Source organism: Anopheles coluzzii, chromosome 3 (assembly GCF_943734685.1).
Source record: "Anopheles coluzzii chromosome 3, AcolN3, whole genome shotgun sequence".
In the NCBI taxonomy this organism is placed as follows: domain Eukaryota; kingdom Metazoa; phylum Arthropoda; class Insecta; order Diptera; family Culicidae; genus Anopheles; species Anopheles coluzzii.
In genome coordinates this window covers 45893583-46007651 of record NC_064671.1, presented here as the reverse complement: position 1 = coordinate 46007651, position 114069 = coordinate 45893583, and the positions used below count along the sequence as shown (strand labels likewise).

Genomic DNA, 114069 nt, shown 5'->3' with positions numbered 1-114069 from the left:
TTCGCCAAAGCTTATGCCTCGTATGATGTCCGTATCAGAACTAAACAATTTTGATTTTTCTGCACGAACGCCGCAGGAGCGATTACCGCTACCTTACCGTCTGCTACTCGTAGTCATTTTAGATTGCTTTGCAAAAAAATGTAATAAAGCTGGTGGCGCCATCTGTTGGTGGGATAGCCATACAGTGGAGCTTTCTTCGCTTCGAGAGCTTTCTCCCTCCCTCTGTACTGCAGTATGGTTTTGCATTGAAGTTATGCATTGCTAGAACTTGAACAGGCACACGATTCATTAAAAACTGAAGAAATTGAGATTTCAGCAATGGTCAATGGTATTCCCAAGCGCCATAGATTAAGTTTAAACGACTGGAAAATCAAATATTCATAGAAAAAACGAATGCTCCATAGCTTCACTGGTTTGCTCGATAGATGACGCTTGATAATTATTATTATAATACAGTTCTTTTCCTGCAATATGTTTCGACAAGCTGCATCTAATCATGACCTATATAGCCTTCTAACTTTCCGAGCAAAAATCAATGAAATTGGTCGTGTGGTCAGATACATGGTTATCAACACCATCGATCATTATTCAAATCCCACTTGCTTCTGTACAAATGGTTCACATTGGGGTTTATTATTTAAACAATCGTATCGTCGTTCAAGTTCTAGCGATGCATAACTTCAATGCGGAACCATAAAACAGTACAGTAGGAAGGAGAAAGCTCTCAAAGCGAGGAAAGCGCTCCACTGGTTGAGTATCTCCCAACAGATGGCGCCACTAGCTTTTTTTAATACTATTTTTAGAATGCATGAGTCGTTCACCGTCTGCTAAACGAAGTCTATATTCCGTTTAGGTAGAAAGCTTGAGTCGTTTTAAAATCCGTTTAGTGGTCGTTTAGAGGCAATTTGTGGTAATTGGGATATATCGGAGAACACCTGTAATTTTTCAACATTAATTTTATTTTGTTTATAAAGTTATTTCGCTGTTCAGTTACGCGCAAAACTGCGCCTCCAACAATTTAACGATCAAAATATCAATATTCTCCTGGTATTAAATCAGTTTGACAGACGCAGATAGATTTTGTTTTCAATTTTGACGCTGCGTCGTGCGGTGTTAACGCATGCGATTGTCAAATCCCATACATTTTGGTAAAATCGCAACGCAGTGCGGCGGAACAAGTACCACTGTCGTACCAAAATCCTGTGAAAGGGCCAATCAATCAATCAACATTGACAATCAATGTGAAAGGGTCTTAAGATTGTCATCCAAGCGATCCTTCCTGACATGTAGGTTTAATCGGTAAAAGTATGGACATGAATTGTTATTTGGGAATTCTTCATGCTTGCTGTCATTCGCCCGGCATCGTTTTTAGTCAAATAATAACAACAAAACGTGGTCATCTCGAGCCGCGCTGTACGGATTCTCTGTGGATGCTTTCTTGCCTGATCTGAAAAAAAACGCCGAAAAATGTCTAGCAGCGATAGTGATAGTGAATTTCAGGAGGAACCTAAACCATCCACGTCGAAGGCGAAAGGGAAGAAAAAAGATGACGGAAAACCGAAGCGTAAACGACTGCAGGACTATTTGGATGAGAAGGCAGCCCGCGAGGTAGCCGAGCGGGCGGAAGAGTTACTGCGGAAACGGCGTCGCCGTGGTCTGGCGGACGATGAAGAAGATCCAGAGGAGACAACGTTCCCGGTGATCAACCCGATGAATTTTGTCAAGAACAAGGAGATCCGCCACAAGCAGTTCAAACGTATGCAGGGGGCCAAGAGGAAGGAAGAAAAGGAGGCCAAAAAGACGCGCAAGCTAGAGGGCATACCATCCGCTCCGAACCATACGATCGAAAGTCTGCGCGAGAAGGATGATACGACGGTGGTTAATATGGAAGGGGAGGATCAGGCGGAAGTCATGAACGATCTGGCAAACGACGAGTTTTGCGAGTATTATCAGAAGAGCTACGAACCGAGGGTGATGATAACGTTTAACGCGACACCGCACATGGTAACGCGCAAGTTTGCATCCCTGCTGCGACGAATGATTCCAAATGCAAAAACCTTCCGGCGTAATAAGACGCAACTGAAGCGGGTGTGCAAGAGCGCTATACGCGAGAACTATACCGACATCCTGGTGGTGAACGAAAACAGGAAGAAACCGGAAGGCTTGCTGCTTATTCACCTGCCCGACGGACCGACGGCACACTTCAAAGTAAGCAACTTTAAAGACTTGAAGGATTTGAAGCGCAACGAGAGGGACATTACGACACATCGACCGGAGGTGATTTTGAACAACTTTACCACTCGCCTGGGATTGACTATTGGTCGCATGTTGGGCGCACTGTTTCACTACGAACCAGAATTTCGCGGGCGTCGTGCTGTAACGTTCCACAATCAGCGTGATTACATCTTCTTTCGGCATCATCTGTACGAATTCGACAAGAACGGAAAGCGTGTGAAACTGCGCGAACTGGGGCCACGATTTACGCTCAAGTTGCGTTCTCTGCAGGTGGGACTGTTTGATGGCAAGTGTGGAGATTACGAATGGATGATTACCAACAAGCGCCACCAGATGGAAAGCCGACGTAGATTCTTCCTGTAAAATAAAGTATCTCACGGATGTGGGTTTCAGTACAATAAGTTATATTTTCGTTCTGCCAGTGTTTGTTGAACATTTAGCGGGAAGTCACACCTCTTTAGGCATGATTTGCATCTTTTTTCCAAATCAAACATTTGTTGTTTGCAGGTAGTTCAATCATCTCTTGCAGCGTAATACCTTTCGATGCGGCCAACGTGCTCAGCTCTTTCGTGTCGCGTATACCCCACTCGGGGTTACGATGCTGCAATGATTCATTGAAACGTACGTTACTCTCCGGAGTGAGAGTGCCGTCCACGGCGTACGGTCCGTATGTGATCAGCAGTCCTCCGCGTTTCAACAACTGAGCTGCATTGTCAAACAATCCGTGGGCACAGGCGATCGGTGAAATGTGCAGCATGTTTATATTGAGCATATAATCGAACCGGTTGGCACCGGAAGTATGGTTGATGTTCGCCTCATTCTGCCAATCCGTGCACGGTTTGGAAATGTCGATGAAGATGGGAGGTTCAACGTTCTTTACATCTTGCCGGTAGGCATCAATGCTGCCGAACAGAGTGGTATCGTATTCCGATGGTTGAAATGTTATGTTGGGAAATTCCTTGGCAAAGTAAGCTGCGTGCAGCCCAACTCCGGAAGAAATTTCCAACAGGCGAAGGTTTGGCTCCGTTTTCGACAATACTCGCCTCAAAACATCCAGAATGGGATCCTTGTTCCTTTCGCCGGCCGGATTTGTTATTCTTCTCATGATGCTGGAATGTAGGAGAAATATTACAAGCGATAGAATTACTTCGTTTAGCAGTGGTCCAGACAATGTATGAACTTATGAGCAGAATATTAACTTCATAAACCTGTTGGCCAGTGTGGAATATACAATTGTACGCCGAAACGCTCTGATACGATTTTGTAAACAATGTGAAAGCTACACTGTAAATTATGAATGCACTTTTAAAAAGGCCCAAGTGTCCAAAATTGAATAGCGTGAAATCCCAGAGGACAAATTGCGTACAATCTGTATGCAAGTTGTGTTGGGTCTTGTTAGCAAAGAGCCAGCAAATTCCTGCAGTTTCTGTAAAAAAAATCATACTTGGTGTCTCATCATGTTTCGACCAGGCTAGCTGTATGCCGTTTGAAATGTTGATAAAAATCCATAAATTGGTACAAATCAGTCCGTTGAGTGTTGTTGGACAAATCATCATTCATAGAAAGCGCTGGGCAACATTTCTCCCCATCTTCCAATCTCTATCCAACATTGCGTAAAATTATAGCCATCAAGGAGGCTTTTCCAGAAATCATAGCCAAAACATTTTTTGACTGATAAATTATACCAGTCTGTAGCTTTCACCCATCACCGGTAGATAGCGTATGCTTTAACAAAAATTACACTAGCGAGTAAGGACAATGTCCCCCGGGCTTAAAAATAGCAACAGGCTGGTGGCACCATCTGTTGATGGATAGCCAGACAGTGGACGCAAGTCTTAAAATTTTATACAAAATGACTTAAAATCTCACCCGGATTGGGAAATCGAGCTCGATGAAATGAAATTCCCAAGTGCCACAAATCCACTAAACGACCACTAAACGGGTTCTAAACGACCCAAGCTCTCTACCTAAACGGAATATAGAAAGACTTGGGATATCCAACCAGTGGAGTGCTTTCCTCGCTTTGAGAGCTTTCTCCTTCCCTCTATACTATTATATGGTTTCGCATTTCAGTTATGTATCGCTAGAACTAGAACGGCGATACGATTGTTTATATACTAAACTCCAATGAACACCATCAGCACTAAAGCATGTGAGATTTGAATACCCAAGTGCCACAAATCCACTTAACGACCACTAAACGGCTTCTAAACGACTCAAGTTCTCTACCTAAACGGAATATAGAAAGACTTCGTTTAGCAGACGGCAAACGACTCATGCATTCTAAAAATAGCAAAAAAGCTGGTGGCGCTATCTGTTGGTGGGATACCCCAACCAGCTGAGCTTCATCGCTTGGAGGAGAGCTTTCTCATTTCCTCTGTACTGTTGTATAGTTTCGCATTGAAGTTATGCATCGCTAGAACTAGAACGGCGATGCGATTGTTTAAATACTAAACTCCAATGGAGACCACCAGCACTGAAGCAAGTGAGATTTGAATAATGGTCGTTGGTGTTGATATCCACGTATCTGACCACACGACCAATTTCATTGATTTTTGCTCAGAAAGTTAGAAGGCTATATAGGTCATGATAAGATGCAGCTTGTCGAAACATATTGCAAGAAAAGGATAGCAATATAATGATGAGTTATAATACGCCATCTATTGATCAAACCAATGAAGCTGTGGAGCTTTCTTTTTTTCTATGGATATTCAATTTTCCAGTCGTTTAAGCTTAATCTGTGGCGCTTGGGTAATGATCGATGGTATTGATACCCCTAGCAGCAAATTTCCGTTAAATGCTAAATAAAGTTTGAAGGTTATATAGGTTAGACGACGCGATTAGACGACATGATTAGATGACGCGTATCGAAATAAATTGCAGGAAAAGGACAGCAATATAATAATGAGTTATAAAGCACCATCTATTGAGCTTAACCAGTGAAGTTATCGAGCTTTCATTTTTTTCTATGGATATTTGATTTTCCAGTCGTTTAAGCTTAATCTGTGGCGCTTGGGTTGGTTTTAAATTTTAATCATTTAACATAATTTACGTTTAACGTGATCCGAGGTCCAATCCTGACGATATTTTCAGTCGTTTTGCATGCAATTTTAAGACTTGCGTTCACGTTCTCTCCATATTGTTGAATGCTTTATAATTTAAGTTGTGTATCACTAGAACTAGATTTTGCTAGGCACTAGGCATGCGATTTTGCCGCGATTTTTTTTATTTTTTATGATTTACGATTTTATGATTTTTTTAAAAATCATATCAAATAATGATTATCTATCAAATAATGAAAGAAACAACAATATCTCATAAGAATACCTTAAAAAACCTAGAAAATTGAGAAAACGCATTTCTTGCTGCATGCAGCAAAATCGCATGTGGCGATTCTCTGACCGTTCCCTTGCAGGGTTTTGCGATATAACTCAAGACAGCGGGATACTATGATAAATCGTCATGAGTCAATCGCAAGACTGTGGAACGATACGTGATACGTGAAACAATACGGACATACCCTACTCGAAAATTTCCGTTAAATGCATTCTAATCGCCTTTTTTGGGCCGGTCTGGTGGTACAGTCGTCAACTCGTGCGACGTAAGAACATGCCCGTCATGGGTTCAAGTCCCGAATAGACCGTGCCCCCATACGTAGGATTGGCTATCCTGCTATGGTAACAATAAGTCACTGAAAGCCACGCTCACTTCACTAATGGGTACAGGCAGGCCTTGACCGACAGCGGTTGTTGTGCCAAAGAAGAAGAAAAAGAATCGCCTTTTAATCACGAATTGAAGGTGATTAGCAGTCCATTTAGCAGTAATTAAATGCGTTTGAAAAAATTCCATGAAAAATTTCGTTTTGAATTTGAAATTTGAATTTGCAACTGTCAAAAGAAAACTATACAAGCGTCTTCAACACTGCACTGTTGTAGTGATTCCCATAGATGAGTGTGAGATTCGATAGCACGATTTACGTGATATGTTCTCTTGCGTTAAGCTCTGACCTACTTCACTTTATTAAAGATGATCTGCATTATTTAGTTCTCAAATACAAATCCGATAAAAGGTGTTAATATCACCGACAAACCGACGTGAAACTGGCGTTACAAAAATGTCCCACACGAAAGTACTGTCATTTACCAGTGAGGCGATCACTTCTGTCAAAGTAAGCTCTGTTCACTGCTGCTTCGATGTAAACAACTTTTCTAAATACAAATTGCGAAGGAAGTGTGAGGCAAGATTTTGTGAGAATTCTTGGACAAAACACCCAGGAAAATCATTTTATAAGTTTCCAAATCAATGCAAAAGATGTGAGAAGTACATAAAACAATACGCATTGGAATTTGCGAAGAAAAACAAAAAGGGGGTTTAGCAGTTTCTTCTCTGTGTCAGTGTAGTAAGCGAATCATTATAGAGATGGCGCTAGTGTTTAACGTATTTTCATTTGAAATAAGGAGACAACTTTTGAAGCTCATTTTGTTCGAAGTGTCACGTCGGTTTGTCGGTGTTAATATATCAAACTCATTGCGGTAGCTCTAATAAAAGGTGCAATGAAGATTAAACATATGTTGTTGTTGTTTGAACTGTTTATAGAGACTATGGCTCCAACGGAGTTCTTTCGGCTCTTTAATCTTTTTGGAAATGAAAGCTGAACAAAGTTAAATTATTATGTTTTTTAAAAAAGGTATTATTTTAGATTTACTTCACAATAATTTTTGTTTGTACTAATTATAGCAAGCTACTATTTAAATAAATAGAAATAAACACAAAAAAAACGATCATAAAAAAAATCAGGATTTGTACACACGCTTGTGTAGGGATTATAAGGTATGGGAGGAAGAGAGAGAGAGAGAGAGAGAGAGAGAGAGAGAGAGAGACAGAGATAAATGGATAGTTGTATCAACAGCGAGAGAAGGACACGGAATAGAAGTGAAGAAAAATAAATCGTCAGTTGAGTTAGAACTGTCAGCTGGAACACATATACTGTGAGTGCGTGGCGTATTAATGAGATCCGAAAAGTGTATTTCCTCCTCCGGTCACTACAGCTTGCTCGTTTCGGAACCAAAAGCGTTGTCACTGCTCTATTAGGCAGTTACATCAGTGAGGGTGCAAAACCGGTTTATAAACGAGTTAAGATGGTGGCAAGCTCGCTGTTCTCGTTGAATCAATCAAGTTGAAAGATTTCGAAGAGAATCCGTTACAGCCGACCATTGATGTACCTTTTTTACATCGGTATTTTTCTGAAAATTACCCAATTTATGACTTTCTGCGCTGTATCTTCCTATGGTTCTAGAAGTTACGCGACGGAGTGAGGTACAAGACAATACGCGTAACTCTCTTTTTGAAATCCTCATTACTATTGTACCATACATTAGACCCAATGGAGTACATGAGTACCAATGGACACCAAACTACCCAGAGTGACCCCAGAGTGACGTCATTGATGAATATCGAGAACAACAAAGGCTCCAAATTGCTGTTCTGAGGAACGCCAGACGTAATCTCGAATATACAGGAAGAAACATAATCGATTTGCACGTGGTAGCTGCGTTCAGTGATGTAGGACCTGATTCAATCTACCAGAGGAGCAGAAAGATCAATACGAGTAAACTTAACCAACAGCAAGCGATGGTTCACACTAGTGATGGGTAAAGTTGGCAAAAATCTGGAGTCGACTCCAATCCGACTCCGTTATTTTCAGAACCGACTCCAGTAGGAAGGTCCGCCCTGCATTATCCGGAGTCGTTCGGAATCGTCTGGAGCTGTCCAAAATCGTCCGGAGTGGCCTTTGAAACAAATTCCTATTTACGAAATGCACGCGCAAAGGGAAAAAAACACAACGAAATGAAATGCCACATAACACGCACAATGCACCAAATGGCTCCAGTTGACTCCAACCGACTCCGATTATTATTATCCGACGACTGTGAACGATGTGAATGACTCCATCTCCAGTCGACTCCGGCTCACTTTGGAAGACTCCGACTCTGGGCGACTCCGGACACCTCCGGACGACTCCTGCCGACTCCAGACGACTCCGACTACGGACGAAACTAGTTGTTCCCATTTTGTCGGTGTCGGAATCGGACAAACAATAGTTGGAGACAGATCGGAGTCGTGTGCTCGCTTCTGAAAGCTCATCATAAGTTTATTCGATCAAACGATAAGCTCCAGAAATAAACGTTGTGTGGTAGTGAAAGACGAATTCCACCAGGTTTTTAGTAACACTGCGTCGAGGAAAGAAACCACGCTGGCGCGTAAAAATAAATGAACATAAATGAGATAAAAGTAATAATGAGTATTCAACTTAAATTTTGTTGATGCCGGGAAGGGGTGGGGGGGTGGGGAGGGGGTACTCAGAGTTCGTCTAGCACGGGACCCTCCTTGCTAATACAGTGCCATATTCTAACAACTTTTATAGATGCTGGACTAAAGATACACGGGGCCACTCATCGACGGGGCCCCTCATCGACTGCCGCAATACAGAAACTCTTTTATGTACCTGTTTGCAGTATGATGCTCAGATCCACGGATTGCATGGATCGTGGATTATTTTATGATCATTTTGCAAAAGATTTTAAATGGTAATGAATAATAAAATGATCAAATAAGACTCAAAATGTGAAATTTTCAAACCTCTTTGTTGTTTGTGGGAAATATTTTCACAATTTCACTCTATATATTTACTGATGTATACTCTCATAACGAGTTTAATCCATTCCAGCGACTTACTGGTTATGCAAAAAACTCGTTATGAGGGAGGCTCTTTTTCTTATAATTTGTATGAAAAGTGAAATAATTGGTTACAGGTAAAAACATGCATGTATATGAGGTTTTAATGCATCACAACCATACGAAACACCTCCAAGTGGCAACAGTAATCCATTGATCAATTCTTAGTATCGCAATGCTCGCCTTCAAGAGCAAGTAGATCAAGAATTCATGCAAGAACACACTCATCACTACACCTCACACTTGTGAAACACACGCTTCTTAGGGAGGTACATTAAACACTAAAATCCACGTCCTGCCCACTTCCACGGCCGAAGCCGAAGAGAGCCTCCGATATTGTCAAATAAGAAGGAAAGAAATGGAGCAATTAAACTGAAGACACTACCTCACTTACTCCATTTGTCAATAAGGGCAGCAAAACTCTCAGCTCCGCTATCTGAGCTGATGATCTAGTCTGACCTCCGCTATCTGATCCCACCCCGGCGTGTTTCGATTTTTTATGACTTTGTGAGTTTTGGACAGTGGGTGTTAATGTGTTAATTGCCCCTTTTGGAAATAACTTGATATTTAACGATTCTTAGTATTGAAACTCTCGAAATGATCACAATTTCTTATCGGGAACAAAAATGGAATTGCTCGTTATGCGAGATTTTACTCGTTAAGAGGGGTATTTGTAGAGCATTTGAGTTTCGTCATAAGGTGTTGCGCAGCGACTACATCGAATGTGGATGTTTAAATTTAAAGTTTTAATAATTTTTAGTTTGTTCTTAGGAGGTTAAGATAGTTTGTAACTTAGAGTATAAAAGGAGGAAATTATTATAATAAATCAGTCTTACACCAGCATTTGATGAGTGAGTTTCTTTGTTTGGTGCTAAGATTTTCCCGAGTGAAGGTTTGGGCGCATACGATTGCCTTCTCAACAACACTTTACGAAATCAGTAGCGGTGCTACCACGGAATAGACCCCCCAATTGACGCTCCCGAACCCCTTTGCCCGAGACGTTCTGTTCCGTGGTAGCAGACGGTTTACCAAGCGCTCCAAAATGACAGAAACCTTGGTCGGCTTCGGGCCGTCGGGCACGGAACATAAGGGGTACTCAACAACAGTTGTCGGTCAAGACCTGCCTGTACCACTTGTGGAGTTGGCTTTCAGTGACTAATTGAATCCCCCCCCCCCCCCCCCATAGTAGGATAGTCAGTCCTACGTATGGCGGCACGGTCTATTTGGGGCTTGAACCCATGACGGGTATGTTGTAAAGTCGTACGAGTTGACGACTGTATCACAAGACCGGCTGCACTACATACTTTAATACTATTCAATGTAAAAGCCTGTGTTGGCCAGCATGTCCGCGTAGGTCGCTACGCCAAAAAGAAGGAAACTATTCGAAATTCATTTTAATTTATACCTACCCATCGACTGCGATAGACGGAAAGCTTCGTAATATTAAGCATGTTTTGCTGATAGCAATGAAAAGCGAACGGAACCGCAGTTAGTCCCTGAATCAGATGGATACGGTTGCCCGGGATGTATGTTATATGTATCATTTAATACATTCTTTATTAATCATATACCAAAACCATAGCACCAACTTACAGATATTTATTTTTATTTAGTCGTTTGTAGCGTAATAGCGATTGTTTCAAAGACCTTGGTTCAATCGAGTCGGAGATTGGATTTGCCCAACCAGCTGCAATGGAGTTTGTTTGCATGGCTTCCCAGTCCCAGGTTATGCACACACTGGAAAGGTGCCATCTGTCCGTCATGAGCGTCATCTATTAGAATGCAAATTTCATCCCATCGGTGTGGTGTTATTCCATCCCACTTTCCTCCCGGCAAATAGTGTTAGTGTGTGTGTGTATGTGGGTGTTTCGGAAGATTGTTCCTTGGCTTCCGCTTAGCCGCAAATGCCGGAGAAACGATGTTTGCGTATCAATCTCCTACCCGTATAGGGCCACCGGGTTTTCGACCGTTTCCTGGAATGGGGCTACGAGTCGATACTCTACTAGTCAGTTGCTGTACCCGGGAGTGTAGCTCAAATACCGAAAAAGGAACCCGGTTGAGGATGGCCTGCAAGGAGAAACAAAGTACAGGTCAGCCAGATCTCAAGGTGAGCTCGTTTGAAGTAAAGTGTAGCCTTACGGGTCTAAGTTTTGGATGGTGTTGGTGGTGTGTTGAGTGTTGAGGTTAGCCATTGTTGATCTTGGCGGGTGTGATGGGACACAACACAAGGGGTAGGCGTAGGATGGAACAACATCGTATCATAAACTGGCGCTCATGCTAAGGGTGGCGCTGTATAGACACGGTAGAAAATGACGCCTACATAGTCGAATTCAGGCATCAACAGCGAGAGCGTGCTGAAATACTAGAACACTGCAAACAAGCAACCCTGGCTCCGCATTATCCTACTTCAACATCATCGTTGATAACGAAGCGCCATAACGAAGACAAGTGGACATGGTTCGATTCGTTCGATATGGAGCGCTTCGAGAAGCCGTGACTAATAACTTCTAGCTGCTGAGACGGCGTTTGCTCTGCGATACTAAAACGAATGTGAAAGTGATGGAAGAGCATGCGGCTGTATGTGCATGCATAATATGCTATTTCTTATTAAACAACAACACATGCATGGGGATATTAATTTAAAACATGGCATTCAATATCAGTAACATGTGCAAGTGTGGCATGTGCTATGGAAGATATCAGCTGGGAATCAGTGGGAACAATTGCGAATGCCGCTAGAACACGGATTATAGCTTGTATCTCCAAAGGTGAACGGCTAAGTCTAAAACAGAGAGAAAGTTATCCTTGGAAAACATATTCTGAAGGATGTCGAGACACAATTTAAAGTGAATAACCTAGAGCAAATATTGGATTAAAAATGTAGTGAATTTAGTACGATATGTCAATAACTTTGTTAGTCGTTCGTATTACAGTGACCAGCATGAAAAAATGCCTGCTGCTTACAATTTTACATTTATTTAATTTTTTCGTAACAAAAGTAGTTATCGTATTGTATTATTTTTGGATTTAAATATTTGAAAAATATTTTTCTAAATGATTGAAATGGTCATATTATTTTGTCACAGATATTTAGTTCAATTTTGGGTAGTTAATTTTTCTCAAAGCATACTATTAATTTCGGTCACAGTTTCGTACTGCACATTAATGAGCATATAACGAATTATGTTAAAAAAATAGTGCGATAACTTCTTATTTCATGAAAAAAGGAGTAAATGTAAAGTTGTAAGAGGTGGACACTTTATTATGCCGATCACTGTAAATGAGGAAAATAGGTTTTTTTGTTTGGCTTTCCGTTGGTGTATAGCAGACGATGGTATCTACGGAAATAGAAAAAAGTTTTAACAGCAGTAGGCGTGAAAACCCCAAAAGCGCTTGTCACTAGCGATCTTCAGGCTATACTTTTTTCTTGTAAATACCCAGCCACTAGTGCTTATTGTTGACAATCACTTTGTTCTGGATGTGTGTGTGTGAAAACAATACGAAAAATTGGCACAGTTTCGACTATTTACTCAGCCACATTTGGTCATAAACTTACAATGATTTCCGGCAAGAAAATGAAACCATCAAAATTATGTCGTCGTACATATTTTTTACGAACCGGTACAGCTCCTACGGTTTCCGAGATGGCCAGAGAGCTAGGCCCGGAGTTAGCAAACATTGTAATTGATACTTTGGAGCCGAGTCAACGGTCAGCGGTGCAACCGGATCGACTCGAGTTGTCGGACGAACATAGCACCCAGTCACGACACGACACCGAAGCAGTTCGTGGACAGATACACAAACACATTCTTCAGATCGGTGGAAATGTTTCGCACCGAGTGGATGGGTACTGGAGAAAACGGTTGAAACAAACGGCTGCAGCTGGCATCAGTTCGGACGAGGTGGATTTTATAAAATTTGATTGTCGCCAGAAAATTGGCATCGCAAGGGACGAGGAACGTAAGCGCTATGATGCATTGCTGGAAGAGATGGAAGCAAGGCTGGAAAAACGGTTCTGGGAAGAGAAGGGTAATCTTCATCGTTCATATGCAGAAGCAAGGCAGCTATGGGGAAAGTTTGTGTGCCAGAAGGTACGGAAACAAGCGAAGGACATGTTGTGCAAGATCGCCAGCTACTATCGGGCAAAGTTGGAGCGCGAAGTATCCGGCCGGATGAAGCAGGAGAAGGATCGTATCATAAAGGAGATGGAACAAATTGTTAAAACTGCAGTAGAGTAAGTGTGGTGCTACCATTGTGCAAACAAAGCCTACTTTTTTATCGTTTCCAAAACGGTCATTTCAGTCAGCAAAAACGAATGGACGAGCGGGCAATCCAGTGGTTGGTGAATCAGTATGAAGAGCTTTTAAAATTTATAAGCGAATATAACGAGTGTTTGGATACGGTTGAGATGACGCGAGAAATTTGCAGATTGCATTTCGGTCGCCATGAATGTCACTCTACCCAGGTGTCAAAGCATTCTTTAGTAGATGGCAATCAGCTAGAGCCGGAAGGTTCCGTACCAAACTGTTCTCCAGCGGATGAGCTGGAAGGCGGTGTGCACATAGCTTTGGCCAGTTTGTCAAAGTGTAATGTGTTTGTGGTGAATCAGTGTTTACCAGAACCTGTGCCAGAGCCAGCGATTTGCGATGAAGACGCATCGACTACAACTCGGGAAGAACTATTCGGGTCAGAAGATTACAAAAGCACTAACGATGATGAGAGTATTGTTTCGTCGATTGAAAAAATAACGATTGGAGGTTTGACGTATGCTCAACCTAAGGTATGTTAGTTGCATTTGAATTTAAAATCCCCTTTGAAGTTGGTATTAAAATATGTTTCCTTTTTATTGCAGTATTATAAGAAAATTTATAATGAAATATTTCCGGAGTTTGCTATAAGCTGGGAAAAAATGAGCACTTCAGGAACGGGCAATGAGTTGGATAACGTCGATTGTAGTATTCAGGAGCAATGTTCAAGCATTAGTAGCGATACTACAAGGGTCATCCACTCAGAGACCATTCAGAGTGAGCCAAGCTATCGTGAAAGCTACGATCCAATCGCTGAGATTCATGATATTTTGGGATCGATCGATCAATTTCCTCCCAGTGAAATATTGCCTGCAGAGGAACAGTTTGGTGAGTTGTTTGATCTTACTAAGTCTGATGAAGAGATATCGCTGACCGCTGAAAGCTTTGCCGCACGTTACATTCGGGCTACCAGCGATGATTTTGATACAATATTCCCCAAGAATGGTGATAAGGAGTCGTAAATTTTATCTGGATTATTCGAAACGTATAACAAATACAAATCTCAACTGAGAAGATGAAGAATTAGTCGTAAAATTTTTGAAGAAAAAATATGAAAGATAAAATTCAGTTTTGTGTATAAGTCAAATAGCATAATTTTCTTTCAAAACAAAATTAATCCTTTATACGTTTTGTTTCTTTTTCATACAACTTGTGAGTATATTACATAATTTTATTCGATTAAGCATATCACAAGCTACACATATTCAACAAACAGTGGAATTAAGCGAAAGGATAGAAGAGCTTGATATTCGCAGCAGTCGCCCTGTCTATATGCGACACCATTACATTCCGGTCATAATTCGTTCAGCTCGGTGAAAGATAATCCATAATACCGGACATGTGTAACTTTTTGCTCGCGGTAAATCCGGGATTAAAATGATTCGACATTAAAAGGCTTCCACATTTGGGCGCTCGGTAGATGCCAGCGCGGTGTGAACTGTTTGTTCAATCCAGTCGTACGCTGTCGAAACCTTTGCGTAAACTCCCGGATATCCCGGCTCGGCACATCCCTTGCCCCATGAAACTACACCAGTCAATTGACCATCACACACGAGCGGGCCACCAGAATCGCCCTGGCAGGAATCTTTGCCACCCTCGTCATACCCGGCACATATCATGCTTTCGGTAACGCTTCCAATACCTTCGTACACCTCACTGCACCGTTGATGGTTGGTAAGGGGAACGGTGGCAGCCCGCAAGACGAGTGCGGACTCGTCCGGATTGTGAGTGTTTCCCCAGCCGGACACTTTGCACAGTGTTCCGTCCGATAGTTCACCGGTTGGTTCGCTTGCCGATGGTTTACGTAACGGAATCGGTTGAACCGACTCACTAAGGTTAAGTGGTTGGTCAAGGTGAAGTAGTGAGAAATCGTAATCACTCCAAGAATTTTGCTTAGGATGGTGCAATATTCGTCGTACTCTAACCGATTCGCCTCCATCATTCACATGAGACGATCCGACGTGAATCCAAAGGTTACGAGCATTGATGGTTCTATGGATTAGTTTGATGGATGAAATTAAACTGTGCTATGATGGTTTGTTTTTTGGTTATGCGGCAAGTTTCTTACCTAGTACAATGGGCTGCAGTTAGTATCCATTGGCTGTCTATAATAGATCCACCACAAAAGTGTCTTCCACGACGCAAAGACACTTGATACGGATAGTCCCGAATATCAACTGGAACACCTCCAACGATTCGTTCCCCGTTTGTATGATCGTAATTTTCTGCCGATCGACTGCAACCCACGACAGAAACGATTGTGAAGCTCACAAGAACGGTTACCGAAGAAAGTGTTGTAAAACAGAGGTTCATTTTGATTGCTGCGACTAGCTGCTGCAATTGTGTTTTATATACCGTGTGGTGTGTTCAAAAACTGTCGTTGCCTCAGGGGGTCATTTTAACCCGTTACCCCGATAAAATAATTGGGACACATTTTGAGGTCAAGTTAACGTGTGATACCTGTTTAAAGTGTACTTTTGTATCACTTGTTTCATTTGCGTGTGATTCAGTGATAATTTTGTTTTTCAGCAAAATGAAATGAATTGCAGTTTGTTTTATTGTAAAACAAGAGGAACAATATGAACATAATATTAGTTTCGGTGTGAAACCACACTATCCAATTATTCAAAGATAAACAACGAGGGGCCAACAAGGACAGTTTATATTAAAATCTTTTTATATCGTCGTATACTTTTTGCAACTGATGTGAGCTTAAGTGAGAAATTTAAATTCGTTTCTGCTTTTATTTTTATTATTTTAGAATTGTCCTTTTTTAAGTTTCCTTGTTTCTTAGCAGAATATTCAGCTACAACCCCAGATTCTTTGTTTGATTTGAATTTAGGATTTACTCAACGGTTTCTAAATGTCTATTAAAATCGTATAATATACATAAACTATGATTTCAACGGTTTTACTTTTTGTAGATAAGAGGCAGAGAGAAAAATGATTAAAATACTACACAATATGCATGTTAAGCATATTAACTTACAAGATATTTTAAAAAAATGCTTCATACTCATATGCAGAGTATCCAGAGTAAGTACAGTGGAGCGCCATTTATCTGGGTACCTTTTATCCGGTTATCCGTTTTTCCGTGCTGTTGAGAAATGACAGTTCAATACAAAGGTGACATTGCGTTTGAGGAGGATATTTAAAAAAAAGGTTATCAGAGCACATTGTCATAACAAAAAAACACTATAATTCATGGCAAATCTCAAATATTCTCATTGGAAAAACATAAAGTTTATAAACAATTGCTAATTTGTATCAAAACATAAGATAAATTTCAAACAAAAATCAAAAATTTGTGCTTAAATATATTATTTGACTCACAGACCCCCGCAATGCCATTTGGAACACTGAACTGGAATAGACAACCTCGAAACCCGAATGATGTAGACCCCCCTTCGCCACGCTTATAGGACCGCAAAATCATGGACTGGATTGATTAAAACCAAACCGTCCGAGTACACCCGGGATAAGGTGCCCTTCCATGGCTCAGAGAAGGAAATGTCTCCCTGCCAATATGGATTGTAGCGCCATGAATTACATTTGTATTTTCTACTCTTAAGCAATACGGCCTTTTTGGACCGTTACTCCTGAATAAAAAAAAAAAAAAAATATATATATATATATATATATATATATATATATATATATATATATATATATATATATATTATTTGACTCATTATTCGTGTTATTCGCATATCCGGGCGAGGTCAAGTCCCGATGAGCCTGGATAAACGGCGCTCCACTGTACTAGAAACATAAAGTGCTCAAAAGTTATTTAAAATCAAAGTTATCTTAAGAAAACTGAACTAAAGGTATGTTTAAATGTGTTGCCTAAACATAAGCAATTTCCCTGAATATACAGTCAGTCCAAAAAGTAATATTTTGCAGAAAAAGGCGAATTATGGCCGCAATAGGCATGGGGTGGTAAAAATAATTATGGGGTTTGATAAAGGGACCATCAATACACACGTTTTGCTAAAAAAATAGCATTTAAATAGTGCAATATTAACCAAAATACATAAAAAAAAACAAAAACAAAGTCGTTTGATGGGCGCGCAAAAAGTATTCGTCTATCAGACTTTTGGCGTTATATGCGTATGAAAACAAAGGTTATGGAATCAAAAAATGTCCTGATCTTGTTTCTTATTGCATTTATGACTATTGGTACATTATAAGTAAAATTTCTCAGAACTGGGACTCAAAGTACTTAAAAACTGCATGAATATGTTTCCCTATCTCGTCTCCTATCAATTTGAATCATTTTTCTAGCTCACCTTTCCTCAATGAGCCCTGGTATAATGACATCATGGTGCTACCGTTACACGAAATTTTGCAGCTGCATCTTAGTAGACTGGTTTCGCTATGGTAAACGTCGGCCGTATGACCTTGGCGATTTAAACATGTTTTAATCAGCCATACCGGCGAACTCGTTCGTTCCTGGGAACGTTCGCCGCGACGCTCATTTTCACTCATTTCATAGCCCTCTAGATCAAAAATTAGAAAACCGTATAGATTTTGTACTGACCAACCTAGCGGTACAACCCTGTCCATTCATGAGCGACGAATGTTTCTCGTCGAACGAGTTCGCCGATACGGCTGAATATGTTAGTAGGGTAAATTGTGGTGCAGGTTAGTGCAGCAGTTTCACAAAAACTGCTCGTACACTTACAATTTTTATTACTTTTCATGAAAGTGACGTTATTTTGAACGATAAACTATCGTATTATGTTGTGCTATTTTTTATTTGCCGACTTAAATGTATTTTTTAGAGATATTCGTGAAAATGCAACCACTGTTTTTGTTCCTATTTTCGGCAGTTTGGTCCTATTTTCGGCAGGCTGTGCTTCTATTTTCGGCAACGCGAATACGGGTCGGAAAAATGTTTTAATCAATGCCAATAGATAGACAAAAATGTTTAAAACAGTTTTACAATCTTACTTTCCTAAGATTGGTGTTGAAAAGTACTTAAATTATTAATTTTATGTTGCCCATTTTGGGAATTTTGCTGGCAATTTTTATAGTCATTTTGATTTGAGTTACAAACAAAGTAGGCATTGAAGAAAAGAGACAGTCTGACGACTATAGAGTACTGGCTCACAAATTATTATTTTTCTCCCAAGTTATTGGATTATTTATATTGAAATTTGTGAAATTTGATTCAAAAAATGTGGTTTTATGTGTCGACATGCGCATTGAAGTGTTTTGATCAAGTTATAAATGAATATTCAGCCAAATCAAAAGTGTGTTATTCAGCCATACCGGTGAACTCGTTCGACCAGAAACATTCGTCGCTCATGAGTGGACAGGGTTGTACCACTAGGTTGACCAGTACAAAATCTATACGTTTTTCTAATTTTTGATCTAGAGGGCTATGAAATGAGTGAAAATGAGCGTCGCGGCGAACGTTCCCAGGAACGAACGAGTTCGCCGGTACGGCTGATTGTTTCAAGTTTCGGCAGTAGCCCAAAGCATTGATTTTTCAAAAATCAACATTTACCGTGTACCTTTTTTCGGCAGCATTTAAAGAGAAAAATAACTTGTTTTTCGTGATTTTAAAATTCCAAGCGGGCTAGAATAACTGTTGCAGGCACAGAATCTTTCATAAAAACCACGCTTTAATTGTGTTAGTGCTCTGGTTCTCTTAATAATGAAACCTGCCGAACTATTGGCTGTCAGCAAATCTGCCGAAAAATTGTGAACTCCGCACATTTTGTTTGATATTTTGAAAAACATGCAAGTAAATGATGTGATACTACGTATATGAAGAACAAATGAGTATATCTCTATTTAAAAAATATGTGTGAAGACTATTTTCAACGCGTTTTTTCGTAATTACACGTTTTTAGTTACCCTGCCGAAAACAGGTACACTGCCGAATACTGGTACAGTTACCCTAGTTGAATTTGAAATAAATTCCTGGATTATTTGATGCACCTCAACAGATTGGACCACTTTCTGTGTATCGTATTATTCAAACAAAACATGATTTAACAACTCACCCATTCAAGGCATAACATGACCAGCTACAATGAAATGCAGCATGACCCATCAACCAAATATGACCCATCTCTTTGCTGATCTTATTGGCCGTCACAAAATGCACTGATTCCTTGGTAAAATTTGGTTTTTTGGACATAAAACCGCTTTTTTCGTTAGATTAACCGTCAAGAATGGCTGTTTGTTACACAATTAGTGTCAGAAAAGTGGCTAAACTCTGATCAAATGAAGGAAAGAGGCCTCCCACACATTTTGTAACCTTCAAAAATGGATAGGATACGTTAAGCATAGGATTAAGATACGATTTTCGCCATCATGCTCAATTCATTTAACTCCGCCTTTAGTGACTCTCTGACCGCTTGAAGTACAATTGAAACAACATAAATGCATTAGTTTAGATAGAAGTAACTAGCTGATTGATAATAATAAATTCAGTCACGTCTAACGTAGTGCTTGGCCAGCGTAAATGAATAAAAAGCTAGATGGACGAATACTTTTTGCGCGTCCATCAAACGACTTTTTTTTTGTTTTTTTATGTATTTTGGTTGCTATTGCACTATTTAAATGCTTATTTTTTTTAGCAAAACGTGTGTATTGATGGTCCCTTTATCAAACCTCATCATTGCTTTTATCGCCCCATACGTATTGCGGCCATAATTCGCCTTTTTCTGTAAAATATTCAGCTTCAGCTTCATTCTTTGAATCAGTAGGAACGGTCCAAAAAGCCATATTATCCTGAATATACTTAAAATCAGTATAAATTGATACTTTACGACCACGATGGTCATCATATCAACCTAACAATTGATACACATGCCGGACATAATTTATCGTTAGCAATATCGTTACCCACTACCTCAAACAATCGTCGCCGTTCATTGCTCTCTAGCATTTACTATTGTTTGTAGCTGCAGCTTCACTAAATTGCATTCGATTACGATATCTGTTCGATGCGCTCAATGGATGTGTGTGTGCGTGTGTTCATACTTGCAACTTTGAACATCCCGTGGGAGAACGATAATTATGGGTGTCAAAATTTCCTTCTACTCTGCGCTCAAAGCCGCGTGCCGCAGAATACGATACCATTTTTGTGTTGTCACCATCACATTCTGCTGCTTCTGCTTCTTCTGCCGGCCGTTTTGGATTGTTACCATTGTTTTCACTCTCCCTTTCGCGCTCTCTCCCGCGTTGCCACCGACAGGCAGGCATAGTTGCGGCATGAATTTCCTTTTGATGGTGCTGACAAACCTTTTCCCAACGCACACATACACACTCTCTCTCTCGTCCAGCAGTAATAGGTGTTCGGAACGGTTGCTGCCATGGAATGAAACATCGCCGACAGCGACAAATGCAATTATGCTGCCCTTGTTTTACTTGCATCGTTCGAATCGGGCGAGCGCGCTTCCGTGTGTGGTTGGATCGTGTACTGAAAACGGGACGCACCGGCACTGTTCATGCCTGCGACTGTTCGAGCTTCATCCAATTATTTGCTCATTTGCAGATCTTCCATAAATGCATTCGTTCGTCGGAGGCAGTTTTCCGTTACCCATCTGTCCCTGAACCCGGCCCGGCGGGTTTGCCCTCTGCTGGTCTGTTGTGCAATTGCGGTTGCGGACCCAGTGATGCAATGTGTTCGATGATCCACTTGCACATTGTCGCTGTTGTCGGTTTTGCTCCATGCAATGTGATGATGTCTCGTGTATAGCCATCCATGGTCAAACAATTTTCACGGTCAGCCGTTATCGTTTAGTCGTTGAATCGCCGAATGCGTGTTGGTAAAGAATGGGATGTCATTTTTCTTCACACAATGCGTTGAACAGGGAATTTATTCATTAGATAAATCTTCATTCCTGTTATGGGTAAACATAGATTGTTCTAACGTAGATAGGGGGTCGCATTGCAAATGATGATGAAAAAGTTAAATCACCGCTAGTAAAACAAGGAGCACTTTTTTGGTATTTTTGATACATTTCGATACTCCGCTGAGAAGGATTATCTTCTCTTGCCGAGTGAAACATTAGTAAAACGGAACGTTTGATTGCATTGCCAACAATTTGCCAACAATGATTCAATAATATATTGCGAATGATGAGAGAGAATAAATCTGATGATGAGCTTATGAAATCGAAACCGGTAAAAAATATGATTGTAGTGATGCAGTGGTTATCCCGGCCGTTTGACTCGAACGAATTTCGAACAATATACCCAATGCTGGGTTTGACGCTATCGTAAATTATAATTTTCTATACGAATGCATTTGATTACTGGCGATAATAATTGCACTTTTCCAGCCCAAACAACCTGCAGAGGGTAAGGCAATTATAGTAAGGTTTCGTGGAGCTCAATGTGGACAATTACAATAAAATGCAAAAAAATAATTTTTGATGCAATTTTGATTCTTTGTTTTTGGTGAAATAATTACGCATATAATTTAATTATGTTTTTAAAATTGCGTTTTAGTTTACTCAACATCGTTTTAGTCTTAATCGTATTTAATTGAATATACTTGCCCATGTTGTGAAAAATACTAGTATTACTGTGCAAGTAGATATAGAGACAATTTCACGCCGCGAAGAGTGAAAAATAGCCAAAATCAACATGGCTGAAACATTTCACATCTTAGTGTATGTATCCAGCTGTCATCACATTCGATGCAATGCCAAATTTTTTACGCGCCCGCACATGGCGTGGAAATATTCGCCGTGAAACAGATTGATTTTATATAGACCTGTTATCGAATATCATAGAATGCCATTGACTTTGGCTTTACGCTTTTCGGCGCGATGCCATTTGGTGAGATGTCTGGGTGCACGGTTAGGCGTTTTGACTCTAATAACAATACTACTTTCGACAAATAATTGATTCTTATGGGGTTTTCCAGGGGCGATCATATTTTTGGGACACTTCCTTGACACTTTCTTACGGGAAGTGAACTTTATGTGGCGGAGTTTTAACTTTACGGCACCATTTTCTTCAAGTTCTTAGGAAACTCCTATTAGATTCCATATTACCATGTTCAAAAAGGGTGCCTTCTAGTCCACTTTTGAATGAAGATGTTTAAGGTTTATTACAATGAGAAAATGAAGGAAAAACGATCGACAAAAAAATGATCATATGTGCATGATTATTAAAGGCACGTAAGCTAATCAGATTCAAAAATTTAACGACGGACCTCCAACGTTTCAAGATTCTCTTAGATTACAATTTTATTACTTTATGATGTTTCGTACTTTTTATACAAATGTTTTGATTTTATAACGTGAATTTATCATACATCTGTCAATTTACATGTCAAACCAGTACAATTTATTCAGGCAGCTGTCGAATTAAGAAATCCGCGTATCATCGAATCCGCATATAAGAGGTACCGCGTATCTCGGGGAGCTCATGTAAGAGTATTATTATGAAATTAATGCATTCTTGACAATTGTTTTAATTAAAATACAAGAAATTATTGTTACTTTTTTACCCCGGTTATAAACGATGTAGGATTCCACTTACGACTTTTTAGACTTACATCTAGCTTCGGAACTTTTTTCGGTCTTAAATACGGTCGAATCTCGGGAGTCTCCTGTACAGGTATAAAATGCAAGTAGAATAAGGCATTTTTGATAAGTTTTTTGAAATGCCGAGGGGTTTACTTCATGAACCACGGTTATGATATTATTTTATTAAAGAAAAACTGACGATTTATTTATTTATTTATTTATTTATTTATTTATTTATTTATTTATTTATTTATACTTTTCTTGTCCGCAAATGAAGACTCCACAAGATATCGTACACTTTTGTATATTAATGTAACGCAGTGGAAATCAACTCCTGCATATGATAAATTAAAACTGCGTGCCATTGCTGATATCGACTCATTGGCCGCATAATTCGTGTTATGCCTATCTATACTCAAAAGGGACAATGGACGAGGGCATAAGATGCTTGACCTAAGTGATATGTCGGGGAATTGTTAAGGTTATTTACAGTACAAAAGCTATGAAAAACCTTAAATCGGTCCAATAAAATCATGAATTTCAGGAGGTTCACAATCTTCGTTCATTGTCACTTTTAGTTTTTCCTGTCGGTCTAAACTAACCCTAAAATAGAATACATTACTTGCATTATTATGCAAGAATAATATCGTTTTTATTTCGCATGCATGGCTTACCTTACGGGCGGAAAACGATCTTCATCATACGGCTAGCAAGATCTGATGATGGCTCGTTGATGTTGGTACCATGCCGTTCTTTCGACTGCTTACATGAGGCTTGTTTTAAAAGGCACATGATAGTGCTGTTTTGTTTTGAATGGGTTTGATAAAGAATGGTCAGGTAGAGAAAGCATTGTGCATGGTTTGCGCCTTACTGCAGACTAGCTTCAGGTTTTGTTTTATGTTAATGTTATAGAATAACTTATTGCGTGTGCTATAAGTTGTTTTTTAATAAGTTATTTTTTAACCGTTTTAATATTTGTCAGAACTGCCCAACTGCAAAGAATGTGAACAAATATGTTCAATTAAATCAAAATATTTTATTATTGAGTGATATTGATGATTTTTTGTTAAATAAATCTTTGTGTGTCGGCTCGCACAAACTTTTCTGTTATTCCTACTTTTCTACAATTTTCGCTAACCTACTTGTACCGCCACATTGTCCCAATGCTGATTTGATTCAGCACGCCAGAGGCGGTACCTTAATTTCCCTTACCTTATTTATTATTCATGCAAACTTTCGCCTCTCCTGGCATACAATCACTGACTGGTTCGCTTACTGACTGGTAACATGCTGACACTTACGCTGTACCGTTTCGGTTCGGGCCATCCTTTTGTTCTGAGGCGAATAAGCTCGGGTCAGCAGTGGAAGTGGATGGACAAAAATTGGCGTGTAAAAAAACAGGGTAAGAGTGGCGGATGAAAAGCAACCGTCCACGGTGACACTGTTTTATTTATTCAGCGCAAATTTTATTACTCCTGCCAGGACAGGACTTGACTGTGCCGAAGTGCCGAAGTGCGAGGATCACTTCGGTTGATTTCATAATGATAATGACCGTCCGTAAAAGTATTTCATGGATCCTTCAAATTAAAAGCATATTATTTTAACACGATTTATACCGTCATGGAACATTCAGCGAGGTGGAAAGGTTATTGTAGCTTCGCAACCATTTTGCCACAGCTAATGGTGGTAGTAATGCGTGAGGGTTTGTTGCAACCTTCCGACTCGGTAGAAGAGAGTCTGCGTTCATTCGCACGTGGTGCTCATTATTCTGACCAGAGCGAGGGATCAAGTGAAGTGTGCGTTTTAATGGATACCAATATGTAACACACGCATCGTCTGTAACTCACTAGTTATAAATGATTTGATATATTTTTAAGTAAAACAAAAACAAACTAAATTAAAATATTTTAAATGAAATGTAGCATAATATTATTTTTATTGAGTACTACAAGTAAATGCAAGTTTTAATACCCTCCGCGGATGTTTTATTTTTTTAAATATGAAAATGAAAGAATTTGTTATTCTATTAGTTTGCAATATTATTTTTTTGTAGAAAGCTTTATATATATATATTAATTTTTGTTCAGCATATTTATTATTTTCAATAGCGTACTTCAAAATGAAATAATTCATAGAATTTATTTTTAAATACAAGCCAAGTTCGTATTTCTACCTTAAGCACACTGTATTGTTTTGCAAATGCCTGAAATGATGCCGTGAAATCCAACGCATTGCCAACGTTTGAACTGGTTAAGCACTGGTAATTTTTCCATGCTGCTGACTTTGGTGGCAATTAAAATTTATTTTCCATTTTCATACCTGCTGATCTACCTTTTTCGTGGTGATTCAAACGTTGGGCAGGTAGATGATTTTTTATTAAACTTGTTAGTGCATATGTGCCGTATGTATGTTTTTGTGTTTGATGCAAGGTTTTCTTCTGTGTCCTCTATTTTCAAAAATGTCACAAAAGCGAAAATCGTTAGTAAATTTGTTTCGAATTCGGTGCATTCGATCACACATGCGAAACAAGGTTTAAAGTGATATGAACAATCGATATTATACATTTTCATTTAGCTTAGATCAAATTGTTACTGATTTATAAACATATTTCCAGCCCATTTTATTATCAATGTCATGTGTATTTGTAGTCAGTAATCGTCATTTCTTAACGTAATGCTTTCTAAACATTTAATAGAAAACTGATGATAAAGCACGAGCTCGGATGCGTTTAAATGCAACCCAAACGGAAGTGAAAGAGGCTTCAATGGGGTGGCTTTGCCAAAACCAACAACACTAATGTTGCCACCGGTTGGGTTGACTAGCACTCACCAGCAGCGTTTGCCGATGAAAAGGACAGCATCCGAGGTGAACCGAATTGGTAGCGAACGACCATGGTACGAACGGTGGCAGTGGCAGGTGTGAGTGGTAAATAGTTTTGAGGTTTTGAAATTAAACCAAAATAACGCTGGTTTGCATAGTGTGTTTTGCTAGGCCGCCCGCCATTGGTGTGAGAGTTTGTCTGTGGTTGGACAGACAAAGAGGTGGAAGTGATGGTAACCGACTAAAGGGACTAGGGGAGAGGGGTGTGAGCAAATAGGCGTCACTTTATGTAGAGGGATGGAATTTGTTTCTACACACACAAAAAAATGCGTAAGTGTGTGTGCGTAATGGAATGTATATGTGTAGGTGTGTGTGCTCTATGGTTTACACATAAAAACACACCAAGGGCTGGGCGCCTCCATTTGGCAATGAAGGGTTTCAAACCATTAGGATGTCAGTTTGATTTTCTGTTATTTCTTTTCACCGTGCCATTCTCGATTACTTCCTTCTTGCAATGTGTTTGTCGTATAAGCTTTTTCATGAATCAAACAGAAATAACTCCTAGGTTTCTCCGATTTTCCGTTCAATTTGATGCCAAGTACTGCAACACCTTGCGGCTTTTTCAATATTTTGAGGAAATGGTCCATTAGGCAAAGTCAAGTTGAATTGTTATTGAAGGGGAAACATGAAATTGCGTAAATTACTCTCTGAAGCTCAAAATCACTTCACGCGATATATAATCAAAATATGCCATTGGGTGCACTTTTATGGCACAATCAGAGACGAAATTTCATTTTTCTCCTGAACGTTACATGCATATGTTTTATGAATCTTATACCAATATTTTTATTTTAAATATTATAATAAATTAGTTAAACATTTAGATAGAAGTACGAATACTTTTATTCCTTCTTTAATGTATGACGTAATAAGTATGGTTGGGCCTCAATTTCATTTCCAGATACCAAGAGTGCTAATCCATGTTATGCTTACAATCATTGATGTATTGGTGGCAGTTTGGACAGATTACATGTATTGTAAAATATCTTGCCAACGAGATCTATACACCTTGATCTGCCTAAAAACTTAAATGTATAATACCCTAAACAATCTCGATGTACCATGAGCCATCTAAGCGCTTGGCTATCAGTAACTTGGTTAGTTTACCCATAACAAGATAGTCAGTCCAGCGAATAGAAGACTCGGTGCACTCAAGATTTGAATCCATTACACGATATTGTTAAACTAATGAAGTAGTATAAATGTATTATTACATATTTGATTAACTAAACATAAATAACCAGTTGACCTGTGTAGATGCTATATCACAAGAGGAGAGAAACAACCTAAACAGCTGGTACGCTAGATAGAAGCTCTGTTCAAGATTTCCAGGAAAAGGATTATGCCATTTTATGGCAGAAATCCGTTATGTGTAACTTTTCTGTATGAGGCAGAAACCATATGTGAGATGTGTGTTAGTAGGATTTATATCATCATTATGGCATAGGTGTCGGCTTACCGTTGAGTTGCTTAGGCTTAATGCATCAATAAAGTAATGCTAAAATTGTGAACCTTCCACTATGGTTCGTTTATAGAATAATAGAATTCGTTTGTTTATAGAACTTAAACTAAATACAATTGTTTTAACATTGACATAGTTATAAGACGAGCCATAGTGGAATAATATCCTCTTCAATTGTGATAATTGTAGAAAAGGATGTTACAGCATGGATATCCATAGTGAAAGAAATAAGAAGCGTATAAGAAGAACATGTTTAAAACAACTAAAAATAAAAGTCTAGAAAAATAAAATAAAGAAAAATAAAAAAAAATAAAAAGAGAAACAGAATAAGATTGAATAACATAAAGCGGGAACATAGTTTAAAAATTAAAATCACGATAATGTTCATTGAATTGACGCAATCAAATTAGTCACGAGTTGTTAGAGTCAACATATGTATTACGGAAAGGTATTGCAAAAGCAGTCCGATTTCTTGAACACCTGCATGGAACATATCAACTAAGTTGCGAAAGCAAGTATGGAGCCTCTACATTCCCTCGTAACAAATTGTTAATAAATTACACATGCTTTAGTTCGTCTAGATTCGAGGGTGTCAAGATTGCATAATATGCAACGATCTTTGTATGACAGTAATCTGGTGGTGGAATTTCCATAGAGGCGACGATATAAGCACCTAGTGAAGCGCTTTTGCACACCTTTGAGTTTATTATTCCAACCTGCCCTGTTAGTACAGAAGACAACAGAAACGTACTCAATAACAGGGCGCACTAGGGAACAATACAATGCCTTAAGGCACCTCAAATCTTTAAGGCCCGAAGTCATGCGAAAAATAAGGCCAAGGTATGAGAAAGCTTTTCCGATGACCAATTCAAAATGACTATCGAATGATTCCCTTTCGTCTAACATAACACCTAAATCCACGAACACATGACATCCCGTTGATAACAGAGTTATTAAGAACTTAATTGTGAATAAGAATGGAATGACGACGACAGAAAGAGATGACACTATATTTACTAGGACAGAGATCTAAGAAGTTTGACGCAAACCAGGAAGAGAATTAAGAAAAGTTTGGAGTGTCGTGCAATCATCCTCTTGCATCACTGGAACAAATACTTTAATGTCGTCTGCATATAGAAGGTGGTTAGGAGATGGAAGAATAAAACTAATGTCATTTATGAATAATATAAACAACAGGGGACTTAGTACACTTCCTTGGACACCAGGGGAGTTGAAAAACAGTATAAAGAAAATATTGTAAACCAAAACTCCAAACCTGATCATACATACATATTTCTACCATTTCATGTATGATTTTAGATTTAATATCACCATGGGTTTGCATTTTAGCATTTTTTGCTATGTTCATACAATATGGCCTAGTAAGCCTTTTTGTACTGTTACATACAAGTTTTGACATGACTTGTATACTACAAAGCAAAATGTTACTTGTCAAAACATAGCTACAATTGATTATATATATTCACAATTGATTATGCATATAATTGAAATATATATATATATATATATATATATATATATATATATATATATATATATATATATATATATATATATATATATATATATATATATATATATTAACAATTGAAGGGATTTTGGGAGCATTTAGGAAATATTAATCGAATTACGATTCAACATTGAATCATCACCGTCAAACAAATTAGAACAATCACTTGTAGAAATCCATCCTCAATTCGTTATAAACGGACAGGAATTAAATGGAGTTGTTTTGATATTTATTAATTTATGTTATTGCTTTAATTATTAATAGTGTTCATTCTTTCATACATACACGTACCATGATTATGAAAGGCCATACAAATGTCCTAATAGGCCATACATATCAAACAGCAAAGAAAGCTCTTTTGGATGGGCCTGTCTACGTTTATTAATTAATTTCAACTCATGATGGACATGTTGTAAAGTTGTACACAGGACCAGTATACTACTTAACACATCGATAACTCTAGTAAGAAACTGAAATAAGTAACAGAAAAGCATTATCATTAGAAAATAAACAGACCAAGATAAAGGACACCGCCAAAAGAAAAAGAACAAGAACCTGAAATAAAAGTGGAACTTTCTTTAAATACTATTGATGAACGCATTTCCTTTTAGACTTAATGTGATGATTTTATGTTAATTTTTAATTAAAATTCACTTATTTTAACCTTTTTTTTAATTTGTTGTCAAATTAAGGTTATTTTAAAATATGACTGTATAATGAAGTCAAGTATTACAATGTAATAAATTACCAGTGTGCCTTGGACAATGAATATTAGTCTTACCTTTGTATTCTTTAAAACATATTTAAACAAGTAACAGTCATGTAAACTAGTTCGGATGTAAAAGATTTGAAAGCAATGCCGGTAATCAAAAGCAAAACTCGAAATTCTAGATAACCTTTTTTTTACTCAAAGCTTTTATTACTGGTTGTGTACCCTAATTGTTCAGAATGTTTGATAGCAACGCTCCGTTGTTACAGTTGTTTTGGCGAAGGAAGCTTTCTTTCCCGAACGTGTACTACGTGTTCTAGTACAGATGATGATTTTCTTTACATGGTTTTGCATATTATATCTTAATTCTCATAGTGGAACATTTAGCCGTTTAATTTGATTGCACATCGATTCCTGGCGTGATACTGTACAAACAATAGATGTGTATTTCGGTGTTCACAAACAACAGAAACAAATGCCCGATAAATAGCTACTATGGTCCTATCGCCCTTTACTTACAGTTTTCTTAGATACACATTTAAGTTAAATTCATGTTGTACGTATATCTCGTTGTTGGACTAATTTTTCGCATTCCTTGCGGCAACATCGTCGTCACTAAAATGTCTTTTTACTCATATTAACATACGCCGATAATGTATTATAATGTTCTATTTTCGAACAACTATTCGACTGCCATTAGCGATTATTTATCCATCCCTCTTATATTCCAATCCGCTATAATTAATATCACTTACAACCTAACAACATAACAATAAACACAGAAGCATTGATAAGAGTACCAATGCATTTGTAAACGGATGCATGAGCTTAAGGATCGCAATTTTTGGCACATCATTTGTCTTGAAGGGTATGTTTGCCATTTCACAAAATAAACAAATACGGCGAGCTTTGCTTTAGTGTAATTTTCGAATGAAATGGTACGTCTGTGCTGTGATTAAACTGAGGTGCATCTTTATTTCCGATAAAAAATGTATCCATGCATCTTGAAGAATGCGCGTTTTTGCATTTTTTTTTGGATTAAAATCTACTCTGAAAAATTTCGTGATAAAAATGGATTATTGACGCAAAAACTCATGGGACGTTTCTGCCGATTCATATTTGCAGAAATCTTTGCGAACTGAATGAAAGAAAGAACAAAAAAACATTGAATTCAAGGAACTTCCCACTGAACTGAACATGACGGGTTTGAACATCTCGTACCATGTCGTGCAAAAGTTTTTCGTTTCCCAAAGTTGGGCCCACGAATGGGCAAATGGTTGGATGATTTAGTGGTGCTAGAAGTTTTGTCCTTTTTTCCTGCCTGCTTCCGTTGAAATGGTGGCCAAATTGTGGTCTACAATTGTGTGTGGATGGAGGGAGGGGGTTGTTTGAGGGGCAGTTGCAAAAGAAATCCAATTATCGTCCAAAGAGTAATTTCGAATGCATCGTTTGAGCCGTTGCGAATAGAAAAAAAAAAAGATTCGAAAATCGCATTCAATTTGTTTCACAAGTGCATTTAAGATGGGAGCAAATTTTGGTTCCCTAGCATTGCCTCATTGCTTATTATCTGTGACTAGCTCATGCCGCGAGTGGAGCAGTTTTAGGTAATAATAAAAACTTATAAATTCCTACGTAAGCTTCTTAAACTCGCACAAAATCACAATCGAAATAGTAGCAAGTCCACTATTATACTGTATTATTCGTTTTAAATATTGGTACAACTGGAATGCGCGCAGTATACAAAACAAACGTTAGTCATAAATGTTACAAGACCTTACAAATCTTTCTAACAATGCTTGTGTTCTATTAAAAACTATCCTTCAAATCGCCATTTCTGATATGTGGTCATAAATGTGCCTTTTCAATGTTTGTTTTTACTTGTTAAAGATAACCTTTTCAGTCGAATAATACAAGCTTCCGTACTAATATACAGGCTTTGGAATTTCACCCTCTTCTGGAAGTGAATTCTTTAGTTAGTGTTCTTCAGTTCTAGCAAAAGAATTTGTTCTTGTGTTGATATACCCTGATGTAAATGTTCGATTGTTTTTTTTTACCGAATGGTTGCGTTTACTACACTCAAACACGATACTTGGTTTGTTTTTGAGAACGTAGTATCGTGTTCAAACATTTCGTGGCATGTTTTTTGGACACATAGATATTCTTTGTAGGAATGTTTTTGCTGCATCTGCTTCTTATGTTTCTTATAAAGCTGTGTTATTTCATCAGAAATACCTTCAGGGTGAGAAATAAACGAAAACACAAAAAACATAAGCTCAACTGTTTGTTTCTTAGTTGTGTGTTGTCTCTCCTTATCTTTGCGCGATGCAAATCGACGAAGGTAATGGAGTGCTTATTCCCGTAGCTGATAAATTTAATTACGAACACTTCCCGCTCTTCCCCGGATGGCTAAATGTGGTGCTACTTTACTAAGCTTTCTTACTTCTCGGTATACTCGTTATTTTGGTACAATGTGGTTTTCGTACACCTTAAGCCAACCCTTGGGAATCTATATAGGGGCTCGTGACACAAGTAAATGCTACTGATGGTGTGCAGTTTGAGATGATTGAGATATGCTGAAATTTATCAGAAGAAGTTTGGTAACCTGTCGTACATTTCACACTTTGCTGATGGTATGTTTTGTTGTGCTTTTTTTTCTCTCATTTTGGCTACAAGTTGAGTGTATATGACGTCAGTGACTTTTGCTCATTTTAATATATTTGTATAATTGGTATATGTCTGTGTATATGTATATATATATATATTTGTCATTTAGTATATATGTTTATAAACCCTGCATTCAGTTATATGTGTTGAAATAGTTGATCTTTGTTGTGTTAGCTGCGAATGCAGTAGCATAGTTTTGCCACCCTTGTTGTTACGATTTGCTTGTCCTGTTTGGTTGCCAATTAGAACATCAAGATGTTAAGCTGTTTTGCTAGCGAAACATTTTCTATCACTTTGCTGTGCTAGAGGATTCAAATGAGACAGAGAGAAGAAGTGTGAGAGAGAAAGAGAAATAGAGCGGAAGAAACAACGTATGAAAACCATATCATTTGTTTTGCGTTCAGCTTCCGGTGTATGAATAAACGTACCGCAGACAGTTGCCCTTAGTTTACAGAATATATTTTGATTTCTAGTTACTGTAAGCTAAACCTTGCCAAAAGTAGCATACTTGTGTTTAAAATAATGGACAGAGTACTGCGGGTTGTAGTAGTAGTGGCACCTAAAGCGTGGGGGAAAGGAAAAATATTAATACCTTCTGCCATGATTAACAAAAATCTACAAATATCTCTATGAAAATCATATTATCACTTCAATTCAATTCCCACATAACTCATGCTTACATCAGCGGCGTGGCTTGGCGGTTGAATGTTTACTTTGAAGCGAATACAGATGAATGCTATTGCCAAACATATAACATTAAAAATATTAAACAATCGTTACTACATACCTTGATTGTTCCGATTAGTGTCTGGTGGCCAATAGATGATATTGGTATCGAACGATTTTTGCTCGGATCGATCAATTTCATTTAGATTGGATGAGTATTTCGAGTCTGTGCCGAATATAATGTCGAGAGAGAAAGAGAGAGAGAGAGAGAGAGAGAGAGAGAGAGAGAGAGAAAGAGAGAGAGAGGGAGAAGAAAAAATAAGCAAAATAATAGCAAAAAGCTAAAATACGTTTGGCAAATACTTATTCACAAGAGCTTGTGGAATTTCTCTTGGGGGTGCCGCACACATGAAAACTCCCGTCACAAATTAGAGTGAGATTTAATTCAATTACTTGCTCATCTCGGAGCGCAAAAGGAAGACTTACGTTAGCGCAAACGGCAAAGTTCGAGTGCTCCCAAGTCCCAAAGCTGACCCTCTAATGATGCTTCACTTTGCACATACTTACTTTTATCAACCACGTGCCCAGAATAGGAATTCGAGTGCTGTCCACCGTGGTGATGGGGCAGACCACCGGCAGAATCATTGAGGTTCCGGTTGGACCAAAGGTCGGAGTAGGATTCAGTTGTTGGTGGCCCGGGAGATGTCGTCGGTGGTGTGGACGCTGCAAGACGATAGAACGCATACGAAGGTTTTACGAAACGCGTACGAATCCGTGAGCGTGAGGTTAGCATTGTTCAGTAAACATAGTAGGAGTCTAAAAATATGGCCAAGAGGGACAGACTTTCTTTCTTTCTGCTGTGGTAAACACCCCTGTTAGAGTAATATGGTCGATATTGCCAGAAACGAGGCCCACTTGTAAGATCACTGAGCACTGAGGATATAAGTTGAAATTTCTAAAGGGTCAAATGTTTTTGTTTGAAGTGTCCATGGTTTGGATGAGAGTTATTTGTTTGGGAGGTTCGAAATGTTTTATCTACTTCGTGTTTAACAGAGATGGAATATTTATTAGAATGTCCCGTATTTTTATGTTTGATATATCGAACAGCTAATGCTGTTTTGGACAATCCAACAACTTAAGTCACAATGATGCCTTTTTCTATCGAGTTTTACTTATTTGTTAAACCAACTTCCTTAAAACAATCAAAATATAAACACACGCATCTGCTTAGCATTAGGACAAATAGATACAGCAGCAATGTATTATTCCGAATACCCCACAAACCCCGTAAGTGCATTACGGCGGCATTAGTGATGGGTCATTTCCCCCCATTTTGAGGTTATGCTGTCTCAGTGCCGGATTAGGCAGCATTACGATGTTTCAGTTTCTCTTACCTGCTACCTTCGAATGAATCAAACAAAGAAAATTCAAGAATTGCAAAGGAAAGGAAATAGAGACGTCTTAAAATCGTTCAAGACGACAGAAATGACACACACACACACACACACACACACACACACACAATCGCACCCAAAAAGGCCTTTTCTTAGAAAACACGGGACAAAGTTCAACGGAAATACAAATGATCCATCCATCCATCCTAAATGTTTTGTGCGGTTTTCGGTGGGCGAGTTTGTCTGGCAGGACGGGCCTGGCAGGAAGTGACTGGAAGCATCGTTTGAATTTCCGCTTACGACGAATATCCCAGGTCCGGAGATTTGTTACGGCTCACCGGTATGATATCTTATTTTATTTATGATTGGTTTTTGTCGGCCAGTGACGCTGCCATCGCAATGGTATTCAGAAGCTTGTTGTTTCCTCTCCCAATCTGCTCTGCTCTCTCCCCCTCATCGTGAGTGATAAGTTTGGCTCGGAGTTTAAACTTACTTCAAGTTATTACGCCCAAGAATGGTACTCATTGCTTGGTGATGCTTCTTGATATGGTATGGTAGTCAACTTCTTACGGGAAGAAAATTGTCATCACTCACCAATAACACATAAGCCGGCGAATGGTTCAATTATTTTGCCATTTTCGCTAATAAATCAGCCACCGGTGACTGGCTTTTTTTGTTGTTCTTGTTGTGCGGCGCTATTTGACACTGTCTCAAACGCCGGCTCCAGCAGCTGTCGCAATAGGACGGTGATGATGGCGATGACGCGGCTGATAACAATTCCATCACTTGGAAGGAGCTGTCTGCAAGCGTCCCCCTTTACCCAGCTTCACACCTTAACTTCAGTTCGTGCAGAATTCAAATTGTGTTTTCGTCCATCGTCCCTTTTTAATGCCGGTGAAGAAGATTCGCTTCCGAACGTGCCAACATTCTGGTTCGTTTATTTCTTTTAGTTCGCGTTTGGATCATCCTTCGCCCACGTTGCTGGTGGGATGAAAGATGAAAAATCCACCGTTCCGGGGGTAAAGTCTCGCCAAAAAAACCTGACCGGAACCGAGTCCACCCGGGTTCTCCTTTGCTGTGCCGCCGACAGCAAGCCCCCAATCTGCTCATTGATCTTGCAATGGTGAAGGTTTCTTTTTCATTTGTGAGGGTGAATGGATCTTTTTAGGTATTCGTTTCAAAATTACCTGCGTGTGCAGTAAACGAAGCTGGAGGTGGCTGCATGTTGTTCCTCTCCCTTTTTGAGAATAGTGCTCTTTACCCACGACGTTCAACATTATCCATCGTCACCATTCGGGTGTAGATGTACGGTGGAATATTTATAAGCTAACCGTAACCCAGGGCTTGGAGAAAGCGAAAGACGAAAAAGAAAAGCATGCTCCCCGGTACAAGCCACGCCTGACGGTGGGAGGCTGCGTCCGGAATATAAATCAACTCCCCATCAAGATGTGTGACGATGGTTGTTGGTGTTTTTTTCCTGACTACCAGTTCTGAAGGTGTATGTTCTGGAACGTCGGGGTGGAATGATATTTTTTGCACGTTAGTGTAGCACTTCAACTAATCGCTTCACCGCGCCGTGGTTCGTTTGATTGGTCGCCTTGTGAGGTTTGACGTGCCATTTAATGTGGGTTGTCAACCTTAACCGTTGCAAAGGTGTAACATTATGCAAGGTATTGTGCGTAGCTGATTCATTGTGTTGAATTGTTGTTATGCGTTGTTTGTATAAATGGAACTTTTGTTTTGTCTATGACATATTTGTTGTACCATATTTATTTAGTTTTTTTTTCTTGTAAGCGTAATTGTTGTGTAAATTAGCTTGAATAATATTTCCTGATTTACTCACACGGTCTTGCATGTAAAAAGCTGATTTTTTTTGCGTTCGCATTACCGTGTCAGTTTCCTTTCTATAACTCTTTTGGAATTAATTTTATTTTCTAACATCTAACAAATTTCGATAAAACTAAAAAAAATAGTGGAATAATAATTGCGTATGCCGATGTGAAAATAGTAATATAAAGTAATATAACCAGTATATTGCAGTAAGAAGAAATTTCCTTATTTATTCGTATAGGAAACATATATCAAAATACTGATACATATATCAAATATATGAAACAGGTAAAAAATAACGTGGTTAAAAAACCATAAAATATCCAATATGTTCAAGCTCTTTTTTCAAAATACGTTAAGAATTCATTTGGTAACAAAGTGTTCTAGAGTGTTCGAAAAATAACTTTATATAAAAATAAAATGTTCCAAATTGATATTCTTTTGGTATATGTTTGCATGTAGAAGAAGCTTAATCAAATCCTTCACTATACCAAATAGAGAAACTCATTGAGAGAATCCGAGATTCATGAAAGATGACTAAAGAACCTTTGCTATAATAGTAAAATCCGCAGCAATCAACGTCAAAAGGACGTCGTGGAGTGCGTTTCAACCCCAGAAAGGCAGACAACTGCCGAAATGGCGGGGGTTTGCCTTTGAAATTATCGACGGTTTGACGCAGGCGAATACAGAAAAACGTACGGATCGCCAGTGACAGCTTGCTGGTTGGAGGAAACTGAAATTATCCTTTCGTTTTGTATTGTTGTACGAAAGGAGTAGTGAATGGGATGGGACTTTCTTCTACTGTTGTGCCTGTGTTTAGCATTTTTTTTCCTTTCGTCATCTTGCCAGTGAAGGGTGAAGAGCAATTTGAATAAGAAAGAAAAATTGCACCCCTTTCGAGCATCTGTGCCGAACGACTTTTGACCGTAGCTCGAATTACAGTAGGGTTTGTAGGTCGAGGGTAGCGCGGAAAGACATGCCAAGTACTCTCCCATTTTCTTAGTCGTTGTTTGGCAAAAACTTTCAGTTGATGTTTGGTGCTTGAGGCGATGGAAGTATCAAAATTTGCTCGATTCTCCCAAGAAAATATGGCACGGGTGTCGAGTAGTACCGCAAGTGCTGGTTATTAGATACTTGAACAATGGAAATCACGAACTTGAGCTTAAAAAATATACACAGTAACATTGTTTAGATGTAAGGTTGAGAGGACGATGTATATTCGCTTATGAAATTTGACATTATATCGTATTCATAAATCATAACAAAAGTCATTTAGCTCGATTTGTAAAACTTGTACAGTAGTGTTAAACTAAGTCATCTGTCATAGCTTCATATCGTACTAGGTTATTAAACATGCGCAAGTTTTAAAGGTCATGTACTCTGAGATCGCATGATAATATCTTAGGCAAGCCGTATGTTTCTGGAAACAGTGGGTGAGATAAGAGATTTGACAAAGCGAAATAATGTTGGTTATTTATGTACTGTAAAAGTCTTCACTAAGTATGTCGTAAGAGCGATACAGCGTTTAGCTTAGCTTAAAAAGAAAGCTTTATAAGTTTAAGTTTTCCGTTTTTATTTCGTGTTTGTAAAGTAACGCTTTTATATAAAGAAACATATAGGAGCATGAATATGCTCTTTGTGTGAAGAAGGTGCATCATTGCCTTTTAGCTTTACTGTTTGATGGCAAATATCATTAGGATACTACGTAGTGCAAAGGTTTAAAAAAAACCGTTTATTGGAATACAGGATTGTGCATTTTAATACGGCTCTCGAAGAACTTAGACAATTGACTGCAAGGCACAAATATGGCATGTATTATTGACATATTTCAGTAGTAGACATATACGTTTTGACGTTTGACGTTTAACGAAAAAATCGCATTCGCATATCGCTCAGTATCTTTTCTTGAAAATCGCGCTGTTTATCTCACTATTTTTCGGTTTCTGTATAATCACAGTATTTTAGAACACCGTTCGTATATCGTGCAATAGTGCGTTTATCTCTGTGACCCAAAAACTCGCGCATATTTCGCATTTCGGATCGCGTCTGAGTTCACGCGTCCTGACCGCCATCGCTCTTGTTGCTGCAACGACAACCTGCACCGTTTCCCGTAGAATGGCCCGTATTTGCAACGCCTGCACTATGGAAATTGCGGAGGCATCTATCAGCTGCTGCCTGTGCGACTCTCCATTTCATCAGCGCTGCACTTCGGTTCCCGCTGATCTGTTCCTGCGCATTTCGGAATATAAACAATTTCACTGGTGCTGTATTGGCTGCAACAACGTCTTCAAGAATCCGCGCACCAAGTTCGTAAAAGACGCAGCCATGCAATCTGGGTTCCAGGCGGCAATAACGACAGTAGCCGAAAGCATCAAGACCGTTATGGAGCCATTGACTAACGAAATTAAAACTGGGTTTGCACGGATGAGCCAACTTGACCTAAAAACTCCACGTAGCAGTCACCCTCCCGCAAAAATTCGTCGCATAAATCCATCCAAACGTTTGTTTTCCGATGTCATTAAGGACAATCACGCATTGTTTACATTCGGTGCTACGAGCAATCAAAGAAATAGCCAAAACAACAATACGAAGCGAATTGACGATGTTCAACGCAAAACTCATGCACCACCTGTGATAACTGGCACAAAAAAGGATATAGCAGCTTTTCCTATCAAAATAGTTCCCGCTCATTCCGCGGTGCAAAAATGCGCGTTGTATATTTCCCGGCTCTCTCCCGATACAACCAGTGACCAAATTGTACAAATGGTCAAACAAGCTTTATCCATTGACGATGCTACAGCATACTGTCTTATTCGCCAGGGTACAAATACGGCTACACTCTCATTCCTGTCGTTTAAAGTGTTAGTGCCTTTATCACTACGTGACAAGGCTCTTTCCCCTGACACCTGGCCTCTTGGCCTATCAGTACGTGAATTCATTGACTACCGAACTCAACAGCCGAGTGCAAATTTTCGTATACAACCGCCAATGGGTCTCTCCACCCCTACAACTTTGCCTACGGTGCTAAATATTCGGTCACCGCCACTACTGGATCACACAATTTTATCGGCACACACTCCACGCACATCACCAACACCGCAGACCCACTAATATTCACCGGTATTCAGTCCACGCACATCGCGCACACTTACAATCACACAAATCATCCTGACACGTCTCAAGAAACGAAGAACACCGGCGCTGAAACAACATTAGTAAATAATAATTGCACTTACCAGACGATTGTTTTTCCTACAACAAACAATATTTTTTCTACTGAGGCAGTGCTTGACGAAAGGCGCACGCAACTTAATGATCGTGAAACCAAAACAAACCATCGCCAAAGAACGGACACTACACTCACACAATCGCACGGCTATCATGTCAATTCTACAGGGGTCGCCTGCCGTAATAATACTGACGAATTATTGTTGCTGTACCAAAACGTTAGAGGATTGAAATCTAAATGCAATCAAGTATTTGACTATGTTTCTACAACCCACTATGACGTTATTATCCTGACTGAAACATGGTTGGATTCAACGATTGATTCCTCGGAATTGTTCCCGGATAATTATACAGTGTATAGAACAGACCGCAGCAGCAAAAATAGTAAAAAATCAATCGGTGGCGGGGTTCTCATTGCCGTTGCTTCACACCTACGTACAGTATCGGACAGAAAGATAGGGCATTGGGTTTTTAACGCACCGTGCACCCGTTGGGCCAAGTTTATGTGTGGTTTGTATGTGTTTGTGTTTGTGTGTGTGTGTATGTGTGTGTATGTGTGTGTGTATGTGTGTGTGCATGTGTGTGTGTGTGTGTGGATGTATGTTTGAATGTGTATTGATGTGTGTGTTTGTTTCACAAGTAGGTCGTTTCGGATAGATTTGTAAGTAGCTTTTTTGTGTTTTGGGTTAGGTTTTTGGTGTGATAAGCAGGACCACCGCCCTCGCGATCAGTGTGTTTTCGATATATTAACAATGTTACGGTCTTCTTTCGCCGTGGTCTTCTGAGGACGACCGGTTGACTTGCGCGTTTCGGTTGTCCAAGCGCGTTTCAGTTGTCTAAGCACGTTTCGGTTGTCCGAAGCGCGTTTGCCACAAAAGTGCGCGATCGTTCCATTACGAACTCGATCCTTTTGCGCTTAATGCCAGCAGCAGCCATTCGCTTTTACATATGGCGCTGATAATCGGTACAACGTTTACCTCGACCCATTGTTACTAACATTGCTTGCTTGGACCGTCAAGAACGCGCTGGTTAAAAACTTGGACACGGCTGATCCCGTGCTCTGCCTGCGTTCTACTTCTATACGCGATGAATAACATCGTTGTCGAGGAGCGAAAACATCGCATGGATAAAAACTATCAACGAGTACGCGAGTAAGCGTCTTCCCTTCAAAATCGAGAACAGAATACTGCCGCGCTCATGAAACAAAACGCCCATTGAAAAGAACAACTACGCGCCAGCTCAATGCACGCACAAAGTTTACCATTCGCACACAACGTGCAACGCAGAGATGCACGAAGGCCTTTCAATGGCGTGCACTGGAGAAACACCTGTGAGAGAATGCCGAGTTCATTGCTATTGTGCGTGTGTCCATTTCGCACCGGTGTCGCATTCACATTCATGAAACAGCACACCTGCGTTTTCGTCCGAGGAACAAGGGCTGCTGTCGATGCAAACTTTAGTTTTTATCCAAGTGTAAACGCACAATGTTTCACATGATAACACACATAATAAGAATAATTTCAACGCAATATGACATCATGGCAAGCTATGTTTTTCAGACACAAACCCGCGCACTTGCAAATACACATTAAAAAGCACACTCACTTTCTACTACTACTACACACACACACACACACACAAACACACACACACACACACACACACACACACAAACACACACACACACACACACACACTCACACACATACACACACACACATACACACATACACACACACAAACACGAGTAACGTGGCAAAACAAGTGCACGGTGCATTGAAAAAAAAGGGTCCTATCTTAATGTCCGATACTGTACAATACTTTGTCCTACACAGGATACCGTTGAGCAACTCTGGGTAAGAGTTTATGGTAATAAACGTACTTTTATCACGGGTGTAGTGTACATTCCTCCAGATTTAGTAAACAACACTACTACCATGCAAACTATCTGCTCCACCATAGATAATATTGCTTGTGCAACCACCGATACGTTTCTCCTATTCGGGGACTTTAACTTCCCCAATCTTTCCTGGAACACCGATGATTCTAACGTTCCGGCACTGCGAATCAACTATGAGAATTCATGAATTACGGACAACTGCCGCTCTTTGCTTGACTGCATCTATAGTAATGGGCTTTCTCAGATCAACTTTATACCTAATGCATCGAATAACATTTTCGATCTCATAATTGTCTCTGACGAGATCCTACATTATTGTGCCCCACCGGTGGTGTCACCTTTCCCTATGGTTGCCGTTGATGTTCATCATCCTCCTGTTGAACTACACTTAACTGGTGCTGGCAATACAGCTCGTTCCTGGCGTTCTACCTCACCAAACCGTGAATCCGGCACACGTAACTACAGGCGAACTAACTTTATCCGTCTAGCGGAACTGCTTCAATCTACTGACTGGTCTTTCCTGGAAGGTAATCCGGATGTTAACTCAGCATTGGAACTATTTAACACAACACTACTGGCGCTTATATCTGATTGCTGTCCTCTAATGCCACCGCGTCGCAGTCCACCATGGTCTGATGCACGTTTACGCCGTCTAAAGCAAAACAAAGCGTCATGCTTTCGCTTTTACAGTACAAATGGTACACAACACTCCAAATTAAGGTTCATTGCTGCCCATAATGTATATAGAAGCTATAACAGACAACTTCATACTCGTTATCTCATTCGAGTGAAATTCTCGCTCATCAGACACCCAACACCATTCTGGAGGTATGTTGAATCAAAACGGTAACAGCTCGCTCCCCGATGTTCTCACATATAACAACGTCTCCACAAGCAGTAAGGAAGGCATGTGCAACTTATTTGCTGATCGTTTCAAGGACTGCTTTACTACGGATGATGCAAGCTTATCATTAGAAGCAGCTTTAAATAATGTGCCCCGTGATGTTGTTGACATTGATGTACGCGATATTATTATCTCGGTAGATACTGTACTACGTGCTCTGCAGCAGGTCAAAACCTCATACAACCCTGGACCCGATGGTATTCCTACGGCAATCCTTGCCAAATGCCGCGAATTTTTAGCAGAGCCTCTGTCTCAAATATACCAACTCTCTTTTGCACAAAGTACTGTACCCACGGCCTGGAAATCCTCTGTGATGTTTCCGGTGTACAAAAAAGGAGATAAAAACTCTGCTGAGAACTACCGCGGTATAACCACCTTGCCTTCTTGTGCCAAGGTGTTTGAGATCGTCATACAAAACTCGCTAATGTATCACTGTCGTTCTTATATTTCTACACGCCAGCATGGTTTCTTTCCTCGACGCAGTGTTACCACAAACCTGGTGGAATTCGTCTCCAACTGCCACGCAGCCTTTACTTCCGGAGCTCAGATGGATGCAGTATACACTGATCTTAAGGCTGCGTTTGATCGTGTGAACCATCGCTTGCTGTTGGCTAAGCTCGCCCGGATCGGTCTCTCTACTCCGCTGGTGAATTGGTTCAGGTCCTATATCTCTGAACGTAGCTACTACGTACAAATCGATGGTGTCTCCTCTAAGGTTTTCGAGAGTTCATCTGGCGTCCCTCAGGGCAGCAACTTGGGACCACTGCTGTTCTCGCTTTTTATTAACGACGTCACACTGGCCATTACGGAAGCAGATTGTCTGCTTTATGCGGATGATGTTAGGCTGTTTCGCATCGTACGGAACACTTCCGACTCTCTTTCTCTGCAAAGATCGATTGATGTTTTCTCTGACTGGTGTATCAATAACGACCTGCTAATTTCTGTTGATAAGTGTACGTCAATGTCTTTCTTTAGAATAGCTAGTCCGATAAGGTATATCTATAGCATATCAGGGACACAACTACCGCGGTGCAATACGGTCAGGGATTTAGGAGTCACCCTGGATCGCAAACTAGATTTCCGACAACATTACTGTGATATTTTAGACAAAGCTAACAAAATGCTAGGATTTATTCGTCGACATTCAAGAGAACTTAATGACCCACACTGCCTGTTAACTCTGTATAAGTCCTATGTTCGTTCCATCCTCGAGTTTAGTTCTACAGTTTGGTGTCCGTTCTCTAGTGTTTGGTCCAATAGAATAGAAGCTGTCCAAAAGAGAGTTACTCGTATTGTCCTACACTTCACTCCGTGGCGTAATGTAACCCCTCGTCCATCGTATCATACTCGTTGTTTGTTGTTTGGTCTGGACACACTTGCTAGGAGACGTGATAATGCCCAATGTACGTTTTTGTCCAAACTTATTGTCGGTGAGATAGATTCGCCAGAACTACTGGCTAGAGTCAACATAAATGTCCCTCCTAGAGTGTTCCGTAACTACACACTAATAAGAACTGACCTTACAAGACGTGCATACAGCGAGAACGACCCAATGACTGCGATGGCCCGTAAATTTAATCAGCGTTACATTTTATTTGACTGGCACCTACCTACTAGATTCTGTTGATCCGTTTTGTCATTGTACACTGCGTTAGTTATTTAAGTTTTAGTTTTAATTCAGTGATAAGGCCGCTTGTTTGGCCAATCACTTAATACAATAAACAATAACAATAACAATAACAATTATATATTACAGTAAGGTTCGTGAGCCGCATACGACTCTTTGCTGTCTAGATGGCAGCTTTTTGCCATTCTTATATTTCATAGAACTTTCAATAATGTTAACTGTTAAACTGATTTATTTGGCTCTTCACGTAGAGCTCTGCGAACATGTTCGCAGAACTTTGCTCTTTTGGTAGGAAAGTTTGTCGATCCGTAGTTTTATTTTAACAAAATATTCTAAGTGACGGTTCAATGATGTTGAAATTTACTGATTAGAAAGGCAGCACTATCCCTAGTGTAGCTGACACCCTGGGGAGCTCAGGACCGGACAGTTGCCAGTTTTATCGATATTCATGGATAAATATACGAGAAATGTTAATTTCATTTACATAATTTAATATTCGCTGGATATTGATAATTTAGTTGATTTACTTTTTAACATTTTTTGTTACAATTTTTTTTAAATGAATTCCAAAAATATCACTAGACACTAGATAAATGCACAACAAACAAAAATCAACTCGACAATCGCAGCAAATGCTCGCCACGATTGAACAGCTGTCAAATTCATCCTCACGTTTAAGCCGCTCGTTATTTAATCCGCTCCTGCATAATCGACGCTCTGTTGTATAGCCCAAAATATTTGTTTTCGCACAACGGGAAACAAAGCATTTTTGTTTTACGTAATAAGTGTATATGTACACGCATCTTAAAAAATCTTTAAATTTAGCCTTTAGTAACCGTTAGCATATAATAACATAGTTGACTGATGTACAGTAAGTTAGTTTTTCGCCTTAACTAAGAATAATGATTGTCCTTAAGATAATGAGTGACTGCAAACCGACCTGTGACACAAAACACATCACGCTGGCGTAGGTATTAAGAGCATGTTTATGATCTTTGGTATAAGGCTAGGTACTAATAATCATATTACGTGGAACGTGTACGAAAGCGCTGTAAATAACCCAGAAGCACTACTGCTTTATGCTTCCACTGAAGTACCAAAGTCAGTCACTACACGGTACGGTAGTATATTAAGTTGCACGTATGTTGGATTATGTACGGAGTAAAAATGTAATAAGCTCAATTAAACGGCAACAAACCATGGCAGAGCTAAAATGCCACCAAATTTCACATAAAACTGTGTGTAACATTAAGTTTCCGTGAATCTGTGTCGCAGAATACCTACTTCAAGATTGAGGTTTCTACAAGATTATCCGTGATGCTTTGGGCGTTGGCAGGTTGATAGTAAATTCGGTACGGTTGCGTGTGTGTGTGCTTTTGTAATGTTTGGAAATTATGATGATTATGGAATCATACAATTATTAGTTAAACAGTTATAAGTAAAATAATAGTTTCGAAATAAGATAATAATAATAATGAATTAAAAAAGTTAAAGTTCTTCATGTGCATCCATGGGAAAGTTAAAATTATGCTCAACACAATGATAATTGAAGTAAATTTTCAAGCTTTTTTTCCTCCCCAACTACCCTCAATTAATGACTTTTCATATTTGACGACTAAATAACAATATGTTCATTAACATTCAGTTCCGTACCCGTGAGCAACAAAAAGGCACACAAAAATCAGCAAAAAAAAAGAAGAATGACGCCAGTGAAAAAAAGCCGGATTGCGGAAGCATCCTTTGTCAATTCAATAGAGCGAGTTCCATCGGGTCGAGTAAGTCAAGAGTGATAAATCATAAATAAGAGAGAGACTCTCCAGGCGAATTATGCTAACAAGAAAATACGGAAAAAAAATCAGAAAAAGAAGCAAGCACTGTTAAAAGGTAGGGGACATGGGCTATCAGTATAGCGGCAGCAAGTATAAATTTCCAGTGGGATGCAGGACACCATCAAGGGATGGACGAAAGGTGAGTTCGTTGATTATGGTTCATAATGATGCAAAATAAGGTGTTCATTCGACCATCATCTTCATAGGCGGTCGGTCATTGGAAGCGATGAGCAGAGCGAGAAAAAAAATCGATGGGAAAAGTATATTTTACTTACTTCTTTCGTCGTTTTAAATGAGGTAAAAAAGGTTATAGCGAAAAGTGAATGAATATTTAAAAAAAGGATAGAGTTTTCGTCAGTATGTTTCTAGAATGTTTAGAAATTCATAGAGGTTTTAAAAAAGATTCAAATCTTAAATTATATTTGTCATTCTCAAAAACTTACTCGAGAAGTTTTAAATAACGCAAAAGGGTAGAAATGAGCACACGTGAAGCTAAAAATTATGTGAACTGTCACGTTCGCGAGACAATTGGTATTATGCTATCAATATGCCAATGGTATTCGAACAAAGCGTCGATGATGGCTCGGATAGTAGAATGGTGGAAGGTTTATGCATAAAACGTTTGAGCAATTTTTCTTAAAACCCGACTCGGCCACCACGATTTCTGGTGAACGTGAAATGTGTGTCTCCTGCTCGCTGCTCGTTTATTCATGCTTTTTCTGGGTGGCAAGCAAGCAAGAGTAGATTGCGATTCCGTCACAGATTGCAGGCTGGCAGCCCAAGGAATGAAACGGTGCACCACACCGGAAGCCTGGGTAATGCGCTGGAAAAACATATTTTTATTGAAGCAAACAATGTACCGTACAATGGTTGAATGAAATATGATTATTAAGAGTAATAATGGAGCACCCAGACGACCAAGATGACGACTACTACCACGATATCGCTGCACGACGATGATGACGATGATGATGATGGTGATTTTGAGTGTAGCTTGCCAGGGCTAGGTGCGGCGGTGGGAAATGGATGGTCGCGCAAAAATAACTAAAGCACGCTTCGTTTGAATTTCGCTCGAAAGGAGCAACGTGGCAGCGCGCGGTGCGAGGTGTGTATTTTGGAAGGCGCCCATAGATTTTCTCCTTCACGTTTCGAGCCAAGCAAATCGACGATAAAAAGGCCATCGGATGACATTCACTTGGCAGGGGTTGTGCAGGTTTCTGCGGTTTGCCAGTGCCGAAGGCATTGTTGAGGTTTCACAAACAATGACTTTCGGTGGCTAACTGCCACTACCTCGCGGTGGCTAAACTTCGCAAAATTGTTGTTTTTTTTTTTCGTTGCTGCTGTTGTAGTTAGAAGGACGTTTTTGTATGCTCCCTGCGCAAGGTAACTTGACGCTTTGTTTGGTCGAAGGGGTGGGGGAAATTGTTTAGCGGCAGTTTTAAATTATGTCGCCATAATTAATTGATGCTGTCCGAAATAGATTCGATCGAATGAGGGTCCACCTAGGTGGGATGGTGTGTTGGATGGGAGTTAAATCATTTATGACTTTCTTTTGTTAGCTGACGTTGTATGTCCCGAAGCCAAGCAGGCAATCATTTGTTAATTATGTCTGTTTTCCAGCGATGCCGATTTTTGCAGTAGCATTATAGAAGTTGCATTATACGAACAATTAAATAAACATGAATTTAATGACAAATAACATGAGGCAATTTTGGGAACACTAAACATAACTTGAAAAGTGGTAATTGTAAAGTGTTCATTTCAAAACATTTTATTAGAAAAACAATCAAATTGTGACAGTTAATTATGATACAGATTATACTTCTTTGCTAAAATCATTTAAATAGTTAAAGTAGAAGTTGTAAAAGTAGATCAAATTGCATTGTCAAATGTTCATTGTTATAATTATATGCATACTTGTTTTATAGGCATGGGTTTTTAAGTAAGAGAAAAGGAATTTGTTTAAATTTAACTTCTTCTTCTTCTTTGGCTCAACAACCGATGTCGGTCAAGGCCTGCCTCTACCCACTTGTGGGCTTGGCTTTCAGTGACTAATTGATTCCCCCCATAGCAGGATAGTCAGTCCTACGTATGGCGGCGCGGTCTATTTGGGGATTGAACCCATGACGGGCATTTTGTTAAATCGTACGAGTTGACGACTGTACTACGAAACCGGCTAACCGGCGGTTTAAATTTAACAGTTTTTTTTATTTATCTGGAATTTGCGTAATACCATGTAGATTATTGGTGAATATTATTTTTTACGCTTGTTCAATGCGTCCTTAGAACATTGAACAAAAACACGTAAACAAAAAATCATATCAATGAAATTATCAATCTGATACGCATTTTTTATAATAAAATACACAACAATTCATGTTGGTATAAGTTTATAGATTTGTTACAGTACAAATTTGTTTTTCCCCTAATGTATTCGGTAAAACTAATTCTTATGCAAACATCGGTGAAACACAAACACGCGCTGTTCGTTTCTTGTTCAGCTCATCTCCTAACGGCCGGTGTCAAGTGCAATTTGTTTTGTTTTCACATTCGGTTGCACTCAAAGGCAAGCTGCCACATCTCAAACACACCTTCTAAAGCATTTCAACAACACGTCCTTAACGGAACAGCTTAAGAGAAACAAGCTGGTATGAAGTCATTTGGCATAATCTTTGATATGAACAGGATAGCTTCCCTCAAGCAGACCACCTGGTGGTGCAAATCATGCTCTCGAGTGCTGGTTTCGGCATATTTGGTCATAAATAATGATGTGCCGCTCTCACTCTTCCGAACTGCATATTTCCTCCGCACACTGATTTAACTTGTGCAGAACCACATCCATACATGCACGCAGGCACACATACACGAATTTCCACGCACATGTGTCGGTAAACGAGCAGTGAAGCTTCCTTTTGTGTTTTTGTGTTGAATAAATAATTATGCCAGCTCTAGGAGCGTACAACCATTTGCACAGAAACTGGCTTAGTTTGATTGTTCTTTGTTTTGTAGAATCAGAATGAGAGGGGTCATGGATGGAGCACGTGCTAGGAAAGATAATCTAGAAGTTGCCTCCAGAACGAGCATACCTTTGGTGTTGACGCATTCGGTGCTTCTGGCAACTGACTCTTGCAACGAGCAAGTTCCTATCGTACAACACTGAGGTAAGGAGACCATTGTGCCGTTAAGATGCATTTAAAAGAATGATTTCAAAGTCATCCCACAAGACCATTTTCAAGCGAAAGGATAATTTTTCACTGCAAGCCTTGTGTTGGAACTGTTCTGCATCTGCAAGCAGCCATCGAATGCGTCCCAATGTTGCTTGGGCCGCAAAAGCGATGGGAAAACTTAATGAAAACAATCTCCGATAATGCTTTGCTAGGCTAGAAGGTAGACGAACCGTTTTACATTAAGTTTCACTTCTAACCGGGCAACCCCAATGCTAGGTGTTCATGCATCGGGTGTTGGGGGAGAAGCTCCGAGGGGAAGCTAGGAAGGAATGCATTGCATAAAACATAATAGCTTCAATTATTGTGCGCTCAATGACAGGTGCTAGGTGCGGCTGCCTCTCGCTGGCATGAAGCAAGTTTTAATTTATGATTTAATAAGTGTAATTAAAACTGTCAGCCAATAAACGGAGCTGTGATTTATGGCGGAGCTCTGGCAACATGCAACAATGCGATCGTAACTTATTAGGACGAGTGAGGTAGTTGCATTGTACTAGCCGCCCGCTATGGCGTTTTGGCAAACCTGCTGGTGCTTCAACATCAAGGAAAGCAAAATTGTGTGCTATGAGAACTATGAGAGCTTTGGTTATGATTTTTGGGGGTTTGACAAATACCAGCGAAAACGTGTCAAAGGCGCGTTTACGAGTGAGCGCACGTGTACGGATTGCGAATAACTGCTTAAGATGTTTCGTGAAGCGTTGTACTTACTGTAAAGTCTAATTGTTCCATCTGTTTCTCCGCGGGGATTCTTAGCGACACACTTGTACGTTCCATAGTCCGTCTGCTGAATGTTGTAAATGTGCAAACGCATGTGCGTTTTGTAGATTGGCATTCCTACATTGGACTCGGTTCTGGGGGGGTTGGTTTTGTTTTCAGAGAAGTTGGATTGTGCAGGAGAAACGTTAACAATAAACAATAGCTTTTGAGCAAGTACAGCGGATTAAAAAGCAAGATGATCGTTACTTACCTGTACTTCTTGGAGTCATGAATCATGTGACCGTCCTCTCGCGTCCAGTAGTTCAACGATGTCGGATGCGCCTCGGTGAAACATTCCAATGTCACGTTGAAGTACAGCGGAACACCTACCAGCTGATGCGGTATCCACAGCATCGGTGGAACTGAATGAGGAGAGAAAACGGAGACAGGTGTAAAAAATGTACAATAGGAAACGAGACGAACAGGGAGTGTTGAGACAATTTATGAACCACCGTTGCTGATCGTTGGCGGAAGGAAATGTTTGTTAGCTGGTTTATCTAGAAGTTAGGCCACTGATTTGTTGGTAGTGTAATTTATTTTACCAACCAGTGGTTGTGGAGCATATCAACGAGCTTGTCTAGTTTTGCAAAGAAAAAAAAAAACTGCTCACGTTCAACAAATACATCAAGCGAAGTGGAAACATAACTGATGTTGTTGTTCATATTTCAGAGTCTTCAAAAATGTCATTCATCCTTGTCGTGAGAGCGAAGTGGTTGAAGATAGCGATGGTTATAGCACCAAACCAAACCAAACCTGAGAAAATTTTCCTGAGGAAATAAGAAATGGACAAATTGGAAGCACACATTTGTGAAAATTTGTAATACGTCGTGTAAGAAACTGTCTCCATTTGTGGTGTCCTGTATGAACAAGGCTTTTGATTCGCAAAGCAATATGATGCTTTATGATTATAATTATGACTATTTTTTTATTATTGGTTGACGGATTGATTAAATCCCTATCGACAGAGGAATATTCAACATTTAACAATTTTCAGTTTTATAGTTTTTAGTTTTTCACATTTTTGCACACCTACACACTCAAAAAGACGCTATGTTTAGGTCAGGGGTGATATCAAAAACTCTAAACCGTTATTTCATAACCATTCATAATGTAGAAAATCATGACCATAGGCCAAAGTTCTTGGATAATCCTTCTTAGATCTACGAACTCTTAAAGATTATTATTTATTTAATATTAAGAGGGCTGTATTATATAGGGGTTTCGATCAATGTAAGCAACAATTCTCCCATCGACAGGTTTTTAAACTTGATTTAATCCTTTGCACCAATTACTTATAGACAGTACTGCTAAAATCTCTCTTATGCAGAATTTATAATATTTATTTATTTTGATTAGATTGATAAAACATTTTTATCAGCACACGTAACCTTTTCCAATTTAATCAATGAGTAGCCAATCTCTGCTCAAATTAATACTAAGTTCCACACACTGAAATTCAATGCAATACAGTGGATATATTGAAATAAGCATTGAATATGCTTGTTAATACCGAACAAGCCAATTAATTCAGTAAATAAAACTCAACTTCCTGTCATGCGGACGGTCATGATAATGGAGCATAATAAAGCGTAATGATTGATTAATTATGTTTTCCGATTCACTCCTCCCAGCCCTATCCAAATAGCAAGTCAAATGTGTCAATTAGTAATCGAAGCTTCAATCAAAATGGTTAACTTCCGGTTCGTGCTCAGCCGGTTTAAAGTTGGTTCCATATGGTAGCTTCGGGCAGACTTCACCGGGACAATTTAAATGATCCGAACAGAATCCGTCCGCTCTTTTGAACTTGTACGATTGTAGCCTGACATGGCAAGGTCGAGCGTGATTATCCGGGTGAGTTTGATACCGTTAATCATATGGGGATGTGTAGAGTGGTTCTTGAAACGAAGTATGTACTACCTTCTATGGTTACAGTTATTACAAAAGCTAGGGCTGGTGATTTTACATTTCATTTGCTGAAGCTACACCATAGTAATAATACATTTATTCAACGTAAAATAAGACAGTGAGCAGAAATTTGCAAGCTTCTTTCCACTTTTTAACACGTATCCCTAAGGCCTTTCTCGTAGCGAGTACCATGGTTGATGGTTCAGTTCGGCAGAATACCAGGGGGACCATGCTTCGGTAGTGGGATGAATGAATTTTTAATGCCATCCACGTATTTTATTACTTCCGAGGGTGGCAGACCGGCCCCGCTGGTGGATCAGGGGCGATGTAAAAATGAACGAAAAACGAAAAAACCCAACTCTGTAGCCATGTTTTTGCTCCTCATTCGCTTAGGATTGCTGGGAGGTATTTGGAGGTGTGGTGGTGGCATCGGGTAGAAAGGATATGATCATGTGTAAAAACAACGAAAGACACGGCACCAAGAGACGCAGACGGTAGTATATAGTAAAAAAAATGTCCAAAAATGGGTTAAAAAACTGGTTAAAGCATTCAGTCGTTTTTATTTGCAGTCAACGATGCAGCCTTTTTCGTTTATCCTTATCATTTTTCCATTGGATTAACACTTGTACATTGTCACCTTCAGGCACATTTGTAGGTGCTGTGATACAGATGTCCCCAGGTGGTACTAGTGGTGGTGATAATGCATAAATTTGCATTTTGGTATGAACTCTATGTTGTTTGTTTGAGAAATTTTCATGAGGTGCGGAATCTTTATTTGATTTTCAGATAAATGTTTGCTGCTAATTTAGTTATTGAAAAAAGGGCAATAGATATACAGAACTAAACAGATGAAACTGTGCAATGAATTGATCCATTTGGTGAACTGAAATCTGTTCGTTTGTTTTTACGACCATGTTTTCCGATTTGTCTATCCATTTGAAACATGCTGTCTAGTACCAGCCGCGTGGCCATCTATTTGTAGCAAAAAATCCTTTGAATGCTCACCGTTCAAAAACGATTCTGACACGAAACACGTCACTAAATGGGTGGCAAATGCAAGCAAACGGTTCAGAAACGATTCAACCTGGACCGATATTTGTCTTTCCCAATGGACAAAAGGGACAAAAGGGGATTGTACAGAGGGCGTAAATGGAAATTGAATTTAAATAAATCCACCTAACTTGTACAGTAACGGACATTAAGATAGGACCCTTTTTTTTCAATGCACCGTGCACTTGTTTTGCCACGTTACTCGTGTTTGTGTGTGTGTATGTGTGTATTTGTGTGTGTATGTGTGTGTGTGAGTGTGTGTGTGTGTGTGTGTTTGTGTGTGTGTGTGTGTGTTTGTGTGTGTGTGTGTGTAGTAGTAGTAGTAGAAAGTGAGTGTGCTTTTTAATGTGTATTTGCAAGTGCGCGGGTTTGTGTCTGAAAAACATAGCTTGCCATGATGTCATATTGCGTTGAAATTATTCTTATTATGTGTGTTATCATGTGAAACATTGTGCGTTTACACTTGGATAAAAACTAAAGTTTGCATCGACAGCAGCCCTTGTTCCTCGGACGAAAACGCAGGTGTGCTGTTTCATGAATGTGAATGCGACACCGGTGCGAAATGGACACACGCACAATAGCAATGAACTCGGCATTCTCTCACAGGTGTTTCTCCAGTGCACGCCATTGAAAGGCCTTCGTGCATCTCTGCGTTGCACGTTGTGTGCGAATGGTAAACTTTGTGCGTGCATTGAGCTGGCGCGTAGTTGTTCTTTTCAATGGGCGTTTTGTTTCATGAGCGCGGCAGTATTCTGTTCTCGATTTTGAAGGGAAGACGCTTACTCGCGTACTCGTTGATAGTTTTTATCCATGCGATGTTTTCGCTGCTCGACAACGATGTAATTCATCGCGTATAGAAGTAGAACGCAGGCAGAGCACGGGATCAGCCGTGTCCAAGTTTTTAACCAGCGCGTTCTTGACGGTCCAAGCAAGCAATGTTAGTAACAATGGGTCGAGGTAAACGTTGTACCGATTATCAGCGCCATATGTAAAAGCGAATGGCTGCTGCTGGCATTAAGCGCAAAAGGATCGAGTTCGTAATGGAACGATCGCGCACTTTTGTGGCAAACGCGCTTCGGACAACCGAAACGTGCTTAGACAACTGAAACGCGCTTGGACAACCGAAACGCGCAAGTCAACCGGACGTCCTCAGAAGACCACGGCGAAAGAAGACCGTAACATTGTTAATATATCGAAAACACACTGATCGCGAGGGCGGTGGTCCTGCTTATCACACCAAAAACCTAACCCAAAACACAAAAAAGCTACTTACAAATCTATCCGAAACGACCTACTTGTGAAACAAACACACACATCAATACACATTCAAACATACATCCACACACACACACACACATGCACACACACATACACACACACACATACACACACACATACACACACATACACACACACACAAACACAAACACATACAAACCACACATAAACTTGGCCCAACGGGTGCACGGTGCGTTAAAAACCCAATGCCCTATCTTTCTGTCCGATACTGTACCCGTCTGCAACGAGTAAGGATGCTGGTACGAATCCTATTCGGAATCTGCAATGTCCCAATGCAGTGTTGAGAGACTGACTCTCAACGTTAGGCGTGTGGTAAAAGGTCAGGTATCGAGGGACTAGACACTAAAGCTGTGGCTATTCTGGTGTGCGGTAGACCTGACGCAAAGTGAAAGGTTAAATCTGGTGTTGAGTGGCTTTAGGTGGGTGAGTTGATACGGTTGAATTGATTGGAATGTTAATAGCAATTCATACCAAGTGTACATTGATTCTACAGTCGATTCACTGATTCTTTATGGTAGAGCGATGCTAAAAATAAACTGTATTTTTTTTATTCACGTTGTTTTCTACACTTTTGTAAGAAAGCATATTTGATTTTTTCTGCACATCTAAATTAAAAAGCTAACAAGTAAAACATCAGCAGTGATAGAAATATGTAATGTGATAATAATAGAGGAGACGGCAGTTACTTTCTTCCAAACTTTGCAAAGTTATTTCGTAATAAATTGCACTTTCTTATGCTCTAAAACTAGAGCATGAGGATTTTTCATGATTTTTAATGTTTAGATGATTTTTATTATTGTCGTGATTAAATTGCAGACACGAGTTTTTAATATGGGGCTTGATTAGATTATTATAATTCATCAATTATTATAAGTGTAGTTCTTCGTTTTGTTACAAAAGTAAATTCCGAAAACTTATTAGTTAGCATTAGCTTTTCCAAATTCTAAGTAACTTAATAACTAAATAACTTGCTCGACTTATTTGTGGCTAGTTTGACGTGTATTGTCATTAAAAGTAAAGTATTGGATAGGATAGTATTGGCATAAATTTACCCGATGACTTGTGAAATCCCATTAAAAAAATTCTGTTACTGAAATATATTAGTTGGAGTCGCCTTTATACATCAAACTGAACTAATATTCACTTGAAACTTAATCTTAAAATAGTCCCATAATTAACAAATAAAATTGATTATAGTCGCCATTATAGTGGATAGACAGAAATGGTCAACGTTGGGCTATTCAAGTCACAAAACGTAATTTTCTATTAATTCACGGCAGGAGCATGTCAAAATGATGACGCGTTGGCCAACGCGAGCCAACTTCCAAAGCAAAACACACACCCACACACACACACACACACACACACACACACACACGAATGGGCACCCTGGTGGAGTCGATATATACAGGCAAGTTGCGTGGTATGGTTTGTTGTAGGAAAGAGAGTACAGAGTAAGTTTAAAGGATAAAGCTTAAACCTGCCACCGGAACGTAACACGAACGTAGCACGAACACGGTGGGAGGCTATTTTTCGCTAAAACCTCTCGAAAGATAGATGGATGGCTAGATTCGGAAACAGGTGCATGGAATGGCAACCCACCATCAGGTTGACTCCTTCACACCCTTAAAGCATCACCTCCCGAATACGATTGCAGCGTGACTGTGACGCTGGTTGAACGAAAGCGCTCACCAACCGACACATTTCAATGAGGAATGCGACCACAGAACGTACGTACGCTATCGTTCGTATCGTTGTGCCACGAGATCCACGTTCAAATGGATACCCAGACCAACCAGCCATCACTAGGAAGGCATGTGAGGGTCGCGTTTTAAACCATCTCCTATCAGCGGGATGGGAGGGTAGATGGAAGGCGGAGGCCGTTGAGTGCTTTAATGGCTTGTTGGCTTAAGGCTTGTTGAGAATTTTGGCAATGTTCTGAGGATAAATCAAGCTTCTTCGTTCGTCAGGCTGATGAGCGCGGTACATGGCATAGATGGTGAGATGCACCGTATTGCTTGATGCAAAATACGGGAAGTAATCGATGGATTTTTCATTTTGTTTTTCGCTTACGCGCAAATAATCCCCGAGCGAGGCACGATATTCAAATTAGGATTTGTGTTCTTACTGTAGCAGAACCGCGTCTATTGTTTATTTGTTTTGAAGTATTAGAAGTTCTTTTGTTGTGAGAGCAAGAAAACATTAAAATAATTTTAGCATGTAAGAATGACGTTTGAATTGTATAACTTTGTCAATTGCGATGAGTATTAGCACAGAGCACACATTCAACAAGCAAAGGATGAGAGATACATCAAAAGAAACAAGAAATATTATTGCACATTTGTCCCGTGATGAACATTTACAGTGCCATTACAACAAACTAGGAGCAAAACAGTGTAAACGAAATTTAAAGTAAAGCGTTGAACAAAATTCCAAACAGTTTTTTTGCCACACAGAATTTATGCTAAAGATCGTGCAATGTCTTATCCCGTTTGCCCTTTCTATTTTTTTTGGTTACTGGATGGTGTTAAAAAAAACTTCTCACTGGTTGTTTGGCTGTGGATATCCAAAACTTCAAAAATCAACGGTTTTCTTTAGATCTGCTAGCGAAGGGAAGCATGTTCATAAATATTTTATTGCTTTCTCTTCCCTCCTCGTCCGAGGTGGGGAACGTTTGGAAATTGCTGAATCTTTTCATTTCGTTCATTCTCGCTGGATGCTGGATGGATGTCGACACTGTCCAACAACCACAGCTTGAGCAAATAGGATTCCTTCAAAAGTTGTTGCGTTTTTTTTTGTTGTTGCCGTCCTTCCCTGCAGCGCAAAAACTTTATCCTCTCCAGAATCACGCAGCAAAGACGACGGTCGGTTTTCTCTTTTGATGGGAATTCAATTTGTTGGGCGTGATGATGGTTGTGTAAGAGTATGTTCTAAGGCATCCACTCTGCTAGAGGACAGTCTTGCGGAGACTATCGGACCAAATGTATGATACTGGGAAAAATCTCGCAAGAAGAAAAAGATGTTGAGAAAGCGTGTGTTACGAACCCCCCCGGGGGTCATCAAATCAGTAGAAAACGGAACCACTCGATGTTTCGAGCTGAACCTTCGTTATCTTCAAGCAGTGTAGAGCCTGCTTCTGTTCAAGCCGTTTACGAGCGAGGAAATGCTTTAAGTGGCCACATCATCAACACTTTACGGTTCAGCGGTTGTATGCACTCGAGAATCGTTCCCCTCGAGCCCCTGTTGGATTTGCGGTTTTGTGGCGTGGTAGTAAAATGGACGCCTTTATGGCATTATTAAATCGATGACGATTTGATTTTCATGCGACACTTATAGCCTATGTCGGATTGTCTCTTAATTGTGCAAATGTCTGAATCGTTGAGCTAAAGAGAGTGTATTGAAGATGTTTTGATGAGTGGAATGCAGATTATTTTAAATTCAAATCTCTGCACTGAAAACATGAAAAACAGATATAGAAAAATGTGTTTTTTTTAACTAGGTTAACGCTATTATTCCATTTAGCGCAGTTTATTCCATGAGTAGAAAGGGCAAAGGGCAATGGCTAATGCTGGCAACAATTATGCACACAAAATAAGTGGAAAATGGATGCCCCGAAGCGTCGGAAAGCAGCTCGTCCATTCGCTAAGAAATGATCAAAACGTAAGGACTCCAGTGTGTTGCTGTGCTGAATGAACGTTATAAAGAAGCAAAAAAAAAAAAGAAAAGAACAAGCTAAACGTAACATAAAATAGCTCTTTCGTCGAAACAACGCAAATGAGCCGCGGGAAGACATCCGAACTGCACCCGGAAGGTATAAGCGTGATTTTCCGCGATCTCGTCTGTTTGGAAACTTAATTTCATTTTTGCCACGGATGCCTTCCGGAAATGGGAAACTTTTAGAATAATTGGAGTTTTATGCTGAGTGCCACTTATTTCATTTAGCATTGTTTTAAGGAATAATCGACACGATTTCTTGTTGCTCATGCTCCTGTACAGTTGCTCCCGGTTGGATATTTCTGTGTTGCGAGACACGAAATTGCAATGGTATAATGGTTTCAATAGGTTATGGAATTTAAAACATATTCAGCAGGATGAATAATTGAAATTGCTCAACCTGAGAAAAGGACAACTAAATGGAATGAACATAAAATGTCTTTTTGCCACAGCTTGTCTATATGGCAATATTTTTTGCTTCAAAAGTTCTTATTTAATATCATAAAGTTATACTTTAATATCATACGTATTTAAAATATTAAAGAAATATGTGACATTTTCATCATAGTGTATGACTTAACTAGATAAAAGGGGTTGGAACCCCCTGAATTTCATATTTTCACTCACTTACTACTCATTATGGACACTTTCTTGACTCTTTCCTAAGGACGAGAACTTTATGTGATGGAAGTTGATCTTTATAACATCTTTTTGGACAGACGAAAAGGGTGCCTTAGAGTCCAATTTCCATCATATACAGTTCGCTTCCCGATAAATTGTAATTTTCCTAAACATTTAAAGTTTTTTAATGTATTTATTTATTCGATAATAGCATATTTCAAATTTACTTTTAGGAGTTTTTGACTAGGTTAGTTGGCAAATTGATGACAAAAAATCCCACAGCCTAGCAACATAGTTTTTAAAAGGTTCATATATCTCTTCTACTTGGCCCTGTTCGGTGTTGTAAAGTGCATTCGTTAAAAAAGAAAAATTAAAAGTACCATACTTGTATACCCAACGTAGGCACTCCCTTTTTAAATATCTTAGAAGTAATACATTCTAGAAGCAGTAAACAAAACATTATACGTAATCCTCAGTACTGGCTAATTTTGACTCCACAACAACTTAAACAAATTGTAAACAAACGGTCATTTATTGTAAATATTTTTTAGTGGCTTTGATTAAGTGATTTAAGTTAACATTACCTTCTGATACCTCTGCGGAGGGTTTGAAGGTATGCTATATGTTCGTTTATTTGTATGGATAAAACTATCAAATACAGCTTTCAAAGCACAATCCACCTGATACTAGTAATTAAAAGAGCGTAAACCAGTTGCTATAAAGTCAATTAAGTTTGAAGCACGCTTTGAAACGTCTTGGTACAAACTCATGCTGATTCAACGATGTGAAAGAACTGTATTTGTGAAAAAGAGCTTTGGCTGCAGTAAACACACTAGCGACCTTTTTATTATATACCGGTAACATAACGAATGTTTTCCATTCGTCCAAAAAGGTGCAGAGCATTAAGGAAAGTAATCACCAAAACGCTGTTTGAATACATCAGACTGAATGTCATTAGGCGTAGGAGAGTACGAATAGTTCAGTCATTAAAGCAATTTCAGTGATGATAGATGTTAAGTAAATGTGGACAATGTTTTTGTAATGTATTTAGAGTATATTGATGGCATGATCTCATGTAAGAGTACGTTCCTTGTGCAGGTTTTCTTCAACAAACAAATCAAAACATTTCTTATTAAATCTAATATCAAACCAAGAATTCGTAAGATTTCGAATCTTAAAGACTTTCGAAGTCTCTATCACACCATCAGGACACACGAATGTAGGGTGCAGTGGTTCGTATTAAATACAAGATTAAAGAATTCTCAACACTCGCCGGCAACACCGACATAGCCGGAAGTGAAGATTAAAGGGAAAAACTCGTGCAACCACAAAATATGAGGCGATATGAGGTGCACACACACACACACAAACACACATACACTTTTGTAGTAAACTTTTCTGCCCCTGGTAGCAGATGGTCCGTGCGACCTTCTTCCTTGGGTCGAACAATCAGCCTGAGGAAAGGCTAGCGATGAAGGTTCGGATTTGTTTCATCGGTAGCACACAGCAATCTTTCAGTAGCGAAAGCACCGTGGCTCGATTGAAAAGATGAATCAGAAAGTGTGTGCAAAAACTTTACATCTAAATGCTAATATTTCCGGTGTGTCACATCGGTGTTTCGTTCACGCTTCTGTCGACCGATCGGTCCGATGTGGTTGGAAACTCAGCACAGAGTGCAAGACACTGACACCATGCTGTCAACAGTCGCGCTACCAAGACACCGCATCTCATACCTGCTCGCCTCGGCAGTGGAGGTGGAAAGTAGAAAGAAAAAATTCTTAATTTATATTCAATCATATTCCCATGGTGCGTTCCCGTACCGAACGGTCGTGGCACGGCATGTTGTCCCGGAAGTGGAAAGTAACTTTTAGGGAAGAAATCCCAATCCCAGCGACGGTACCCGGCGAGAAGCATTCACACTCCCACTGGAAGCTGATTTTCGATGCTCCTTGCTGTATAATTTGCTTTTAATAAAATTGTTAACAAACATGGATCGGGCTTGGCCCGATGATGAAACTGGCAACCGTCCTTGTGTGCCACGATGGTTACAGTAACTGCGGGACGGGATGGTGTGAATGTGTTTAGCTTTCTCTCACTTTTCCACCGGAAGAAACGCAGGAAGGAAGGAAGGAAAACATAAACCACTCCTGGGCACCACTTTGTCCCTTTGGAAGGACATTCGCTCCTTTAAATCGTATCCCATTGGTGCTGGGAAATGGGTCGTATTCAAATTTGCACACTTGTCTTGCGGGTGAATTGGTGGAGCCTTCGGGGTGTGTTTTGTCGGTACGTTTGCTCAACAGTTGGTCGGATCGGATGGAGCGGGGATCGTTTTGTTCGAGTGTTATAACTGTTTGCCAGGTCATGGCTTATGCAATCGGGTGTCGAGTGCTATCGAACAATTTCCCTCTTCTGTCCCCCTGGGGGGAGGTTTGTTTGATTGCACACAGTGTTTGTGGCGTTTGCTCACACTTGTTGCTCGCTGGGTGTTGTTTACTCTCGGGTTTCCATGATGTGTGTATGTTTGTAGCACATATTGTGACTGTGGAAAAGAATGTGATCGGTTCTGCCAAACGGTAGAGTATTTATTGAGAGCTTATGGTGTTGGTTTGTTTGGTTGATTTTGTATGCTCCTACGTCGCCGGAACAATAATCGTTTGTTTAAAAAACGAATGTTCTGCAAATTGGTTGCGAAATGCACCATATTATTGAATGCATCTTGCTGTACTAATAGAAAACAATGTATTGGAAGTTTTTATTTGTAAAATGGAACGAGTCAATGAAGTTACGTATTCGAGTTAAATGTTTTGAGTACACTAATTATTCGTTTCAGTCGGAATGGTATTGAATAAACTCAATTACATGTGCCGGTCATGTGGTACAGTCGTCAACTCGAACGACTTAACAACATGCCCGTCATGGGTTCAAGCCCCAAATTAACCGTGCCGCCATACTATCCTGCTATGGGGTGAATCAATAAGTCACTAAAAGCCAACCCCACAAGTGGTACAGGCAGGCCTTGACCGACAACGGTTGTTGAGTCAAAAGAAGGAGAAGAATGACATGTAAATGTTGATAGAAAATTCAATTGAAACAGCTTTAAAGCAACTTCAACGTATAATAAAAATAAAATTAAAATGGTCAACAAATGGCTCGTTTTTATAAATTTAAATTCATTATTTATGGCAAAGACATTCAAGAAATGCATAAAAACATAACTAAAAACAGAAATATTACGGAAAAGTTCCAAATTCCACGTGTTTCAATTTCTGATCAACCATTTAAGACTGTTGATTGTTTTAATGCCTGTGTGAGTCAAACTATAAACTCGACGAAGCCATCCAAAAGCATTGTAAAGATGCCAAAAAAGACCGAACAAGTAAAAATGTATTCACACTATTTCGAACGGCAACAAATGTAAGGTGCTCTTTCTAATAATTCAAACCTTCTCCACCTTGCTTCAAGGAAGCTCCATTTATCATTTCTCTTTATCGTTAACGCGTTGTGGGCTGTCACTTTCGATTGGTTTCATTTATGGATATCAGTTTTTTAGCACTGCGGAAGCGAAAGCCAAAATGCACGCAACAAAATCGTACAGCACACAAACAAATGATTTTTATCGTTGGTCCATAAAACTGTTTGACAAAAATCCACTTTCAAGCCACAGTAATCTTCCCTGTATCTTCTCAATCCGACCACTACGACACCGATTTTCTTGTCATAACCAAAAGCCACAAGGCATGAGGTTACGTTTCTCTACTCATCGTCTCACACTCCCTTCAGCACGCTATGTTTGTGTGTGCAAAAAACGAACGAGGAAAAAAATACACCACGACACAACTACCGGAACCTCAAACCATTGGAACGTCCAAAGCCGACATAAAAACCGTCAACCAAAGTGGCAAAATCATGGTTATTGCACTGCCGCTGCTGACGCTTCCAGCTCCCTGGCAAGGAGGAGCAGAAGTTTTTTTTGCCTTTTGGCAACACTTTCCCTCCGAGCGCTTCATGGTATTGGGGGAACAGGAATAGGGAAAGCATAAGAAATAGCCTTGAGTGTTGAGAAGCTGCAAAGGGATGGTGGCATATTCTTACGGATTTCTTTGCCACTAGTGCGTTGGGTCTAGCGCGCTGAGTAGCGTCGTGCTGTCGGCATGTTGAAGCTAATCCAGATGTATAGGAACGAGAGCATGTTGTGTCGAGTAGTTGTATTAAGAGCATCGGAACAGCGCCGGTCGCACCCCAAAGGAAGGTTAGCAGCAGAACCACATCTGTCCGTAAGCCGTAACACCCGACATCCTTTGGCTTCTACAACAACTTCTACAGACTGTGTTTTTAAGTACATAAAATGTCATAATATATTTGCACTTTGGGTTTTGGAGATTTCTCGGTCGTGGCAGATTTCTCAGGCCAGACACAGTCGGCAGTGGATAACGATCAGGGCGACTTTACTTTTGGTGGTGGTAATATATGTGTGTGTGTGTGTGTGTGTGTCAGTATGTTTGGATGTGATTGTAAACATAAACACACTTCCGCTTTCGCTTACCGGCGAAGCCTTTTCACTTGACAGACAGGCTGTCGAGCAGACAGGCTTGGCAGACAGACTGAACGGGAGAGGTTGATGGCAACTTCCTTAGCTTACCACCCCTTGCCACCCGTAAGCGTTGATAGGAAGTGGATATGCTGAATGAAGTTATGACGGGTTGGGACAAATATGAGTCAATTTTCGGTCTTAGCTTAGAGTAGAACCACTTCAAGGCTAGGGCAAGATGTGAGCTGTGCGTGAAGAGTACTTGAAATATTGTTTCGGGATTAGGACAAAGTTTTGAATAATTGCTCCAACACTTCGGCACGCTTGCGAGCCGTGATTAATCTGTTGAATGTATGAGAATTAGCTTACGACCGCTGGGAGAGATATCTGCATAATGGGAATCTAATTTATGTACCTCGTGGGTTTTACAAATACGCTATCGAGAGGCTTTTGAGGTTTTGCATTTTAGCAGTTTTTTTTCGTTGTTTTTGTTTTATGTACTGATAAAAAACTTAATTTTGAATTGCTAATAATAAAAAAGCAAGAAAAATTAGATTAAGTTTCTAAGACGTTTTAAATGTTTTAACCTTTCAATTTTAAGTATGTATCATGTAGTTTATGATGTAAACTGTATTAAGTCATATCTTTTCAGAAGAATCGCGCGACGATGGAGTTTATTATCCATTTTTCTTCCTTCATTCATTATTTTCTTCAGATGTTCGCTGCTAACGCTAACTAGGAATGTAATTAAGGGTACAGTTTGATTGGATTTGATTGCAGGAACGCTTTCTTCGGTGATAATGAGCGTCTTTCTCGGGTTGATAAGGCTGACTAGCCCAATGCCGGGTGTGTCGAGAATCTTCTAATTAAATCAACTCCATCGCCATCCGTGCAGCCCTGGGAAGGTGAATATTATTTACGTTAGCGTTCACACTCGCCGCGGGAATACAGGACCACGTACCATCATCATCATCATTCCTCCAATCGAGGTACTAAGCACGAAACTCATAGTGAAAGCTACGCACGTACCATTTCGTAGTTCGGTGGAAGCAAAAAAAAGTTTGCACACCGGGAATATTTGCCCTTGCCAAAGGCTTAAGTTTATGTTCGGCGGTATAGCGTGGGATGGAATTGTTGTACAAGATGGAGTTTAGCCTGCCACAAGAAAAACTCGTTTTTGGCTAAAATACCGACTGAGGCAAACTATAGTATTTTCATCTGTGTGGCACTTTGTACATGGAAAATAGTATTAAAAAAAACAAACTTTTCTGTTCCAACACTTTGCGGGATGCTGAACATTATCAAACATTTTTCCCTTGTGGATGTTCGCTGTTTCCCTTGTCATCCCCCGCCGTATGATAGGAAACTACTGTAATTCGTTGCAGATTTCTACAATCACACCATTTGTGCACATCAAAACTCCCATGGGGTTGAATTGTCTGACTTTTTGTTTTTTGCCCATGTCTGGTGGTGGTACAAATCGAGGCCACTTTCCTACTGCTTTCTACTGGGCTACCATCCAGCGCCAGTGTTGTCTACACACAGTGTTGATTTTATGACTAGCATTAAAATTATTATGCGATTCATTTTACGATTATGTCTACATCGTGCAAACATTTTCGTGGTCGGATTTTGGTGCCTTCCCTCAAAACGAGGATAATGATGAGGGATGAAGGCGTGCAGCTAACAAATTTTACATTTGTTTTTGGTCAAACCATTCTTCCCTCGCTCCCATCGGTCCTCATTGTACCACTCAAACAATCCAAACCGCGTAGATGTTGCGAGTGGTCGGAATGGCCCCGGCGATGGGTTCCACCGGCTTGTTGAAAGTTGTTTTCCCTTCCACCACCGGAAGCTACTACCACGATTTTGACTCTTCTAGCTGGTGCGTTGTTCCAACACAGGAGTGTAGAACCAAGGAAGGAAGGGATTTTTCCAACACACCCTTCCCCCATAGCAGCATGGCATGTGGGTAGGGGACAACAGACAACAGCGGTGGAGGCAATCCTCTCGGGGAGGGGGCCAAACGGGCCAAAGAGCCAAATGGAACAAATTATTGTAACGGCCATTATGTAAATTGGGGCTTAGACAGTTCGCGCTTACGACTTTGTCTGCCACTCTTTTGGACCTGGCACACTTTAGCGACCGTGTTTCATTGGTTTGTGATGGGGTGATGGCTGTTTTCGCGCTAGAACTTTGCCTTTGCAAGCTGCTCAGCCAGTTGTTGCTGCTGGTTCGGTAAAGAAGGTAATTAGTTAAGCCGATTGCAAGATAGCGCAGTCATTTGGCGGTTGGTAGAATATCTGCACAACAGTTAATGGATGGTGCTTAGGAGTGGTATTGTTTTTTTCCCGAAGCTCAACGTGCCAATAAGCGCGAGGTGTCGTACTACACACTACCAGAAAGGGGATGTTTTGAGCGACATTAATCTTTGGTATCATTTTTTCTGTAAAAATCAAACAATGTAACAGAAGCTATTCATTGCAGATCCTTTTATTCTTGATATATTCACAGTAAGGATGATCTTTGAAGGAAATCTTGGCATAATGAATGAAGCTAAATGAATTTTCTTGTTTTTTGCGTTTTATTAAGGGATTAGGATAGCTTTTTCTTCTTTTATTTGGCGTAATGTCCTACGCATTCCTTGCTAGAGGGGGACGGTCCTTATGAGGCTTGAACCCATGACGGGCATGTTATTGAGTCGTTCGAGTTGACGACTGTACCACGGGACCCCCCGTTAGGTTAGCATTAGTACCATAATTGTAACATGGTCAATGCAGCTATGATACCTTTTTAGCTTCTTCCCGCAATTAAAAAACAATTCAATTATAGTAATTTCTTCACAATATCTATTATTGAAGATCGATACATCATTTAACAATTATGAATAAACATTGTAAGCAGCTTGCATTGCAATATTTCATAGAATGTGGATTCAAAATTTATTTGCTAAGATATCTTAAGATATCTTGCATAATTTTAATGTTATTAAATGTATTCTAATTATAGTTGAAACAAGTCTTTGTGTCATAAATGTTGTGGCTTATCAACCTAACCCCTTTACTCAATAACGGCACATGTATCATTACCAACCAAGACGAGCTTCGTCGAACAAAGATGAATCGATTGACGACGTTTGAAGTGCCATTTAATGGATAGCATCAAAGCAACACTGACCATGATGGTGGTCAGCTGCTTAGATGGGTTCGCTTGCCTAATCTTGCCATATTTGTACAAGCGTACTTCAGCAGCATCATAAGCAGGCCGGTTCGATCCTCGACCTTTCTCCGGGACGAAACCCCAGTTTCTTCCAGCGGCTTGGGTTAGTTTGGGTCATCTGAAGCCGGCTGGCCAGGCGGTCAGTAAATGATGATTGTCTTCATTAGCAATAATCGTTATCCCACCGGTAGGGAGGATATGCTGCATCATCAATTACGTTGCCGGAGGATGTCGATAGAGCAGTGGTCTGCAGGTAAGAGAAAGCAGACTAGTGCTTGGGAAATAACCTTTTCCCTAGCCGACTTCTCTGACAACCACCTCGTGTGAGAATCAATGTCCATACGTGCCACAAACCAACCGAGACATCGCAGGGGTAATTTTCGACACCATTTAACAGGTTGACTACACGATCAATGCCGGTCAACCTTTAACCATTGGACGCCGTTAGCCAACGTGTGCAATCACTATATCGGAAACATTTTAATGGATAGGGTGAACGGAAAAAAATCAATCCGTTACCCACATCGCAATGGATAAGGCGAACGGAAGAAAACTGGCAATTTATTTGATTGCAACCGGGTTTCGCCCACTGCTGTAGTCTTATTCGTGGTGGCATACCGGTGCGCCTTTCCGTGTTGCCTCTTCAGTCCTACCGATTGAGCTTGGGCTCAATCAAATGTTGCCTTAAATTGTGTAATTTAGATTATTAAGCCACTGATGTTCCCAACCAGATAACAATCCCGCTCCTCTAGCGTATTCGCACGCTGAAGAACCGGAAAAGTCTATTGGCAAAATTTGCTCCCTTGCTTGCACCGTCGTTCACGGTTTGTTATGCCATTTTCCGGCACAAATTCGTTTGGGGATAACCTGCTGGAGCACCAAAGCTTATCCGCCTACCTACATATATACATGCCTCACGTACACCTCATCGGAAGTGTCGTACTGAAATCAGGCAGGTCAAAGAAAGGCAGGACGAACGCTCCATGCGTTACAGCTCAGACAGACCCGTTCATTGTCAGTTCCTCCAGCAACATAGAAAGAAACGTGGCAAGAAGACAACAGAGGTTTCCTCTTCGTTTGGTCCCCTTTGTATCCATCCCCATGGCCTGAGGTTGAAGGAAAGTGTGAGGCTACGCCGCACTACGGTGCAGTTGATTTTACCTCAAATATTTATTTTTATTATTTCGTTCACACCTTCCCAATCATCCGCTCAACCGTGAATCGGACCGGAGACTTTCCGAAAAAGTGGGAATGTTCCTTTGGCCGTTAGGTTGCGGGTTGGTTGGGGATTATGGTGGCATTATTGAGTATCTTTCTTGCTGCTAACGCGAACAGAAAACGACTACCATCGAGAGTTCCACCTGCTTCGCAGCAAAAGGCCCCCGGGGGTGTAGAAAATTCGGCTCCGTAGCAATCCGCACCAACTTAACGGTTGATCCTTTTCACAGAGATACTTATGCCCCGGGTGTGTTGAAGTGTTGAAGATTTTCGTAATACATCGATAGGGGAATGCGGAATGATGCGTTGCGTTCGACAGATCAATGAAGGGGGCGTTGTTCTCCCTTTGCTAGAGCTCAGCACATGTAGAGATAGCTGTTGTTGTAAGGATGCTTTCGCTTGTACATTCCAGCGTGTGCTAAGGAAGCAGAAGAAAAAAAGGAGGAAAAAAAGAGCCCCGGAAGGGAAATCCCGGAACACGATCAGTCTTCAATGCTACAGACAGTGTAGCTTTAATTTTTTATCCAATCATCATGTAACATTGTCCTGTTTCCGGTTTCCACACGATGGAGTGTGTACTGGCAGTTCCGTTCTTTGGCAGCAGTTCCGCAATCCGCCCAAGAATGCCGTCAATGAATATCGACAGTTTCCCTTTGCAAGAAAGATATCGTAACTCAGCGACTCAGTGATGTTAAATTCACTCTGCACCACCCTCGGAATGTAGGTTTCTTCGCATTAAACCATTTCCCACGCGTGGTGTCTTTATGGTCTGGGAGATGTTCATGGTCGTCGTCGCTTCAGGCGCCTCTTGGTCGTGATCGATACGTTCAAATGTAAAATTGGATGGTAGTCGATGTCTCAAAAAATCGAAGCCAACACTATCGCGAGCAGACTCACAACGTCCGTGGGAATGATTCCCATTTTTCTTCGATTTTCGCTCAAAAGATTTAAATTTTCCTTTCGACATTATTCCCCTTTTTTAACATTTTCATTCCATTACCAGACGAGGCAGTATAGAAGATTTGCAAAAAAAGAAAAGAAGACGGTCGGATATTTGGCTTAGCAATGTGAGCACGAGAGACATTTAAAGTGAAAGTGGTGACTTTAATGCTGGAACGTTTTCATGCACCGCTGGAGATGCTTTTTACGTACTACCATTTACCGTATGTCGTCTTTCTTAACAGTGCGTGACAGAGTTACGGGCGAAGGATATGTTATCTTTAATCACATGTAGTTTGATTGATTAAATCCATTGATTGGATGCAGTACAGCTTCAGATGGGCTCGAAAACGATAACAAAGGCGAAGCAATGTGTGAAGAAAAGCATGATGGGATAATATTGCTCATACGTCAAAGTATCGATGAAATGTATGTCACATATTGTTCATTTTGTTGAATTTAAAGCATGTTTAAATTTTGTAGCACAAAATTATTTTTGTTCTAAAAGCAACTAAAAGTATTTAATTTAAGATAAAAAGAAAATCCCCTTTCCTTTTTAATTGGCTAGCACGAATTGCTGAGCTGTTTCTTCTTCAATGGCTAATCAATTATGTAAACAGCAATGTAAACGATACCACTGCCGGTATGGTAATTTGCTGGACGTTCTCCCCACGGAAAAAGAATGAAAAAGAAAACAAAAAAAAACGAAGCCCGATCGCTAGTTGAAATCGCTTTCCAAACGATTGACATAAGCTACTGGAACAGCAAAATGGAAGCGCAATATAAAATTCAAATTAATCCCCGTCAAAATCACCTATCCACTCGTGGTCAACACGTCAGGGGGTGGTGGTTTGTTGGGACGCTGTTGTGCTAACAACGTGGCTGACACCTCTAATGGTTTCAAGTAGCAGCTCCTCTACCGAGTGGAAGGAATGGGAATGGCATCATTCCTTCGACCGGGCAGCGGGCAGGGGAAAATGGCCGATTAGTGTTTTTAATTTCCATACTTCGTCCAGGATTAAGGCAACCGCATTGGAATGGAATTATTTCAGAACGGTTGTTGCTTTTGCTTTTGTTTTCATTCTGTTTGCTGCATGCTATGCTTACGGCTACCAGGGAAAATCACATTCACTTCGTGTGCTTGTTTGTTCGTATTTTTGAGCTTGCGGGATGCTGGCAGGATCTCGTTTTTTGCATTGCCCGTGTTGGCTAATGTAGAAGCGTGTTTAATTTAATGGTAAATGTAAATTGGTTTTAATTTAAGCAGTTACCTCACAATACGATTCCGCAACGATCATGGCAACGGTGCGGGTAACGTATCGGACCCGAGTGTGCTTCATGTATGGCCAATCGACCATTGGGTGGGAAGTGTTTATATGAAATTTATCTTGTGTGTGTGTACTTACAGTCAACGCTGACTTTAATTCGCTTTGACACCGTGGGCGGTACACCGTTCGATGCAATACAGAGGTATGCGCCCATGTCTAGGCGCGAAATTTTCGTAATTTCGATGGAATTTCCTTCCCACTCGAGTACTGCAGCCGGTAGCGTAATAGCGTAGTTTAACATCCACGGGGCGTCCAGTTTTCACAGTGGGTGTTATCGGAAGAAGGAAACCATGGAATGGAAGGAAACGCGTGAAAATGGCAAGAAATTTATTAATGCAGGCGAAAGACGCTGCAGCCGATAGCAGTGCGACCAGTTTCACCGCAAGGGTTCTTGTCCTGACTCTTGCATTTATCAAAGGGTCCGCTTGGCAAGATTCTAACGGAAGGTGGTGTTCGTTTGACGTGAAATTTAACGTGTGTGCATGTGTGTGATGCTTACCGTTTAACGACCTATTAATGGCTATTTTAGAGTTGTCGTCTCGCTTCCATTTAACTGTGGGCGTTGGACTGCCCGTAGCTCTGCATTTGAGAGTCACATTAGAACCTTCCCGAACGATTACATCGCTTGAACTTAGCGAATCGTCAATGTTTGGAGGAACTGGAACGAATAGGAATAAAAAGGAAAATATTATGTATTACGATTTATTACTTCACATGTGTATTAGTAGAAAGTTTTTAATGATGAAGTTCATCGAACGAATTAGTAACCCGTTCTTTATGGGATCTAAGGATTTAAATATGCATAGCCTAGTTAAGCCCTTGGTATTTTTGTGTAAGTTAGCTGTTTTTAACAAGCATAAGACGTTCAAAATGTGAAGTAAGCTTGGTGTCCAACCAGTTACATTCATTTACTTTGATGCTATGATTATGTTCTTTATAGTTTTATAATTTTAAGTCTGATCGTCTAATAGTTCCCTCTCATCGTCTGATTGTTCCGTTATTTATACACCACCACTTTCTTGTCTGATAATACAATCCAAGCATCGACACTATTCTCTAACCAGACGGCAATTGCTAGCAACAATGTTTAAAATTGTAACGCTCTATGTAAATTAGATAATTCTTTTTTTATAAACTGATAGTATTAAGATTACAGTGAATACCCGGGATAAGGTAACTGCAAGCAGTAAATTGCCTGCAAAGAAGATTGTTAGATGTTTACATAAGATTAAATACTTGGTTTAAAGATTCTTGCATAACGAGTAAGTAAGTAAGTAAGTAATTTATTGATTTGTTTTGTAACAATATTCCACGAATTATACATTGGTTACGATCGATTGACCTCTACTCAATAACCTGATTGTTATAACGCTTTGCGTATTTGGATTGTACATCTTTACCTGAATTGAAGTAGATCGGGAAAAATTAGAAAAAAACCCTCTGATTGTTTTACCTTAAGATAATCCTACGTACTAGTCCTTACTCCTATTTTTACATCTACATTATAATCTAGCTATTTACAATTGTGCCTTCACTGGCATTACAAAACTTATGTGTTACGAACAAAATTTTTTACTAGTTCAAAACCAGTAATTCTATGTATATCAAATGTGCTATGCCATGGGGGAAGGTTTAGCACTCTTTTCAAGAACTTATTCTGAAATACTTGTAACTTATTTATATGAACATTTGCACAATTTGCCCATATTTTAGATGAGTAAAGAATTGTTGGCCTAATTACGGTTTTATAAAGTAACAGTTTGTTTTTCAATTTAGAATTCTTGTTTATGAAGCTATACAAAATTTTTATAAGTCTTGATCCACTTATAACTTTTTCCTCTATATGTTTCCTGAAGGTGAGCCTTTTATCCAAAAACAATCCCAAATACTTTACATTATCTTTCCAAGCAATATCCCAGTCACTTATTTTTAGATTACGATCTGGTAATTTATATGCGCTAGTGCAACGTGTAAAAAATATGGCCTCAGATTTTTCCTCGTTGATTTTTAATTTCCAAGTTTTACAAAATGTCACATATTTTTTAATCCCATTGTTGAGGTTTTTAATAATAGATTTTGGATTGGAATCCGAACTACTCATAGCAAAGTCATCTGCAAAACAATATTTTTTTACAGATTTTGTTTTAGGCAGGTCGCTTGTAAATATGTTGAAAAGAACGGGTGACAGCACGCTGCCTTGGGGTAATCCGGCAGGTGGGTGAATGTCATTTGATTTCGAAGAGGTTATTTGCACGAAACAGCTTCTATCGGATAAAAATGACTGAATCAGTTGAATGATGTTCGGAGGAAAATTGAAAGAAATTAGTTTGTACAAAAGTCCTTGGTGCCATACCGTATCGAACGCTTTTTCTAGATCTAGCATCACAAAACCAGTGGATTTTTTAATATTTCGCTGTGTTTTGATGTTTGTGGTTAATCTATCAATTTGTTTAGTAGTTGAATGCCCTGGTTGAAAACCGTATTGGCAAGAAGGTATGATGGTGTGTTGATTGAGATGCTTAATAATTTTTTTGTGTAAAATTTTTTCAAAAATTTTACCCAAACAACTGAGTAAACTTATTGGTCTGTAGCTTTTAGGGTCTTTATGAACTTTTTTGGGTTTTGGAATTGGGTTGACTTTGCCAATTTTCCATTCAAGAGGAAAATAGTGGATTTTGGTACAAGCGTTTAAAATAAACGCTAAATATACGATGGCTTTTTTAGGCAACTGTTTTAGGGAATGGTTATTGATTTGATCTGGCCCTTGAGATTTTTTTGATTTCAACTTATAAATGATGTTTTTAATGTGTTTTGGTTTAATAAAGTTTATGGGATCGAAGTTATTGCTGGGTTGTGCTTGATGGTAGGAAAAGAATCTACTATTTGTCTCTTGGATGTGATGTTCAATTGGGCTCTGATTTGGAAACGTTGTCCTGTAAGCTTTTTCAAAATGGTCTCTCAGAATTTCACATTTTTCATTATTTGTAATATAATACTTTCCATTAGCTTTTAAGGGCGGAATAAATGCAGAATTACCTTTTATAATTCTAACAAATTTCCATAGTCTAGATTTGCTTGGGTCGTTATTAATTTTTTCAAGGTTGCCTGTCCAACTCTGATTTCGTAAGTTTTTTATATCTAATACTATTTCTTTTTTTAATGTGTTATAAGTTGTTTTAAGTATAGTGTTATTTCTATCTTTCTGCCATTGCTTCCTTGTTGCATTTCGATGTTTAATTTTTTGAAGTATATTAAGGGGTAGAATTATTTTAAATTTATCTGGTATTATGAATGGGACAGACTTAGTGTGGGCGTAGTTAATTAATTTTGAGAAATATTTTATCATTTGATCTATTTGGTTTGATGTGTTAATATTTTGAAGATTTAGATTATTTGTATTGAGGCGATTATTTAAAATTTCTTTGAATAAAGTCCAGTTTGCTTCTGAGTAGTTCGGTATTCCAGAAATATGTTTGTTTTGTATTAGGCCAATATTATATTCAAAATAAACAGGTAAGTGATCTGAGGTAAATTTTTGTATGGTAAGAATGTTGTAAATTTTTTCGGGTTTGTTAGTTAATAGTAGATCTATGGTTGAGGGGAGACGGTTTGGGTCATTTGGATAATGGGTGTGCTCTTCAGGATGAACAATAGAAAATTTTCCTCTTTGATTTTCCTCGAAAAGGGTTTTTCCCATCTGATTTGCTTTGCTACAGTTCCAGAAACGGTGACGTGCGTTAAAATCACCATAGATAATAAAGTGATTTGATATTTTGCTTAGTTTTGTGATGTCCTTCCTGAAACTACTGTGATCATTGTTTGAACCTGGATTATATATGGAAATAATGGTCACTTTACTGTTTTGGGTCTTGATGGTAATTCCTATTGCTTCAAGTACTTTTAATTTGTAGTCACTATTTACTTCGTGGTTGATAGCTTTAGATATTACTAAAGCTACTCCACCTTTTTCTCCCTGAGTTCTGTCTAGTCTGTAAGTATGATAATTGGGATGCGAAAAACGAGTACCATTCTTAAGAAATGTCTCACTTATGGCTGCGATGTGTATATCTTTTTTCAAAAGGTAGTTAAAAAATTCGTCTTTTTTGCTTGAAATACCGTTGGCATTCCATTGAATGATTTTAAGTACATTATTTGAGGTTAGGAAAACAATATTTTGCTGATATTTGAACAATAACTGCGATTAGGTCTTGTTTTGAGCTACATTTGCTCAGATTTGAAAATACATCTTTAACGATTTGCCCTATCTCGTTGAGGTCAAAGTCAAGATTATTGTTTGAACGTGTTTGTTGTTGGTGGAACAGGTCAGAGAAATTCACGTGGTTTGATGGAGTGGAACGTGTTGGTGTGTTGGGGAGACGAGGGAACGATGTCTCGTTGTACGTAAATTCTCTGGAGCGAGAAGGTGTTGGTGTTACCTTTTTAAGCCGTAGCCTAGCTGGGCAGCCGGAGAAATTTGCCGTATGATGTTCACTGCAATTTGCGCACTTCAATTTGGCTGGAGCTATTTTACCGTCTGGACAGGTTGTTGTTTGGTTTAGTGGACACGTTTTGGATGTGTGTTTATCGGCACACTTTACGCACACTGGAGGAAGATAACAGTTTGCGCTACCATGTCCGTAGCGCTGGCAGTTTGTACACTGCATTGGACCGTATTTGTTAGAGTAGTACTCAAAGTATACTCGGTGATGATCTACTGCTCTAACCTGTTTCAGCTCGCTCAGTGTTATTGACCCTCTAGGGAAGTGTAGGAGATACATACACTGGTCGTCGTAGCGTTTTTTTCTTGAGTTCGAGTTTTTTGATTACACATGGTGCGATATTGGCTTCAGCAAGAACGGTTTTAATGTATTCTGTATCTTGCTCGGGTAACCCAAGAATTACCACTTTCGTTGTTTTTTCTTCCGGTAGTTGATGCGTGTAGAAAGAATTGTTGTGGCGCTTCAACACGTCCACTACAAGCTTAAAATCTTTAGATGTGGTAGTGTTAACCACTATACCTTTATATGTGCAGTTTGTTGTGTAGTTCACTACACCAACGGAGGTGATTTTTTTGTGCACATCTCCTACTTGTGTGCCGGTGACTGTGATCGGTGGTATTTTTGATTTTTGTTGTTTTGCCGTTGCCGATGCGGCAATTATCGATGGAGCTTCTTCATCTTCGCTAAGAATGTCGTAATCGTTACTTGTGGTAACGTTTGGTATCGTAATGTATGAGCACGAAGGCACGGCGTCCCTCGATGCTGATCCTTTCTTGCTGCAGCCCATGGCTATGGGCCGAGCTAGCCTTTTTAACGCCTTAGCTTTTTTTTTGTTGTAGTTGTCTGTTTTACTAGTGTGTGTGTTCTATATCAGTGATCGCAGATAACGATTAGATGCGTCCGATCGGGTCGGAGACTGACGATGAACTGCATGCATAACGAGTAGAATCATTTGTATTGCTATAACATTTTTCGGTGCCGATGTGAATTCTGTATCACGTTCGGTTAACATGGAGCATTTCTTTATGTTTGATTATTGTTGAGTCCTATACGAGTTTTCATTATAAGTATAATTTACATGTGTTTTTGGGGTTTTCATAATTTTGGGACACTATAACATCCTTGTTGGACAGTCCTATTGGAAATTGCAAAGGTCAATTGAATTTCTCGAAAATAGGTGATATATAGTAAACTTCCCATCATATTAAATTCATTTCGCACCGCAGTACTTTGCCAAATGGATAACTACCTCTCGATCATGTTATAGTTAGTATAGTATAGTATGGTGGCAACATCTAACAGGTCATAATATGCCTCACATTACAAAACTTACATGTTGTTTGACTAGGCCTTGGTACGACCAAACCCCTAAAATCGATTGGGCATTGCAAAAACTATGCAAAAATGAACAACAAATAGATCAATACTTTCGAATGCTCATTGCCAACAAATACAATATTATTAATAAAATTTATACAGATGGCTTGGTATGTAATAGTTCTGCTGGCTATGGTATAGCATCACAAAATGCTCGCTGCAGTATTAAGCTTCCTGATAGTTCGTCAATATTCTCAGCAGAGGCTATTGCGATTATGATAGCGACTGAAGAAGCCACCGTAAATGATAGACCTAACGTTATTTTCACAGATAGCGCTAGTGTCCTGAAAGTTTAAGAGAAAGGATCCATGTAAGGGTTTCACATTCAATCCATCGAAGCTCTATCAAAAGATAGATCAATTGAATCCTGTTGGATACCAGGACATAAAGGCATCAAAGGAAATGAATAAGCTGACCGTTTTGCGAATGAAGGCACAACGGAGGAAGATCATGTCAACGGATCTATCTCCAGAGGCGATGTGTCATTGTGGTGGAGAAGATCAACACATCAGACCTGGCAAAACACATGGAATACATCACCCATCATTAATCTAAAAAAAATAAAACAGGCATCTGCACTTTGGACCGATCCACTAGATCACAGCGATCAACGTATAATAACAAGAATGAGAATTGGACATACCCGACTAACGCATACACATCGATTAAAATGGCATCACTTTAAATCTGCCCGTTTTGTGGAATTGATATGACGCTAGAACACATTTTAATAGACTGTTATGGTTACTCTGTCGAAATGATAATTTACAAGCTAGGAGAACATTGGGATACTGTACTATCAAACAATCTGAATGAAATAAAAAAAGTTTTGAATTTTCTGAAGGAAACTAATCTTTATAAGCAAATTTAAAAATATACCACAATACACAAGTGAGATTTAACAGCAAAAGTCTTTTGTTTTCTTATTACTTTTTCTTTTTTTATTTTATTTTATTAAAACTTTAATAATAATTAATACACCTTTCGTTGTGAACTATTACTTATCTTTCTGAACTCATAGAACTATATAATATATCATTCATATTACTGAACTTTTAAGGCGAGAGCCCCAGAAAAAAACCCTGTAATATTGCCAGAAAGAAAAGTGTTCTTGGGGGATATACTTGTTCATGAAGGTGAGAGTTGCCCCTGCCGATTGCTGCAATCTGGTAGAGTTTCGTATGACTATATACAGGGCGTTCGGGATAATTTTGACAGTTAAGGCCGGCCTACATTGATCGTACTCCCAAGCGTAATTTTGATTTTCACTAGCGCATCTGGCGGCGACTGGTGGAACCTATTTTTGGTCATCCAGGGAATGGTTATGCCGGATCTCAAAATTAAGTAGTTTTTCCATCGTTTTCCATTGCAAAAATGGATGCAATGCGTGCAAAACATGTGTATCTACGTTTTACAAAACTTTTCTCCTCCGTTTTTAGTAAAAAACATGGAAAAATAACGTATTTTCTGAAGCGGCTCCAAATTGTTTGGCAAAATGCTTCGGTCAGCCGCCGCCAGATGCGCTAGTGAAAATCAAAATTACGCTTGCGAGTACCAAAGTGGGTAGAAAGGAGGTGTCGTCATACAGAACAATTGGCCATCAAGGCTTTAGAAAAAAGCACAAAATCAGGATCGACGGCAGTTGTCAAATGCGACGAATGTTGCTGGTATACGGGTATGATAAATGAATTGTTTCAATTTAATTAATATTTGTATAGCACTAAAAACATATATTTTGCATCAACACTTTATAAATCGGCATTTTCAACGTGATATTCCGCCTGCTGCCTGTAAACAAATATCGACGGCTGTTGTCAAACTGAATCTCAAAATGGCAACATGCCAAACGCTAAGAAGACACCTCCTCTATATTCCACCTTGTGCGAGTACGATCAATGTAGCCCGGCCTTTACATTTTTGTTTACAACTCGTGATCGAGTTGACATAGGAAAACAAGCAATACGTCATTCGACAGCTAAAAGTGTACGGGACAAGCAGCGAAAACATTCCGTGATAAAAAAATGCCAAAAAAGAGTACATTGTGGAAGCGGATCACATGCATCATGATGATCCGCGCCGGACGCGACAACCGCGACATCATGCAGTGCGTGCAGTGTTCGCTGAACACGGTGAAGGCGATCCGGAGTGAGCTGAGAGAAAACAGCGACGACGACGAAGCGGTGGCAGCACGAAGACCACATTCTCAGCGGCGGGATTGCGTGCGGACCGACGCTTTCCTGGCTGACCTCTAGGCGAGCGTGATGGAAAATCCGGGGATCGGAATTCGGCCGTTGGCACGTGAGATGGGGGTGGCACCATCCACGATAAAAATGGCCTTGAATGACGACCTTGGACACCGTCGTGAAGCCTTGGATCACGAGAGTGGCCAACGGCAGACCGTACGTGTTCCAGCAGGATTCCGCTCCGTGCTATACAGCCTCCAAAACGATAAAGTGGTTGGCGGCCAATTTCAACGACTTCATCGCGCCCAATGTGTGGCCTCGCAGCTCCCCGGATCTTAATCCAATGGATTATTTCGTGTGGGGCGCGGTGGAACAGGACACCAACAGAACCTCCAGCAACTATTTGTAAAACAAACAAAAATTCCCCGATGATTAATTTTGCCATAATTTTTTTTTCTTTCTCCGTAGGTGACTGTCAAAATTATCCCGAACGCCCATTGTACCGATTGCACTGTATATGGTGTGCAAGTGTTGTAGATTTGATGCCAATACATTTGTGGAAATCTTTGTGACCTTATTTGTGAATATTTATATAATAATATTTACTATATATAAATATAACAATATTTACTATAGCAAAATTTTAATTTCTATGAAACTGGTTTGTTTGAAGTAAAAACAGTCTAGCAGTTACTGACAAAAACCAATAAAAAATCGTTCTGAAACGAGTTTTCTAAACGATAAGACATACAAATTATATGGAAACGAGCCTCCCGTATTACGAGTTTTTCGAGCCACTGGAACGGATTAAACTCGTTATGGTGGGTTCCACTGTATTTAAAAAGCAAAAACTCGACAGAAACAATTAAGTAATCTATAATACTTCAAAATGACACACACATATTTTTTTGTGGACAACCCGCAACAGTGTTCATATGCATATGCAGTAGATGCTCACAAACTGCTAGCCACATTCTCTAATGTGGCTCACTCTTTCCTTAGTTTGCTCACACAATAGGTGCAAACAATGTGAAAGAAACTTTTTATGAAAGAAATATAGTCTACACAAAACTACACGCAAACAACATGACAGCTGAGTGTGAACCATGTGTCAGAACAGACAAAAAAACCAAGTGTTGAATGTTTTCGAATAACTTCGCTGTTGGATGGTCTTTTTTGGAGGAAAGTTTCTTGTTATTTCTTCCTTTTTTACGTCGTGCAATCGTCGTGGTTTGTCAAGTGTGTGGTGGAATTGTTGAAGATTCCTGAGTTGCTTTCAGTTTTTTTGTGTGTGCAGATTATTGATTTCGGAAACATACGATAAACAGGGTATGCGATGAAATGGAAGGCAGCACGAAACATGCATTTTTCAAAAACATCGCCCACCTCTCGCCCTAAACATTGTTCGCTCCTTGCATCGTGACACTTGGCAGGTTGGCGTAAGGAGCTTATGCTTACTCGCCCCTTCGACCACCTAGATTGTTTGCAGCGGCTTCACGCTCCAGGGAAATGAAAATAAATAAATGTTTATTTTAAAATTGTTTTCATTTCCTCTTTTCGCTCCTAAAACCCACACCCAACGGTTCCCCTAAAGACATCCAGTGCGCAGTGTTTGCCGTGGGGTTCCCTTCAAGCTGTTTTCGCCAACAGAGGTTTCTTTTTTGGCTCTTCATGCCACCACTCCGGATTGCAGGTTTGAAGGTTATTTTTCTTGCATCAGCTACAGATTGCCTTTACTAAGCGTCTAGGTCACATCCACCAGCAATGCGTCCAGGCGGCAACCGTCGAAGCGACGAAGATAGACAGCGGCATCTTGGAGGCGTTAGGCGGCTCGTTATCCTACAACATGCCGACATGTCCTGCCACTACTATTGGAAGAACATAAACAACAAGCTCAACAATACTACCATCAGGATACGCTTGGATAGTAGGTTCCGTGTATTTTCACGTATTGGATGACGACGGCCGATGATCCTAATGTGATTTGAATTTAAATTGATTTCCGTTCCTCATTATGCCTATCGTTTTTCATCGGTGCAAACGACAAAAGTGCAAAATCGAATCACTTCCTCTTAGCCAGTTGATGCAGCACTGCCGGATGATCGGATTTACCGAGAGCTCTATTGCAAAAATGCTATGCAATAGCAATGGAGAAAAACGCTACCCAGAGAGCGTAGCGTGTATCAAAGCGAAACAATATGCAGAAAAAAATGTGTACCGGTTTCCTTGCTTCATTGACAGAGTTTGTCGCGTAAGCGAAGAATCGAAATTGCAAAGACTTGGTGCTGTATTGTTGCTATCCCAGATACGCTGCCAACAGGAACGTGTTGCAAAGGTATGGTAATGCAGTGCAGATTCAATTTTTCATTCGATTCGAGCTTGTAGAAAAGTAGAACCATCAAACGCTGAAAGCTTTGCCGAAAGCTGATAAACGGTATTGTTCACGTTGACTCTGCAATAGTCGTCTATTTATTCTGCAGAGGGGATTATTTTCACAATTACTCTTCGGAACAATCCGTCTGTAATGCTGGATTTTGTTTTAACAAGTCATTTCCTTCGCGAAATCTAACGTTCATTTTATGGTATTTTTTTATAACTCTTTGGTGCGGCAATTCTTTCACAAATGATTTACTTGTTTGTTATTTTGTTATTTTCTTTCTAAGAACAAAAAATCGCCTAAAAGTGATGGTAGAATAAGTTAATTATCGTCATTTTATCGCACGCCAGTGATTGTTACTTTCAAGCTCGGTAAAGACAATTTATTTCAGAGCGACAGAGGGAAATTAAATTTTCCCCATGTAACGCCTCACCAGAGAGCGATTTTTGCACGTGATAACGAAGCTACAGCTCCCTTTCTTTGAATATTCTGGCATCTAATTTGATTCTAACGGCGCCACCATGCAATACCTGCTGATGGATTATAGATACGACTGAAGATATCGATTTCCAAGAGGGTGTTGGCTCGCTGTACTAAGCGGCTTCGCGCAACACTCGTTCGAAATGTGATCACGTTCAACAGAGCAAAATTAGAGCAGTAGATACAGAAAATTAAGGTTTATAGCGCGTGTGAGTTTGGGTAAAAAGTCATTAGAGTTTGGTAGTGTTGTAGAAAGCTAGCGATTTGTGCAAATAAATCTTTTCAGCAGACAGCGACAATGTACTTACCCACCACATGAAGATAGCCAAACTGCGTCTTCGCAGTGACTGTGTTGATTTGGCACATGTAGCGGCCCTTGTCCTCTTCCTGGACGTTTGATATGTGTAAGAACCAGGTCTTGTGTTTGTCATGCTTGTCGTGCGTGACGCTGATGCGAGGATTCCTTGTGATTACATGATTATGTACAGTAAGGATTGCGGACTGCTCGAAGTGCATCCACGCTACCTGAAAAAAGTGAATACAAAAAAATGTATAATTTCTTAAATCATATCAAAAGAAAATCTTACTGAAGAAACGGTTGAAAAGTATGCTTTCTACATGTACAGATTTGACATTTGGCTTCTATATAAAAAATCATCAATAATGATAGGTTTAACGGCTTAATAGTCTATTGTAGACATTCCCAAATATTTTGAATGGAGCTTAATTATTACCATAGATAAATGAGTAATAAAAATCAACAGGTAAAGCTCAATGAACAAAAGGGCTGTAGGTCTTATAATAAGATTTTATCTAATATAGATTATAATCCGAATAAGAAGGAAAACTCGAAGAAAGTTGTGATTAGTCGCTCGTCATCAAATATTTAAATAATTATTCGAAAATTATCTTCAATATATTTCGTCATGAAAATAAAAAAAGGAATTTTCAATACCTTTAAGACTTTTACCTAACACATATAAGAATGTTGTGTTGTGAAATATGTTTGCTCCTTATAAATATAGTTCCAATTGAAAATGAAAATTTACAGTATTTACATTCAAGCAATGAAGATTCGGTGGTAAAGCCGAAAATTGCCGTAATATGTAAAAAACACACCACTTGTGGATTTAAACACGTTTGGAACTAGTATTCCATGCTCATTGACTATTGTGCTTTAGGTATACTAGTTGATCACTAATAACTAAACTTTTTAGGCTAGTTTTGATAGATTACTGTTGTTTTACTAAAAGAAGAAGACATTACTTTGAAAGTTTATTGCTATAGACCCTACAGCAATGCAAAATGCACTCTGAAAGCAAAAATACATTGAATGCATAATAGACAACATAGACAACGGAAAGGTTTCCCATTGTTTGCTTCTGATTTTTTTTAAACAATGAATTAAACATGATCGCGTACAATGGTTCGTTTAAATGAATATATTGCTGCGATATAAATTGAGTCGTATTTGCTACGACTATGGATGATATCACAAAAAGCGACTCCTTTTTGTACATTTGAACACTTTGCAATTCGGCCCACCTTTGCGGGATGTTTTCTCAGCTGGTTCTTTGATTATTGACAAATTTGGTCTTCGTTCGTGCTAAGTCGTTTTCTACCAGACGATAGCTCTCAACCAAACTCTCGCTAGAACAGAACGAATCTCGTATGAATGGTCTTGAATCGCCTTGTTTGCCATCCAATTTGGTATATATTCTCGGAACAAGCGTTTCGCCCAATCCTTACACTGATGTGTAGCTGCCAAAGGGCGTATTTGTAGACATAGTTGGTATTTGACCATAGGATGTTGTCACTTATGAAGGTTATGATTCGAAGGTGTTGATCCCCAGGGATGGAGACAAAACGGCATGAGGAAAAACAGTGTATATAATTTATTCGGTAGGACTGTCCTTATAACTTCTTCCTGACGTAATTTTAATGCTCGCGTGATACATCGAGTTTATTTTTTGGTTTGGTTTGAAACTGTTTACCATTTTCGCGATGAACGATACCACCCGTGGGTATTTAATCATTTGGGAGAAATATACAATATTCCCAGACTATGCATATAACACGCCATATGTTAAAGCGAATGGAAGCTGTTTAAGTTGTCTTCTGATCTTCCAGCGCTTTAGGCCAGTATCCTAAAAACAATGCCGTCCTTAGTAAAGGCGTAACGCAGCCGAAGGGATCATGGTTTAGTTTCAGTGAGGCGTATAATTTACTTTCACCTTGATTTTTGGTCTTTGGAGAAATGCCCGAATCGATACTCTTTCACAAGGCATGCGTTCGCTGAATCTGTTCCTATCTTTTAGCCTACCCTGGAAAGGCTGTGTACGTGATATCATGTTGCGAAACAAGATTCTGTTCAGCAAGAAGAAACTCCTGACGTTCCATATGAACCGACCGAAAGATGAAAATGCACTCCTTCGTGGAGGAATTTGTTTTTTTCTTATACTTATCCATCGCTCTGTGTTGAGGATGTATGTGTAGTATGGTATGTTATGGCATTCGTATGTATACTTACAACGCGCCCTTTTCCGTTTCCCGACATTAACCAGAAAGATAAGATAATCCTTTCGGAAAAGTTTTACCTTTATCGTAATAAGGTAATCCGACAGTGTTTGGATCTTCAACGAATAAATAAAAACACTTTCTTTATCGCTTAGGGAAAGGAATAAGCGTAAAGAAACATTTATCCTCAAGTTCAATGCAATGTTATTTGCAGATGTTGTTAGATATTTGATAAAAAGTTAGACAATTATCAAGGATTGATTTTTAAGCGTATGATATCAGTCATATGAATGATAAAGAATATTGTTGTGCTTATCTGTACTTATGATGTCTCCACTGTACTTATCAAATTGTTTCCTTCAAATTCATTAGGATACAAATGGATCACTACGCATATCATTGTTCAATAAATACAAAATTTTAAACAACATGTATTTCATACGTAAACTGAGACAAAATCACAAAACAGATATTTCTTAAAATCATTCATTCAAACAGTACAACTCAACAATCACGTATCATCTTCCGTGTACCCTGTACCATACTAACGTACGGCTATTTGAGGTGCACCCCTTCACAAATGATATCTTTAGAGATTCCTACAATATGTAAAGCAGCAGGAACATATTGCCAACGTTCCGGCTGGGAAGAAAGATGGAATCTCCAGGCTGGTAGAATGCGAATAAATGTGAATTTTTATTAGTAAAATATTCATGATTGCGTACGTTTAGTCTACATCAAGATGATGCTCTTAGAAAAAACACAAAAACACGTTATAGTACCATGCCAAACGTTGGATTGCTTGTGAGTTGCGTGCAGTGATGGCAATGGGCACGATTAGGAACGATATCTTTTTATTAAAAGATAACAATTTTAATAAAACCAGATTTGCACACGTTCCGTGACTCCGATTGAAGCGTGATGAACGGCGCGAATTCGTGTTTGCAAACATGGTTGTTTGCTGTGGGGTGTCGTGTTTTTTAGCTGCATCGTGGGCGAGATAAGCAAATTCATGTAGAACACGTGCGAAGCATAAATCGCAGTAATTTCTACGACCGTGCTGCACAACGATACATTTATTTGATGGGCGCTGTACTAAATGATGATCAGCGTCAATGAGCTTCGTAATGTTCATTGTAATGCGATGTCTGATTGCGCCCAATTGTACTTACTTTGTATGATCCTAGGTTTTTGACAGAACAAGCCAGTTTGACGTTCCGCCCAGCAGGCACTGTAACATTTTCTATAACATCCGTAAACTCTGGTTCCTCGACGACGACTGGAAAGAGATTGTAAAAATACATAGGTAAGATAACACATTTTTGGTTATTAAAGCTTTTTTGTATATATTATTTGAATTATCAAGAATATTTGTAATTATTATTTTTTGCATTTAATTTAAATAATTTTGTTTCATTTGTATCCATAGTATATTGTCATACAAGTTTTAAAAAAGTTACAATTTCGTTGTAGACATAATTTTTGTGGTAGAAATAATTTTTCTAGTTTATTTATTCTATTTTTTTGTGCAAGATTTTAGAAACTGACAAAAACGTTAATGTTATGCTATACAGTAGCATTGTTGTTTTCAATAGTGGAAAGATCATAAACAATTTGTCACTGGCGATAAAAACTAATTAAATTTATGTCATTTACTATGTCGCCACAGCCATCCGTTCGATCGAAATTGTTTGGTTAGCAAATAAAAATCAATGAAACAATCACGTATCCGATTCGTGGCCGATCGGCATGTTGACGACGCAGCATTTTTAGGAAGTAAGAACAAAACAAATTTGATTCAAATTCATCTGAATGTCATCTGAATGACTGTCGTAACTCATGCATGACATTCGTGCAAGAGCTTGGCACCTAATAAAAGATAGTAAAACTATTATATATATTGGATTTTCATTGTCTCCCTGTAATCGATTGAGATGGTCCGGTGGTACAGTCGTCAACCTGTCAACGACTTAAAAACTTGCCCGTAATGGGTTCAAGCCTGAAATAAACCGTTCCCCGCAGTAGGAACTGACTATCTGGCACTGTGGTACTTAATAACCAAAGCCATAAGTCTCGAAAGCCTGTATAGGCCGGCCCGGTTGCGTCAAACAGAAGAAGAAGAATAGATACATACATACATGTGAAGACATACATACTAGACATGTGAAGATAAGTGATAAAAATAAAACAAAATTGCTGAACAAATTTTTTACCTTTGAGTATTTGATATTCGGATGTTTAGTTCCACAAATGTTTTGCATAATAACACATCAACAAATCACGGATTCAGCGTGTACAGGAACAAAGTCCATATGAAAAGTGTAGCTTCCAATCAATACATCAACTCATATCTGAATCAAATATTAGCAACTATTAAGTTGCGTTCGATTTCAAAGTTTATTCATTTTGTTTCTGTCACGCCAGATAGCATCTTTTTGGAAGTTTAATCTCGCGAAGACACTTTGTCGTTTGCAAAACAATTCATTTTACTTTATCACAAACAGCTCGTTCGTTTTGACTCTTTTTCATATAATCTTTTCTTCTATCGTTAGTAGAAACGGGTGTTTGTTGACTGAATTTTTGGGTGGCCAGCATCCACCATCCACCATGGTCTTTCTTACCTTCGAACAATCAATTCGAAGGGTGCGCTTGAACGCTTGCCAACCGGCTCAGTGTTTCCGGCGTTTTGTCTTTTGTCGTCGTCGGCGTTGGGTGGTTGTCGAAACCGCATTGCCGAAGATAAATGGCTACAATGGTTATCAATTTCTAGAAACCCGGTACAGACGGTTCTTCTTCCACTGGGCAAAAGATGGTGAAGGTGGCGCTAGATGGCGCCATGCATTGGGTTTCTTTGCTTCGGAGACACTCGGAGGGTGCAGCATCGCGGTTCAAGATCCTGTCGCCGATGGCGATACACCATCGAGCTAGCAAGGAAATACGGACGACACTCCGACTCCTTTGCCTTTTTTCCGAATGGAAGTTTAAAAGTGCTGATGCCAGACGTACGATAGTGAAAAACATGGTCTTTAGTGTACGCAGACACTTTTTGGGTCGAGTAATTCGGGAGAAAAACAAAACTAATAGCAAAAGTGGAACCTCTACTTCCGTCCTCCCGATCATGGCCGTGTGGTGATCCCGTCCGTGCCAAAAGTCAGAAGGCTTGAATTTTTGTATCGACCGCATGCACACTAACCTAGCCCGGGAAACGAGTCGGAGCAAAGTTTTAAAAAAGCTGCTTCCGAACAGCGACAGTGACAATAAAATATGTACAAATAAATATTCACCGAGTGATAAACAAGTGCGAAGGTCGAAGTTGTCGCGTTTTTCACCGGTAGTGAAGTGTAGGATCCGTTTTTCGTGTTTCATTTTGAACTCATTCAAAGTAAAATCGATTGCAAGTGGTCCCAGGGTGTGAGTGGTACGCGGGTGCATGTATTTATATTCATTTAGTATTCGACACACGATCTTACGATTCGTTACACATTGCTTAAAGCCGTATGCAAGAGCAAGAGAGTGGTAGAGAACGAGTGAAACAGAACGAGTGAAACAGAATGTGAGCAAAAAGTTGCTGATGGAGTCAAGCGCTCTAGTAGTTCATGTTAAAGTGTAACATCCATAGAACTTACATTTTTACATAAATTATATGGTTTGGATATGGTCACACCTAAACTACTATTGCTTACGATACTTTTGAGACCAATTGATTTGTTTTGGAAATCATCCGTTCAGTGCTATAATCTACGGTTTGTACTATATCCATTTACCCATCTCTTTATTAGTTGATGGTAATTGAAATTAAGGTTAGGACACATGACAAAAAACCCATAGTGAATGTGCCTTAATAAAGAATAGTTTTCAAAGAACTTTGGGCAATATTTTGGTTGTTAGCGTCACGTCGAACCAAGTTCGAATGTCTGTTGTCTAGTTCGACAAGACAGGAAACAGCTTCTCCTTCGTGATCTAACAAACTTCTGGCGTCGCTCAGCAGTAGCTGCCGGTGCGATGTCAGTTGGTTAGGCAGGAGTGTGTCTTGTGTTCATGCCGGAAGGACATCGTTGAAAGGGTACGGTACGGATCAAACCAACCCGCAATATGGTACGATACACTGACGAAATCGAGGCCGTCAGTAGAGGTTTTCCTTTTTCATCCCACGATGCATCCGCTCGGGATGGGTAGTTCGGCATGAGGTGGCTTTTTTCTGAAGACATTTCAGAAGACGCTCTACTTCGCTAGGTTATTGCGAGTGAAAGACGGCAGGAAAGCCATCGACAGAAGAAGTACTGTGATGAAATGTGGTACGTGCTTCGTTTGTGCTGTGTCGGTGTCGATTGTGCTGTGATGCCAGGCCGACCTTCACCAGTGGACCCTTTTTCCGTATGCGGCGTATGCGGGAACGCACACCGACAAAACCTACACGGAGTTGAAATTGAATTAACGGTGTTTTATCGCTGTTGCCAATTGATTGTTGTTGATAAACTTGACTTTTGGCTGATTTTAAATGAAATTTCACCGACAGTCAGTCAGTCAGCGAAAGCGATGACGACCATCGGGTTTGTTGCAGCAGCGGTAGCGTCGAAGTGTCTCTGGGGGACTCTCGTTTGCAACTCGTTTTGGTTCTCTCTCTCTATCCACCTACGCGTGTGGCAAAAAGTTTACCTCAATTGACGAGTTTATCGAAACTTTTGGGTGAACCAACTCCACCGCGAATGAATACCAATGAATGTTATCCAAATACGAGCGATTACGTGCTCTTCATTACAGTAGTAAAGTATCAAGATAAAGGAGCAACCACACGCCCGTAAGGGAAAGCGTTGTAATTCAAATGTGCGAGACAGTTGCAACAAATTTATATTGTAGGAAAACCTCTTGATTGAGGGGTTTGTTTGACTTTTAAGTTGCTTTGAGTTTAATGATGTTTAAAAAAAGTTCCAGAAGCGTACAAACACTTTAAAGCAATTTAAAACATAAAAAGGGATATTTAAAAACTACCACCGTAATTTAAGTATTTTATTCCTTCAATTTATACAAAATATAATGAAGTTAAACTAATATTTTAATGCAAAAAGTGTAGCCAGTATTGAGCAAGTGATTTATCAACAACATTGCAAACCAATACATTTCTGTAATAAATTGCATAGAAACATATTTTTGCAACGATAATGGCCGTGATGCCAACTCGCTTCATTGCAACATTAATTAATCGCTTTGAATGTACCTCACAAATCCTCAGCAACGTAAAACAAAACCAAAAAAATCCGCGCAAAACTCACAACAAAAGAATAAATTTGCTACCGTACTTCCTGTTTACTTTGACTCGCCCCCCCTCCCCAGTGAGGTGTTCGATAATTATAACAGGAAGTCCCATTTCTATTCATCAGTTGAGCGGTGACGTTGACGTACTAATTAACCAATTAAATCTTAATTACATAAAGCACGATAATCACGTCAACGTAACGCGGATAAAAGCCGCGTCGAAAAATGATCCCAGCGTCGGTGTGGGGAATAGTGGTTTCCGTTTCGACGTAGCACTTCTGTTGTCTTGATGTTCTCCGTCTACCCTTTGCTGTGCAACATCAAGCGTGCCACAAAACCGACAGCGACTGCTTTGGAAATCAGGATATCCGTTCCATCCGCTCCTGCCCGTGCTTTATGGGTTTCTTGTGTCACAAAATGATACGCTCGTGACTCGTGGCGCCCCTTGTTACAGCTGAGTCGCATCGAAGTAATGTTTGCTGTGGCTTAGCGGATTGACACGCTTTTTCCTTTGGTACGGCTGCTGGTAGAAAGTGGTGTGGTTGCAATCGACGTGGGAGGTGCGATTCGCGAAACAAAAACAAACTAATTGAATGTGCATAAAAAGTGAAACCTAATTCCCTACAAGCACCTTCACACCCCGCCTTTGAGAGGGATCCAACGCTCAGGGGGAGCAGGCAGAAAAATGAACCTTAACCCGGGTCAGGCGCCGTGTTAAACGGGAATATTTCTGAAAGGTTCCCTCGGGGGGCCACCAATCCTGAGTGGGGGCGGGCAGCATTAAGATAAATGGTTTCCTGTTTCCGTACAAAACGATAAACAAGCAGATTAGGCGAGGCTCATTTGGTGGTTTTTTGGTCGATTCTGTAGACAAGCTTTTCTCGGCGAAGGTTGTTGTTGATGCTTTTTGTCGTGGTCAGCTATTAGTTCCGGGCGCAATTTGAGATGGAGATGGAGCTTCTGCGATAGGCGTGGGAAATTATACGGTTTGTTGATTAATTCGGAATTATACTGGTGTCAGAAAAGTATCATTAAGTGTAATGGGATCTCAACATTGAACGATGAAATGTGACTTTTTGTGACAGTTTAAATCACAGATGTAACAGCTAAATGGCTGGAGGGCGCCGATCGCCGCCGTCGGCGTCAACTCACACTAATTAACAACATGAACTCGTCATGGGTTCAAGCCCCGTATGGATCGCGCTTCCGTACACAGAATTGAGTATCCTGCTATGAACACACAAACAAGTTACAAACACCAAGCTCATTAGTAGCTTAGGCAAGGTCTAGGCCGACCGTGTTGTGCCAAATAGTATAAAGAGGAACGGCTGCATATAATAATTAAGCAATATTTGACTGATTGGACTCACTATTAGTTATTTTGATCGTTGAATTTGACGTTTGTTTTAGCGAGATTTTGTAAATTGTTATACTATACCTCGTAAGATGTATCTTCTATTTGGCGTAGAAGATACATCTTACGAGATATAGTTTGATAATTTACAAAATCTTGTTAAAACAACCGTCAAATTCAACGATCGTAAGATTTATTCACTCAGCATATATTGTGCTAAAAATATCAGACAAAATAGATGTTTCTACGCAACGATGCCTGCTAGAAAATTCCTGTCAACATCATATAATCACCTAACTAAGGAAAATCGAGCAGAGCTTAGTGAATCTATCTCGATCGGTTTCGCCATCCCCTGGTACATATCTATGCTTGTCCTGTTGACAGGTGCAGCGAAATGTTTTTTTTTTTTTGTATTTTAAGTAAATTTTGAGATAATCTAACTGATTTAGTGAAAGATTCAGCAACAATGATGTGAGCTGTGCGAATGCACCTGTTTCAAATCATATTACCGTAGGCAATAACAATAAAACATGATTTTTTATGTAAATAAGCTTCTTGCAAAAATCGACGTTGGGAATGCAAAAGATGGCCATGGGTTGGGCTGGGAAACCTTCACGAATCTTTGTATGTAGGTACAATAGTTATGATGATGTGACAAACTATAGCTGATATAAACGTAACGTAGTAACGTAACAGTAGTAACGTTAATATAGAACATGCTCAGTATATGCTGAATCAAACAAACATGAATAAAATAACCATTTTTTTGCTTAAATACATCTCGTTCAAAAATTGTTAAAAGATGCATTAATAAAACCCAGGGCCTTAATGGGCCGGCCCTGTGGTACGGTCGTAAATTCGTCCCATAGGCACCGTGCCTCCCCCATACGTACGACTGACTATCTTGCTATGCGTAACCAATAAATCAGTGATAGTCAAGCCCATTGCCGGTCTAGTGGTACAGTCGTCAGCTCGAACGACTTAACAACATGCCCGTCATGGGTTCAAGCCCCGAATAGACCGTGCCCCCATACGTAGGACTGACTATCCTGCTACGGTAACAATAAGTCACTGAAAGCCAAGCTCACTTAACTAGTGGGTACAGACAGGCCTTGACCGACAGCGGTTGTTGTGCCAAAGAAGAAGAAGAAGAAGTCAAGCCCATTGGCCTTGAGCGATAAAGTGCCAACAATGAATAACCTACTAAAACTAGCCGATCAAATTCAAATCAAATAAAATTAAATTAAAAGAAATGATTCAAAATATTAGAATGTTTTGCGATACAAATATTAACAAACAATAAAAATGTTCATTCTTAAGATTGATTATGCACACTTTACAGTTCCTCATTACAAGAAAGAACATGAAAGGACTACAAATGTGATAGTCCGAGCTGTTCTTACTTACTATAAATAATGAAAAAGTACTACTATAAACTACTAGAACTTTACTATCAATACTTCCTGTATCTACTTGTTCATGAAGACGAGAGTTGGAGGACATATGTGGTGTGCAAGTGTATTGTAGATTTTGTGCCAATGAATTTATCAAAATGTTTAAAGACTTTATTTGTTCTGATATTATTTGTTGTTAATTTAATTTAATTAATTTGTTAATTATTTAAAGATTTAAAGAAATATTAAAGAAAACACCGTAATCAATCGACCTTTCAACCAAATGGATCGATAATAATGTCAAGAAAACAGTTTACAACAAATAGCTTCTACGTCATTAGTATTATGAAAATATTTTACATGTTTTCAAATTGGTATTTATACCCTTATAATCATACACTCTTAATGTCCTGGAACCAACTGTTGCACTTTTCAAACAAAATATATGGCAAACAAGCTCCCGCATAACGAGTTTTTAAAATAACGAGTGAGTCACTGGAACGTATTAAACTCGTTATGAGCGGTTCCCCTGTATTCAGTATCACACCTTAAGCTTATAATGGTATATAAACGGGGCTATAATGGTTTATGAAACTATTGATCTGATGATTTATTTTAATGTAAAAAGTTGTTTTTAATAAAAAATCATAAAAGTGTCGATTAAATTTGTACACTCCAAGCTCACGAGATGGCACTTACCTCGAGACAGATATAAGAAAGATTAAAGTATACTCAAAATATTTCTGTTTTCTTCTTCTTTTTTCTACGGGGGACGATTCATATGAGGCTTCAACCTGCGATGAGCATGTTTTTAAGATATGTCAGTTGACCACGGTACCGACCCTAATTCTACTTATATGATTTAATATATACTGTTAATGTATACTATTCTGTAAAATGCAATCAAATAGGGACATTCAAAGATAATTCACAAATTTACACTTTTCAAACACAACTCTTGTGACAACTTAATCCAAAATAATTTGAATAACACAAATTAAGCTACAACAGTTTGATTCCGATGTGTTAGAATAAATGTACTAGAAATGTAGAATATCTTTCATTTCGTTAATAAATAAAGATGGGATTTTGCTGTTGTTTAGGATGCTTCCATTAAAGTTCGTGAATTGTCCTATGCAGATGCTAAGTCGATTTTTATAACGCAACGTGCAGCTGGCTTTCATTGGGCTGCATTTGTCTGAAGTTGGCAGAGCACACGACCGGTTCGTGGCAGTGCTAAAAGGCATATATGCTAAGTTCATTCATTACTCTAAATGACTGGCTACACACAAAAGCAATACACTCGACGTCCTGCTGGCCGAGAACACAACAAATCCATCGTTGGCTATCAATTTATTGCTCCTCTATCATTGTCCAATCTGCAGTGACGTACTATTTCATTAAAATATCCCAACGCCCCAACGCAAGCACCAACGCGGGGTTTGAAAGGAACTCTATGCCGATCCAATGGCACAAAACGCTCAACGGCCGAAAAGTGTTGGAAAATCGTTGCTCTTTTGTTGACGCAGGATTCAAATTTCTTGCACCGCGTGGCCGGTTTCTAGCCGACTGCGGCTTGTCGTTCGATGTCATTTGAAATCAATTACCAAGTTCGTCCCTCGCCGACGTCAAACCATCCTCAAAAAAAGGCCCCTGCAGTGATGATGGCTGTGAAACACTCGACTGACATTGACACTTGTGCCTGTTGTCATGTCGCGGGAGGATGAGATTGAGCCACCCGGGCTCGGTTCACACATTGGACAAAGTTCATATTCGTTCATTAAGTTTGTCCTGGTTTTCCCGTCGGAGTCAATTTTGTCGCCCGATTTCCGCCCATAGCTGCTGCCACCAGTTGCTATTGTAGCTTTTGATTCGTGACAGGAAAAAAAACAGGAAAATCACCGAAGGCGACTGGGGACTGTTTGTGCCAACCCAGCCCGACCGGCGAACGGTGGGCGGGAAAAACAATTTACGGACGCCAAATTAAAAGCCACTCCTGTGAATGGTTTTAATCATTTAATACTCCTGGCTGTAAAATTTAATATTTTATTAAACAACGAATGCATCGCCCACAGTAGACGCGTTGTGGATGAAAATGCACATGACTGTTCGGTTGATATGTTGGTGTTTTTTAAACCTTTTTTTGCCGTTATAGGATGTTACGTTTCACATGTGAGCTTATGTTGCTATCGGTGGAAAGATAAATGGCATTGTTGGTGGATATAAGGTTTCCTGTGTCGGGAGCAGGATGATAATAATGCGTTTTATTTTTGAACCGTGCTTCAATTGAGAGTTTTTATGTGTGCGTATGTGTCTTTTGTACTTTTTTTTCAAACAAATTTCATTCACTAGCTGAAATAATCCCTCAATTTGCAGAAACTATAATTATTAAGGTAAAAAAGAACAGTAACAACCGAATTACTTAAAGTTCGTAATGTAGATAAAATAGTATTGTTTAAGATAATATTTAATTGTCTAAAAATAAACGTTTCTAATTAATAAATAACATGTTTAGTGAGTATATAGATTAAATTAAATAATCAAAGAATTAACAAATATAAAAAAAAGAAATAACAAATATATCAACAAGTCAATATAAATAAATAAATAAAATATTAATAAATAAACAGTAAAATAAGAAAACGTATGAACTAATTCATTGTAAATTTAAAATGGACTTTCATGATTATGAGTTCTTTTTCTCAGGCAAGAGCAAACACATGCTATTAAAGCAGTTGCAGTATTAGTGAACAGCAAATATTCGAATCATAAGTAAAAGCCATAAGTTTAAAGTTAATTATGAAACAGAAAAATGTGAAGCCATCAAGAAGCATTTTGAAAATGCACACTATATAACTAGCCAGTATACGAGCCCTGTAGAAAATAAAGTTAATAGGATCGTAAATAACTTTTTCCGTACTAACCCTGATGCTAATTTTACCCCTGCAAATTTCATCAAACCTTCAGATATTATTAAAACAATAAAACAAATCAAAAGCAAAAAATCAGCTGGACTAGACAAAATTAATAATACATTAATAAAAAACCTTCCAAGAAATGTTATAATATACCTAAACCTTATAATGAATAGTTCCCTAAAGCTAGGTTATTTTCCATCGAGTTGGAAAATAGCAAAAGTTGTTCCCATTCCTAAAGTTGGAAAAGATCTCAGTTTGGCTTCAAATTATAGACCGATAAGTTTACTAAGTTGTCTGGGAAAATTATTTGAAAAACTTATCGTTAAAAAATTAAGAACTTATGTAGAAAACTCAAATATCATTCCTAAAGAACAATTTGGATTTCAACCAAATTTATCAACTACTCACCAACTAAAAAGACTAAAATCAAATATAACTTTTAATAGAGCTCTTAAAAAATCTACCGGGATCGTATTGCTAGATACAGAAAAAGCTTTTGACACTATATGGCACAATGGGTTACTTGCAAAACTGATCAAACTCAAATTCCCAAACTATTTGATTCATATTGCACGAAGTTTTATTACTGATAGGAAAAATAAAGTGACAATAAATTCCACCTATTCTGAAGCTTATACACCAGGAGCGGGCGTGCCGCAAGGAAGCATTCTTTCACCACTACTGTTCAATATATACATTTCTGATTTCCCAAAAATGAAGAATTGTGTACAATACCTATTTGCTGATGATGTTGCTATTACTGCCTCCGGAAAAAGACCAAACACAATTATTAAAAATCTTAATTCAGCGCTTGATGTATATTCCAAGTATTGCCTAAAATGGAAACTTAAGATTAACGGTGACAAGTCCGAAGCTATGTTTTTCACGCGTTTTACAAGTACTAGAAAAAATCCTAGAAGACAGCTCAAAATTTCAAATACAGATATACCGTGGAAATTAGCCGTAAGATATCTTGGCCTGATTTTTGACAAGAGATTAACGTTCAAATCACATATCGAAAATACTGTAATTAAATGTGAAAAAGTATTTCGTAGCTTATATAGTTTAATTAATAGAAAATCTAAGTTGAATATAGGCAATAAAATATTATTATATACATCCATAATAAGACCTATCATCACATATGCTTCGCCTGTTTGGAACAGTTGTGCTAAAACACATAAATTGAAACTACAAAGAACACAAAATACAGGGTTTCCCACGATTTATTGGTTGGTTCCCACGATTTATTGGTGCGTTCCCACGATTTTTTGGTCATTTCCCATAATTTTTTGGTAGCAACCCACGATTTATTGGTCGGTTCCCAAATATTATTGGTCGGTTCCCAAATATTATTGGTCGTTTCCCAAATATTATTGGTCGGTTCCCAAATATAATATAATATAATACCGACCAATAATATTTGGGAAACGACCAATAATATTTGGGAACCGACCAATAATATTTGGGAACCGACCAATAAATCGTGGGTTGCTACCAAAAAATTATGGGAAATGACCAAAAAATCGTGGGAACGCACCAATAAATCGTGGGAACCAACCAATAAATCGTGGGAAACCCTGTAAGTTTCTGAAAACAATACTTAATGTACCACCATGGTTCAGAACAAGAACTCTTCATTCAATTTGCCAGGTTCCCTCAATCGAAAAATTCACGGCAAAAATAGTTCAAAAATTCAATTCAAGATTCATAAACAGTAACTTAGACGGGCACAATTAGAAATAATTAAAAATCTTGTCTAATCCTACAATACCACCTAAAATCCACAATCCCAAAATCCCAATACTCCTATTGCATTGATAACGTTAAATCAAGTATAAGAACTTAAAATTGAACAGTATAGGAAATCCATAACGTTAAGAATTAGACTCTAAGTAAGTTAAGTAACAATTTTTTTTTCTTTTGAATGTGAGGTAGGTTTTTGATGAAAACAGTTTTCCTACTCAAGTTTAAAACCCCATGATGGATAAATATTATGTTACAGTCAGCTAAGCCAAGAACAGTTTCAGTTAGCGAGGAAAAATGAAATTGAACCCACTATTTACCGAATTTCGAATCGTCATTGTAAAACACAGATAATTATCTCAGAAATACATTACTACTACTACTACTACTACTACTAAAGTTGATTATAAGGTATCTTATTTAGTTGAGCCCTTTCTTATTACATACCAATTTCAACAATAGCCGGCTCACAATTATCCTGCTACACTTATCCTACATACCGTGTTACAAATTATTACAAACCCCCAACACATGAATAACATGGATTTGCTCTCATTCCACACAGACGTTGTGTGTACATCATGTAGAGTTATTTAAAAGCAGGGAAAGGAAGAGCAACTCTTCTTCACAGCGAACAAAAAGCATGGGAGGCTGAAGACATGCATTATGAATTTAATTCAACTCATTCAGGATCGTTTTTGGGAATTGTGAAAACTCATTAGAGATTTATGGGACGTGATAATAGATAATCAAAGTTATGAATAAAGCATATTAAAACAAGCTGAACCCATGAGCAAACAGCAAGCCCCAGTAGAAACTGCTGACAATTGCCATGAAGCGCGGAGGGAAGTTCAGATGGAAAACAGATGATCCAATTATGCTTATCTCGGGTGTTATATCATCATCCATTGTTTTGGGTGGTGTTACCAACAGAGATGTGTGATACTGTTTGCAAAAACCGTTTCCAGATTTCTCACTAGTCAATCAACAGCGAGTTCAGAACTCCAAGGCTATAAGTATGCGAAGAACGATGTAGCATGGGATATGCATGAAGCATTAATTATTTACGGGGCTTTGGGAAAAATCAGTCAATGATATAAGTACATTTACAGAAATTTGATTTATTTGGTTTGAAGGCGATACAAAAATCTTACTGTGGAACTTATTTTGTGATGCAATGAGAGTTACTTTTATCACAACATTTCTTTGCACAGTTTTACGTTTTACTAAATAAAAATATTTAAAGATAACAACAATTAATCGTCATTCATATCGATTGATCATGTAGACTTATTAGTTTCTACGTTGAGAACGGCAATGGTAGTTGTCGATGGAAGCCGAGCTATGCCAACACGAGAAATTTGTATTGTATTTTAAATGTATATAAATGTATGCAATAAATTTTACTGATATTTTTGAGTGACTACACATTACAGAACGCGCCAATCAATATTTATTTATTTATTTAATTACTAGTCTGGCCTACATAACTATTCTCGATTTTTCACTGAAATTGAACTGAAACAGAAATTAACATCATACAAAACATGGTGATAATGAATTACAAACAGGTAGCTATGACGAAAGTGAAAACGGTAAATAAATACATAAATACATAACTTAATGCTTCTGATCATCAATTGTGCCTCGAAGAATCATTTTAAGATTGTTTACACTAACGTTAAAATCGACAATTTTGTATAAAGCGCTATATGCATTAACCATTAGAAGTAAAGGGTCTTTAAAGCCAAATTCCGTCGTCCTGAAATCAGTACTAAATAGAGCTTGTGGCCTGAAACTCCTGCTAGGGGCCTGAAAATGATTTTTTTAGAGAATGGACGGGGCGTCAATGACCTTATGTAAGAAAGTGCACTGAGCCGTAATTCACCTGTGTTCGAGGGTTTCCAGTTCAGAAAGTAAGCACCTGCTTCGGCAAATTCAGACTACCACAGGACGCGTGTGAATTTTCTTTGGATTGATTCTAGCCGTTCAATTCTGTATTTTTGAGTTGGTATCCATATTATTAAAACAAACTCTATATAGTAAATTAATTGCATTGTTTAGTATTAATTATGCGTTCTGAATTGGATAACAGTCTATACAATGACGATATTGATTAACTTTTCTCATTTAGCTGCTACTTTAATGATCCGTTTGACCCTCTTCTTATTGAATAAATTTATAATATATGTTGGTATAAACATGAATGATGGGATCACTATTTATGTGTGGAGTACAAACATTTAATAGTTATTTACTATGTCACTTTCAGATTCCAAAATTCTTTAAATTTGTTTACAAAATTTTTGTTTTTTATTTATAAACTGACTTTTGTCATTTTGTTTTATATTTCATGAATATCGATTACAGACTTGTTATGGTTTTATCTCATTGTACATAAAAAAGATTATTTAGAAATTGTTTTCATCCAATTGACCAAGATAGTGTTTGTTTAATGATCTTGTAATTGCATGGCAGTACAATATCGTAGCGAAATGCAAATAAAATGGTTTACCAAATCCCATTACACCAGCTTGTAGGTGATTGTGGTTATTTGAAGATTGCAAGGAATTTGCTTCATTACCATACCACTCGAAGAGTATTGTTGAAAATCGAGAAGCAACCACGAGAGGATGATTAAGCTGGGGTGCGCCTCCAACCCGCAGTCTGCCATTTTGCCGTTCGATTACTGAATGTGACCACAAGAATGGGGTTGATTGAATCATCGTCTCTTGTCGCTCTACGCTAGTGCGTCGGGCGTAGCGTGCAAGGGCACTGAAAGCAAGCAAGCATATCCTAACGTTACGGCGAACGTTAACATCTGTCGAGCATAAGTAGTAAAATCAACTCTTAAAAGCAACACTGCACGGATGCAACGTATCATTTTACACCAGCACACAAGCTAAACGGCTGCAAGTGGACGTTCTGCTAGCAATATAAAGTGCTTTAAGGGTACTCCGGTGCAGAACGATACTCAACGAACCAAAATTCATTCGAAAGAAAAACGATGCGCTGGCCACCGTAACCACGAGAGTGTGTGTGTTCGTGCCGTCTACAGATTTCGATGTTTCGTAACAGAAGCCAGCACCCGGCGGATCACCCCAAGAGCTTCCAAAAAAGCCACATGTTGGTGTGTCGTATTTATGTAAAACATGACCGCATAGCATCGTGATAATGCCACCGCACACCGTGGACTAAGTAAGGGTGCTGGCGCACAGCCGAAGTGTAGTACGTGTCCTGTTCAGCATGGGATTTTGGTCGAAGTTGGTGCTATCGTGGGGCAACACATCAGACTAGTATGTCTTTGCATCAAAGGACACAACGTGCAAGAACACGTCATCATCGATTGAGTGAACGCAACGTATGTTACCGAAGAGTGGTATGGATTTTGTTTGCGCCTGTTCTTTGTGCCAGTGCAGTGTGAGCATAATATCCAAGGACATATGCCTACGGTCAAGTGGATGTCTACCGGTGTCGCCTATGTAAGAAAAACCAATTGAAGATACTGTGGTTCTAAATCATCAATGCAAAACTCGTGATACAAACGTGACTTAGTACGGTGGGTTTTTTTTACATCGCAACACTGTTTTTGCCTCACTACAATTTATACGGGGAAAAGAAGCACAGCAGCGCCACATATCGTCGGCTGTGTCTGATGACTTTTCCATCGACATGACGATTTCAAGAATCGGTATCGTTAAGGTCAGCTGATGGGCAACCGAATGCTTTTGATTGACGAAGCGTGATAGGATTGAGTTTAGCAGTGTAAAAGGATAATTTCCAAAAAAAGGGTAACCTGGTTGTGGTGTACGGCTTATGTGGCATGCGTATCGTACCATACAAACGGCATCATGCGTAGCAAGTGGGGCGATGCGCTATATTGACCGTCACATCTGATTATTATCTTTTGTGACAAGTGGCCACGTAGCGATGCCCTTCATCGGGGTTGGTAGTGTTAGTAAATATGGGATTTTGTCTACCATCGTTCGTGATGCCGATATACTGAACAAGCTAGAGCGATGGTAGCTACTGCGTAAGGAACAGCTGGTTATGATGGCATATAAGCGGTCATCGTTTTTAGAGGCATCTACTTTGAGTCTGGTGTAGTGGTTGGTTTGCGGTCATCGTTTTTAGAGGCATCTACTTTGAGTCTGGTGTAGTGGGGGTTTGCAATGAGTAAATTTTTGAAGGACATTAAAGGTATGACGGAAAGCAACGTGCATTAAACAAACATTGGGGCCCTTCACGATTCTAGTTAGGTTTTTTATATGGAGTTTGACAGTTGGAGGCTGAAATCATGTACACACTCCATACAAAACCACATACAAAACTACCTGCAATTTTCAGTCCAGATTATTTTAGCCTTAAGGCTAGAATTAGATTCGAGTGCCTTCTCGAAAAAATGGCAAAACAAGGTGGTGTTTACATTTATTCCAAGGTGCACTAAAGAGATCTGGTGATGGAATCCAGAATCAAAGTGTATGTAGTACAGGTTGTTTCATAGCATGTTTTTATAACCAAATTTGAATATCACTTTTTGACAGGATGGGTGAATTTTTTTGTTCAAACAAGCTTTCGGGAGGCAGAAACAAAAGCGATAAAAATCAGGCTTCTGAATTCATACACCTTGGGATAAGCCCACCTGTATATTATTCCCACTTGGATAGCTACTCGAAAACTGCTATACAATCAGTGTGATCAGAAATACCGATATTTGATATGCCTACTGACTCACATATGAGTCTCCTAAAACTACCGGTTTTTCATTTATTCTACCGAAAATCACAGATTTCTTTGTAATACTGACCAAAAAGTACGTACTTCATGAGATGCGATGATATCGGACGCGCCGGTAAAATTTTGAATGGGATTTGACAGATAATGGAAGACGTGCGATTTGTTTCATACGATGGAATCAATTCAGGAGTCAATTATACAGGATTTGTAGAAACAATCTCTAATGTATGTTTTTTTTACCATTAAACTTACCAATTCATCCAAATAATCGAAATAGCTGCTGTCAGCTCATTCTATTTAGCACTGTCCTTCTATTTAGCACTGTGTCCAGAAACAAATGTGCATCTCAATCATTCGTTGGGTTAGAATCCCTAGTACAATTTTCAGATCGACACTTCAGAAAGGCCTCATGTGACTGCTATGAAACAAATCTAAAATCTCCTTGAAATAGATAAAGGATGTATTTTCTCGTGCTACTGAACTTTAGTTGGGCAGAATAGATATCTCCCCCCCCTCAACAACCTACCGAACACTTTAAACCGACCTCAACACTTCAAAACCTACCGAAAACTTCCGAAATAATCTTAAACGGTAAACGGTAAACAGCCAGGCTGAAATTTCAGCCAACGAACTTAAAACGGAAAGCGACCCATTGTCTTGTCTTATTTGATGAATAACGATTTCCAAATAAACAATTGTATGTGCAATGTGATTTGCACTACAGAAAAATTTATGGTTTTAAAGGCTGTTTTTTGTGTATTTCGTTTATCAAGCGAGTTGGTTTTTCAAATACGCTGGATTATGTTACATATGTTAAAAGTTAAAGACGGTGATTCAGGATGATAGTCTCTTGATATAGGCGTGATAGAAGCGACTACTATTAGTGATCAAACGTTATTCGATGAACATAAATGATATAATATTGAAATGATAATTATCTCTTTTTTTAATTCAGCAATACTCCCTGTTAAATGAGAAAATGTATGAATCTTACACTTCTTCAAGCGTATATTAGCGCTTATTCGCTAATATGCCGAAAAAAAAGACCTATCTTATGTTAGCTGATGGTTTCTATAGCCTACGGCAAATTTTGAACTTATATTTGTTTTCTATAAGCCCAACTGTTTACAAATCTTTACGCTTGATTAGTGATTTTAATGAGCATCGCGCTTAAACAGCCATTTCTCGGCATAATTATGTAGCAATTATTATGCAGGCGATAATTTCGGTGGCTTCACAAGCGAAGTTACAAATTAATGTAGATTACATTCGAAACGGTTCCCAAATGCGTCGGTATAATCGAGCCCGCACACATTGACTGTCGGGGTGTCTTCAAGTGACAGTAGCACAGTTTGTATGAATATCAAATGAAGTTCTCTTGTGGGGTTACGGGTGCGGTGCTGGTAGACAGATTTCCAGTTTTTCCGGAACGTAGCGCCACCGTCTGCTCCCAGCAGAATAATTACAATTTTGATATCGTTACGCGGGGTATGTGTCGGGGAAAAAGGCGTCTCGCCGCAGGGGAAACTTGTCGAATATTACAACACACTCGTGCGCCTTCCGGGTCACTTACCGTTAGTTGCAGGTGCCGTCCCTGTTTTGCTCGTAGTGTTAGAAGAGACCCCCGACGTTGCTAGAAGCATGAGGAAGAGGGCCTCGAATGTTTGTAGGCCGCTCATCAGCTGTTCAGTGGTAGTGCCCTTCTCATAGCACGATGCTATCGATCGCACCTCGAGCCGGTTGTACCGCTAGTGTCGCTAAACTTTGCACAGATTTCACGCTGGGAGCTCTTTAAAATATTCGTTTGCTAAGGTTTGTTAAATTTGCCGACTACGGACACCTCACTTTGTAGGGCAGGAATTTCAACTGGCCCTCAAAACATGCTGAAACACTTTAACTGAGCCACTGAACGAGCACTTCCCAACGCAATTAGTATTAAACAGCTTAGGTGAAAACTGACAGGTACAAGGTGTTACAAGAACGGCATTAGCATCTTTCGTTCATCAACGATAGAGACGATGGAAGTGAAGTATGAAATGAAGCTAATTTTGGAAAAATGAATGTTCATTAGCATGGCTTAATACTCTGTCAATTTGTCATTATAGAGGCAACGTTATAGAAAGTGTTTGGAAAACATGGGATGTTGGTTTAAATTTTAATGTTTCTGATATAATAATTTGAATTTTGAGATGAGTTTTCATACTGAATTTCTTATTACATCTACAAACTTTGAATTTTTCAAATCTTCTTAAAAACATTGAAAATCTTATCTCTTCAAGTTAGGTTTGTGTTTGATCTGTGAGATAATTTAGAATGTAAATAGGATTCAAATGCATTCCTGTTTTTTTAAAACACAACATCAATTTACAATTCGTTAAACTGTATAACTTAATTGACCAAGGACACATAATATTGTTGTTGGTTTATGTTTCAACGCGATATATCAGTAATTTAGGTTTAAGAGGAACATGCTCCAAAGCAACGATAATAAACACTCAAAGCAATTCAATGTTGGTCTATTCTTTTTTTAAAATTTTTCTAAAAAACACTTTCATTTCATAACTAATACCAAACAGTAGTTCTCAAAGCACAATAAAAAAAGGAACGAAAACATTTTGTGATCACGATGCCAATTTCATCTAACAAACGCTCCTCCAAATCCACTAGCCGTCCACAATGATGTACATTAGTTTGGTATAATTTATTTCAATTTACTGCCACATGTCGTCTGATGCAACAATAAAAATAAAGAATTAATTGCTACGCTTAATTGTTTGCTTCTCGTCTGCCACTGTTCACCGTATCGCCAGTGTAGCTGTCAACATGGCCACAAACCACGGCCAAACCGAAACGGCGCAATTAGGTTTTACAACAAATTTTACACACATTTCTCCACCTTGTACGCACACTCATTTCCGGGAGCGCATTTCCGTTCGCGCACTGTTCCCATATCGGCTCGTATACGTGGATTAATTAGTTCAGATGCAATTGCCCCAACCCGGTGGCTAACGTTGACGTGCGACCGGTAACCGTTGCGGGCTGACGCTGTGGTCTGCGTTGCTAACGTGCCTGCCACATTGTATCGTTTGCTGTTTTGGTTCCGATCGGTAGCAATGACGGTTTTGGGGTTTTTTTTGCAAGGGAAATACACACTCCCTTCAGAATGCGAACGAAAATTGCTGTACATTTTAAGTTTCGTATGTTTTAATTCACACAGACACACGTTCTCATATATACACACACCCTCATTTACACTTGAGCACACACACGCGCACACTGATAGAACTGGTAAATATTTTCCCAACACCCGTTCATTAGCCTAAATTTAGATCCATCGTTGCGGGAAACCCGCGTTGGCTGTTGTGTTAAATATTTACTTAAAAACTTAATTAATTACTACCGATACCGTAGCCGCAAAAGCGATCGATTATAATGGAATGGTTTCCGGTTTCTAATTGACGGTAGATGCAAAAGATATGTGTTTCAGCTAATCGGATGGCCTTGTTGCCGCACTATAAACTTCAGGCTTTGCACGAATCACTTAGTTCAAGGCAAAGTGAACACAACGGTAACAACTACGGGGTTTGATGTTTTTGTAACGTAATGCGATACCCTCGAATAAACTAAGGTGCGTTCTGCACGATGAGTTCATTAGGATAATTAGAAAGAACTTTTTATAGATTTTGTTTCTCCCATCCACTAGCTTAGATAAAACTAGAGTAACAGAGAAGCACTTCCGACGCTTTCAAATCAGCTACGTTGTTGCGGTTTTTCGCGGCGCTTGGTAAATCATCTGATTGCGTGGCTTCGATTTGAGGTGCGTCTGACGCCACAAGCAACGAACCCTAGGTGCGGTTATGACGAGGCAACTTCTGCTATTTCCAAGCGGAACTTCCGGACAGCGCAACGTTTTACGAACTGTTGCCGTTTGAATCTTGCTGAGTACTGAACACGCCAAACCAAGTCACCAGCCGCTTTACGTTAGCTGCTCCATCTGGTAGCGTGCCACCAGCTGAATGCACTGCATCCTTGCAGTGAGCGAGAACGAAAGGGTGGAGGTTGCAGACGTACCTTTGGTCGCATTTCCCGTCAAACGCGTTTGCAGCGGGGGGAAATTTATGTCGTGGAGGAAAATTTCCCCATGCTCCGGTGAGAGGAAAATCCGGCTCGGCTCGTTTTTGAAATGCTGCTGGAAGGGATGATTTCAGTGTAGTGGGGGTTGTTAGCACGACCATTGCCGAACAATACGGGATTTCCCCTCTGCTTGGATCGGACGATGTTCGGTGGAGTTCGTTGACATTCGGGATTCAACTGACGGTACTGATGCCGTCCACTGATGATGATAGAAATGATCACGAACGGCACTGATGATGATTTCACCGAAAATGATAAGGATTCTCTTCTGATGTCTGACTGAGTCACAAGCCTTCGGGTGTTTTAGTAGGATAAGTTGTTTACAAGCGAGTGGATCGACATTACGAGAGCATCGTTTCTAACACGAATGTTGGTTTGACCGACGCATCAGCAATCCTTCATGATCATTCAAATTTGGAGTAGTGTGTTCCTCTTTGCAATTAAAATATTTTGCAGGAAACAAACAAAACTCATGATGATTAAATATAATCTCTATTAAAGTGTATCAAACGTATGCTCTACCGAGCTGGAGTCTGAACTCAATAAAACGTTATGGTTGTAATGGTTTACAGACAGACATATGAAAATATACAAATCGAAATAATTAAAAGCTTATTTCAATGATAATCTGTTTAGTTTAGTAGTCAACGTGGCCATGCCGGATTTTTTTCTAATTTTTAAAGGTTTATCTAGTTCTGCATCTTGTTTTTACATCTGGTTCTTCTCAAGCGTTATCAAGAGCTTTAAATTTCAATTTATTTGTTTGTGACACCAGTTTTATCCACCTTCGCACATAGAATCTGCCTCAAATTCTCGATGGAACCAAGATTTAGACTTCATGGAGGACATGCAAGGTGTTTCATACGATATTAGTTGAGAAATGTTTTTTGTATTGATTGTGTGTGTTGAGATGTTAGCCTGTAGGAACATGTTTTTAGTTTTCAAACCCCATTTTTTTAAAAGAAATATCCCAAAGTATTGATGAAGAATGTTAAAAAAGGTATCAGCCATAGTTGTACTTTCGATTCACACTAGTTTTTACGCTTCTCCTAAAGATAATCACCCCCTAGCTATCACATTGCAATTTTCGTATTTTACTGCCCGTTAGATGTGGCGTCCTTCAACTTCCTCGCTCGAGCTACAGCAATCTAACAAATCCAATTGGCTTCAATATGATCAAGAACATGCAGATATATCGTTAGATTGTTGAAAAACTGGTATTTGGACAGATAAGTCCAAATTAGAACTGATGTTCAAAAATAACTAGACGCGATCCAACAAACCTTTATGTATGAAGGGTGCAATGTGATGACCAGGGAGGGGTTTTCTATGCGAGGAGTGGGGAGCATGGTATGAATCGACAGCATAATGAAAGCTTATACCTATATAAGCATCCTGTGTGAATTTATCTGTTTTCTGTGAAAAATACGGAGCTAGTAAATAAATTTATGTTACAACAGGAAGACGACTCAAGTTATACACGAAGAATTTTTTATTTTTTTTTCATTCAAATCGAATAAAACTTCTTTAATGGCTCCTACTTAGTCTTAACTTTAATCCTATCGAGATTTCGTGTGCAAATTTTAATGCAAATGTAGTGAAAATGACGTGATTAAGAAATACAAAATATGTTAAAGCTCTGAAATACTCTTAGGAAGAATAAATGCCAAATATGTGCAAATAAAACGAAACTAAATTATGTCAAAGATCCTCGAACATGTAAAGAATGCGAGATGAACGCATATAAATTATAAGTTATATGTTATATTTGTTCAGAAAAATGTAAAATTGTAAGTAGTGGCCACTTTATATTGCCGGCCACTGTAATTGCTTTAAAATTGAAAAATGTAGTAAATAAGAACATTTACCAATTAATCGAAATCAATTTCGTTAAATGATACAGCACTTTAATACATGAAGAGCTTGTTTCTTCTTCTTCCTCTTTGGCTCAACAACCGATGTCGGCCAAGGTCCTCCTGTACCACTTGTGGGCTTGGCTTTCAGTGACTAATTGATTCCCCCCATAGTAGGATAGTCACAGTCCTACGTATGGCGGCGCGGTCTATTTGGGAATTGAACCCATGACGGGCATGTTGTTAAGTCGTATGAGTTGACGACTGTACTACGAGACCAGCTTAAGAAGAGCGAAGAGCTTGTTTCACGCAGGTAAAATGAAAGTTATCATAAAGGTTAGTTTAATTAAATTAAGAATATCACAGTAGGACATAATCAATGTTTTGATCTCAGTTGATCGATGATTAATCATTGAGATGGCGATAAACATGTGAAAAAATAATATCGAGATCAGTTCTATGCTAAGCCGTCATACTACAATCATGCATAAATAAATAATAAATACACAAATAAATAAACAACTAAATATAAATAAATAAAAATTAATAAACAAATAAATGAATACATAATTAAATAAATAAATGAGTAAAACATTAGTTCAGTTTAGATCAGACTATCAGTTTCAGTAAAATTGTCAAATATTTAGCTTCAAGAATTGTCCAATGCATTAAAACTTGGAATTTTGTTTGAAAAAATCATAAAGTGTATAAAAGTACCAAATTTAATCAAAAATACCGTGTATTCAAATGTATAACGTTTTAAGTCTGCGCTATTTAGCGTTGATGGCGGATATTGGATTCAATAAATGAAATTAAATGAAATTACATTTTATCTGAAATAACATGAAATTAGACTCACGCATATTTCTCTGGAACGCATAAACCACGATTCTCGGGAACGGACAGTATATCTTACGTTAACAATTACCAGTACCCGTAATCATGAATAAAATTAGTTGTAATTTAATTTTCCCACTAGCAGGTAAAGACGATTATTATTATTGCTATTAATTTATTATCAACACTCGTCCGCCACGCGGGCTTGACGAGCTGCTTTGAAAACTTAGTACATATTTAATACATTGTTAATCTTATGAATAGTGTACGAAATGTGGACAAACATTAGAAACATAATATCACAAATTATTTCCTTTTCCGTGATTAGCTAAACCCTTGGAAGACTTTGTTTGTATGAGTTGTGACTCGTATTGAAATCAAAATACCTCGAAAATGTATTAAATTGTCGTATCATGGTCGATAAAGGAGCGTTGGCACCATATAATGTGTTGTGTCGGCGTTGGTATAAGATTTGAGACTGTCTCGATGTTTGGCGAGGTACAAGGAAACTAAGTTTTTCAAGAATTGATTGTGCATCAATCGTGTTTAATAAAAAGCCTGCAATGAAACTACTCTGAGGATTTCTACGCCTGACTTCCAACTTCTCGAGGCCAGCGTGCGAAACAGCGTGCTGAGTAGGGTGGTAAATTATTTCTGTCCCTGCAATGTAGTCATCAAATGGCGTATCTTGTTAATTTTCTATGCACTGCTTCGATGCTATTAGTACATGTGTCACTATAAGGGCACCATACGATAGAGCAATATTCTACCAAAGGTATCACAAGGCTACAGAATACGGTTGTTGGAGCATTGCTGGAGTCGAGCAGTTCAAAGCGGAGCGGAACAAATCCGTTCATTTTTTGAACTTGTTTACGCTGACATCACTAGCGGTTTAGATTTAATAAATAGATGACGTAAAGGCTTTTTCGTCCTCTTCTTCTCTGACAAATCGTCGTTACAAGATTGGTAATTATTGGTAGCTTAGAAAATAGAAAGAAACGCGCAAGACTTTATCCGAAATTCTCCTTCGAGTTAATAACGGTGTTAAGGCACATTGGATCGTTAAAGTCCCTCGTCATTTTAAATAGTTATCCTAAAGTTCTTTTTGCACGTCCAATGATTGGACTCCAATCATTTCTTCAAATTGTTACCTGAAGTCTAATTGAGTGTCCATGATCACCCCTAGATCATGTATGCTCTCCGTTATTTTGATACTAGTATTGTCAATTTTGTAAACACGCACGCGTAAAGGACAGGGCGTAACATTTTTGGATGCACAAAATCAGTAGGTTAGGCGAACACCAATTACTGAAACTCGACACAACATGTTGTAGCATTGCACGGGGTTTGTAGTCATTAAAAGTTTTAACGGACATACACAGTTTTACATCATACAGTCATACAGTCATCATACAGCGTACATAAGATACCAGTTGTCCGGTAGCAGTTCCGCTTAATCGTTCACAAAAAGTATAAACAACAAGGTCCCTAATTTGCTTCCCCTTTGGAGCATCTTGTTAATGGTCTAGATACGCAATGAACGTGTTTCACTTGGTTTTTTCTACCACATAAATATGATCGTAGCCACTGTAGATAAGGAACTGGAAGAGCTAATCTTTGGAGTTTCATCAATAGTAAGTTATGAGAAATGCCTTGAAGTCAGTGTAGATGCAATCTACCTGATCCATTCTACTCACACAATGGAAAACAAATTGCACCAGATGTGTGGCTGTGGATCTTCTCGGCATAAAACCATATAGGTCCCGGTTGATGTAGTTAGTGCATGCGTGTAAAACTGACTGATGTGTAATCAGTTCCATAACTTTGGATATGGCACACAATGAGGTAATTCCACGGCAATATACTGTTTTATTCCTGTCTCCTTTTTTGAACAGCAGATGTGAGACTAAAGCATTGCTGCATTTCTTTAAAATGTCCGAAGGAACTCCATGCGGACCGGGATTATATCCCAATTTAATTTTATTTAATGCTATATTGGCACTGTTGGAGGTAACAGATAGATGTTACATATTGATTGCGTTCTCTGGTGTATTGTCTAAGGCGTGTATTCTTCTCAGCCACTATATCACTATATACGTCTGGAAATCTTGATGCAAATACTTCGCAAATGTCATTATCGTGATCCGCCATAGCGTCTATATATTGAATGAAGGAACAGGTGATCTTGTCTTTACGCATTGAATTAAAATTTTTACATTGTATGTAAAGTTGGGTGCTGATCAAAGTTGCGTATAGCCTGATTTTACGTCGTTACAAACCCAGCAAAGCGCTGTTCGTCTAGGGAGCATTATTCACTGGTTTGCACTGAGGTACATGAGTTTTTCAAATATCAGTCAATATTTTGCTAAATGTATTTACCACTGCGTCTATAGATGTGTTTTTATTATATGTGACCTCCCAATTCATGTTTTGTATGGCGTAGCTTGTGGCAGAGAGATTGGATCGTCTAAAATTTAGTTTTTGTGTAGGACATCCATTTTGTTTGGCGGGTTTTCCAATAGGTGCGGTAACGGAAATCATGAATGGTGGGTGGAAAGTGTCCATTGGCAGGAGGTGTTCATCAGGAAGCAATGAACTTACAGTTGTAGACTGTGTTGCTTTGGACGTTCACGAGAACAAGGTCGATCATTTTGCCAAAAGTGTTTTCTATATTACTCATTCAATTTAGTAAAAACATCTGCGTAATATCGAAAAAAATGTTGTAACAAGAGGGTGCGGGCGATGATTCCGCCATGTAACCGCATTTTGATTGAAACCTCCCAATAACATTAAATTGTCGTTTGGGCGCATCTTTTCATAAAATGCTCCAAGTGACGAGGAAAGCCGCTGCATAATTTGTGGATCTGTACTCTTATTTGATGGAATATAAATATTGCCGATATAGAGAGCCCCCTTCTTCTTCTTCATTGGCACAACAACCGTTGTCGGTCAAGGCCTGCCAAGTACCCACTAGTGAAGTGAGCTTGGCTTTCAGTGACTTATTGTTACCATAGCAGGATAGTCAGTCCTACGTATGGGGGCACGGTCTATTCGGGGCTTGAACCCATGACGGGCATGTTGTTAAGTCGTACGAGTTGACGACTGTACCACCAGACCGGCCCAAAGAGAGCCCCCATTTTCATTCATACGCATTAAGGAATACGCAACGTGTTCCTTAATCCTTAGTCTAACACTCGCACGAGCGCAGGTTGCACGATACAGCGATAAGAACCTCTCCTCCGCCTGTGTACGTGCTGTTTGCTGTGTGGCGATCAGTTGTCAAATGTAACAGTTTGCACAAATGTTGCTGTGTTTACTTCCTTTTAATTATAAATAATATTAATTATAATCAAATTTTTGTACAAATAGACAATATTCATATTCATATTCATATTCATATTCATATTTCACAAATAGACAAGAAGAACTATTAGTTTGCACGAATATCATTTGGTTAATTACCGTATTGTAAGAAACAAGATTAGTACTAATGTACATGCGAATCGAAGAAGCGTTTACTTCCATTCCACTAATGAAATCTTATAGAAAACACTTGAAGATGCTTCATTTTCATGACGCATGATTAAACAGATAAATTTCACGTAACATAACGTTTATCTTACAATATATATTAAAATGTTAACATATTGCCTATCATTCAAACTGACCAATTGTAGGGGCCATTCTACGTAAAAATGACATAGATTATGTAGTACATTTTCACTTTCGCTCCTGTATCCACCCGTTTTTTGCTCCGAACGTTCCACACTTAATGCTATGTTTATACACAATTTGTCAAAATCATAACAGAATTTATTATCTCATAGAGCACACCCTCGGAAGCCGTGGTTCGTCGGCGTGCTCCATCGATAGCGAAGCGGTGCTCAAGCGAATAAAAACATTCTCAAGCAGGGAGGGAAGGGGAGGTACAGGAACAGAATGCCGAAAAGAACAACTATAAATCAAATTCAACCAGCATCGGCTTCTTGGAAGCAGTTTTCCATTCGGATGGAAAGCACACTTGTGGTACGCGTACGGTGGGTGGGCTTTCGTTTCCCGACTTATGCCAGGCTAAGTCCGGTATCGGCGTATCTGCGCATTGTGACTGCAAAAGAAAATTGTTTGACTGTTGGTGGAAACGGAAAAACCGGAACGGAACGGAACCGGATCGTGCAGGTGGTCAAACCGGTGGGAAAATATTCGCAAACATATAGCAAAAATGTTCACCCGGGTGAAACAAGACCAACTTCTGGCGATATGGCTAGAGATGGTTATGCTACTCGCCTCATCAAACGGCGTGTCCATTCGATCGTGTACACGTGCTTCCACAATAGAACAGAACGTCTTCAGTTTGCTGTTGCCACAACCTTTGCCGACTGTTATCCAAATGGGCTCTGTTTGGTTTTTTTCTTCTTCCCCCCCAAAAACCAATGTTATTGCACGTCTCCATGCGTTCGTTCATCCGTTCACTTTGCGTCAGAAGAAGGTCAGCATAAAGTCAACCTACCCTCTGGGCCAAACGTGTGTGGGATACGCATGTTTTCGCTGAAGGAGACGTTTTCCGTCAAAACGACATCATTCATTTTATAGAGCCACCCGCTGGAGTCTGGGAGCTCATCAAAAAGCTACAAAGAATGGAAATCGAGTATGAAGTAACAGAACTCGGATTCTCAGACGATAGATTCAGTAAAAAAAACGAACCAACATCCCATACCTCTACTCTTTCATGTATTTTGCTTCATCGCTATGAATGCTCCATTTTCGGTCGGTTTGGGATATTTGATCCAGAAAAGCGACCGGAAAGAATAAAAGGTTAAATTTAAGATTCATCCAAAAGATTAGATTACTAATGCGATTCAAATCAAACGCGCACAAAAACGGCTAAACGAAGGTCCTCGTTTCCGGTTAACGCTTGGGAAGACGCTGTTGTTGTCGGTGCTTGTGGATGGGGAAAGTTTTTATTAGTTTATTTGTTTCTTATTAGTGTTGCACATTTGCAAACCTTCTTCGTCAGCTTTATTTGCCAGATTGATGGAATAACAAACCGTGGCTTCTTAGTTAAATTAAAAAAAAACTATCAACTTTTATATGCTAAGTCTATGTTGAGAACATTAGTAAGCTTAGCAATTTGACGTCATTGAACTATGGAAATGTTTGTGTATTCTACACACTCAAGATTGTTTGTTATCTGTCATCAAAATCTTAATGGCCACGAATGGCGGAAAACTATACAAAACAGCAATTATGGAGGAATTTGATTCCTTGCCCTGAAATGCCTTTATCATGATATGTTCTGATTATAGGTTTGATTAAAAGATATGTGAAGCACAAGGGATTGCTTCGCTGAAGAATCGATAAAACTTTTGAATGGTTCTGTTCCGTATGATGTTTAGAAAAGATTTGGGGAGTTAAAATTTATTAGACCTTTATTTTATTAGTAAGTTATTAAAGCCTTACCTGATTTGTTATATACTGCTATCAATTAAATACTGCATCATTCTGCGGCCATCGGTATCAGGACACGGATTTTCATTTGTTTGTGTCAACAACAAACGGACCCGTTCGCTCACATGTGTTGACCAACTAACTATCCAACCCCCGTCGCGCGTCGTCCCGAATGGTCAAAGTTTTGTTTCATTTCATCATTAAATGGCATGTGATAAATAAGTTTTTGTCATTAGGATTGGTCTACTTTAGCAAAGTTTCCCACCCTGCAGCATAAACTTCGCCTTGGTGGAGTGTTTAAGCAGTGCCGCTGTCACACATCCACTTGTGACGCCAAACCGAACGAACCGGCATGATATAAAAGGAAGAATTTTATAAATTAATGATAGTGATTTCCGAATAATTTCTGGTATATAATTGGTATTTTGTTTAACTTTTCGATAATTTAACAAGCTTTATTTTAGTTAAACTTCAATATATACGAAGAACAAAATTTCTACCTCGATGGAAGGTTATTTGAAAACGGTTAATATATTTTATAATTATTTATAATATATTTTTTGCAACAAGCACATTGTTAGCAATGATCAATGCTACTGTGTAGCTATTATCTATCAGGTTGTAACTAAACAATTTTAAACAGAATATACATAAAAAACATCCAGCTGAACCGATGACTATGAACATTGCTATTCCCGTTAGTTGAATTAAATGCTTTGCTTTGTCAGTCAGAAACTTTTCCATTCCATCATTTTCTTATAAAAAAACATTCTTTCTTTTCGGATCTGGTTTCTTTAAAAAAATATTGTCCATTTGAAATAATGTGTTAAACAAGCTGAATTTTTAGCAAATATTGGATTATTCTGTTAACATGTATGTTAGTTTGTTTACACAATTTAAAATAAAATTCTATCGTTTAACTGTATACAGAATAGTAAACATATCATTTTCTAATAATACTACTACTACTTGACGCAACGACATACACGGACATGGAAACTTATACAAGCTTTCGAGACTTATTCATTAGCACGCAGCCGAATAGTAGGTCTTTACTACGGGGAGACGGTCAATTTTAGACTCGAACTCACAACGGGCATGTTATTAACAGGACGACTGTACGGGACTATCCAATTTTTTATTATATTTATTGCATTTAACTAAATATTAAAACTAGTTTTTAATGTGCCAACTTAAAAATTAAAATTATCCATTTGGAAATGTATTGAAAAAAGAAGTTGTAGGTTGTTGTATCCAACAGAGAGAAAAAAAGGATGATTTCTTACAGTAATGCATCAGATCAAATAGTCTAATCTTTCATTCCTGAACAATTTTGACTCAACTTTCCTAGAAAAAGTTGACAAAGCACAGCCAAGGAAGTTGATAAAGCATATTTTGCAGGTACTACGTTTACCGAGAAAGAATGTACGTCCAAAAAGACACCTCACACTTAACCGGAAAGCGGAAAATCTGTACAAAAAATACAGCGGAACAGTAAAGCAGAAGTATTTTTCTTTCCTTCTGTGCCGGTTTGCAAGTAGCTTTGATTAGGAGAGCAAGCTTGAGCTACAATGAATATAATATGAAAAGGTGGTGTGGTGTTTCGACGCGTGCATTCAAATAAAAAACAACATTTGTTGAATCAAGCACCGTGTTTGTTCCGGAAGCCGGAGTTATCGTTCAGCTCTGCCGAGTTTTATACAAAATAGCGATAAACAGCTAACAAAGAATGTCAAATACGCATTCACAATGCCGCAGCA

General features: G+C 39.1%; 5 protein-coding genes across 9 annotated transcripts; 2 read left to right on the top strand and 3 right to left on the bottom strand.

Moving 5' to 3' along the window:
• Window positions 1-1361: 1361 nt before the first annotated feature.
• LOC120958213 (probable ribosome production factor 1) lies at window positions 1362-2640 on the top strand. The gene has a single exon (XM_040380847.2). It carries the CDS (start codon window positions 1468-1470, stop codon window positions 2596-2598), a length of 1131 nt encoding a protein of 376 aa, XP_040236781.2. The 5' UTR covers window positions 1362-1467; the 3' UTR covers window positions 2599-2640.
• LOC120958215 (methyltransferase-like 26) lies at window positions 2619-3545 on the bottom strand. Of its 2 annotated transcripts, none has more exons than XM_040380848.2 (2): window positions 3435-3545; window positions 2619-3344 (listed from the first exon to the last, which is right to left on the bottom strand). In XM_040380848.2, exons 1-2 carry the CDS (start codon window positions 3437-3439, stop codon window positions 2693-2695), a joined length of 657 nt encoding a protein of 218 aa, XP_040236782.1. In that variant the 5' UTR covers window positions 3440-3545; the 3' UTR covers window positions 2619-2692. The 2 variants fall into 2 exon arrangements, with proteins under 2 accessions (XP_040236782.1, XP_040236783.1); XM_040380849.2 differs by having other exon boundaries at window positions 3444-3513.
• An 8806-nt stretch (window positions 3546-12351) lies between these two features.
• Window positions 12352-14361, top strand: LOC120959801 (uncharacterized). The gene is made up of 3 exons (XM_040383446.2): window positions 12352-13204; window positions 13273-13750; window positions 13823-14361. The coding sequence occupies exons 1-3, from the start codon at window positions 12528-12530 to the stop codon at window positions 14237-14239; spliced, it is 1572 nt and encodes a 523-aa protein (XP_040239380.2). The 5' UTR covers window positions 12352-12527; the 3' UTR covers window positions 14240-14361.
• A 97-nt stretch (window positions 14362-14458) lies between these two features.
• On the bottom strand, window positions 14459-15590 carry LOC120957260 (trypsin-1-like). The gene is made up of 2 exons (XM_040379358.2): window positions 15346-15590; window positions 14459-15269 (listed from the first exon to the last, which is right to left on the bottom strand). Exons 1-2 carry the CDS (start codon window positions 15588-15590, stop codon window positions 14666-14668), a joined length of 849 nt encoding a protein of 282 aa, XP_040235292.2. The 3' UTR covers window positions 14459-14665.
• A 15488-nt stretch (window positions 15591-31078) lies between these two features.
• LOC120958619 (lachesin-like) lies at window positions 31079-104422 on the bottom strand. Of its 4 annotated transcripts, none has more exons than XM_040381542.2 (12): window positions 103885-104422; window positions 101614-101995; window positions 83811-83917; window positions 80430-80646; window positions 69705-69863; window positions 69284-69412; window positions 49593-49743; window positions 49334-49476; window positions 33257-33412; window positions 32811-32915; window positions 32452-32582; window positions 31079-32320 (listed from the first exon to the last, which is right to left on the bottom strand). In XM_040381542.2, exons 2-11 carry the CDS (start codon window positions 101717-101719, stop codon window positions 32497-32499), a joined length of 1359 nt encoding a protein of 452 aa, XP_040237476.2. In that variant the 5' UTR covers window positions 101720-101995; window positions 103885-104422; the 3' UTR covers window positions 31079-32320; window positions 32452-32496. The 4 variants fall into 4 exon arrangements, with proteins under 4 accessions (XP_040237476.2, XP_040237475.2, XP_049464701.1 ...); XM_040381541.2 differs by having other exon boundaries at window positions 31079-32325; window positions 103885-104421; XM_049608744.1 differs by having other exon boundaries at window positions 31079-32325; window positions 101614-101956; window positions 103885-104421.
• Between the last annotated feature and the right edge of the window lie 9647 nt (window positions 104423-114069).

Bases quoted from the DNA above. Each gene is read 5' to 3' on its own strand.
- LOC120959801 (XM_040383446.2), top strand. From the start codon at position 12,528: ATGATTTCCGGCAAGAAAATGAAACCATCAAAATTATGTCGTCGTACA. The intron at 13,205-13,272 runs GTAAGTGTGGTG...CGGTCATTTCAG, and splicing joins ATTGTTAAAACTGCAGTAGA to TCAGCAAAAACGAATGGACG. The intron at 13,751-13,822 runs GTATGTTAGTTG...TTTTTATTGCAG, and splicing joins TGACGTATGCTCAACCTAAG to TATTATAAGAAAATTTATAA.
- LOC120958213 (XM_040380847.2), top strand. From the start codon at position 1,468: ATGTCTAGCAGCGATAGTGATAGTGAATTTCAGGAGGAACCTAAACCA.
- LOC120957260 (XM_040379358.2), bottom strand. From the start codon at position 15,590: ATGAACCTCTGTTTTACAACACTTTCTTCGGTAACCGTTCTTGTGAGC. The intron at 15,270-15,345 runs GTAAGAAACTTG...ACTAATCCATAG, and splicing joins ACTGCAGCCCATTGTACTAG to AACCATCAATGCTCGTAACC.
- LOC120958619 (XM_040381542.2), bottom strand. From the start codon at position 101,719: ATGAGCGGCCTACAAACATTCGAGGCCCTCTTCCTCATGCTTCTAGCA. The intron at 49,744-69,283 runs GTAAGTACACAC...CTCCTCATTCAG, and splicing joins AATTAAAGTCAGCGTTGACT to TTCCACCGATGCTGTGGATA. The intron at 33,413-49,333 runs GTAAGTACAACG...ATCGTCTTGCAG, and splicing joins TGGAACAATTAGACTTTACA to CGTCCACACCACCGACGACA.